This window comes from Gossypium hirsutum, chromosome A05, assembly GCF_007990345.1.
Source record: "Gossypium hirsutum isolate 1008001.06 chromosome A05, Gossypium_hirsutum_v2.1, whole genome shotgun sequence".
Taxonomy (NCBI): Eukaryota; Viridiplantae; Streptophyta; class Magnoliopsida; order Malvales; family Malvaceae; genus Gossypium; species Gossypium hirsutum.
The window spans coordinates 27,429,532-27,564,499 of record NC_053428.1 but is presented as its reverse complement, the minus strand read 5'-3'; the positions used below and the strand labels follow the sequence as shown (position 1 = coordinate 27,564,499).

The 134,968-nt window shown below is 32.3% G+C and overlaps 13 protein-coding genes, 1 non-coding gene and 1 pseudogene across 16 annotated transcripts in view; 3 read left to right on the top strand and 12 right to left on the bottom strand.

The window, feature by feature from the left end:
* The first annotated feature begins 2,159 nt into the window (after positions 1-2,159).
* On the top strand, positions 2,160-8,713 carry LOC107959527 (ran-binding protein M homolog). The gene is made up of 10 exons (XM_016895604.2): positions 2,160-2,711; positions 3,689-3,835; positions 3,964-4,056; positions 4,603-4,648; positions 4,786-4,862; positions 5,378-5,540; positions 5,802-5,870; positions 6,774-6,833; positions 7,677-7,775; positions 8,152-8,713. Exons 1-10 carry the CDS (start codon positions 2,311-2,313, stop codon positions 8,425-8,427), a joined length of 1,431 nt encoding a protein of 476 aa, XP_016751093.1. The 5' UTR covers positions 2,160-2,310; the 3' UTR covers positions 8,428-8,713.
* Positions 8,714-9,104: 391 nt separating this feature from the next.
* Positions 9,105-12,793, bottom strand: LOC107959526 (uncharacterized). Of its 2 annotated transcripts, none has more exons than XM_016895601.2 (5): positions 12,625-12,793; positions 11,967-12,542; positions 10,028-11,302; positions 9,873-9,943; positions 9,105-9,641 (listed from the first exon to the last, which is right to left on the bottom strand). In XM_016895601.2, exons 1-5 carry the CDS (start codon positions 12,718-12,720, stop codon positions 9,302-9,304), a joined length of 2,358 nt encoding a protein of 785 aa, XP_016751090.2. In that variant the 5' UTR covers positions 12,721-12,793; the 3' UTR covers positions 9,105-9,301. The 2 variants fall into 2 exon arrangements, with proteins under 2 accessions (XP_016751090.2, XP_016751091.2); XM_016895602.2 differs by having other exon boundaries at positions 9,105-9,635.
* A 23,995-nt stretch (positions 12,794-36,788) lies between these two features.
* On the top strand, positions 36,789-40,072 carry LOC107959528 (sucrose transport protein SUC8). Its single transcript, XM_016895605.2, has 4 exons — positions 36,789-38,196; positions 39,166-39,229; positions 39,333-39,376; positions 39,557-40,072. Exons 1-4 carry the CDS (start codon positions 36,805-36,807, stop codon positions 39,731-39,733), a joined length of 1,677 nt encoding a protein of 558 aa, XP_016751094.2. The 5' UTR covers positions 36,789-36,804; the 3' UTR covers positions 39,734-40,072.
* Positions 40,073-47,013: 6,941 nt separating this feature from the next.
* On the top strand, positions 47,014-49,290 carry LOC107959529 (serine/threonine protein phosphatase 2A 57 kDa regulatory subunit B' beta isoform). The gene is made up of 2 exons (XM_016895606.2): positions 47,014-48,436; positions 48,839-49,290. The coding sequence occupies exons 1-2, from the start codon at positions 47,393-47,395 to the stop codon at positions 49,181-49,183; spliced, it is 1,389 nt and encodes a 462-aa protein (XP_016751095.1). The 5' UTR covers positions 47,014-47,392; the 3' UTR covers positions 49,184-49,290.
* A 5,371-nt stretch (positions 49,291-54,661) lies between these two features.
* LOC107959530 (dihydrolipoyllysine-residue acetyltransferase component 5 of pyruvate dehydrogenase complex, chloroplastic) lies at positions 54,662-61,143 on the bottom strand. The gene is made up of 6 exons (XM_016895607.2): positions 60,070-61,143; positions 59,438-59,629; positions 59,270-59,357; positions 55,240-55,310; positions 55,046-55,129; positions 54,662-54,947 (listed from the first exon to the last, which is right to left on the bottom strand). Exons 1-6 carry the CDS (start codon positions 60,916-60,918, stop codon positions 54,843-54,845), a joined length of 1,389 nt encoding a protein of 462 aa, XP_016751096.1. The 5' UTR covers positions 60,919-61,143; the 3' UTR covers positions 54,662-54,842.
* Positions 61,144-62,706: 1,563 nt separating this feature from the next.
* Positions 62,707-64,795, bottom strand: LOC107959531 (30S ribosomal protein 2, chloroplastic). The gene is made up of 4 exons (XM_016895608.2): positions 64,329-64,795; positions 64,099-64,200; positions 63,702-64,001; positions 62,707-62,950 (listed from the first exon to the last, which is right to left on the bottom strand). Exons 1-4 carry the CDS (start codon positions 64,623-64,625, stop codon positions 62,912-62,914), a joined length of 738 nt encoding a protein of 245 aa, XP_016751097.1. The 5' UTR covers positions 64,626-64,795; the 3' UTR covers positions 62,707-62,911.
* Positions 64,796-67,293: 2,498 nt separating this feature from the next.
* On the bottom strand, positions 67,294-70,044 carry LOC107959532 (transmembrane protein 18). Its single transcript, XM_016895609.2, has 4 exons — positions 69,691-70,044; positions 68,980-69,085; positions 67,648-67,796; positions 67,294-67,529 (listed from the first exon to the last, which is right to left on the bottom strand). Exons 1-4 carry the CDS (start codon positions 69,829-69,831, stop codon positions 67,434-67,436), a joined length of 492 nt encoding a protein of 163 aa, XP_016751098.1. The 5' UTR covers positions 69,832-70,044; the 3' UTR covers positions 67,294-67,433.
* Positions 70,045-70,442: 398 nt separating this feature from the next.
* Positions 70,443-77,305, bottom strand: LOC107959533 (uncharacterized). Its single transcript, XR_005926424.1, has 9 exons — positions 76,894-77,305; positions 76,687-76,805; positions 75,255-75,462; positions 74,651-75,178; positions 74,319-74,570; positions 74,032-74,223; positions 73,872-73,946; positions 71,257-73,746; positions 70,443-70,992 (listed from the first exon to the last, which is right to left on the bottom strand). It is a non-coding gene; the product is annotated as an uncharacterized protein (transcript).
* Positions 77,306-78,625: 1,320 nt separating this feature from the next.
* Positions 78,626-82,342, bottom strand: LOC107959535 (protein disulfide-isomerase 5-2-like; annotated as a pseudogene).
* Positions 82,343-83,423: 1,081 nt separating this feature from the next.
* LOC107959536 (tRNA nucleotidyltransferase cca2) lies at positions 83,424-90,854 on the bottom strand. The gene is made up of 15 exons (XM_016895611.2): positions 90,421-90,854; positions 89,573-89,703; positions 89,099-89,216; positions 88,906-88,958; positions 88,663-88,712; positions 88,462-88,560; positions 87,882-87,991; positions 87,597-87,724; positions 86,653-86,719; positions 86,415-86,498; positions 86,044-86,106; positions 85,779-85,923; positions 85,098-85,265; positions 83,994-84,091; positions 83,424-83,914 (listed from the first exon to the last, which is right to left on the bottom strand). The coding sequence occupies exons 1-15, from the start codon at positions 90,766-90,768 to the stop codon at positions 83,810-83,812; spliced, it is 1,767 nt and encodes a 588-aa protein (XP_016751100.2). The 5' UTR covers positions 90,769-90,854; the 3' UTR covers positions 83,424-83,809.
* Positions 90,855-91,559: 705 nt separating this feature from the next.
* Positions 91,560-94,529, bottom strand: LOC107959537 (exocyst complex component SEC15A). Its single transcript, XM_016895612.2, has 2 exons — positions 94,317-94,529; positions 91,560-94,123 (listed from the first exon to the last, which is right to left on the bottom strand). The coding sequence occupies exon 2, from the start codon at positions 94,104-94,106 to the stop codon at positions 91,740-91,742; it is 2,367 nt and encodes a 788-aa protein (XP_016751101.1). The 5' UTR covers positions 94,107-94,123; positions 94,317-94,529; the 3' UTR covers positions 91,560-91,739.
* Positions 94,530-96,994: 2,465 nt separating this feature from the next.
* On the bottom strand, positions 96,995-99,687 carry LOC107959538 (uncharacterized). The gene is made up of 2 exons (XM_016895614.2): positions 99,455-99,687; positions 96,995-97,418 (listed from the first exon to the last, which is right to left on the bottom strand). The coding sequence occupies exons 1-2, from the start codon at positions 99,528-99,530 to the stop codon at positions 97,201-97,203; spliced, it is 294 nt and encodes a 97-aa protein (XP_016751103.1). The 5' UTR covers positions 99,531-99,687; the 3' UTR covers positions 96,995-97,200.
* Positions 99,688-103,891: 4,204 nt separating this feature from the next.
* LOC107959539 (uncharacterized) lies at positions 103,892-106,437 on the bottom strand. Its single transcript, XM_016895615.2, has 2 exons — positions 106,129-106,437; positions 103,892-104,328 (listed from the first exon to the last, which is right to left on the bottom strand). The coding sequence occupies exons 1-2, from the start codon at positions 106,202-106,204 to the stop codon at positions 104,111-104,113; spliced, it is 294 nt and encodes a 97-aa protein (XP_016751104.1). The 5' UTR covers positions 106,205-106,437; the 3' UTR covers positions 103,892-104,110.
* Positions 106,438-124,071: 17,634 nt separating this feature from the next.
* LOC107959540 (myb-related protein 330) lies at positions 124,072-125,333 on the bottom strand. Its single transcript, XM_016895616.2, has 2 exons — positions 124,900-125,333; positions 124,072-124,813 (listed from the first exon to the last, which is right to left on the bottom strand). Exons 1-2 carry the CDS (start codon positions 125,160-125,162, stop codon positions 124,294-124,296), a joined length of 783 nt encoding a protein of 260 aa, XP_016751105.1. The 5' UTR covers positions 125,163-125,333; the 3' UTR covers positions 124,072-124,293.
* Positions 125,334-128,389: 3,056 nt separating this feature from the next.
* The window catches only part of LOC107959541 (protein PSK SIMULATOR 1), a 15,937-nt gene continuing 9,358 nt past the window's right edge, over positions 128,390-134,968 (bottom strand). Inside the window, exons 10-13 of one of the 2 annotated variants that reach the window (XM_016895617.2) lie at positions 129,811-129,927; positions 129,574-129,650; positions 129,346-129,390; positions 128,390-129,262 (exon numbers count right to left, since the gene is read on the bottom strand). In XM_016895617.2, the coding sequence (XP_016751106.1) occupies positions 128,755-129,262; positions 129,346-129,390; positions 129,574-129,650; positions 129,811-129,927 (747 nt within the window). In that variant the 3' untranslated portion in view covers positions 128,390-128,754. The remainder of the gene's footprint in view (positions 129,263-129,345; positions 129,391-129,573; positions 129,651-129,810; positions 129,928-134,968) is intronic. The other variant, XM_041112102.1, reaches the window with a different exon arrangement.

Genomic DNA, 134,968 nt, shown 5'->3' with positions numbered 1-134,968 from the left:
TGCATAAAAAGGTCTGATATTCATTATTGTGTGAATAAGCTCTATCAATTTATCCATCTTTCGTTGGACAAGCACTGGAAGACGTTGAAACGAGTACTACGTTACTCAATCATGGGTTGTTGTTCAAGCCATCAAAGGAACTCAGTTTTGTGGGTTACTCCGATCCTGATTGGGGGAGTTGCTTGGATGATCGCTGTTCTACTTCCTATCATGTATACTCCTTGGAGGCAATCTCATTGAATGGAGCTCAACGAAGCAACAAATGGTGGCTCGTTCATTTGCCGAGGTAGAGTATCATAGCTTGGCTAGTGCTGATGTTATTTGGGTTCAGTCCTTACTTTTTGAGCTGGGAGTTTCGTTGCCAAGTGTTCCAGTCTTTGGAGTAACAAGACCAGCACAGTAGCTCAGTCGACTAATCCTGTTCAACATGCCAAGAGGAAGCACGTTGAATTATATCTTTGTTTTATGTATGAGAATGTTACACCAAAGGTACCTTAATCCATTTTATTTACCTTTACCTTATGGCTTTATGAAAACTCACCGGTCTTTGGTCAAAATCGACCGAACGATAAACATGGGCAGCGAAAATTTTCAAGTTCTGTTGAATTTGTGGCTCTCTCTCCCCCAGTAAGGAGTAGAGGCCTTCCTCATTTTGCCCTGGTTTTTGGAATCCATCTTTGTATGGATGATTTAAGCTCTAATATGAATAACTCCCCTTTGGAAAATTCGAAAAAAGCAGTAGTAGGTGCATTTATTCGAGATCACAATAATAATTGGATTGTAAGAGTTTTCATCATATCTCTAGTGCAACTAGTGTAGAAGCGAAATTTTGGGCACTTGAATATACGTTTACTCATGAACTTAACATTTTAAATCTTAAGACTAAAATAATATTACGATCTGTTTTATGAAAAACACTTCTAATTATAATCTCATTTTATCTCCCTTTATTGATGAATGCAAGCTACCCATTCATACCATGCATTTTAGTTCCCTGAAACATGTTTTTCGTGAAAGGAAGAAATATGTCGATGCTTTAGCACGATTGAGGAGCGAATTTCAATCTTTCCCTTTTTTGAATGTAATTAATTTTAATGAATTATTTCGTATTTACTTCATTCCACTTGATTACCTGAATAATTTTTCACTAGATAATGTGGAAGTGAAAGTTATATATCGAATTTTGCTTTAATAGGATAATAAATCTTGTTACCATTTGAAAAAAAAAGTTTATATTGCTACCGTAAATTTCTATTATTGCTAAGTTTATCCATAAAAAAATTTACTTTACTAGAATTTTTTTATTTAATCGATTTATTTAAGAAACATAAAAAGGTAAATTTTAGATTAAATTATTTTATTTTCAAAGTTAGTTTTTATGAATAAAATAAATTTATATGATGAAATAAAATTTTCACAATAATAAACTAAATAAAATTTATATATTTCCAAACTTTATATTTTCAATTTTTTATTTTAATAATTATTTATAAAAATATAAAATTATATATTTTAAAATAAAAAAGTAATTAAACAAATTCAATTAAAACCCAGAACTTATGAACAGCATAAAAGCTCCAACTCAACACCATTATTAGAAAACGAAGACTGCAAAGAAAAACTGTGTTATCAATGTTTGGTTTCAGTCCCAACACAGATCAACTAATGAACAAAATCAAAATCAAACTGAAACCGAACAGATGAAGGGAAAAGAAGAAGCCCATAGCACAAGAAAAACAATCAGAAGCCCATAGAACAAGAGGTAAGTAAACGGTTTTTCTTTATTATGTTCGTTTTTGAATAATGGTGTTGAGTTAGGAGTTTTTATGCTGTTCATAAATTCTTGGTTTTAATTGAATTTGTTTGTCCAGGGTGTAAGAAGAGAAAGGAAAATAAAGAGTGTTTTTGGTTAATTACATAGAGGTGCTTAAGCTTTGGTTAAAAGTAAAAATATACATGTATCTTCTTCCAATTGGCTAATATATCATATTAGTAATTTACTTAAAAGAATTTTAAAAAAATAATTTTAGAGTGATGAAAATAAAATAAAATATAATTTTAATTTTTTAGTTTTTTAAAAATATTTTCTCTATTTTTATTTTTTATTTGATTAAAAATGAAAATAAAAGTCTAAAAGGAAAAATGACAATAAAAGCCCCGTAATTTTCCGTCTGAAAATCTTCTTTCGGAAGCAAGACTGAAACTTGAAAAACTGGAGAACAAGGAGAAACAAGAAAAAACAAAAGAAAACTCAAAAATCAGAAAGAATATTCGAAAGAAAATTTTAGAGCTACGTTATTCTTAGGTAAAATGAACTCCAGCAACAGCAACAATGGCCAAAGCAACAGCGGTAAGAGCAGCAATTTCGATAATTTAAACCAAGATCTCGCTTTACACTTCTTGGAGTTGGCTCGGATCGGCTCGTCTAAGGCTCCGGTCGAGATGGAGGAGGATGATGAGGAGGCACCCAAAGAGCTCAACACAATAAATAGCTCAGGAGGGTTCTTGGTTGTGGCGCCTGATAAGTTGTCGGTGAAGTATACGAGCGTAAGCCTCCATGGCCACGATGTCGGTGTGGTTCAAGCCGATAAGCCGGCTCCGATGAGGCGTCTGCTTTATTACTTCGAGATTTATGTGAAGGACGCTGGGGCAAAGGGACAGATTGCTATTGGGTTCACCAATGAAGGCTTCAAGATGCGAAGGCAACCAGGGTAATCTAGGGCTTTTTTTTCTTAGTTTCTAGATACTGCTGTTAAATACGAGTTTTAATTGGGGTACTTGGTGTTTATTATAGTTCAAAGTTAGAGTTTGGTTTTGTTCATTTGAATTAGTTTGCATTTGGTTGATGAAATGAAAAGTAATTAGTGGATAGAGTGAGAATTAATTTCTTTTGATGATTTCTTGTTTTATTTGTTGAACCCTTTTTTGGCTTCAATAATAATTGAGGGGCAAGAATATTTTTACTACCTTATGTCTAAGTTTATTAGGTGCAACTTAGAAAAACATTAAACTTTTACTGCGTAGTTTTTCTTTTTTTCTTTTCCCTCATTCTTGTTATAGTTTAACAGTATGTATAAGTGTGTATAGCTGCTTGAGAATGGAAAACAATGCGTAAGAAGATTAAATCCAGGGCAGTGTCTTGTCTCAGTCCTTTTGCTTCAAACTGTTTGATTTTTAGTCTGGAAAAAAAGGGAAAAGGAAACATAGTCAGTCTTAGTATGTCCTAGTGGAAGTGAAAGGGTGGTGCCTTGCTGCGTAAAGAAAGAGAACTGATCTTGTGTTTGAGGGATTTTCCATTTTTGTTCATTCAGTTCACTTAGTTTATATCTCTTTTTTTACGAGAGATTATGGATATTGAGAGAAATGAATCTCCTATGTAAAAGAAATGATCTTGTGTTGAGGGTTCCTATTTGTGTTCATTCAGTTCAATTGGGTTTATGTCTCGTTTTGGTGAAGCTTGAGTATTTAGAGAACTGAGAAAGAAAAAACAAGGGAATGGGTTTTCTTTTCTAACATTGCCAGCAACACTAGCTTTTCTAAGCATAAATCAGGATGACAGCTTTTAATTCAGTTTTTCTGGTTGGGATTTGTCAATTTTCGGAGAATCTGTCGTAAAATTAGAAAGATTTTATTTGTCTTAACTTCTTATATGTACATATTAATATTAATGTATCCTTATCTATGGCAGGTGGGAAGTAAACAGTTGCGGGTATCACGGGGATGATGGATTGCTATACCGTGGGCAAGGAAAGGGAGATGCTTTTGGTCCAACATATACAACTGGAGATACGGTTGGTGGTGGCATCAACTATGCTTCACAGGAATTCTTTTTCACGTTAGTACAGTTGTTTATCATGTGCTGTATTAGGAGCACTTGTGGCTCAAATGTCTATGCTGCTTATGTGTGAATTTCTATTCTTCTGAAGATTCTCATGATTTTGTATGCTCATATGTTGATGCCAGTAAAAATGGGGCAATAGTAGGAACTGTTAGCAAGGAAAAGGAAATGAAGGGACGCTTATTTCCCACAATTGCTGTTCACAGCCAAAATGAGGAGTATGTCTACCTTCTTTTTTTGTGTATTTATATGAATTCTCTCATTTTATATGTTGTTACAAGGCACCCATATGCATTTAGTGAAGCATATGAATAATGAATATATCATTTCTTTACATTCCTTACTCTTTAGTTGCATTTAATTGTTACATTGGGGTTTCCCTACAATGAACGTGCAGTGTGTTAGTTATGACACCCTTGTCTGTGGCATTTTCCAACATTTTGTCTGGCCTTGTAAAATTACTTTGAGCAGTAAACTAAGCTAAAAATTGTTTGAGGTTGTTAAAGCTTATTTCATGGTAGTGACGGTTCAAAAGGCAGTTTATACGACTATAAGCTGGTGAAGTAAAATTTTAAGCTGGGTGATTGGTTTCTTGGTTGTTAAACACACCTAAAACGCAATTATGACATATCTTATCTACTTTGATTTTTCGTTACTACTTGCTTTGATATTTATTACACAGTTTCATCACCATGCAAGTTGTTATGGTTAAAGTGGAAATGATTTCAAGTTGTTCTCATGAGTTTTTATTTAAAAATGTGCAGGGTTCATGTCAACTTTGGGCAAAAGAAGTTTGCTTTTGATGTGAAGGCAAGTTATACTTCTTTTTCTGCATATGTATAGGGTATCCTTAGTTTCAGTATATCTTGGTTACCTCAGGCTGTCATATTAAGTGACTTCTTGAATCTTGCTTTGCTGTATATAAAATATTTGATGCCATATATCAGGAATATGAAGCTCAAGAAAGGTTGAAGCAGCAGATGACTATTGAAAAGATATCTCTACCACCTAATATTAGTTATGGGTATTTTTTTCCCTTTTGCCACTGAATTTTCTGTTCTGTTGTTTTGCATGTCTGTCCAATGCGATTACCTATTGGATGATTTTATGTTTGCAGTTAAAGAAGTATCTGAATTACTTGAATCTAGGTAACAATTGCTGTAATATAGAAATTTGTGGTCTAGGCAACGGCGATAATACTAATTGCAATGCCTTATGTAAAAAGGCATTGCTGAACTCTGAAAAGGTTTTGAAGCACCAGAAGCAGTATTAGTAGAAGATAAAAGATTTAACACTTGAAGATTAAGTGTCATACTAAATCTAGAAAATAAAAGCACATTCATGCAAGTTACATGTAGTCCTGAACTCGAAGTTCAAAATATAGAGTCTTCATTGTAGAGCTGTTGATGTTGTCCGCCACTCTTTAGGTGGATGTAAAAGTCAACCTTAGACCTTATTCCCTATCACACTAGACTTAATAAGTAGTGTAATATGATACATTTGTATATTTAACGTATATATTTTTATCATGTTCAACAGACTTGTTCGTTCCTACTTGTTACATTATGGCTATGAAGATACACTCAATTCATTTGATCTGGCTAGTAAAAGTACTATCCCTCCTATCTGTATAGCTCAAGAAAATGGCTTTGATGAGCAGGATGTTCTGTATGCACTAAATCAGAGAAAGACTATACGGCAGGTATAGTTCGACAATTCACATTTTTATGTTACTGTTATTAGTTATGCATTTTTCTTCTGGCAGTTCTGAGCTATTCATGTTATTTTCTCTTTTTTGGCCTAATTCTGTGAGCTATTCATTTTATTTTCTCTTTTTTTGCCTATCTATCTTTTTAGAATATAAGAGTATTCAGTTTTGAATATTTGGAACTTGATATCCATTATTCTTTTCTTTTGGCTGTTCTAGTTAAATTAAAGACTTTTTATTTTCTTTCCAATGAAGCTAATCAGGAATGGCGAGATTGATGCAGCTATGAACAAACTCCGTGATTGGTATCCCCAGATTGTTCAGGTGTGTATACAATTTGTCTACTATTGTTATTTTAAATAGACTGTCATTAGAGGACCAAATTATGTTGTCAATTAGTACACATCAGTAAAGCATGTATGTTTTCCTTTTAACATTATTCTAGAAAAACTTGTTCTGTTATGGCATCTTTCCCTCTCTTAATTATTTCCTTTGGGGTTCTATCAATATTTGGCTTCAGTTTATTCTGATTGTTCTTTATCAAATCTATGCCCATTGGGACCTTAAGGTGACCTGCTTGGAATTTAGAAGTTTGCCAATGAGATAGGCTTCATTTGTTGCTATCAGGTCTGACATGCATTCTAGACCTGGGGGCTAGGGCTTAGAGCTAGATTCCAGCAAGGCTAGCTCGATCCCAGCACTTGCAAATTCCCGTTTCCTAATTCCACCTAGGCATTCCCTCTACTTTTATAATTCTTTTAATTCTCTCTTTCTCTCTCTCTCTGTGGATTATATGCTATTTAAGGATGTATAAACCTGGCATTTTACACCAGGAATTCAGCAGAACATATTAATGTTCATGTCATTATCCCTGGAAGAAAACAGAGAGGGACAAGTTGCTTATTATTCTACTTTCAATGGGATTACATTAAAAACTCCTAATTTCTCTCCTTTGGCCTTTAAGGTTGCCTGGATATTAAGTCACAACATTTATGATTTTCCTTGTCTTGTAGCTTGCTACTAATTGTATGTTACATTAGCTAAAAAATTCTGTGATTGTTTCTTCTTGCACATAAATTTTAAGTGGTCAGAGAACTATTATGGAGCGGATTTAGTTGTGCTGGGGCAAGATTTTATTTCTGCTTGGTCATTATTCCATTAACTTGATATGGTTAGACTGTTCTGGATTGATGCATAATGTTATGTCCACTTACATGCTACATGCAGGACGACAAATCAGCTGCATGCTTTCTGCTGGACTGCCAAAAGTTTATTGAATTGATTCGGGTACGTATTCTTTCCTGTATATCTTTCATTTTAACTTAAAAGTACTGATTACAGAAAAGCACAGATTCCTTAGGTTTTAACATCTGACGGAAAATAGTTTAGTGGTGATACATTGTCTTCTATTTCAAATTTTATTCTAACCTAACTTCTAGTTTTCAATAAGTTAGAGACATTCTGAATAGCTACAAGAAATTCCATAATTAAATAATTTGGTCTAACCTGATTGACTCACTCCTTCTGTGGGCTTAATCCAACATTAAAACAAATGTTCTTAAGCAGTAAGCTCCAGAAGCAAATAACATAACAAGTGCACAAAGAAAAACCATGACAGCTGACATCATATAAAAAATTGTGGTAACCTAACTTGAAAGTTAAAACTAATAGGTAAATGTGAAATAGATAGGTGTATATAAAAATTGAGATTGTATCTCTGGGGGCCTTGCAGTTCTGTTGTTGATCATGTGATAAGGTTCTTATTCTTGTTTGAAGTATATGCTGCATGATAGGCTAATTAAAATTGGTCATAAAAGTTATTCTCCGCACCGACAGCTTATAATAAAAACATTGTGTTGCTTCTTTGATCTAGTTTTCCAAAGAAGCCTGAAGTTTTGGGCATATTGCTAGCATGGGTAATAAACCTTGCATGTCTAGATACCACCAAAACTGAATAGAAGGAAAAAGCAAAAAGAATCTGCGTGTTTATGACCTTTGGATATTGATTCCAGAACTACATAGCTTATCCTTGTGTGTTTTTTATTGTATATTCGTAAACGGTTTATCAGTATTGTTTATCCTTTATTTATTGGTGATATGGATGGAAAAAGATGCCATATTTGTTTGTAGGTTGGATCACTGGAAGAGGCTGTCAAGCATGGAAGGATTGAATTATATAAATTTTTTGGGTTGGCCGAAGCTGATGATCCATTTGACGATTTAGTGCAGGTAGTAAGAGAATTATTTTCTTTAACTTTTCAATGATATTGGGGATGTGCTAGTATTTGCTTTACTTTTAGCGTATGTTAACTCAGCTGATCATGTTTTTAGTTCATCATAACTGCAAACACAAGCTAATATAATTTGTTTTTCCAGTTCAGTGCATAGTTTTAAGAAAATTAAGATTCAAGACTGCCTTTTCCCGTTGCACTCGCTTTTAGGCAAATTTGACAAGCATTTAGTCTGGCGTGCATGTCTAGTTTCTTGAATACACCCATGTTTGACATGTGCCCAAATGCGACACTTACATAGGAAAATTAGAGCCAGATCCTTGTGTACTTTAGCTGCACCCGAAGCTAATATTTTAAGTTGGTTTTCATGTTAGAAATGCGTTGCTCTGCTGGCATATGAACGTCCACAGGAATCCCCTGTTGGATATCTTCTCGAAGAGTCTCATCGAGATGTTGTGGCGGACACAGTTAATGCAATGATATTGTCAACAAATCCCAAAATGAAAGATGTGCACGGCTGCATACAATCTTATCTTGAGAGACTACTCCGGCAGCTAACAGCATGCTGTTTGGAGAGAAGGTCAGCAAATGGCGGTCAGGGTGAAGCTTTCCATTTGCATCGGCTTCTTAATAGCAGTAGAGAGACATAAGTGGTAGCTGACATATGTGTAAATTTGCATCCCTCAGCTTTTCTTTAAATCTCTTTTATGTCCATATCATCAGTAGCTTCATAAGAATATTTCTAAGTGATTTCATTGGTTATAGAGAGTATAGCACCCCCTTCCCCTTAGGGTTCCTAACAAAAAAAAAAGAAAAGATTTATATAATATATTTCTAAAGATGGGGTGTTTCTCCTGATGTTTGTAAGCTTTTCTTCACAAACTTAAAGGCAAAGTTTCAAAATCTTCTGAATCCAGGTGAGGCTCACTTGAATTATATACATTTTTCATTTGCTGTCGTCGGTAGAAGCGATTTTGAATTAGTTTTTTTTATTATTTCATATATATATTACAATTTGAGACGATTATCCAAAATTTGTCCCAGCAGTGATTCTTAAATTTTGTTTTTTCAGATTTAGCTTTTTTTCCCAATAAAAAGACCATTATCCAAATCAAATTTCAAGTTCAATCCGACAAAATCATCTTATTGTATGTAATTAATTTGGTTGCCAACATGTTAAACATGGGTTAACTCGTTTAAAAGCAACTTAGATCATCGATAAATAATTAACTAATTAGTTTACTATCATCTTTAATTTTCATAAAACATTATTAAATAATTATCATATTTCATTACTATTGATATAAGGTAAGCTCTCTTCATAGTCTTTAATGCTTAATCATAGCCAATGTTAGATTCTCTTCATAAGCGTAAATATCTACATTTTACACAAATCCGATAGTCAACTCATCCGCTCTATCCACCCTAAATAGTGAATATAATATTTGCGGATATCTGAAATCATCAACATTTTGCAGCATTTAGCCTTTTAAGCCAAACCCCAACATAAAAAATAGGGATATCTTATGCTTTCTTCTGAAAAGCTCTTCTCCTTTTCTTCCACCTCACGTTTGCCAATTTCTCGGATTTCCATCGTCTATATCTTTCTCGACCCCGCAGCCAATTGGAATAATCTTTTCCTTGCTTGCACTCTATGAAGTCTGCTAAGTCTGCAAAGGCAGATGAGTCCCGGAAGCCTTCTAATACGCATTGGAGAAAAATCTCACCATTACAAGTTTCCCTGGTATTCTCTTCTATGCTGAGAGCTGATTCAACATGATTCAGCATATGGTTTTTTTGGGAACTTCCTGGTTCCTGCTCTTGACCTCTGTTTTTAGAGCTTGTTTGAGATCTAGTTCTGCAACTATAAATAAAAATGAGAATAAGATTTTCTTACTATAGACACTACTGGACTCTAAATCTATGTTACTCGGACTACAATGTGTCTAATATGGACAAATGTTCGGTAAATATTCCCCTATCTATGTTGGAAAAAGTGTCAAAGACGAATATGAAAGCATAAATAGGCTCAGTTAGGTACTTGGCATAATCAGCAAGAACTTTTTACAAGATGAATACAAAAATTGTCACCTACCCCAAGTACAGTGTCTGAATTTTCTGAAATTTTAGTGCAACGGCATGGCTAGATTTCCGATCCGCAAGCAACTGTATCATCATTCACAATTATTTTCATAAGGAAAAGAACTAACGAGCTTCACAAATGACAAACAAGAAAAAGAAAAACCTCACCTCTCTAGCATTATGGGAAGGTTCTGGTTTTCTGACTTCAACATGAGATTCACGTAATGGAGATTTTATCCTTGAATCTAATATGGATCTGAATGCATGTAGACCTCCCGCTTCGTAAACAAATAATTTCAACAGTATTACCAATGTAAATATGCAGTTCTTAACTAGAAAATCAAGTCCACTAGCATAACTCAGTGACAACAAGCCTGACAAATGAAAAAACATCCACTTCGACTTCTTATGCATTGTTGGCTGAATTTCCATCATGTCATGTAAGAACTTTTGAACTGGTAGACGTATACCGAACTGTTCAAAGCAGTTAAAATTAGAGGCCAAAAAATCGTACTCCTTACTTAATGCAACATTTTCCAATGTTTTCAATGACCCTGAATTTCTGCCTTGTGTTAGAATCCTTATAGCTTGTAACATTGCAGAACTCATTAGCTTCAAAATGGATGCAAGAAGACAAATATCTAGAGGGCTAGTATCTTCCTTTTTATGCAGTAGAGTGTCATCAACATCATCAGAAGAACCCCTTAGTGTAATACAGCTTATGATTGATAGAATTTCATCTCTACAGGATTCCTCAACGATATGAAGGCTCTCTTTTGTGTATGCAACAGATGCGGCAACCAGCTCAGACCTTTCTTTTAGTAAAGTACTGCTTAAATATGAATTGCATAAGTTATCAGATTTTGCAATCAAATTATGAATTTTCTCTTTTGTAGCTGGCATAAGACAAGACTCAAAATCCATCTGACTGTAACTTGCACGAAAATGTGATTTCACAAAAGAATAATTGTCAACTATGGGGTAGCCTTTCATTTGCAAATTGGACATGTGTCTGGTGTACAAGGCAACAGACCTTTCAAATGCTGATAGGTATGCTCTCAGTTCACAGCTTGGAATCAAATACTCAGAAGACATGCTAATTCCAATGACCTCGGAAACCAACAAAATCAGGTATGCCTGAAACATTTTGGGCGCAGACAATATGACTGGGTTAAGCAACAATGACAAGACTGTAGTCAATGTCATTTCAGGAACTCTGAAGTTATTGTCAGGAAGCCAAAATAATCTATTAAGGAAATTCTTAAATACTTGGTCATCAGAAATGGAGACTATAAAGTGAGCAGAAAGAACCTCCAGCACACTTCCAATATTACCATGGCCAAAGTGACGTATGAATACAAATTCATTCCCGCACGAGAGAGAGTCAACAAGTAAAAGGTACTGCCTCACTGGTTCATGCATCAGAAGCTCATCTGCAAATGCCTACATATGGTACTTTTAGTATTATGTCTCTCTTTTCCTGCTTAAGTATATCCAGATAGTAAGTTTTTCATGGAAGCAACCTAACTATCGAAAACTATGTATGATGACAATAAAGTCACTTTAAAAGAGCATAAATGAAGCCCAGAAACCTAGAAGACGAGCCTATCATTTAGTTTGAAAAGTTGCCATATTTTCTGAGAACAAAGTGCCACCAATATAGAAGAACACAAAAATTATAGCCATATACATAGCAGAGTAATATCAGCAATCTATGAGGACAAATCAATGCAGAGACTAAGAACAGGATCATGTCCAAAATCATTGATAAAGAATAATGCAAGCCTCATGATATTAAGTAAATATCATGGCTAAACCAAAAGGCAGCTTAATAAAGTAATCCATAGCAAAATCTGAAACTTAAGGACCTATGGATGATTACTTCACACTATCCAAAAACAAAGAAATTTTTCAATGAATCTATCTAGCCAGGCTACTAACTTTTCCCTATGAGTTTTCCTGAATCAAAACTAAAAATTTGTTCATTTAACTCGATGGTTTGTAACATATAAAACCTAGTTGAATGACCTTATATAATTATCAAAAGGCACTAACATTACAAGCAATTGAATAATTGGATTTTGAATCAAAGCATATGCAAAATTACCTCAAGCACAGCACATAAAATGGCCTGAAATGGATTAGAAAGTTCCGTGAAACTTAAGGAAGTTACGGAAGTAACCAAGTGCTCGGTGAGAAGAGTAGCGCCGCCATTCCCGACATACATACATTCACATGAAACCTCGTTCTCGAAACTACTACAAGGTTTCTCATTCTCTCCGTTTAACTCCACAGAAACACATTTCCTTAGTATCCCTAAAAGAATTCGACCTTTTTCGACAAGAAGCCTCTGATCCAACAGAAGCAATTTGAAAACAACAATGCAGCATCTCAAAAGCAAGGTTAGCTCTTTAATGGCAGCTTTAACATTGACATGGAAAATAGAATGCGAGTGCTGAACTTGGTGGGCAGAAACATCATTCAAAGCAGAGAACAATTCATCGAACCTGGCACTGAGTTTACAGAACAAGACATTCGACATTTGATGAACATCTTTGAACTTGAGTTTGAACTCGTTGAAACTGAATTGGGTTTCCGAGAAATTCAAATTGGATTCAGAATCAGAGCAGCATAAAGTAAGCAGAAGCAAATACAAGCCTTCCATTGTTTCTGGTTTTAGAGCCTAAAATCAACCAAATTAAAATCAGTAAAAAGAAAAATTAAAAGGATTAAAGAGAGAAAAAAGTTGGAGAGGGGAAAGGTACCTGAGGAGAAGAAAAGGAGGAGATTAGGGTTTGGAAGTTGAAAGAAGTGGGGTTCTTCACAGGCTTCTTGGTCCTGCTGCTTCTCATCGAAGCCATTTCTTTGACTGTTACTGAACCCAAAATTCAACACAGAGGAAGAAAAAGTTGGCGCTTTCACAGGGGCTGTGACTTAACCAGCAATTAAAATTTGTTATTAAATTTGTGACAATCCTAATTTGACCTTAGTCGAAAAGTAATTTCGGGATAATAAAATTGAGTCATAAAAATAATTAAATATTATATTTTGTGATTATTATGTATGTGTGAAAATTTCATACTTTGATTTTGTTATCTAAATGTGAAATTAATTAAAAAGGACTTATGTGAAAAATATTAAAATTGTGATAGGTTGAAATGTAGTGGTCAAATATTGCATAGCTTAAAATATGGGGATTTGCATGTCAAATTCACCATTTTTAAGTAATTAGCCGGCCATGCATGTGGATTAGCCATATTTGCCAGAAAATGGACCATTCATCCTCCATACATCCTTGCCTATTCTTGCCGAATGTGGGAAAAAGAAAAAAGGAAAGATATTTTGAGGATTTCGGCCAAGATATTTTGAGGATTTCGGCCAAGGAGAAAACTCAGAATCTAAGGTAGAAAAAAAATGGCTCTTTGATATTTGGCTTTGGTGATTCTAATTAGAGGTGTGCATGGGCCGGGCCAGGCCAGGTTTGGGCCAGGCCCACTAAAATTTTTAGGCCCGTTTTCTAAGTCCCGGGCCTGGTCTGGCCCGAAATATGGGCCTAAAAATTTGTCCAAGCCCGGCCCGAAATAAAATTGTTAAGCCCGAGCCCGGCCCGGCCCAACCCATATTAATTTTTTTAATTTATTTCATTAAATAAAAAATTTTAAAATATATTAAATAATCAAATACATTTAAAATAAATATTAAAACAAGAAACAAATAAAATATATTAAAACAATTCTTAAAACAATACACAAATTAAAAAATATAATAAAAATTGATTATATTAAAATTAAAAATAAAATATAAATATGATTAAAAATAAAAAATATATATTTATTATATAATTCGGGCCGGGCCGAGCCGGGCCCGGGCCAAAAAAATTTTACCCGAGCCCGGCCCATTTTCTAAACGGGCCTCGTTTTTTGCCCAAATCCATATTTCGGGCCTATATTTTTACCCGAACCCTCCCATTTTTCGGGCGAGCCTTCAGGCCGGGCGGGATAGCCCGGCCCATGCACACCTCTAATTCTAATTGAAGGTATGTTTAATTTTATTTCTTGATAATTTATGTGAAATTGAGTTAATTGCTAAGCTCTTTTCATAGCCCATGACTCAATTTTGTTATTGGTTTGAAGTGATGCATTCGGCTATGGGTTGTAGAGTGTCTTGGTCGGTTTTTTGATATTTTTGTGATAAGGCATGAAGATGGTTGATTTTGAGTGTTTAATAAAAAGGATTGGATGTCAGTGTGTGTGAAATAGCAAATGATGAGTCTCGGTAACTTCATGAAGTGTTCGGCTATTGTGTTTATGTGAATATATATATGTTGAATGTAGTCCTGGATAAGCAAATTTTGATGTATTAGATTGGTAACACGGTTATGCTGATTGTGAAAATATGATAAAGGTGCCAAGAAATATTTGTAAAGATGTATAGTGCCGAATGTGTTCATGAATGAATAAGTTATGTGAGTTGTTTAAATGAAAGGAATGGATAGTATAATTGAGCATGATGTATTGTATTGAGATTATGGGTAAGTGAAAGTATAGATATGTGATGAAATTGATTGGTGATATACATGTTTAAATAATGTGAATGCAAGGTATGTGTGAAAGAGTGAATTGGTAATAAATCTGCTCGAGACAGCAGCAGTAATGTGACTTTGGAAAATCACCATAAATTGTGGGAGATGATTTAGAAGCTGAATAAATTATGTAATTAAAGCTTAATGAGCCTAGTTTCTTATAAAAGAAACCGTGAAAGCAAATGAATTTCTGATAATGAGATATTTGAAGTGGTGTGGGATAGAGTCAAATGACTTCGGGGTCCCCTATTCCTTTTATTTAGAAATCATTATAATTTGTACAAAAATGGTTATAAGATAAAGTTTATATGCTTAGACTCCTTAATGATTCTATTTTCAAATGAAATCAACGAGAACATATTTTGAATTTTTACAATGAGAAATTTGATTCGTAGTGAAGAGTGGTCAGATTAGTCAAATAGTGAAACAGGGGAAACTTTAAGAAAATCTGGTATTGATTGGCCAAACCAAAAATTCTGAAAATTTTATGCATAGAAGATATATGAGTCTATTTTCAGGGAAAATTAACGGAAATTGATTTGGACTTTCGTAACTCCAGTTATAAATGATTTAGTGACTGTTGCTCAGGAAGACAGCTTGCAGTGAAATTATGATTATGTGGTAAACATTAACAAAAATTTGTTAATGAGTTGCTTATTGATTTCTTATAAGCTTACTATGATCTGTATGTGTGAAAGTCGAATATATATATTATATTTTGAAAGTGATGCTTGAATAGTCGAATAATGACTAAGTTTAAAATTGTTGAATTTAAGCTCAAGAGCATGGAGGGGCAAATTCGGATAAGGGAAAAGAGAAAGTAATCGAATAGCCGTTGTAATCGTTCGGTAACATTCGAGGTAAGTTCTTAAGTGTTTAAGCTTGATTCCTTTTTATATGCCTAAGAGTTAAATTAATATGGCAAAGAGAATGTAAATTTTATTTAGTTAATGTGCCGAATATGTAATGATTTAAGGCTATAAGCCGATTATGGCTATTATGCTTAAGTTGAATTGGACTTGGAAATTTGATGCACTAAATGAGTGTTACAATGAATAAACTATGCCGTATATGTGTTGGTAAAGATATCACGATTTGTGATTATTAAATATCTAAAGGAAACCATGATGTGTATAAAATTATTATTATTAGTCCTTTGTGGTAGCCGAATATGGCTTGGCACTAAAGTGATTGATTGTGAACTTCGATGAGGTGAACTATTAAAAGTGTGGTGTTATAAGACTATGGGCTAATACGATATGTGGATTCGTTCCGTAAAGTAAATTATTTAGGTACGAACAACCTAATTATGTACATGTGAATTAAATGAAAATGATGATTGATGTGAATCGAACCTATAAGAAATGGTTTCATGTTTAGGTTCAACTATGAGACCTTGTGTTAAATCGACAATCGAATTCATTCAATACATTAAGTTGGCCAAGTATGCGATATGTACTTATGCATGTTAAATTGATTCGAATTGAATCATGAATGTGAATTGAGAAGCATAGGTAAAAATGTTGTATATGTGAGTAAGGGTAAAACCATTGTAAATTATCGATAAGGATGGGCTATGTGCGGAACGATCTTATAATTGCTAATTTGAAAGGTTGTATGCGAATCAGTGAGCAATATGTATATATTAGATGTGTATGGCCCAAATTTTGCCCAGGGCCCAATAAAACCAAACCCAAATTAAACCTAGCCCAAAACCCAACAACCTCCAAAGCCCAAACCTAAATGCACCTACCCAAACCTAAGCCCAATACCCAAAATAAAAAAAATAAAAGAAATAAAATCCAAATATCTTTACTCCACTAAACCACTCCAACCACTCCAACTACTCCACTAAACCACTGCAACTACTCCACTAAACCACTACACTAAACCACTCCACTAAACCACCCCAACCACCCTACTAAACCACTCCACTAAACCACCCCAACCACTCCACTTGCCAACAAAAAATTTATTTGTAAAATTTGGCTATAAAAGCCATTCAAGACTATGTTAGAAAAGGGGTTTTTTTTGTTTTTGGAAAGGCTAGTTTTTGGAGATTAATCAAAGATCAAAGCAAAAGAGGTTTCTTTTGTCTATTCTCATCTTAAGTTCTTTGTTTGTTTATTATTTTCCTTTCAATTTTATTTTGTTTTTTTATACGAAAGTAAAAATAAAAGTAAGAAGCCCGTGGGGATCGTGACCAAAGCAAAGCCGGACCAATGGCCGGATTTAGAAAAGAGGGAGAAAGAGAGTTGAGAGCTTTGTTTTATTTTTTTATTTTATTATTTTTACTATTATTTATATTATTATTATATTATATATGCCCTCTCCATATTTATTTATATTATTACTATCATTATTGTTACTTCTATTATTTTTTATTTCTGACTACTATTATTATATATATATTATTGTTTGTATTATTATTATTGTTATTATCACCCTTATTGTTATTACTTTACTTTTGTATTCTAATATATTATTAATATTAATCATATTTTCATTATTTTTGCTATTACTATTATTATTATATATTAGTGTATATTTTTATGTATATATATATTTATATATAGTATTGTTTTTTATTATATTTGCTTTTTGTATTTCTATATTTATTATTATATAGTAGTGTGTATTTCTATTATATACATATATATATTTATATATAGTATTATTATTTACTTTACTTTAATATTATTATTATCATTATATCCAACCCAATAATAATTCTTTCATAAAAGTAATATTCCGTATTTGGTAATTCGAGACAATCGTGCCCTAACTTACTGGGTTTCGATTTTTCTCCTTTAACCTAAATAACGGAATACTCTTTTAAATCGCGACATGAGTTTTGAAAAATGCTTATTCTCGGAGATACGAGGTGTTGTGCCCTAACTTACCGGGTATGGCATTTTGTTACCTCGAAATAAGATTTTTACAAGTAAAGGCAATATTCGGTGTTCGGGAATTCGAGGAAACGTGCCCTAACTTACTGGGTTTCGATTTTCCTCGTTCACCTTAACTAACTGAATAACCTTTTGAAATACACGAATTTTTATATAAAAGGCAAGCTCGCTCTCGAAAATTCAAGATGTCGTGTCCTAACTTACTGGATGTGACATTTTATATTGTGAGACGAGAAGGTCTTTAACATTTGAGCATTTTCTTTACAAAGAGGGATCGTATTTTAAATTCTTTCAAGTTTTCAAATTTTCGACACTAAGACACTAATTAATCAACTAGGTACCAATTTTGGGCGTATCGAGGGTGCTAATCCTTCCTTGTGCGTAACCGACTCCCGAACTCATTTTCTGATTTTCGTAGACCAAAAATTATCATTTTAGTAAATCTTAACTTTTATTAAAATGATTAATTTAAGGTGATCCGATCACACCTCATCAAAAAAGATTGGTGGCGACTCCTCTATTCGTTTTCATTTCCAAAAATCTAAGTCGATTCCCGTTTTTTCAAAAAAAAATGGTTACGACAAGATGAATTGTGACCTTTTGGTTCTACTTGAATTAAGTTGTGTGATAAATAATTTATGTATATGACTTTTAGTCGAATGGTCACTATGGGTTAAGTTTGAATGGTGAAATGGATATGTGATATTTATGTATGACTTTTGAACCGAAATGTAAATGATGGTGTTCATATGAAGCTTATATCCGATTGTAGCAAATGACTACTAATGTGATATGTTGAATGAGATGTGTTAATATATGATTAAATATGCATGATATTTGATGTGTATCCGGGGTAAATCCCGTAGGCTTCGTGCTGGTGTTATGTTCGAGTTTTATACCTCGCAGGCCAAGTGTTAGTGAATTTGATAAAGTATATGACTACGAGATCCTACGCTATGATGATAAATTGAACTCGTATTACACATTAAGTGATTCAGGTATGTGATATATATATTATATGTGAGATTGATCTGACGGGAATTAAGAATGTGTAATGAGTAACATATGAAAAGATGTTGTAAATTCATATGTATATTTGTATATGTGTGTATTCAGTTATTATGGAAAGTTACAAGATAGTTTTCGATATGCCATTTAACTATGAATTTTGAAAGTAAGTGTGGGTAAGAAATGATACACTAGTGAAATTTGAAAGATTTAAAGTTAATTCGGAAGCTTGTAAATACTATGTTTATATGAGTTTGAGTATAAACGGAGTAAAATGATATGTGTTTATGCATAATCAGCCAAATAGTATTGTACTCAGAAAGTTTTATGTGATTTCGAACATTTGGTTTGTTTTTAAGTTCAACTGTTTAAATTGCTTAAGACTTACTAAGCTTATGAAAGCTTACTTTGAATGTTATGTTTCTCTGTTTATTTTTGTAGATCGTTGCTATTAGCTCGGGGATCGTCAGTACTTCGTCACGCTATCTACTATTGTAGTAATCATGTGATTTGGACTTAGCTTATGGCATGTATAAGATAAACTATAAGTAGAATGATATTTTGACTATTGTATATAAGCCATGCGAATATGGCATCTTATGGAAGTCTACTTTTATAAATTTTAAATTCGATATTTGTTTGTGTCTATTAGTTATATAAATAAATGATCTTTTATTTAAGAAAAGGTTCAAAATTTTACTGTTCTGATCCGATTCCTAAATTCTGTTAACGCCTCGTCCTATTCCGGCGACGGTTACGGGATAGGGGTGTTACAAAATTTGTTGGAGGTAATATTTTGAAATAAAAAACTCATTTGGATAATGTACAAAAATAGACACTAAACTATTGACTTCGTTTTATTTTGATCACTTAACTATTTTTTTTACTCAATAAATTTTTCGAAATCAAATATTTTATTTTTTTAGTCTAATAACAATTTGAGTCCTTTAATATTTACATATTCTATCAATTTGATTTTAAATATAAAATAATTATCAAATTTAGTCCTCAATACTTATTAAATTTGTCAATTTAATTCAAATTCTAAAAAATACAATAAATTTAATATTAAAATATTTACAAAATGACAAATTTTGATGTTTAAAATTTAATCCGGCTAAAATAAGAGTACTGTTTCAACATAATTTGCATTCTCTTTTATTCTTAAAATTCAAGCTACTCCTAAAATCATGAAGATTCCTTTGATTATTTGCAAAATTAACTTTAGAAGATAAAAGATGTTCAAACATCACTATTAAAGGAATATATAGAAGTACAGATAGATAGATTGATTAACAAGTAGTGACAAATATATCAGCAAGGACTTGAAAAGGGGCTATATGATTTGAGGTGATTTTGTCACTTTGTTTGCTGGCAGCTTTTATTTCAGTATGTTTGATTCGTTTGCAGTGTGACTTGAATCTTGATTTGCTCTCTTTTAAGCGGTGAAAGCTTGATACAAGTATTGTTTATTTTTATTTTGTATGACTTAATTTTACATAAAGCATACATATCGTGTCTTTTATTATAATTTCTACTGACCTTATTAATGTTTCGTTGAAAAAAAATAGTGACAAATGTGTTGTTGGTCGGGAATGAAATGTTAGCGCTTATATAACCATGGTTCCTAAAGCCATGGTTTATTGGCAAGTGAGAGAGGCCAAGAGGTCACTGTTGAGCCACTTTTACGCCCAAGTAGGGAGGAAAGAGGTAAATTAGATTGTCTATAGTATCACGTTTTACTGTTGCACATCCTTCTCTTACATTAATTAGATCCCTGAAGACTATTGAACAACAACAACAACAAAAATATCCCAAGGATATTATGTAAAAACTAAAAGAGAAAACCACTTACAAGTTTCCAGAAATTTGATTGCAAGTTTAAAAGAAAATGATTATGAGAGCACCAATTCTAGAGGTTATCTATTCAATGTTCTTAATAGTCACTTCACTCACAATCCATGTGTTTATTATAATGTATCACAAAGGAAAGTAACGAACAATATATGGGATAAATTACTCTCAAGATGAATATGTTTATGTTCCATGTATATCCATAATGGAAAGACCAACTATTCACATCGTTTTATAAACATCAATTGTGAACATTTTGATCAATTTAGAATTTATTCGAAAATTTTAGAACGTGGTTTAGTCTAAATCAGGGTTAAATGTATTGAATTTTCTAGAATTTGAATTAAAATAACAAATTTTATAAATATTAGAGGCTAAATTTATTATTAGACCAATAAAAAAAAAGGGGCTCTGTTAGCTTCCAGTCACTTATCTAAGACAACTAATAAGAAGGTGACTAAATTATTTAATTTCAAAAACTTTAATGACTAAATCAAAAAAAATTAATAGTTGACTGACCAAAATATAATGAAGTCAATAATTTAATGACTATTTTTGTACTTTACCCATAGATATTATCCTAAATTTAAAAATACATTGTTCATGAGTCGAATCTACTTTAAACATGTTTCTTTTATATAAATATCTTAACCCTTTTTCAATATTTTTTGTTTCATTTACGAGTGCTTAAATATAAATATAAATTATTATCTTCATACTTTTTGTGTTTATAGGGTTATTAATTAAATGAATCATTTGAAAAAAAAATCATGACTCGCTATTAAAAATAAAAATTCTCACAATCAATTTATAAGTTCCATCTTATCTTAAATTTCATAATGGCTATGTTTATATTGTACTTTACAATGACTAGTTTTGCGTGTACTGATTCAAATTATATAATTATAAGGTTCTAAATAAAAAAAAAGTACGTTTACATTACAGTTAAGGTTCTTAATTTGAGTCTTTTTAAACGACAATGATTATAGCGGTAGTAAGGGTCGGCAACCTTAAAAACGCCATAGGTTTTGTTTGACAAATTTTATTTTTGATGGTTAGCTAAATAAGAAGAAGAGTTCAGTTAACTGATCACATCAGTTGTCTTGTTAAGCTTGTAATGGAAAATGTTTATGGGTGACTGATTTGTCAATTTTCAATAACGTTAATGACTGATTTGTTATTTTAAGAAAGTTGAGTGACTGAACTGAAAGTAAAGTGACCGTTTTGTTAGATACATCAAAGTTAAGTGACTGTTAGTGTAATTTACCCTTATTAAAAATACCTAATTTTTTTAAGAGTTAAAATTTACATTTTACCCCCACCAAATAAGACCAAATCAAGACCCCAAATCAAACAAATTGAATTTCCTATCATCGAATCACTCCCTTTATTTGGATTTCCTGCAAAATAAAAAATCCAATAATAATATTTAAAAATAGAAAGAAAAAAAACACTTGTCCTTAAGAAATTAACAATGATATCAATACTACAGAGGAAAAGGAAATTTCAAAATCTCATTAAATAAATAATTTCATTAAAAAAAGAAAAGAAATAAAATGGGAAGGGCATAAAATTACTTCAGAGCGACCATTAAAAAACCTTGGGCTGAATGACTTAGAGCCCAATAAGTAATTCTGTTCTTTTTTTTTCTTTTTTGGTCAAATAATTAATGGGTTTAAAAAAAAATTGAGATTAAGGTGTTGGTTGAAGTGGGGCAATATAAGGTTTGGTCTTTCTCAATTGACAGTACTTTTTTTATCAATAATTTAATTTAAGCTTTTCTGAGAATAATTTTTTAATTTTGATCTCCCAACAATTTGAAATTTTTATTTTGGCCCATATTTTTAAATTATTGGCTTTGTCTATGAGTCTTATTTTTAACTTGTTTCGTTTTAATGATTTTAAAATTTAAAATTATAATTTTAGTATTTTTTTATTTTAAAGAAAATGCAGAAAATTTAAAATTCTCGTAAAAATATTACATCATAATGAGTTAGTGATTAAAAGAATTTAAAAATAACTTAATTCATATAGGTATTGTTGTCAATGCAAGAGAATATGAGTTTAAGTATAATGAAACGCATTATTTTTTTATCTATGTCAAAAAAATAAATATTTTATTTTTTAATTACAATCGTAAGTTTCATAATTTATGTATTCATTTTGCAATTTACTTCTTATATTTTAACTTTTTTTATTACATTTTATTTGTCCCAAATTGCAGTTAGTTTGTCTGTTTATTTCCAATAGTGAAAATTAGAAGAACCGTGAAAAAAAGGTAGAAGTGGAAGCCACATGTTGAAATGCATGTGAGTGAAACGTGAGCAACCACATGACCATGAGGGTATGAGGTCACCCATCTCCAACCTATCACTTTCCAAATGGATTCACTCTAACTAACTCAACTGTACCCACACATCACATCACATCACTCCTATCTGATATCTTTATACGCCATTCATCTAAAACTAGTTACACACTACGTGTTCTACTCACCTTCCATTGTTCATCTTATAATTACCTATTTCATATTTTCATATAAAAATAATTATCGTTAATTTATATAATAAATAATTAGAGGACCTAAAAATATAAAATAACCCAAAAAGGAAAAATAAAAAGTAATGTGGGAATGGAAAGTCACAATCTAACCGTTGGGACCGTGGCCATTGTCTGAGAAACAAAACGATAATGTTTGGTCAAAGGCAAAGTAAGGAAGGCGTGTACGTGTTCTCCCAAAATTGGAACCACAATTTGAAGAAGCCGTTTCAAAGCCGACCAAACTCCCAACATCTGTTTTCGCCTTGATAAGAATGGAATATTTACTATTTCAGTGACAAAGTCAACATCTCTTGTCTTCTATCCGGTCTAGAAACCCCCCCTTACTTGCTTTTTTCTATGTCGGCAAATTTTGTTGACCCACCGACAATTTTTCTAACATTTTATTAATCACCGTGGTGCATATGTCGCATGTTATATTATCTCTTCACTATTTTATATTTATTGTGATACCTATATATATTTACCTTCTAATCCTTTTAAGTTATAGTATTACATGGCACTACTCTCTATTTCAGGAGAAATTATTTTTTACACTATTCTCGTCACATAATTTATAATCTCTTTTTAATTATTTAATGATATATTAATAAATTTTTTCATATTATTAACATAATTTTTATAATTTTTCACTATAAATTCCGAACCCATAACTCGAATCTCAACCCCAAATATTGAATCTTGAACTTTCAACTCCTAACATCGAATTCAAATCTTGAACCCAAGTTTAGGGTGCAGGGTTTAGAGGTTCAAGTTTAAGGTTCGAGATTTAAAGTTTAAAATTTGAGATTCAGTGTTTAAGGTAAAAGAAAATTACTAAAATTATATATCAATAACATAGAAAAAATTATTAAAGTGTCATTAAATAATTAGAAAGGGACCATGAATAATGTAGCGGGAAGGGTCCATAAAATAATTTCTCTTAATCTAATGATGAGATCTTTGTGTTATATGATATAAGAAATTGTGTTCAATTTTGAATATTTTTCTCTTTCTCACTTTTCAAAAAATATATTACACTTAAATCTATATTAATGTGAGAATTTTAATTAAATTAGTGTTATAAATTAATTAAACATCAAATTAATTAGAAAATTTTTTACAAAATCATTATTTTAAAAAGATAATAAATATTGTTATAAAGGTATTTATCTCTTTTAATAATTTATATATAAAATTTAAATAACTAATTAAAAACTCAATCACATGATATGAACCTAAGACCACAAGGTGTTAATAAAAATAAGCGTTAATATATCCTTTAATAAATGAGTTTAGTTTTTATGTTTAATGGGATACTCAATTTTTTTTTTTTAAATGAGCACCTAAGTTTGACTTTTGTTTCAAAATATTACCTAAGCCAACAACGTTAATTTTTTTTATATTTTTCAATAAAAATTTGACACATGACCAATTTAGTATTTGACACGTGGTGATGACAATGCCACAATAATGTCATCGGTAAAAAATTATATAAAAATAAGCTTGATGACAAATTTGGCCGTTAAGATTTACATGTTTTGTCAAAATGGCCCTAATTGTATTTTTTAATTTTTTTTGGCTATCAACCTTGTTCTTTTTTTCAATATGTTCTTTCTAACAAATTTAATGAAAGTACTATTAAAAAAGTTAACGAGGATAATGTGAAATTTTATATGTGGAATATTTTTAATGAGATGTAATTTATTACTTAGATAACCCAATAAGATAATTACATGTGAAAAATAATAAATTAATAAATAATACACTAAATTAAAAAAATAACTCAGTAAAAAATTTCTCAGTCAACAAATGTATGAAAGATTGAAACCTTTTTAAAGAAAAGAAAGATTAAAACCTTAAATTTATTCATTAAATTTGTTAGAAAAAGTAGATTGAAAAAAAAATATTGATAGCAAAAAAAGGCTTAAAAATACAATAAATGTCATCTTGACAAAACATGCAAATATTAGTGGCTAAATTTATCATTAAGCCAAAAAAATAAACATATATTTATTAAAGATTTAAATTATAAAATCAAAAATATATTTATGATGTTTCATTAAAACTAAAAAAATATAAAAATAAATAATTTTTATTAGTTTTCATAATTTTTTACAAAAAATATACTTTTTCTAAAATAAGAAAAAGATAAAAACCAAATTTTTATAAAAATCGATTTTTAAATATGGTTCTAAAAAAAAATCAAATTCCTTAATCAATGAGTCAGTTAAAATCTTTCATTAAAAACCATATAATTTTTACATAAAAATATTTTTATAATGTATAATTTTTTCATATTTTTAAAAATATTTTTTAAGTTTAAGATGATGGCATCATGTTGATGTCATCAACGTCGCATGTCATCACTAAACCACATTAAAAAATTAATATCAACGTTGCATGTCATCACTAAACTACATTAAAAAATTAATACCATTTATTATTTGATTGATAAAATATAAAAATATTTAAAAATATATTTACTAATCGCCCTCTTAAAATTTAATTTTTTATATATATAATTTTCACTACACAATAAGTAAAGCTTATAATATTTTATTAACCAATAAATAAATTCATAAGAAATTGAGAAACCTACATTATCTTTAAAAAATATGATAAGATGAATTTATAGTAAAAGCAAAGAAAAAAAAAGAACAAGAAGAAGCGATGGAGAGAATTGGGTAAAAGGAAGGGTACGTTTACCGAAGTGGATAAAGGAATTGGCTATAGGCTATTATTGCCTCCTGCCCTCTCTTGCCTTGTGTTTTCAAAAGTCAATCACTCTGTCTCTGTCTCTGTCTCTGTCTCTGACCCTGTTCCTGTTTCTTCCAGTCTTCATCGGTTTTCAGTGCTGCTTAGCATCTCCTCCTAATTTTCTATTTTTTTACGATTTAATTTTTATTATTATTAATATTATATTTTGAAATTAACAAAATAAAATTATTGTATATTTCTAACATCAATAACTAATTACAAATATTTTATATAAGATAAATATAAATACATAATTGTATGATAAAATTAGAGATCAATGCAGGTCTCTTAAAATTTTAAAAGATCCCATTATTCTTACAAAAATTTTAATTAAACTCATTAAACTTAATCATAGAAACCCACAAATTATAATTACATACTCAAAAATAATCTTACATGCACGCAAGAAGGTAAAATGTGGGTCAATTTTACTTTTTTCCCCTTTAATGGCTTGCATTTTTAATGTATTTTCTTAAGTAACGTTCAAACTGTATAATTATTTTAATTTATTTTCTTTAACTTGGGGTGTATCTAGGGGACTTGTAGGAGTTTCGGAATTTTTAAAATGAATTCTTTTTATTTAAGTTCTTTAAAATTTTTAAAATTTTAAATTAGTAAAAGTAAAATTATATTTTGACCACACTAAAAATGATAAAAAAAATATTTAATCTTTTAAAATTATAAAGATATATGTTATTAAAATTATGATATTACATTTTTACTATCGTAAAAATTGAAACTTAATTTCGACCTTTAAAATAAGTTTATGACTTCATCTCTATTTCAGACCATATATATTATCATTAAGATTGATCGACTGATGGATAGATTTTTTTTTTTAATAATTAAGAGTAGAGATAAATTATTTATAATTAAACTCAATAAAATTTAGTGATTTTGTCATTAAATTATGAAATAAAGAGTGAAGAGTAAAGAATTATTAAAAGGAAATCAAATAAGCGATTGTAAAAGGATTAAAATATTGTTATAGTAATGAGTGATGAATAATGAGAGATGAATATAAAGTGAAGTAGATATAATAAAATATAAAATGACGCAATGGGAACACTGAAATCATTTTTGTTTTCATCTCAATCGATATATGGTAGCAACCAGACTGACACCAAAGGGTAGTAAAGAGCCTATAAATCCCAATGTGTGTTTTGTTTTAATACCTGAGAATCGAATTAAAGTTCCAATTTAATAACCAGGTATCTACATTTATTACCTTCAAAGTAAATAAAAAAAAAGTCAACTAGGGATTTTCTTTTTGGTCCTTCAATCTGGTCCTGGTGGATAAGTTCAACAGCATCGAAACAATTCATAGTATGAGTGAATAAAATTATATTCGATTTTTAAAAGAAAAATAAATTGAATTTTGAATGATATGTTTTAAGTTATTTGGATTTTTGAGTTAATTTGAGTAGATAATTCAAAATAAATTATTTTTGCTTGGATTTGAATTGTTCGAGTTACTAGAACAATTTAATAATTCAAGCAATTTACTACATTTCACTCCTTCTTGGACATAGTTTTGATTAAGTTAATGATAGCACAATTATTTGTGATCCAATGAAGTTTTTTTTTCTTTTTTTATAATGGCCAGAGGAAGTGAGTTTTGAATAGTCGAATTAGTCATATATATAAACAATATAGCTTTTTGGAGGGGATGAAAACTCATGACAACACTCTGTTTGGCGAAAAAGTTAACCATCTAGAACGAAACACGAAGAAAATCAGAGCTTCATTGATTGAAGGGATTGGGAGAAGAAGAGTAGAGTCTTAATCGTTCAAAAACTATTTGATGAACTTGAAGGTTTTTCCTAATTTTTGTAGGGGACATTTTTCATGGAGGAAGATGATCTAAATTCGAATGGGGAGAATGACCAAGATCTAGATGAAATTAGAGTACTCCCTAGCGTGGAAATCAATAAAAACTTCAAAAAAGAATTCAAGAAACCATAACGACAAGCATTGATTATCAAATTGCTCATGAAATCCATATATTTAGATTCACTTAAAAACATAGCATCACATTTATGGAAATTAGGCAAAGACATTGATTTCATCAATTTGGGGCATGGATTCTATGCAGTAAAGTTTAAAAAAAATGGAGGATAGTGAAAGTGATGACCAACAGGGAGTGGAAGATTATGGATAATTATCTCATTGTTCAGAAATAAAAGCCTAATTTTCATCCTAAGACAGTGGTGGTGTTGTCGATGACAATTTGGATTCATCTCTTAAGGCTACCACTAGAATATTTTCACAAGTCAATCTTAATGAAAGTTAGTAAATTAGTGGGGGAACCGGTTAAAATGGATTCACATACATCACTAGTTACTAGAGGGAATTTCATTAGAATCTATGTTGAGATTAATTTAACGAAGCCATTGCTTTCTCAAGTTTGTTTTGGGAGATTTATTCAAAATATTAAATATGAGGGGCACCATATGATCTATTTTTCGTGTGGTTAATTCGGTCACTGTATGGAAGCTTGCCCTTATCGCGCTATGCTTAATGATAGTAGCAAACTAATAGGTCAACATACAGGAAACAACAACGATGTTAGAGGAAAAATAAGTCGAGTGAAATGTTGTAAAGACATATGGGCCATGGATGTTGGTCCAATGGAATCCAAGAAAGGCAAGGATCGTGGGAACAAAAGATTCATGGATTCAAAGAAATCTTAGAGATTAAAACAAATTTAAATCCTTAAATGAGGGGGATATCAAGGGCAAAAATATCCTATGAGAAGTCACCAATATGGAATCTACTCTAAAGGGTACAAATGCTTTAATGTCGAAAGATAAATATGGGTATTTAAGGAGAATAAGGCACAATGTGTGAAGACTTTTGAGGGTAATGAGTGTCGACCAAATATGAGCAATGGACCCCAGACTGTGGGTTATTTCAATAAGATTGACTTCAGTTTATATTTTTATCTTAGGCGATGGATCCATAATGTGGATGAGTGCCAAGTAAGGTTATATTGTTGACTCCACTATGAAGGCCGAATATATGACTGCTTCTAAGGCAACAAAATAAGCAGTATGACTTAAAAACTGTCTTACGAGTCTCCAAGTCGTTCCTGGTATGGAAAAAACTATCACATGCATTATGATAACATTGTGACAATAGGTAACACCAAAGAAACCAAAAATCATAAGCGGACAAAACACATTGATAGAAAATATCACATAAAATGGAGGTGGTAGCAGACAAAATAGTGGATGTAGTAAAAGTCACATCGAGGACAATTTTTTAAATCTGTTTACCAAAACTCTTGTGGCTAGGAGTTTTAAAAAACATGTAGAGGCTAGGGGAATAAGAAACATGACTCACCTACTGCACTAGGACAAGTGGGAATTTTTTGGGATCTAGTGTCCTTATTGTAGTGATATTGTCAATGTACTTCATGTACTTGTAATATTTCAAACAAGTAGATTTAATAAAATTTCATCGTTAATATTAATATATATTGCATAATGTCTTTAATAGTTTCTGCACGTAAGACAAAATGAAAATAAATATTAGCTCAGTGATTATCTAACTTTTAACTAAAACTAAGTGTAACACCGAAATTTCTAATAACCCGAAATTAGGAACAAATAATGAACTAAATCGAAAGAAACGGCAAGCTGATGGCCTATATTTAAAGAAAAAGAAAATATAAAAACTAAATTGGACATGGTTGAGATCCAATTCCAGTTCGGTTATAATAGAACCAGCTGGTTCCTTAGTGGGAGACATCATAATTAGCCATGGACGACTCCCACAGGATTGAAATTGGCGCAAGAAGTGCTATAAATAGTTGAAAGATAGCTTCCATGGTTGATTTTCTCTCTCATCTTATAGCTTCCAAGGTTGACTTTCTCTCTCATCTTGTCTCAATTTAACTTGTTCTTCATCTTTTTCGATAGCTCGATGAAGGAGCAACCATAAAAGGTTCTGCTAGAGCAGACTTCATGACGATGAAGCTGGAAAAGTAAGGTAAACATTAAGCAGGTAAGGTTTTGACCTTTCTGTGTACTTAAGAGTTAAGAAATAAAGTTAAAGATTTCCAGAACTGTCTTAAGGGTTTTACATATTTCTGGAAAAATGAGTTTAAGTTGAGATATTGAGTATAACCCATGGTTTTTAGTTGGGATGCTTAGCTACTGCCAGAAGAATGAAAGCTCTGGCGTTTGAGGAAGTTAAACTATGAGAACGATAAGGATTCAGGGGGTTTCCTAACTCCAAACTTGTTGTTATGAGTTATGTTGTCTAAGTATGCCATGATTGCATGAAAATGAGATGTTATGATATATACATGCATTGCATGATTGTGGTGAAAACCTTTATGAGATAGATGAAGATATGAAGGGAAATAGGGAGAGAACCTATTAGTTATCGCCTCAGTCGAAGCTCCAAACCTTGTAAAGGGAACACTACGTTATTCTAGCATCAACTGAGAAATAAAATAATGGAATGGTATTTACTATGATAATGGTATCAATTGGTCCTTTAGGGCAACATTGTGATGATGTTATATGATGTAAGGCCATAGATGAAAGATTCTATTACAATTTGGTATGAGGTACGTAGCATAAGATCATGGATGAAATGTGCTATGGTAGCATGGTACACAGTAAAAGTATATGGTGTAAGACAATTGGTGATAGATGCCATGACAACCCGGTTTAAAGTATGCGACGCAAGACCATAGATGAAAGATACTATTATAGCTAGGTATGATGAGTAAGACCATAGATGAAAGACACCACGGTATCTTAAGATAGTGCGTCAATATGGCAGATAGGTATAAGACTATGTATGGAAGACTCTATGACATCCATAGATATAAGTCTGCCGAAACAGTAAACATAGAACAGAGACAGTCCACCAGAATAGTAAACACGAGGTAAGTTCATTAGGACAAGGGAAATGGGATGAGAAGAACGTAATACCATAGCTCGGCTATTGCAGCTGAAAGAGTCTATAGGGACATTAAGAGCAAAGCATGTTACCAATACACCAAGCATGATAAACAGATCATGAGAAATTCGTCAAAATGGTGATAGATGTGAAAGCCAACAAGGTATGGGTAAAGACCCAACAAGAATTAGAGGAATATAGGTCGTGTGAGAGGTGGCCTAATTATGGATATGTAATAGGGGGAATTATTCGAGGACAATAAGCAAGGATTCGTCATGAAGAGCCACCAATGAGAGCTCAAAGAAGTTGTACTTGAAAAGTAAATTTTGAGAAAGGAATGAGAGTCTCACTCTTAGGATAAATATATTGTCCAAGTGATAGTATGTCTGGTAAAAATGTTCCTCATTGAGAAAAGTCCATTGTAGGCTCATTCCTACAGTGAAAATCATAAGGAGGAAGTGAGCAAAAAAGAGATGGTAGACTCGTATGGCCACAGGATAATAAGTCATTTGTTTATTAAATGGGATAGGTGAGGCCCATGTTAGTCTTGTGCATAAGGCGAATTATTGGAAGTAATCCCACCATTGTTGCCAAAGGGACAGAACAAGAATGGGTTCGCCAGAGTGGCGAGGTTAGTTGTAAATTAGCATAATACGAAAGTGTTAACAAGTCCTTCAAGACTATCGTAAGGAAGAAGAAGTTCGCTAATGACTAGTCCGATCATGAAAGTTTACTAAAAAGGTATGTCTTAAGAACATTTGGGTAGATAGGGGAGAAAGCTAGTATAGAGGTACAAGATGGTAGACAAGCATACAACCAATTAAAATAGTGGTCATTGAACACCCCGTATATGGTAAGTATGAAAGAGGAAAATATAACTTGTAAGGACAGGACTCACAGATGTGGCGAGGTGTTTTCATTTCAACCGAATGGAAAGTTTGACCAAAGAGGGCCTTTAGGAAGTTGATTGGCTAAAAGGGTTGGGTGGAGTCCGCCACCTTAACAAAGTAAACTTACCATGAGCAAGTAAGGAGCATTTTATTTATGTTAGTTTATTTTATACTTTTTTCCTTTATGTGATAAGGTTTAACTATGTTATAATAAGGGAACTCACTAAGTTCATAGGAACTTACAGCAGGATGCTGGTGTTCGTAGGACTTGCAAGGATAATCGAGGACTTGGAGAAGAGACCAAGCCAGATGAAAAGAAATCAATGATCGCAGGAAGTTTAGAGTCATGTACATAGAAAAGGGGTACTATTGGAGGATTCACCTTAGAATCAATGACAACTAAGCCATATTACATGTTTAGGATCTAGATTTTTAGGACAAATAGTCTTTAGCTAAATTTTAAAGAGTCATTTTGTAAATAGACAATCTGAATAACAATAGGAACAATTTGAAGGATTGAACATTCGGTAGCTTACAACCTTAGATGTAAGAATTATTGTTTTATTAGATAGTTTTATTTTTAGACTGTTTTATATCAATTCAGTTAAAAGTTATTAAGTATAGGTTCAATTGTGACACTCCATACCTGGATCCAGTGGCCAAGTCGAGCGTGGGGTGTTACACTAAGTCATGTTATGTGTCGGATTTAATACGAGAAGACAAGTTGTAATAGTAAATAACCTAAAAGGTCCATAGTCTAATCGAAATTGAGCAAGTTAATTAAAATACTATTATGTCGTCTATCAAGTCAAATTAAGGAGATACATTATGCTGAGCATTAAAGTGGATGAATCCCAAAGGATAAAAACATAGATGTAACTAACTGGATTGATAGTACATCAGACAGGACCTAAGTAGAATAAGTCCTAGTCTCGGTTATGGATTTATTCACTTGTGACATTCATAGTGTGTATTACCTAAATTTTGAGTAAGCTATGTGTGCATGACTTGTATACTTTGATGTATTAAAAGCCTAAGTTCAATTGGTAATAGAGTTGAAAGTTGGTACGTTGATTTTTGCATGACATAGTTTCATTTACAATAGAATTGATAGCCTAATAAAGGGTAAATGATATCATCTCTTTAGCATTACATGATAGATGGAAAAGTAACATGGCCAGGGGTTATTTGTCAACTTTTCATGGAGGATGAAACCGTTCCCATGAGATAAAATATGATCATATTGGAAGAACAAATTTTATTCTAAAGTGATTAATGATGTCCTATAAGGGTAACACACATATGAGAAGGTCATTAGACGAGCACTTGACATAGTAGCTTTTGTAATGATATATAATGTGGAGAGCTCAATCATGGTACTTTAGTGGAATGACTCCATGACTAAATAATATTATCATTAATAGGCGAAATGTCAGAACTTGATTATAGAAAACTGATTTCTAATGTGACTTCAGGGTGTTAGTATAAAAAACTACAATAAAATTTGAAATAAAGTAATTCTATATTATATATTTTGCATAAGAATATTTATTTTGTCTACTATGAATAAAAAAATCTTTGCAATTAATGATCAAACTTTAGTTCAGTTGTCATTATTTCTATTAGCCTATTGCAATAATTAAGAAGGCGTGAGTTTGAGTGTGCTTAAATATGTATTTTCCTCCAATTTAAGGGTGAGGGAGTTATAGTTGTACAAAAAAACTTTACAAGCATAATTAAGACCATATAATATACTAAAAATAAAAAATATTACTTATAAAAATAAAAATAAAAATAATTAAAAATACCATAAATTCAATCACGCAGTATGCGTGTAGAACCTATACGTACATAAAATAGAAATGTTAATTTAAAAATAACATATAATAAATAATAAAATGTATGATCTGAAACTAATTAATAATAACATATGAAATATGTATGATAGTAAAATGAAAAAAATTTGACTAAAATACGAATTAAATAAAATTTAAACATGTAAATACATCGTATTAAGAATTCTAAATGCACTACAATTGTTTATCTTGTTGTTGTGTCACCAATCTTGAATTGATGTAAAATTGACTTGTGACACCAACTCAATCAACAACATTATCAATATATATACAATTGATGAATATAATAAAGTATGCATGATAAAATTAAAATGCAAACATTAAATTAAAATGAAGTTTTAGTTTAGGGATAAAATTATTGTTTTATTAATGTAAACAACATGGGTTCAAATCCATCACATGCAATTTTTTTATTGTTTTTAAATAAAAAGAATTTATTACCCTAAAATAATATAACTTATTTTAATTACAAAATGATATTTTCATAATTTACCTAACCGAGTTGGTGCTCGGTTGATTCGTGATGCCAACTCAATTAATGACTTAAATAATAGTAAGTTTAGATACATGGTAATGGCATAAAAAGTTTTGTATTTCACTAGATTTAGACAGCATTAGGATCTTTTTGGAAAATTGTTCTATTCATTGTTAATGAAATAAAAGACTTCATATCATCAGAATATATATATATATATTAAAATGTATTCCTATAACAATTTAAAATAAATAAATAATTATCTACACTATACTTCAAGTGCTTGATTAAGTTAGTGCACGCATCAGCTAAGTCCAATTTAGTTGTGACATCATAAAAAAGCCATTAGTAGTTTTACAAAATAACAAATATTATTTGAGGATGTTTTTGTCTTTATAATTTATTTTATATAAAATGTATAAAAAAAAGAACACATGAAAATGATAGAATTTGAACTTAAAATATCATCATGGTCTTTAATATCTTTATTGATATAGAGAATCAACAAGGAGAAAATAAGGAAGAGAATGTGATGGTTATTTAGGGATCAGTTCACCTATAGCAAGCGAAAAGCTGAAGTACAGAGCTAAGAAGAGAGGGGAGGAGAAAAAGGGTTGGGGTATATATAGGGGAGATCCTTTTGTTTAGTAATGCCGTGTCATTGACAATACGTATAGTAGATTACTCATGTAGTCAACTAAGTGGTAAGTCAATTACATGTCAGTTATCATCAAGTATAATACGATATAATCCTATTCTAATATTTTTTTATTGAAGTAGTATGAAATTATTATGTTTTGGTGATCTTTCGGTGATACCCTTTAAAGAATAAAGACCGGTGACAAACAATGGATGGCTGGAGATGACCAACTAGATGGTAATCATTGTGGGTATCCCTGAGAGCAAGCTGGATAGTTGTTGTTGAAGGGATAAGGTGAAAGACAATCCATACATGCTTGCTAGTCATTTGTGCTACCCATTCTCTAATCAGAAGTAGAGATAAAACAATCTTAATTTTACTTTTACAAAAAAAAATCTCATTTAATTTTTATATTAAATTTTTATTCACATCCTCAATCTACTGTAATATAACATATTATTAAAATGATTAGCTACAAATTTTTTAGATTCTTTATTCAAGTTCAGGTAAATAATGACGCAAACCTGTTCATTTCATGATTCAACACGTAATTCCATCTCATTAAAAAAAAAAAAAACCGCAACGCCATCAAAATTTACCGTTTCTTTTTGAGTAAATAAAAAGATTATATATAAATTTTCATTATTTAATATAAAAGGTGGTTTTTGATGTTTATGAAACTGTATACGTAATTTTTATTTTAATTTATTTTTTACACCTATAAATATTAATTATTGATTATACAGTACTTTAATTTTATTGATCTCAATCTTTGGCAATAATGCTAACATCTTATTGGCTAATTTGTTACAATTTTAAACATTTACAACTAAATAAAAAATAAATTTAGTTGTCTATAAAATAATAAATAAATCAAATAATTAACAATAACATGGAGTCATCTTGATAGAATCTTCTATTAGACGTAAATGAATTTTTCTGTCTCGTATTGCCTTAATTATCTTGTCTGCGAGCTTGTTTTCTTTTCTGGGAATATGTTGTATACTACATTGCTTCAAAAGCTTCAACAAAGAATGTATTCTGCTTACCAAAGCAAAACTGGAATCTCCGCTTACTCCATCTTGAATGGTGCTGACTGCTTCAAGACTGTCTGTCTGAATTAAGACTATCAATTCCCCTATCCAGGATAAGTTTCAACCCATCAAAAATACCCCAAAATTTAGAATCTAAAATTGAATATATCAGAATCAGAATCAAAGTGAATCAAAGTTTTACATGCATAATTACATTAAATAAAAAAAATCATTACATTACGCGTCAAATTAAATTCTTGTGAAATTTTTTGAAGAAACTATGAGTATAATTATGACCACAATCATAATTGTGCATATGTGAATGAATTACAATCAAATATTAAAAGCACAATACTAAATAAAAATATACTTATACAATCACCGTTTCAGGTATAATTTGAGTTTGAGTTGTGCTAATCGCGTTTGTTATTCGAGATTTACCTTGTTATTATATTTCAAAAAAAAGTGATTTAAATAAAATATAAAATGAAGTCAAATTAAATATATATAACTAAAAGTCAAAAACCTCATGAGGAACAATCTTTTATATGATTTTAAAATTCATTATTCTTTTCATTTAGTTGCTACGGAAATTGGGCATTATTATTTTTATATATATAAATTTAATTATCATACATTATTCAGTGCCCATGTATTATGTTTTCGAGAGTGTGTAAATATAAAATATAGTATAGTAAAATTAAAAATTTACGTTCAAAAATTAAAAATTAAAATATAATTAAACAAAAATTTACATATAATAAGATTAAAAATCCACCGATCACAATTAAATATAATAAGATTTAAACTTACAAACAATCATTTGTCAATTAACTCGCACATGATAATATCAAAACATTAATTTATACATTTCTTATCATATTTGCTCTTTTTGTTACAATTTTTAGAACTATCTATAACTCTTTCCTAACATTTAAATAGGAAGATAATGCGTTTTAAGTTTTAACGTACTCGAACTCTCATTCTTCTGCATCAACAATAATAGTAATACCAATCAAGTTAATACAGAATCGGGAATGTTTGAATAATTTTAAAATAATACATATTAAGTTTCGGTTTAGTCATGAGTGCATTATTAAGATAGAAGAGAGATTTGAAGAGGATATTGTTGGATGCAGAAGGAAGAAATGTATATAAGAATGGGTTACGTTATAAGGTATAATAAAAATGGTGAAAAGTAAAAGAATTATAAGTAGAGTAAAATTCACCAACTTTTGAAAGCCATTGCAGTTATATAGTCTCTTTTTACGGTAAAAAATTAAAAATGAAGATTAAGTATAGCTTTCATGTATTACGTGGCTTAATAAATACGGGAGAGTAAAAGACAAAAGGAATTCAATTTCCTGTCCTAAAGATGGAAAACAGAATTTAAGGCAGTTTTACACGTTGACTATCATACTCCAGTTTCATTATTAATGGATTAAGCTTTATGTTTTATCTTCAATTTATTATAAATTCCCCATGCATTTCACTTGTTGTTTCCATCACCCAAACATCCCAGTTTCAGAATCAACTGCTAAAAAACAAGCTATGGAGAGTGGTGAGCCTAGCAAGAAATCTTCTTTTCAGCTTCAGAATCAACCTCCTCCTCCTCCTCCTTCTTCTTCTTCTCCTCCACGTCCTTTCTCTATAAAAAGTATCATCTTTGTGGCTTCCATTGCCGCCGGTATCCAATTCGGGTGGGCCTTGCAGTTATCCCTCCTTACGCCATACGTTCAACTCCTCGGTATCCCTCACAAATGGGCTTCTCTCATTTGGCTCTGTGGACCCATCTCTGGGATGCTAGTTCAACCCATCGTTGGTTACCACAGTGACCGTTGCACCTCCCGTTTCGGCCGTCGCCGCCCTTTTATAGCTGCGGGAGCAGTCCTGGTGGCTACTGCGGTGGTCCTTATAGGCTTCGCGGCTGACTTAGGTTATCTCTTTGGGGACAACCTGGCTACTGAGACGAAGCCGCGGGCCATTGTGGTGTTCGTGATAGGGTTTTGGATCCTAGACGTGGCTAACAACATGTTACAAGGTCCATGCAGAGCGTTACTGGCTGATATCTCCGGGAACAGCCAGAAGAAAACGCGGACGGCGAACGCATTCTTTTCTTTTTTCATGGCGGTGGGGAACGTGCTTGGTTTCGCTGCCGGTTCCTACACCCGCCTCCATAACATCTTCCCTTTCACCACCACGAAAGCTTGTGATGTTTACTGTGCGAATCTCAAAAGCTGTTTCTTTTTCTCAATTCTGCTTTTGCTGACCCTCACAACCATCGCTCTCACATACGTGCATGAAAAGCCCTGGTCGCCGGAACCTGGAAATGCCGGTAACCTAGGTGGCTGTGAGATTGAGGATGAGGAAGCAGCGGCAGCAGAGACGGCCCCGGTTCCCTTCTTTGGGGAAATATTCGGTGCACTGAAAGACTTGAAAAGACCTATGTGGATTCTCCTCGCGGTGACGTGTCTCAATTGGATTGCATGGTTCCCTTTCTTGTTGTTCGACACTGATTGGATGGGCAGAGAGGTGTACGGTGGGGATTCACAGGGAAACATCCTCGTATTGAAGCTGTACAATAATGGGGTACATGCAGGCGCGTTGGGGCTCATGTTGAACTCTGTGGTGTTGGGTTTCACGTCCCTTGGTGTGGAGCTCTTGGCGCGTGGAGTTGGAGGGGTCAATAGGCTTTGGGGGATTGTCAATTTCCTGCTTGCGGTTTGTTTAGCAATGACAGTTTTGGTGACCAAATTGGCTGAGTCAAGCCGACGGTTCATCACCGTGGACGGTGTCACAGTCCCTTTGCCGCCACCAGCAGGTGTCAAGGCCGGTGCATTATCTCTATTCGCAGTACTGGGGGTACCCTTGGCTGTGAGTTCATTCTTCTCTCCACTTACCCCTTGTTTCAGTTACAAATATTAATTAACCCACTTTGAAATTTGAAATCATCGTGGTCCGTGGAAGCATCTCTTAAGTTTTACGGGAGTTTGCGAACCTTCTGTTCGATTAAATGCTCAAGAGAGCTTCTGTTCCTAAACTTCAAATACTTCTTTTGCTGATTATCTCTTGTTCTAAGTCCCCGTCAGAGCGATAAACTTGCTATTAGCAGTTAGAACACGGCATGGTAACACTTGATTTGAATGCGTGATGCTACTGTGCCGTGCTGTCGTTATGTGACTAGATTCTTAGTGATCCAGTCAAAAAATGCAGCTATGGCACAGTAAAGTTGCCCCACGGCCCACCGCCCACGCATCCAGACGAAGAAACCGAAGATGACTTTCCCCCCTAGCATTGCTCATAAAACTTTTGGGCCTTTTTCATTTTATCCATAAAAATACAATATTTCTAGTTCTTTTTTGTTTCTTTATTCCTTTTGAAGGAACTGGAACTAGTTCTTTTTGTTTGTTCTTCCAATTATCGTAAATACCTCTCAATGTGTGATAAATATGTTTGGGAGTATATGGACCAAAAAAACTGTTTGGGAGTATATAGGCATACTATTTTTTTGATACTTTCAATAGCCATTTATTGCATTTTAATATATGGGATTTCATTTTCCTTGTCAATTTCTGTCTTCTTCTGTACATCACTTGTTTTTTCCTCTAGTTGAAAGTAACTGACCAGTGGATACTGTTCTTGTTCACTCAGTTGAACTAGCCAGTTTGATGAATTTTTTAAACATCAATTTAATGTAAAAATAAAGATATTAAAATTAAAACGTTTTCAGTTCATTTGGAATTCATTGTGGAATAATAGGCTTCCATTAGGGAAAGTTTTTTGCTAAATGAATGAATGTTTTGACAAGCTCAAGGGTAATGATTTCCTATTTTACTTTTGCAGATAACTTACAGCATCCCTTTTGCAATGGCATCCATATTCTCCAGCTCCTCTGGTGCAGGCCAAGGTAAATTTTTGCTATAATCCTTTTTCCAGGCAGGCTGAAAATAACATGGTATAGCCCAATCCTCCTTTCAAACTAAAAATGATTCTCATTTACTCTGAAACAGGACTTTCTTTGGGAGTGCTGAATCTTGCTATAGTAATACCACAGGTAATATTTTCCATCACTGTGTACTCTAGCTGTTACTCAATTTGTTTCTATGGTTATACCATATCAAGAATTCTTCAAGTACATGGAAATATTGAAATAAATATGTATAAAACTGGGTACTTGAAGAAATTGAGTAGGACAAGATTCATTGCAACTTTGGGAATGATTTTGACGTTACAGATATTGGTGTCACTGGGGAGTGGACCATTTGATGCAATATTTGGTGGTGGAAACCTTCCAGCATTTGTACTAGGAGCAATTGCAGCAGCTGCAAGTGGAACATTTGCCCTAACCTTGCTCCCATCTCTACCCCCTGATGTCCCTGCTGCCAAGACTGTAACTGCTGGCTTTCACTAACAGTTGTGCATCCTGTAGTTCCATCTTTCCCTTCTTCTTTTGTTATTATATAAAACACCGAACAAAGAATCCTAACCGGCATTTTTTTAATGTAAAAGAAATGCCAAGGCTTAGCTCAAATGGCTTATTTTGGTACTAAAATGTATGAATAGCCAAAATGGCCATTTTAGTTTTAAAACTCAAAAAAAAAAAAAGAGTGTAAGTGTGTATGCTTGCTTAAGTAAGCATTATAGGTATGATGTTTTGGTACATCATGCCAGGTATTGTAAAATGTATCAACAGCCAAAATGGCTGTTTTAGCCCTAAAATCAAAAGAGGCTGGAAAGTGTGTGTGCTTAAGTTGCTCCATAGTTTTTTTTTATATTTAGTTCCATTGCACGCCAGTTTTCCGATACTGAACATGGTCTACGCTAGCAAAGAGAGATCACTTGGAAGAAATCTCATTGAAAGGTCCTCCATAACAATAGTTGCGTACTAAGTTGGGTTGAAGATGAGCTTAGATAAGGAAAGGCTTGATATTAGCATCTAAATATCTCCCACATGTCCAAATTTTATAACATGAATAATCTCAAGTTTATCCCAATTTTCAGTCCAGTCCTTTCAGTTTAGAAACGTCTACTTGATGTTTCATTTCGTCTACTAATGTTACACCACATTATTATGACATGTGTCAAAATTAAAAAAAAATATTTTATTTAAACGAGAAATGTTTGATAAGTGACACCACACAATAATGCAAAAAGAATTTAGGCCTTGACCTGACTCCCCACCTGTACGTAGGTTTATAGACAACATCAAAACCATAGAATCTGTTTCATTTAATCTTAAAATTGTATTTAATTATCACATTCACATTTCTTTTTTTATTCAGTTTGGTCCTAAAGTTGCAAATTATTATACTAGTTAGTCCAACTCTTTCTTTGGTACCACAAAAAGTTAACGTGGCGCATTGTGAAAACGTCACATCACACAAGATTTATTATGTAAAATATATTCAAAAAATAAAATAATAGAAAATTCTCAAAAAATTAAAAATATCGTAAAATTTTTTAAAAATTTAAAGAATATAATAATGTAATTTTGGAAATACGTACAACTAAAAAAAAGAAACACAAATATGTGAATTTTTCAAAAAACAATCCAAGATTCCTTTTTATATATTGCTATTATTATTATTATTATTATTATTATTATTAACTAAAGTTTACTTCTTCTTTTTTTAAATGCATTATTATTATTTTTTACTTTTTAGGTTTTTTATTTTTTTGAGCGCACAAAGTTTTTAGAATACAACCAATGATCAAATTGGTCAAAATTATTAATTTTTTGTTTGTTCGATTTGATCGGTTTGTTCAGTTTGATTAAATAAATTGTTAAAATTTTTTATAAAAATTTAAAAAATAAAAAATTGTTTAAAATAGAGAAAATAAGGTTCAAATTGATTTTTAACCTAATTCAACTAGTTTCGAGTAGTTCAGGAGACAACCAGTTTAACACCTCTCTTTGGATCAGTACTTCGATTGGTTGATCCAATTTAAACAACTTTGTTTTCACATTTTTCCTAGCACGCCATGTCAACAATTCTGTAAATAGAAGAAAGGATTGGACTAAATGTGTGTTTGAGGATCAAATTGATAAAAAATGTTAAAAGGGAAGATTAAATTTATTAAATTTTTAGAATTAAAATTAAATTAATAAAATGTGTAAATATTGAAAAATAAAATGTTATTATACAAATTAAAAGGACATAACGGTTTAATAGAAAATGATCGAAACTGAATTGATGAGACATGTTAGTGATGAAATTAAAAAAAAAATTGTAATTTGATGATGAAAATAGAAACATATTAGTAATGGGATGACATAATAATATGATTTACCCTTAAAAATCTCTAAAAACATACTTAAAAGTTAAATTCTAGTACTTATCACTAACATTGTTATATATGAAGTGATGTGACATACTTCTCTGCTCACAAAGTCTAGATCCAAAATAGAAAATAATTATTTTATTTTTAACAAAAAAGTGTGGCATGTGACACCACACAATGACGCCACGTGTCAAGACGAAATTAAAATTTTAAACTAATTTTTAAAAGATTTTCTTATATATTTAAGATGTTTTCTTATATATTTTTATTTCTTTAAATAATTATTATAAATTTGTAGGGATTTGTTAGGATTAAGAGTATATTAAATTTTTTTTAAAAAAAATTCTATCTAAGTAATATTATGTATTTTTAAATATTATTAATTTTTAACAAATAATTCTTTTTTAGGTTTGCTTGTAAGCTTTGGATTTAAGCATTTAAAAAAAAGTTGTTTGATAAAAAGGATGCATCAATTAATTTTGCTCAAAAAAACAGTTTTTTGGGTGAAAAAATTTTGAAATATTTTATATAAAGTTTAGAACTATCTATAACTATTTACTAACCTTTAAATATGAGAATTTTATCCTGAAAAATCAATACGTTAAATCATTATATCAAACATGGAAAAGTAAAGGACTCATGAAGGCAAATAGGAAAGTACTCGAGCGAATCGAGTCTTAGAGGATTTGAAAAAGTGAGTTCAACTGATTCAAGGGACAAAGGGTAAAAGTGAAAAGAGAGAAAATAAACATGTTGAGTCTAAAAGAAACATGTTGAGTCTAGTGCCTTAAGTATAGTTTATTTCGTCATTTATATTTGTAATTTTTTGAACAAATTGATTTTAAAAAAAAACTTCTATTATTCACATTAATATCTTTTGTATCTATCATTGATGATTTTTGCATGTGAAATAAAATGTAAGCAAATATTGGCTTATCGATTACCTAATGTTTAACTAATAATAAGTTGCATTTATGTGGTCAGATCGTATTGAAAGAAGATAACTTGTATTAGTAGGTAATCTAAACATAGTTTGATGAATTGAAATTGAACAAATTGGTTAAATGACTATTATATTGTCTGTCAAGTTTTAGATCTGGTGCCCTAAGTGTAGTATTTCCGTCTATGTAGACTTCTAGTTTTTCAAACAGATTGATTTAATAAAATTATCCATGAATCACAGCAATACCATTTATATATCGTCCTCCCCTGGTTTTTGCATGTAAAGCAAAATAGAAGTAAATATTAGCTCACTGGTTGTCTAATGTTTAACTAATACTAAGTGGTATTACGTGATCGGATCATAATATGAAATGACAACTTATATTAGTATATGAATCTAAACATGTCCTTAGTCTAATAAAAAATGACCAAACCAATTGAAAGACTAATATTTCGTCTATCAAGTCCAATTAATGAGATGATTTATCTTGAGCATCAAAGCGGATGACTCTTAGAAGATACAGTCATAGATTTGATTGACTGGACTGACGGTACATTGGACTAGACTCAAGTAAAATAGATCTTAAATTTGTTTATAGATTTAATCACTTGTGACGTTCATAGTGTGACATACCTTAATCCTAAGTGGATGATGGACTATGTACTCGTATACTTTAATATAAGTAAAAGCTTGAGTTCGAATAGATAAAGAACCAAAAGTTGATGCGTTGGGTATACGATTTCTGTAGTATGTAGCATCATTCACAATAGTGGAATTCATAGCCCAAGCCATGGGTAAATGATATCCTCTCATCGGCATTACATTATAGATGAAAAGTAAACGTGGTCATGAGTCGTTCGTCTTTATGATGAATGACTTAATTACTATTTGATAGTAATTTACTTTTCATGAATGAAGATGTAATGGTTACCATAAGATAAAATAAGATCATATTGGGAGAACAAATTTATCCCAATGATATTAAGGAAACCCTATGAGGGTAACACACTTATGATAAGGTCATTAGACAAACACTAATCGAGTAGCTTTCATAACGGTATGCCATCAAGGAGAGCTCAGTCATGATACTATAGTGGGATGACTTCATGACTAAATAAGTTTATAATTAATAGGCTAAAAGCTAAAAATTAATCATAAATAATTTTAGCCCTAATTACATATGTCTAATTGGTCCATGTATTAGCTCGTTGAAATCAAAAATGGATTGCATACTGAATCAAATTAACATAATTGAATAGAAATAAAAAGGTTAGAGAAATGTGTTACATTCGGAATTGAATATGATTTCTCACTAAGCATGGATATGATCTGAAAATTAATTGAAGTATTTTGAATTATTATTCAATTAAATAATTGAAAATCGAAAATGGAATTAAATTAATTGATCATGATGAACTCGTTGAATGTAGAAATTAAATATATTTTCTCATAGATTTTTTACGATAAAGTTATCATGATTTTAACAGAATTAGAATTGAGTTAAGAAATTTATTTAATTTAAATTAATTTAATAAATAATGTCTATTTTGAGAAATATAAAAAAAAATATGTACTGGGTTGAATTAAATTATAAAGTGTTGGGTTAAAAATTTAAGAAGTGCATATAATTGCACTTAATACAAAAGAAACATGAATTCTCATCATAATACATAGGGAAGCATACCCTATTAGCCGCCCCTTTCCTAGTTCAATTAAGGGATTGGTTTTTTTCTCTCTTTATTAAATAGACATTAAATGTATTCTACTAATTCAATTAGAGTTTTACTTCCTCTCTCTATAAATAGATGGTACCTGTAGGGCTAAAAATAGAATAAGTTACGCAACTTTTGAGATATTGTTGTTCTGCCTGAAAATAATGAGAATTTATTTCTAAGTATAAATTCTATTTTTTAGGAATAACAATTCTATCGGTTTCTATAAGAGAGAGATTTACTTTCCTACTGAAAGTAAGAAAATTATTTCTGATTTTGTATTTGATTCGGAATTGTTCAAGCTCACACTTAAAGCAGTTCATGGCACAAGAATAGTGGAGAAGGTCGTTTGGTTGAAAGCCAGGAACGATAATGACCCGTCTTGCTCAAAGCACGAGTATATTTCGAGAAAGTTTATTGCTATAAATATCACAAACCAACTCAATTTTCAAAATTTTATTTTTTCATTGTGCAACAAAAACATTTTTGAGCTGTATTTTTTTTCCAACATCAAGTTCAAATGGTGAGATACCTTTTCTTGGGTATCGGAGTGATTTACTCCCAGAAGATAAAGAGATGTGATTGTTTAGATTAGTAACACATCAAATATGACTCAAGTCAAATTAATCTTAGATTTGTTTTTGAATTAATTCACCTGTGATGTTCATGGTGTGACATAACTCAATCTTGAGTAAGTTACTAGCTATGTGTATGTAACTTTTATACTTTGATGGATTAAAAACTAGAGTTCAAATAACTAAAGAGTCGAAAATTGGTACGTTGGGTATACGACTTTTGGATGATGTAACTTTATTCACAATAGTGGAATTAATAGCTCAATAAACGATAAATGATATCCTCTTATTAGCATTATAGGGCATATGGAAAAGTAACGTGGTCACCAGTCATTTATTTAGGTTAAATAATTTAATTACTATTTGTTAGCAATTGTCTCTTTTCATAAAGGAAGATGTAAATATTACCATGAAATAAAATAGGATCATCTTGAGAGAACGAAATTAACCCAAAGAGATAAAGATATCAAATAAGGGTAACACACTTATGGCAATGTCATTTTTTTGGCAAAAAATGACAAGGTCATTGGACAAGTACGTATTAAGTTGTTTTTGAGATGATATATAATAAGGGAGAGTCCAATTATGGTACTTTAGTGGAATGACTTCATGTTATAATTAATAGGCAAAGAGCCAGAATTTAATTACAAATAATTGAACCTTAATTATACATATGTCTAATCAATCCTTTTACTTGATTGATATAACCCAAAATAAATTTGATAAAGAATTGATACTATGGAATAAATGAAAACGACAATTAAGAGAAATAGATCACATGTATCACTATCCATAGTGAATGAGTTTTCTCATTAAGCACAAAAGATGACTTAAAAATTAAATTAATTTATTCAAATTATTATTTGATTGCAATTAAATAATTAAAATTTAAAGTGAGAATTAAATTAATTAGTCATTGTAGTTTTATTGAATGAGACAATTAAATATATTTCCTCATAATTTTTAATATAACAAAGTTGTTATTACTTTAACAAAATTATAATCGGGCTGAGAAAATAATTTAATTGAGAAATTTAGTTAATTAATTAATCAATATTTTTAAAAATAGAAAAATAGTTATTGGGTTGGATAAATTATAAGTGTTAGTTAACATTCCAAATTACATATATATAATTGTACGCAATACACAAGATGGACTTGAGAGCTCATCCATGTGAGAGGGGTGGCAAAGCCTATTATTCCTTAAGGTATGTCGTCGCCTCTTAGTATCCCATATATAAAGGAATAATATATTTTTTATTAAAATATTATTATTTAATTACCCTTTATTTAAATAAAATTATTTTATTTTTTTTACTATAAATAAGAACTATGAGATGATATAAAAACACACAAAAATACAATCAATTAAACATTATTAATCTATAAAAAAAATAGTGTTAATTTATTTGCAAGAATAGTCTCTAATTCGTGTAAAGAGAAATTAACTTTTCTTTTGAAAGGTACTCTCCTCATAAATACAAAATGAGAGAGAATGCGTCAGGGACTAGTAGATAAAAAAGCTATCATTTGTATTTCTTTTCTAAAGACAGAACTTGATATTATTGGTAAAGGCTAAGACTGTGGCGTAAGTTATGAGATTATTTTGATTTTAAATTTATTTTAATAATTTGTATGGAGATGATTCTAAATATAAATGATTAAATATAATATTATTTATATTATACTTGTACTTATAATTATATTAATTACGGCATATTTATGATGCGAGTGTTAAAACAAAATCATGTAGAAAATGTATTTATAAAAAAATATAAAATAACAAATCAAGCTTTATAAAAGAAATATTTTTATTATTACTTAATTAAATCAGTACTGTCGCACCGAACTTAATAAAAGATAAAAGATTTAATATTAGTAAAGATTTATAAAATTTAAAAGAAAAAAAAGAGAGAGAGAGGGAGAAGGTAAATGGTTGAACCCAAGACACGTGAAAACATGAATGGTCATATCTAACATATTTGTGGAGTTGTTAGTGAGAGGAGTTAGGACAAAAACTGCTTTGATCTTGTAAAAGATCCCGTGTGTTTGATGTTTTGTGATGTATGTATATATGGTCCCAAGCTGCAAAAAGAAATGCTTTGGGCAGTGAGTTGGTGAGCCACATGACTTGCATTGCATAGGGATTTAACTTTGGATGTTGTCCTCTTCTTCATCACCCCCCTTACAAGCTGCTAACTGCCTACAAACTCACTATGCACATATTGAATCACATGAAAGATGATTTGATGAACACCATTAAGATTCCTTCCTTCCTACCTTCATTAATATATATTTAAATAATTTATTAATGATGGTATACAAATCCTATTATCCATGCATGTTAATCTCATCTCATAGTGAACTTTTATGCGATTGGGCGACATTTCAATAGTTTTGTTCATCGGATTTTACAACATTCATTTCTTGTCCATAAATCATATCACTGTCCTTTTGCCTTTTGTTGTTGTTGCTTACTATCTAATACCTCTGTCTTTCCTTGGGCCAACAAAGTAACATTAAGAGCAAAAAAGGCCAGCCAAGGAAAGGGAAAAACAATGGGCATTCGGAGGGATTCCCCCAAGAACTCACCCAGTAAGAAAACTACTCTCAAGCATCTCTTTGATCTTGATCCCAAGCCTTATGTCGGAAGTCCCCTTCCCAGTCCCCGCCGTGGTGGTGGTGGTACTGATTGCGAGCACGATGGAATCCTGTCTGCTATCTCTTATTGCAACTCGGTTTTCACTTTCACCGACCCTCAGGAATCGCCTTCTCAGCAAGATCTCAAGCGCCTTAAGCTTATGGATGTTGTCTCTCTGCTCAAATCACCAAAGAAGCCATTGCAAGAACAGCTTTTGTCACCTCTAATGTCCATGGTGTCTGTCAATCTCTTCAGGCCACTTCCTCCACCTTCCAAAACTTCCATCGTCTCTGCCTTGCCTGATGATGAAGAACTCTCCACTTTCACACCTCTATGGCCTCACTTGCAGCTTGTTTACGATATTCTCCTTAGGCTTGTTCTTAACGTGGATTCCAAGAAACTTAAAGATTACATCGCTCACCAATTCATTCGGAATCTTCTTTACTTGTTTCAATCCGAAGACCCCAGAGAAAGAGAGAGCTTGAAGAACGTTTTCCATCGTATATATTCGAGGTTCACTTCATACAGATCGTTTATGAGGAAAGCTATGAACGATGTGTTCTTGCATTACGTTTTCGAGACCGAAAAGCATTGTGGGATCGGCGAGCTGCTAGAGATATGGGGAAGCATCATTAATGGCTTCGGTGTTCCGTTAAAGGAAGAGCACAAGCTTTTCTTGATGAGAGTGCTACTTCCGTTGCATAAGCCTAAGGGTCTGCAGGTTTACCATCGGCAACTGGCCTATTGCGTTTCTCAGTTCGTGCAAAAAGAGCCTGCACTTGGAGGAGTCGTGGTTAGGGGGATTTTAAGGTACTGGCCCATCACTAATTGTCACAAAGAAGTTCTACTTATTGGCGAATTGGAGGAGCTCGTTGAGAATATCGATCCCGATCAGTACCGAACGTTGGCTTTGCCGTTATGCTCTCGAATTACGCGATGTTTCAACAGTTGCAACTCACAGGTAAGCTTCATGATGCTACTTCCTCTGCAACATAACTTGAAATATGATATACAACTAAGGAGAAGTTAAAGAATCAAGTTTGAAAACTGTTTGCCCTTTGTTTCATAGTGGAACCGTTGAGGATCATCATATGAAATCTGTCAAATATTACGGTTAGGCTTATGGCAGGGGTCTACTCTTGTTTAACAATCAATCTATATAACTCCATCATAAATCCTCAAACATTGGTCCCTATTTACTAATCCATACATGCTTCCAAGCAGACGTTTAACATCAAAGATGATGGAATGATTTGATTGGAAGGATACTTTAGTTTAAGGATTCAATTGAATGTGGACCATAATTCGGGTACTTCCAGTGAATTAACCCTTTTTATATACAATTGAAAATCACATGAATCAGGTAGCAGAGCGAGCACTGTATGTGTGGAACAACGAGCAGTTCGTGAAGATGGCATCGGAAGCCATGGAAGAAGTGTTTCCTGTGGTAGTGGAAGGCATGGAGAAGAACCTAAAGCTGCATTGGAGCAAAAGCGTAAAGCAACTAACGGAAAATGTGAAGGCCATGTTGGAAGAAATGGATCCACCCTTATACGATAAGTGCCTCCGAGAAATCCATCACCGGGAATCCGAAGCTCATCGTGAGCAAGTCAAGCGCCAACAGAAATGGGATCAAATAGAAACGGCTGCAGCTAAGCACAGCCACTTCCTTCAACCAACAAAAACCATATGTGTTTCTTCCCACTGAATTACAATTTACAAGCTTTGGTTTCACAGCCAACCAATTAAACATCAAATCTTACTATATATACACATATATATAATAAATATATATGTTTTTGTTATATTTTATTAGATTATGCATGAAGAATTTTGAGTAAATTAAATATATATTGTTATTAATATGATAAAAAACATTGGACCCATACAAATTTCTTTTGTCGAAATTAACTATCTATTATTAATAACTGTGATTAATTTTCTCGCTGTACGTGCTCTTTGAAGAGAAAAACAATTAGTCAAAATCCACAATGGATGAGGATCGAACCCTTGACTTCATAATTAAGGGATGACTTGAGTCTCATAATTATAAAAATATTATTATTATATGTATAAAAAAAAGTTATGTAAGTGAATCTCATTAAGGGTGAGCGTTTGATCGAATAGTAGAATTGAGTATAAAATTTTCGAGTTAACAATTCATATTCTATCATCTAAACTCGATTTGAATTTTTTTTAATCGAGTTGAGTAAAATGTAATTTGAGTCAAGTCGAATCAAGTGAATTTGTTTGAGTTAAATTAAAAAATTAAACATGTAAAATTAAAACCTTGTTGTAGTATAACTAATTCTTGAAAAATTTTTCAAAATAAAAAAAATAATAAATATTTTAGCACTATAAACTTGAATCATTAATTAAATTTTTTGGTTCCCAAAATTGTTATTTTAGAAATTTTTAAAATTTCGAATTTTCTTCATTTAAAATTTATATATATATTTTTTAAAAATATAAATTTTAGAATTTTTATAAATATTTTGAAATTTAAAAATTATTTTAGTTTTTTTAACAATTTATTTAAGAAAGCTCAATTTGTTTATTTTCAAAATTAACAGGAATCAAATTAGTATTTATACCAATTTATTATTCGAATTGTAAAATTCAATTTAACTCGAACTCGAACTTGAATTACTTATTCGAATTGACTCAAACAACTCGATTCAATTAACTAAAAATTAATTTTTTTAATTTTTTCAAATCGAATCAAATTTTGTTAATCCATAAATCTTATAATTATATATATATATAACAACTGTTTTCATTTCACTGCCAACCTGACGAGATTCCGTAAGTATACATATAATTGGACAGCTATAGAGATGAAGTAGAGTTGATTTGGTGGTTGACATGTTTCAATTTCATTACTATTTCACAATATTTATCATTTTTAAATTATTTTATTTGCATTATAGACCTCAATTAATATTATTTCGTCAACTACTGAAACCAATAATCGAAAGCTGGTAAAATTTATGACTATTTACACACTTCCATTGAGTTGTTAACCTACTATCTTATCTAATTTTGTATTAAAATTGTTTTAAATTTAATTATTAATTATTTTTTAAATAGTTAAAATTACATATTTTTATTTAACCAAAATTTTGAAAAGATTAAATTATTTTTTTAATTTTAAACAAAAAAATTATAAAGTAAGTTTTCTATTTAGCAAAAGGGGTGCTAACTGCTAAGCCCTTGCCTGCATTTTTCGCTACGCACATAATATAATTTACTTAAAATACATGAAATTATATACATCCTCTAAACATGCAATAATCCTCTTGGAAAAAAATAATTACTTGACTTCAATGAGTTTAATATATGATATATACAAGAGAGTTATGTTTTCGTAAATGTTTTTGAGTCAAATATGAAATTTTTTTAAAAAAAAAATTAAAGAATCGAAATAATATAAAACAAGGTAACGTAAAACTTAAACTCTAAAATTTTTTTACTGGTTTGCAAAGATGGTCATATAGGTGGTGATGCTAATTAGGCGGGACGGGTGTGGGGCGCTCCTTTCGCGCCCATCCCCGTCAAGAATTTTTATCTCCATCATTTCCATACGACTTGCAAGATTAAAATTATTTCACGTGGGTCCTTAAATCTATCTAATTTCTATTATATTCACTTCGGGACTTATTTCATATAATATATTTATAAGTATTAATTAAATAAATATAAACTAATTTTTTGATGAAAAAAGAACGAAATATCTATCCTTCAGACTCCTATCACATATGTGAAATTAATCTAATTGTCACCATTTAAAAAAAAAGTCGTCGCTACCCTTTAATTAGTAAATAAAATATAACTTCAACATGAGTTTAAAAAATTCAGAAAATAAAGTCCTTACATAATATCTAAATACAAACAAGGTCTCAAATACATCATAAATGACACAAGTGCAAAAATTAAATACTATTGAGATAATTATTAAATTATTTTTTATAAATATTTATTTTTTTAAATATGTTTATTATATTATTCGGGACAAGTGGGGATGAGGTGGGTACAAGGTTATACCTACGGTTGCCCCACCATTCACTGCGAGTCTAATTTTTTTCCTCCATCCTACCCCACCACCAGCGAAACTTGTACCCTTCCCTCCCAATTAAGTGCAAAGTGGGGCTGGATCCCGCAAAACTCACCCCACTGACATCCTTAAAAATTTAAGAAAAGATTCATTTTTAATTTTATTTATAATTTAACCCTCAAATTATATATATTTTTCTATATCGATATTTAAACTTTTTTATTTTTTTGTCCAAATGTGAAAGGGGAAATATAAACATGCGGGGAATATAATCGTATGTCATAATAAATATTATTTCAACTAATGTTAATTATTTTAAAAGAACTAGAAATGCTAATTTGAAATGCCTAAACCAGTTCAAAAGCTGGGGGTCTAAGGAAAGCTTTTTTTTTTTTTGGGTAAAATGAAAATATTGTTGCAGCAATTCGTCTTTCTTCTTCAAAATGGTAAATATTGCCATAATTCAACTTAAATGGTTTCTACCAACACTTGTACATAAAGATTTTCAAATCGAGTGTTTGAATTTACCTGTAATTAAGTGGGTGATGAAGCAATAAATCACTCAAATTTAGGGATTTCAATTCCAATTTGAAATTAAGAGAAGAAAATGAATTCATCAAACCAGATTTTACAGCAACAAAAAAAATAGGGAAATACTAAAATTGATTTGGGAAAAGGAGAAGAAAATAGGTAAAATTAACTTAGAAAAAATTGAAACCTCAAGAAAATGGTCTCTTTTTGTATATGATATCATGAGAATTCAACATTAAATAAATGAGTCAGTATTTTGTACCTTGGTAATATTTTTTTATTTCATAAACATCCTTAAAAAATTGACATATATATATATATTTAATATTTTACTATATTTTTATAGGACATTTATCATGAGAGAAGCAAGGAGGTCAGCCTCTTTCAAATATACAACACCGATTCAGGCAACGCAACAGAGTTTGGCTTTTATGCGGATCCGAATAAATCATCTTTTTCATGAAGGTAAATCATTGCCCGCTAGGCAAGAGGATAGCAAGTTACAAATTCTATTTCGGTAGGACATGTATTTTTATTATTATGAAATTCATAAATGAAGTAATTAATCTTGATGTGTTACCATTATTCTGTTTGTAGTGACGAATCTTGTATGTGTTTCATAAAGGGTTGTGGAAACACATAAAAACTCTTGAATGGAACTGGAAAAAAAAATGTAACTCTAATTTCTTCGAAAATGGTAAGATCTCTGGCACTAGAAAAAGGGGTTGATCTGTATCATCTTGGTTCTACACCGTGTAAATGCTCTTTAATGGAACTTTAGCTTTAGCCGGTCGTCACCAAGAAACCATCAGTTTCGCTTGATGGGCTGGGAATGCCCGGCTTATCAATTTATCCAATAAATTATTGAGGGCTCATTTAGCCCATATGTTGATTAATTTATTCTGAGCTGGAACAATAAACCTATTTGAAGTGGTTTATTTTGTCCCAAAAAAGCCCATGTATGAATAAGGATTAATTTTCATACTTTGCATCTGGAGTACTTCACTTAATTTCTTTTACTGTATTGAGTTTTGACTCTACTTGTGAAATTTAAAAACTCCATTGATAATACTCTAAATATTTTCTCTAAATAATTAAGTAAACAGAAGGAAGCAATTTAAAGAGACTGGCAACAACAAATTGGAGGAGAGATGAGAGAGAGGAGCTAGGGTGGCGGTGATAATAGGGGATGAGAAAAGAAGACATATTGAGAAAAAGAAAATTTTAACAAAAAAAATATAAAAATAACTTACTAGGAATAAGTAATTTATTTTCATTTAATTAAATTATATCTTCTTTAATTTTAATTTTAACTTAAAAAAATTGACCCAGCCCCATTTTAATTGGTTGAACCTGTCATAATTTTTTTTAATGTCTGTTTAAGTTTTGGACCAAAAGTTGTAACGGAGGCAAAGTTTAAATATCAATATGAATAGAAAAAAAGTTAGATACCAATATGAGAAAATATGTATAGTTTGAGGGTTAACTGTCAAAAAAGTTTAAAATTAAAGTAGTTTAATTGTACTTATCATGCAATAAATTTTCGAATTGATCTTATATCTTTACCATATTAATAAAAATATTGTTTATATATTGAATGGTTGAAAGTTTTTTTTTTTACATAAAATAAATAGTTAAAAACTTTAATTGCACCACATTTGATATGTATGGTCTATATGAATGAAAAATATAACGTGACGGTTTAATTATTAAAATATTAATCGTACAAAAAGTTAAAAATTTACACAAAATAAAATAATTTTAGAGCGATGTGGATGTTTTCCGTACTAATTTTGAATTTTGTAATTGATTTTTGAAGGGTAATTAAGGTATTGCCATCATTTTTTTATTTTGGGAAAAATAATTATATTAGGTTGAAAATGATTGATTCTAATTTATATATATATATATATATATTCAAATAAGCTTCAATATAATGGTTGAAATTACTATTGTCTAAGTTATCTTTACTCCTTTTTTTATTATTATGTTAAATTAATTATATTTTATAACAAAATCAATAACATGTCTTCAGGGCAAACATCTATCTAGTTCAGTTAATAGTCAATGGCCAAAAAGTAGTAACTGATCAACATTTGAATTTTTAATTATTAAAAAATTTAATTAAGTTATGACTTTCTGGTTGTGTGTTCATTTTTTTTTAAAAAATAGTGGAGTTTTTGAATTACAATTGTACCAAAAAATTATCAATAATATTTAAGAAAAAAATTTCTCAAAATGTTATATGTTATTCAGAAAAAAATTCAGTAATAGGATTATGGATAAAATTAATAAAAAATAAATATCACATGCAATTTTATCTAGTTGACCTTTGGTCAAATATAAATAATTTATATAATAAATATTATATAATTTAACTAAATATTTAGCGGATCAAAAGCCCCATTTCCTTGATAAAAAAAATTAAATTATTTAAATGAAATTAATAAAATAACATATAATCATTTAAAAATAAATAAAATATTCTAAAATGAAAACACTATTATTATATAAAAATAACTTTTTAAACTTAAATAATTGAATTTGATTGCTTGTGTAAGTAATCATCCAATGAACCAAATAATGATCCAAATACGATCAGAAAACAAACGGAAACTTTATAATTAATAGTAAAAGGGTGAAGTAAAGAAAAAAAATGGAGTGGATAAAGTCAATGTAAGTATAGATATGTGTCTTGTTCTCAACTGGATAACGCCTAAAAATTTTCATCTCAAGTGATTTCAAAAACAGGGAGCATGCTACAAACACAAATTGTCCCACACTAGAAGGTAAGATCTTTAGGATCCTCCACAATCTTAGCCAGTGTTTGCAAGAATGCAGCTAGATCAGCACCGTAGATCACTCGGTGATCTGCCGTCACATTTACCTGAAATGTTCAACAGTATCTCATTTTAATCTATGATGGAACCGGGCAAAGTTTAGTTTTTTTCTCCATTTCTGTTATAAACGCCATATTTTCATTACCTGCATTTGGTTCTTCATGCCAATGCGGCCATCCATGCTAGCCACCACGCTGGGCTGAGAAGCTCCAACCGCCATAATTGCTCCCTGCACACCCACATGATTAGATAAAATATCCACAGGTTCCCAGCAGATCTTACTGTGTTCTAGAGACTCCGGCAAAAGGAGAAATATTAATAATTAAGAAACAAACTTACAGTTCCAGGTGGCAGAATGGCATCAAACCGGTCCACACCAAACATCCCAAGGTTAGACAGGGTGAAAGTACCTGCAAAAGGAGCAAACATCGGCAAAAATGAAATCAGATTAAGTAGAGGCCTCAGCTACGTTGAAAGCATATTAGAGCAAAAACTATAAATTAACCATGACTTTATGAGAAACGAGAATAATAGGGCAAAAACCAGAGGTAAACATACAGGCCAAACTCCTAGATGGTATTTAGTAGCATAGGGCTGGAAGGCTTATGGGTACATTAAAAAGAGGCGGGAAGGGGGGGGGTGTTAATTACAAATTTTTAAGCAACCATAGACCATAAATTCCAGTTATTATATATCAACCACACATACCAACAATTATTGCATTAAATTTATCCACTACAATTCAAGATTGTACAAGATCCACCAAAATACTGTGTAAACCTCAGACTTATAATCAGTCACAACAAGCAGAACTAGAAGGATTTCCAATCATCCTAACATTAACATGCCTAGGATTTGTCCAGCCTTTGTATTTGGTGATGATGGATGATATCAAGCTTATTGTAGGAATAACTTAACTTCAACATATTTTAAAGGATTCAGTAGTAGTTTCTAGAATAAACTAAGCATAAATGGATAAAAGGGCAAAGAAAGTTAACAACACAAGGGTTTCTTCTTTTCTCATTAAGCATAGTCAAAATTGAAACGGTTCTAAGGCAAGTTAACATGTGGCAACTAAGGAGAAGAAAAAGATAACAACAATAGGAGCTCTAGGGAGAGAGATTCTTGGCACACAACAAGCAGTAATTTTGACGTTAACTTTTATTAGTTAGGGGTGAGCAAAACTTGATTCGAGTTGAAAAAATCGAAACAAAATTTGAATTTCAAGTTAATCGATCAAGTCATTTGAGTCAATCGAATAAGTAATTCAAGTCTTGAGTTTGAGTTGAATTTTACAATTCGAATAACTCGAATAATTCAAATAACAAATTGGTGTAAATACCCCTTTGATTCATATCAATTTTGAAAATAAGCAAATTGGTCTCTCTCTCAATAAAAATTACAAAAAATTTCAAATTAATTTTCAAAAATTAAAAATATTTATAAAAATTTCTAAAAAAATTCTAAAGTTTTTTAATTATAAAAATTATAATTATAAGTTAATTATTATCACACTAAAGTTTTTATTTATTTATTTTGTTCTGGAAAAGTAAAAAAATTCAAATCGAGTTAGGATGATAAAATAGGACTCGTCTAACTCGAAATTTTTTCATTCGATTCGATTGAACGCTCACCTCTATTTTCCAGAGTGATCAAGGACTTAATCATAAAGAAATTGTATGCTCAGTATCCTGCTGGTGAAATCTAGATCTATAATTCCTGGAAGTATATTTGATATTGTTCCAATTACTGGGAGTCTCAAGTTTAGGCAAAAACTTAAGCAAGAACATTGTTTCATTTACTTGCTAGTGGATTTGTTGCTAATTTACCTATCGTTTTCCCCCTCTACACTAAAATGTTTTCAATGCAAATTTGGTATTTTTGCTTGGTTCTGTTGCTTAGCTAATTGATTATCTTAACTGCATCCAGTGACTTGGAATTGAATCCGATCAACTGATATTAGAGCTCTTGGATAGGCAAAAGCCAATGGATAGTGCTAGAAGGTCCATAATTGAACTGGCTTTTAATGAATAAATTAATTTGAAAGACAATGACGGGGGATCTCATCTATTTTATAGACTGGTATGATCCAGCACTGTTTTGCTATGTGCAGATAAGAAATGGGAGAAGCTGCTTAGGAAAATTATTGGCACCATTGACAGAAATTAGTCTGGCTATCATTTCCGAACAAGACTAGTGTAACTGAACTTCTCAAAATTTGGAGGCAATTTATGAGAGGAAAAGTGCATAGAACAAAGTCTTCATGTTAAGAAGGCTTGCTAATTTAAGTACAAGGAGTGACAACGTAGTTGAGAACTAGATGTGTTTCAGGATTTTGTGAATAAGCTTTCCATTAGGAATATAGTGTTTGATGATGAGTAGCACACAGTCTCTCTTGAATTCTCAAACAGATAGTTGGGAAACATAACGGCTTTCATAAAAAGTTAACTAGTGGTAAAAATTACTTTGAAATGATCAGGGAAAGTGTCATAGATGTAAAACTAAATAAATAAATAAAAGGCAAGAGAAGGGTGTCGATCATGGACAAGCCCTTGTCACTGAAGATAGGGGTTGAGGGGAGAACAATGGACCTAGAGATTCCAATAAGTCTTGATGAAGGTCTTTGTCCAGGAAAAAGGCCAGTGTTTTTACAACAAGAAACCTCGTTATTTGGAGAGAAATCATAGGATCTTGGAGCAAGAGTAGAGAGGTGAAAAGAGTTGGAAAAAGGTGGATGATGAAAAATATAGGATTGTGAAGCAAGAGGAAAAGGCTAAAAGAATTAGAAACAGGGGGATGCTGAGAGCACTGCTGTGGCTGCTACAATGTTAGGTGATGATTCGGTTACACCAATTTGTGCAAGTGGTAGTAGTGATTGCGAGGATCCGAATGTTGAGTAGATTGCTGCTTTGGCAGCCTTGCATGACTCTTTTGCCAAGAGAGAGCTCTTTGCTTCCTATAAAGAAGTTGACTTATATGAGGGGTCTAAGCTTCCTATAAAGAATACTTATAAGAGAGCTCTTCACTTCTTAGGAGTTGTGAAGATAGGAAATAAAAGAAAACCTTGCACTGCAGCAACTTCCTTCGCCAGTTGGTTGCTGACATGTCAAAATATTAACCAACAACGAGGAATGAAAAAACAGGGTGACATTCACAAGGAGCAAATTCAAGTGGAACTGGACTATATAGCTCATGAAAGAAACCCTAGCGTTGCAGTAACTTCACTGCAAAAACTGAAATTTTTACATGGACTATATATAATATAATGAAAACTAAAATAAAGAATTGAGATTTCCTATGGCTTGTCTCTTTCTACACCAACTTCATATATTTTCCTTCAAATTTTTCCTTCTTCCTCATTTCACTTCTCTATACCTGATTTCCATTTCTTATTATGCATCACTTTAAGATTGTGCAAATGATAAATATAGACCATATAGTTAGTATTTTCAGCCCAAGCAATGAGTAAGAAGGGAAAAATAATAAAAACTAATAAAGAAGAGCCAAGAGAAAAAATGAAACAGAAGAGCCAAACTTATGCTCTACCTTAACTAAATCAAGAAAAGTGAGATCCGACTGCCTATCATAACTAGAGCATTGACCTCATTGGACTATGCATACTCTTTGTTGAGTTGCGTAAGCACTTTTCAAATACGAATTGAATTTAAGTTCCAGATATACTTCAAAATAATTTTGCATGAAAAATTGTCTGCATGAAATTGCATGAGAAATTTCTACTCATTCACTGCTCAAGTCAAAATGTCCAACTGCGTATGACAAATATGCCTTACATTAGACAGTGACAAAAGAAAGAATTACTTTGATAGCTAGAACAGTCAATAATATTGCAACAAATAATCAAACTTGAATGTTTGGATTTGTAAATTAAAGAGCTAGTTGTTCCTAAAGAAGCTAAAAAATGGAAAAGTGACATATTGGTGGCCTATCAGCTAACTCTTTAGTCTGAACATTAACAAACAGTTTCATATTCTTAAGTTTAAACCTGATGTTTAAAGTTCAAAACATTCTCAGTAACATGCGTGGGAAATTGTAAGACCCTAGCAGTACATTAAACTGCCCCGGCATAAAGGTTAAAGAATGCCCATAAGTAGAACAAGTACTTTCTGAAACCTCATGATTTTTACAAGCATAATCATCCAAGTAAGACTTCAAAATTCCACTAACATTTTCCACTTATTCTGCTACTTCTTATCCAATATTTTCAACAACCAAGTACAAAAATATTCATCCCCTTGAAAATTTATAAGCATTTCAAATCAATATGAGAGAGAGGCAAACAGCATGACACCAAAGAAGATTCCAGCATCTATATCATCAAGCTGAACAATGCTAACATGAAATAACATACCTGTATTATATTCATGAGGTTGCAGTTGCTTGGCCCGTGCCTTATCAACCAACTCTTTCCACTTTCTTGACAATGTATAAATGTCAACCTAAAATACAAAGAAATAAAGCCCTTAGAACATAGTTACAATCATATAATGTCAGAATCCAAAAGTAGAATAATGAAAACCTTATCAGCATCTTGTAGAACCGGTGTAATCAACCCTCCATCTATAGCTACAGCAACAGCAATATTGATGCTACTATTGTATGTAAAGCTGTTGCCATCCCTACAGCAGGAGTTCACCACTGGATGTTGAACCAATGCAAGTGCAGTTGCCTTTGCAAGCAATGCTGTCATTGTCACACCCTTGGACTTGATCTGAACAAAAAATTACAACTTATATCAACCAATATTCACAAACAAATGAAAAGAAACTCGATAAGTACAACATAACAGTACTATTCATCTACAATTTACGAAAGAGTTTAGAATATCAACATCTTTTCCAGCAAAATGTCCCAAAAATATTCTAAAGACCCTAAATCAGGAAAAGTTTCTTTTATTCAAGTAAGTTTTCTAGTGTAAGGATTTCTTTTTTTGGAAAGCTTATAATGCCTGAAAATATATTTAATTTAAGCTCTAGAAAAGTCATCTTCTTTCATATGGCATTGTCAAGATTTCACCATTTCGAACTAAATGCACTATCTTAAGTCCTATGCCTACCATCCATGACATCATCAATTTATAAAATGATTCGAAGTGCAAAAACAAAAGATTGTTATCATTTTAAAGCACCTTAACAAAACAACAAGCTTTACCTTTTTGTACAAGGCATCAAGTGCATTCGTGGTGATAGTGTACCCAACTCGGAACGTAGGCACTGACAAGCTCTCGACCATATTCCTACTCACAGCACCCTGCATTGTGGTAAAAGGAACCACTGTTCCCAATTCAATCCCAGGAGCCACAGGATCTGGCTTCGCCGGAGAAGCAGCCACCGGTACTGCTACCGCAGCTGCCTCGACGTCCTTAGCCACAATCCTCCCCAAGGGTCCACTCCCCACAACTGTTCCCAAATCCACCTTCAACTCCTTAGCCAATTTCTTGGCATACGGCGAGGCAACTATCCTCTTCCCTCCTTCCGAAGCCGGATGTACGGCGGACCCCAAAGTTACAGCCTTTGCGACCGGAACTGATGGAGCAGCAGCAGCAGCCGGAACATCCGGAGCCGCCTCTTCAATTTGCTTTGGCTTTTCTTCTACTACCTGAGGAGTGCTATTCGAAGAAGACTGCGATTTAGCTTTGGCTTCAGCGATCTCGTCTTCAGTCTCAGCCAAGAGGGCGATTGCAGAACCGACGGGAGCAACGCCGCCTTCCTCCACCATAATAGCGGCGAGGAATCCCTCGTGGAAACTCTCGACGTCCATATCAGCCTTGTCGGATTCCACAACAACAACGCTCTCCCCTTTAGACAACTTGTCCCCTTCCGACTTCATCCAAGACACGATCTTACCTTCCGTCATTGTAGAGCTGAGTGCGGGCATGAAAATCTCTCGTATCTTGGCCTTCACTTGAAGGGATTGAGACTTCCCTTTGGAACCAGAAATGGAGCGCCGGCGAAGGGAAGAAGTAGAAGGAAGGAAAGAAGTCTGTAGAACGTTAGCCATTTAAGGAAGGAAATGAGAAGAAAGGGGAGGAAAATTGAAAGGAAATATGTTGGCTGTTGATGTTACTATAGCTTAGCTGAAAGTTTAAAGCCTAAAAAGTTCCTCGAAAGCATCGAAACGAAACAACGAAAGAATGGGCGGAGGATTCAACCCAACCAAACTAAACCCAACTCAACGGCTGGATCTCAAACTTCACTCGCCTCGCCTCGCCTCGCGTGTCTTTACCTTTTATTTTTTCTTCCCATTTACATTAATACAGTAATACTAGTTGGAAATTAGTTTGACCTTAAATTCTAATTTCTTTACATCCTTATTTATCATTGTTAATATTTTATCAAAATTATAAATTTTGATCATATCCACACTTAACTTTAATCATCTCAACCCTAATGCTTGAATTAAATCGTATTCATTAAATTGTATTTAACAAATTAAACAAGTTCACATTTAAGTTAATTTTATTCTATTAATAAAATCATACAAAAATCAAACCTAATAATATTATAATTAACTTTCATCAAACCCGAAAAGCTGAATTATATACTAAAAAATGACTTTTGAGTATCAAAATATATAACTTTTATCTAATACAAAACTTTTATCAAATTAACAAAAAAAATAACATAGATACCACATTTAGAAAAAAATGTCAAAATCATATATCAAATGATATATTAAACCAAATAAAAAATATTCAAACTTAGAAATATTACAATTTTATATTTTTAGTATTATAATTAAAAATATAATTATTATATTGAATCCTAATCTAAATTTTTATTAGCATATGTAAATTCTCAAATGCAACCTGTGAATATATATATTTAGGCCCGATTTGATAATTTATTGAGAAACATTAAATTTTTTTTGCAGTTTAATTTTTTAAATGTGTGATAACAAATATGGAAAACCATTTGATGTAATTTTTCAACGTAAAATATAAGTAAATAAGGAGTGATTAATCACTTGATGAATTGAAGATTATCAATTTATACTTTAATTTTTTTCTTTTACATCATATATTATCTCTTAAATTACAAATCAATTCACAAAATATAAATGTGTTTTTTTTATTATTAGTTTGGATATAATTAAAAATATTTTTTTAATTATGATATTTTTATATTTAACACTTTAACTTTTCTTAGTCATTTTTTAAAATTCAAATTTAAATTAATAGAAAAATATAAAATAAAATTTTCAATTTTAACATTTACATTTATCAAACAATAAATTATGTTTACCAAACAATTTTTACAATTCATGCTCAATACTTATTAAATTCAATATTAAAATTTCAACACTTAATTTTTACAATTTGACATATATGCAGGAAAAAAAAGTTAATTGGCAAAATAGGCCGATTTTTTTTTGAAATTTAAATAAATAGACCATTTTTGGAAAGAAAGTGTAAAAACACATCCAGCTAGACGCTTCCAACTAGGTGTGCTTTCCCTGGCATGTCGTAGAAAGCCCGTCCAGTTAGACGCGTTTTTACACACTCTTTTCAAAATTGTCCTATTTCCCTAAATCTTGAAAAAAAAAAACCTATTTGGCCAATTAAAAAACCCCAGCGTATTTAGTTTATTTAGCCTAGTGATAAATTTTTTAGGAAATTACTTGATATTTGACCAATTATTAAATTAAAAAAGAAATAATAATATAATTAAATATGTATAAATAAATATAGTCCTTTTTTCTTCTGAGAAACATTTCAAAATCACTTTGCTAAAGCCTAAAAATGGGAGGAGGCATAGCAGAAGATAACGGATATAGGGAAAAATGAGATGATATAATATGCATCAGATTCAGCTTCCCAAATGAAAAAGTGTTTATCCTCTTTCTCCTTTTCCAGTTCAACAAATTAAGCTTCAGCCTCCTATAATTACAACAACCTCATAAGTTGAGTGATTGTCCATTCAACAGAAACAAAACAACTACCTACTTTGCAATGAATGTGAAATGGATACAAGATGAGAAGGAGCACCCCGTTTTATGCCTTGTTTACACGAATTTCTTGCCCCTCCAACATCTGCAATCACCAACCCTTTTATATCAGTAATACTTACATTGCTCATTTCCCACAAAACCTATATTACTCGAATTCAGGTATGACCCTGTGAGTATCCTTAAAGTTCTGTCATGTATTTGGAGGTCATATCTCTATAACCATTTATGGGACATGAATACTTCAAGAAAAATGAAGAGTATGAGCAAACAGAGCTAGAAACACACAAGTAGAAATAGTGAGAAGTAAAGAGTCCAGAACATACAATGTATAAGTAGAACTAAATGAGCACACATGACTTCCAAGAATGAAACAACGGATGAATATTTTGACAGATTCAGACTATCAAATGAAACCAAAAAGTTTGAGCATTAAAAAGGAAATCACAACCACACGAGTGTTTAAACGGTTTTTCCGGATCATACTCTTAGACACATGTCTGGATGACACGAATACTTTAAAGAAAAACGCAGTGTCAGAGCAACATAGAATTGCAACAACCAAGCTAATTGCAGTCACCAACAAATCAATACTTCCCCTCAACACATATACAGGAAACATGAAAGAATATGCTGCAAAAGCACTTCACAACAGGATCGGATATACAGATGTAAAAGGCCTCTCATTCCAAAGATCTAAACTTACTCGTAATAACAATAAGAAGAAAGAACAGGATTTCATAAACATTAAAAAGAAAAACTGTCACTGAAACCATTGCATACAACAAGGGTGTATATTGCAGAAGCAAAGGCAAAAAAAGTGTTGAACAACTTACAGCATTGTTAAAAGAAGAGATGGCAGCTTCAACTTCCTCATCTGAAGAGAATGATACAAACCCAAATCCCCCTGATTTGGAGGACCCCGGGACCCGTGAAACCTTGGCGCTCATTACCTTCCCTTTCTCAGAAAAAAACTTCTTTAGTGTCTCTGAAGTTACTGTCTTCGCAAGGTTTCCCACATAAACTTTGTGCGGGCTATCAACGAACTGGGAATCCTCCGCCTGAAGGAGAGACAAATCCACTTGTGGCAGAGGCTTTTCGGTGATGTTTACCTTGATTTCCCGCCCTCCAATTTGCTGCAATACATGAGAGAATAAGAAAAAAAACACCATGAAAACCAGATACCTCAACATATGTGCTAAGTTTCCTCGTATATGAGGGGTTTGGGCTTACAGTGCCATTTAGTTTCTCGATTGCCGCATTAGCATCCTCCACGGTTTTCATGGTAACAAAAGCAAATCGGCGGCTCCTTCCAGAGTACTTATCATACATCACCTGCAATTTTACACCCATACGAAAAGCAGCATTTTCAGAAAGGCTTTAAAACCCTTTTTCTCTTAATGTTAAGTGATATTATAAATTATAAAAAAGGAAAAGAAATGAAAAAGGAAGGAAGGAAGCACCTCTGCTTTTTCAACAGCGCCATGTTCCTCGACAATCTTTGTCAGCTCGTCATTTTTCAAATTTCTGGGTATGTTGCCAACGTAAAGCCTCCTGGCGGCCTCGGAAGAAGGGGAGGCCACCGTTGCGGTTTGCTCTTCTGCCGCGACAAACAACCTTAATTTTCTGGGACGTGAACTCAAGGTGAGATTTTTAGGCAAATTGGGTTGGAGGAATTGGAGCAAGTGTTGGTTTGATTGGGGTTTGACGGAGAGTTTAGTGAGGTATGGGGGTAATATTAGAGATGACATTGAAGCCATTTTTCTCTGCTTGGGATAAGAAAATTAGTATTGAGGGAAAGAAAGGAAGAGTAAGAGCAGGGGGTTTTATCGCATTATCCACTTCGGGGCTTTGGCTGTCACTCACCTGCGGGTAGCTATATGCCCCGGCTTCAATTTGGGCTTAAGATCTGCAGTATTTTATTTAGAGTTCTTCGTGGCCGGATCGGGTTGCCCTAATAAAATTTTTGGGGGATTGCTAGGTTTGGGCTTGATTCGGTCTAAAACTTAATTTTTTTTTGTTTAAGTTTGGTTCCAGAAAAAATGCTAAAATTTAAGCTTGAATTGGTTAGTATTAAATTTTTTAAATTTTATTTTTTATACAAAAAAATTTTAAAAATATAATACACTAAAAATATTAAAATAAATATTTTTCAATAAATTAAAACATTAACAATAAAATAATAACAACATAATAATAAAATAATAGCAAAATAGTGACAAAAAGTGAAACAACAATAAAACATGAAAAACAACAGGATTTGTTTTATCGAAAATTCGAGTTAAACCCAGGTTTAAAAAACTTTAACTAAGGTCGGGCCCATTTTTTAAATAGACATTATTTTTTATCTAAGCCTATATTTTAGGCTTATATTTTTCTCAAACTAATAATTTTAATTTTATTTAAACCTTTTATTATTGATGAAGAAACTAATAATAAATTAATTATCATTTTACTTTACTTGTGATTAACAAGGTTTGAATCTCCATCTCTTTTAAGTGTTAATCATTACTTCAAACGAATTTTCGTCTATTATGCAATCATATTATGATTTATTTATATGTTGGATTCACTTATAAATTTAAAAATCATATTTAGAATCAGTAATTAATTATATTTGGAAAACTAAAATAATAGACAGACTGAGAGTTGGAAAAAATCGATATTATTTAAGGCGCTTTTTAATAAACTAAAAGAATTTGTGAATTTTTTCAAAGTATTAAGTGTGGGAAAAATTAAATACGGAAATTAAATATTGAATTTATATTATAAATATATTTATTATGTTACTTATTGAATATCCAATTATTTATTTATTTATTTTTTCATCTTTTTTCTTTGAACAATTTATGAAATTTTAAACAAAGTCGAGTTTCAATTTTTTAATTAAGTCCTTAATCTCAAGATTCCTCATTGTGTTTGCTATGTACTTAATCGCTTGAAATAAATGTTATCACTGACCTATCATACTACTGCAGTGAAAGAAAAATTAAAATTACGAATGAAATGCTTTATGGAAAATTAGTTAGAAGCAAATGACTTTCATTAAGGAACACATAATTCTTAACCATAATTGTTCACCTCTTTCATATTACAATAATTTAAAGGAGTATGAAATAACTATTATATAGAACCAAATTTGAGTCTCTTAGTTCTCACTTTGGTTAGCCCGGCAAACTTAATCAACCTTTTTTTTCCTTTTTAAATTTTGAATTAGTATTGGAAAATCGCAGTTCAAACTTGAAAGTAGTCAGAGTTTAAGATTAAGCATGAGAATCAATCTATCTCTGTTTTTTTTTGTTTTTTTTAATAAGTAAATAAGCTTAATCAAGCCTAGCAGAATGTGTTCAAGTAACTCAAGTTTTATCTCAGATAAAGCTCAAATTTTAAAAGTAAGGCTTGATTGAGCTTGAGCCGTGCTTCATGCTTTGAGTTTCTGAGTTAAAACTCAAGCTTTGGTCAATAACACCCCATTCCAACACCAAATCACACATCTAAGCCTCTATTTCCTCACCAAACCTACTTACCACCATTTCAATACCATAATTAAAACCTTCTTATAGATCCCCAATTTAGTGGAATCGGACACAACAGATAAAATAATATTAAAAGCTTTTTATATATTCCTCCCTAGAGGTGTGCATGGGTCGAGCCGAGCCATGCCCAACTAAAAATTTAAGCCCGTTTGCTAACCCAAGCCCGGCCTAGCCCAAAAAATGGACCTAAAATTTTACCTGAGCCCGACCCGGCTCGCCCATATTAATTTTTATATAATTTTAAAAAATATATATATAAACTATCAAAAATACTAAAAATATCAAAATAAATATTTCTCAACAAATTGAAAATAAATTTTAAAAAATATGTATACTTAAATAACACTAAAATAGATGCAATTTAACAAGCAAATGCCTCTAAAATAATAACAAAATTAGCAAATGTCTTTAAAATAATAATAAAATTAACAATAAAATAAATTTTATATAATATCCAAACAATAACAACAAAATAGTAACAACATAATAGTAAAATAGTAGCATAATAAGGAGAAAATAATAAGAAAATAATATTTAAAAAAACAGATTTTTTTTTCATTTAGGTCAGCTAGGCCGGGCCAAAAATGCCTTACCCAAGACCCTGCCTATTTTTTAAACGGACCTTATTTTTTTGCCCAAGCCCATTTTTTGGGCCTATATTTTTGCTCAAACCCTCCCACATTTTTTACGGACCTTCGAGCCGGGCAGGGTGGCCCAGCCCATGCACACCTCTATTCCGCCCTGAGCAATAGGCATACAAGGATGGTAAACAAAGCTAAAGACCAAATGCCTGGTCATTTAATGATTTATACCACTAAAAGTTAACCAAGGATGAAATAGAAATGAAAAATTTATCTTGAACTAACTTAGACATCCTGAAAGGAGACCTTGATGCAAGTAAACAATTCTATATATGAAAAGAAGTATAGAACACCTTTAAAATAAGAAATAGAAAACAACAAGAAACTTTCTAAATGAGATTGACATGTATTGCATTCGCTATTGTGCTAAAAGAGGTGGAACTTGGCAATTTCAATCCTGCTTGTTACGAGCAAGCCTTGCACGGTGCCTGAGCTCGGCCTTTTTCCATCTAACTATTAGGTAACACATGGAAAAGAGAGTATTTATCTGCAGAAAGTAGCAGATGCTGATGTTTAGAAAAAGAAAAAAAAAAAAAAGAAGAAGAAAGAAATGAAACAAAGAAGTTTCAAGGAAGGGGGCACAGGAGAAGCTCCTGAACACTGACCAAGATGATGATTGCAATAATGAGAAGAGGACCAGACCAGAGTACTGACAAAAAAAGTCCACTTGGATCAAAATAGTTCTGCTTTGCAAATTTCTTCCAGTTGTCACCAAGGAATCCATTCAGTAACTCCGCAAAATAAACACCGAGCACTACAGGACATCATCAAGCAAATAAGATAGAATTGCAAAGAATGCTCAAAATAAAATGAGCTTCAATATTTTCATTGCAGAAATATTTGGTGATGCATGAAACGGTACTGACTAATTTGCCAGAAAGAAAACAAATACTTATGTCTTATTATGCAGATCGGCATTAGGATCCTGCTCAATGTTTCGGAATGCTTGATAACATTGAAAGGCTTCAATATTGAGTTACAGCTATAATGACTTCAACTATTTTCCCTTCTGACCCCTTCAATGGCATGATGATCTTCTTCCCAAAGTTTCAGCTGTGTTTCTACTTCACAGAGTCCAAGCATGGCAGAAGTAAAGGTTTTACACTTATCCATCTATAGTCTTGACGAAGTTCCATTTCAACTTTTACCCCTACTTAACTGACTTACAGATGGCTTCACCACAGAAATTTTAAAATGAATTCTGAAATGGGAAGTCCTATCCTGGATTCCTTGCTTGAAGCAAAGAACCAGACATCCTAGGTAATAATTAAATCATTAATGTCTAGCAAAGATTGCTACTTTATGTTCCACTACATAGATGACTATCGAGGTTACAAGTCTAGGGGGCCAGGAACAAACATGGAAGGATGTATACGCACCCTAACATATGGAAGTGAATAGGGTTCTTTTGCTTGTCAAGTCATCTACTATTTGCTTCTCAGCTTTGGAGTTTAAGATTGCAAGAATCCAAATCAACTTTTGTAGCAAGACAAAAGTGTAAATGTTTTTTAAATAGCCTTGCATTACTTATTCAAGGGCAAGTTGGGCATGAGGAAACATTGTTTATTGATAGAAGCTGGAAAGCTGGTCCTTGTAAATACTGTGAAGCTGCCAAGTCCTATTCAATATCTTGGAATTTGGAAACTCTATCTGATCCAAGGTTAACTACCAAGCTAATGGGCTAACCATAATCACACTGCAAGGTCATTATAATATATATATATATATTTTTTGCTAAGCAAGGTCATTGATATATTAACATGCAATATTACATATGTCCTCAACCATTCAACCACAAGAGAGTTTATTTGAGAAGCTTCACATTAGAATAAATCAAGTAAAAAAGGATCAGTAACAAACTACTATAATCAAAAGGCGAGTTCTAAATACTCATATATTGAAGATGACTGCAGATAACTGAGAAACAACAAACTTACATGCCAGAAGGAACAAACACATCTGGAAGTTAGTGTTCTTCCTCGAGAAGATTGTTACTATCAATAAGAAAACATGGAATGCCAGTAAGCACATTAACCATGGCTCCTGCCAAATAGGGGGGAAAAGGTTAGGGAATTGTTACCAATAGATGGTGGATCAAGAACACAAGTAGAATCAATATAAAGACCACGCCTAAGACCTGACGCTAAACAACAAGTCATCTAAGATTTATGGCTTTAAGCATCCCATTTGAAAAGTTTCAACTTTCCATTACCGACAACCGTGCATAAAATGAAAGCTAAAAGTCTGTTAGAAATAGATCAACTTATACGTTAAAATATTACAAATGCCCAAAGTAACATAAGTTAAACTCATAAGTCAGGCATGGCAAACGATCTAACTCAAGAAACCACCTTTACATCAGGCAGATCAGATAAAGAACTACAGTAAGGCATTATTACGAGTTTAAACCTGGATTTAGCATTGTTCCAATCACCAACTAAAATGATAATTCGTGCATCTCAAATCTGACACGGGCATTCATATTAGAATTCACTTTGGTTACTGAGAAAAAGTTGAAGATAAAACAATCGACCACGCAAAATATCAAACAGTCAAATCCTCTAAATCTCTCTTTCCCCGTCCCCTGGATCTAAACTTTACCCAAAATGCAGGGAAACCAATGAGAAAATAATAGACAGAAAGCGGACCTTCCAGTCGATTGCATGGAAGAAGCCCATAAAGTTATCATAGGCGGGTCGGAGGCCCGAACGAAGCTCCGAGGATAGCTTCTGAACTAGATCCGCCATTAATTCCATGTGCTCCTCCACAGCTGATCTCAGCTCTTCCATTGTTCTTCTGTTATTTTAACCAGATTCAGATCGAGCAAAAGAAAAAGATCAAACAGTCAGGAAATGACGATGAGATTGGCAGAGGGTTCGCGTTTATATCATCGTCATTTGAATTATCTGGACTTTCAGTCGAAGAAGAATAGAAGGGTTGCGGTTGTTCTGGGGTTTAAATGTCGATTGACAAAAATGTCCTTGATAATTTGGTTCAAGTTTACCACAGCTTTGATAAATAGTTGAAAAAAAAATCAATTAAAAAATTAAAGTTTTTAATGATTTAGTCTTTTACGATAATCCAAAAGGATAGAATTTTTATTTTAAAAAAAATGATGAATATTTATCACTTGATGGTGAAATTTTGTGCAACATGATTATCATGAAAAATAGACGAGCTGAAAAAAAATTATTTTTTTATTTTACCTCATATTTAAATTCTATTTTAAATTAATTATATTATTTAGTACTGAGTTTTAACTTCGTTACCTAATTTTTTTTATCCCAATTGCAACGGAAAAAGGTTGCCGGGAGAACAATTGAGCTCAAGCAAAGAACCAGCAAAGGAACAGAAAAATAGTTGAACCAAACCAGTGAATACAGAAAAAAAAAAACAAAAATACACGAGAATATACATATAGAGCAGTCATGAATATGCATCATCATCCTTGTTCACAACCATAACAAAACAGCAAGGTGCAGAAGCAGTAAACCAAGTAGAACATTTTGCATCTCCTCTTCGATTGTAATCCAAGAACACCGATCTTATAAGCCATCTGGCCACAATAACTGTCTGAAACTATAAGATGCAACAAAAATTTAAGATGAAACATCAACAGGGTTCATGTTTTTGTTCTTGATTAGAGATAATGATGACCACACGCTGTACATTGCATGTAATTGGCGAATGTCAGTTGACTTCAAAGACATTTTGTAAAGCTCCCTGAGCTTTCCAGCATCTCCGGACCTGTTAGATGTTGTAGCTGACACGGTATCTGTTGAAGATTTATTTGAATTTACAGAGAGATTCACAGCCAGCATTTTCTTCAAAAGCGTCTGTAACTGACTCCAATACTTCTTGTGCAATTCTGGGTATTCTGTACTAAATATATCCGCGAATGCTTCCGATACATAGCGTGCTTCAAGTAGGCCGGACAATGCATCCAGAATCTGGAGAAAAATGCAATTTATCAGAGCATCTTTAGTGTGGTAAATGGATCACGTAAATATATAGTAAACAGCGCTTTTTCCTGCTTTATTTTAGTGTACAAAATATAATGGACAAATATAAGCTGAGTTAGCACAAGCGTACTAGAAATATTCAACTGACATTCGCCAAAAACATACCATATAAAAGTTACTGAAAACACCTTAAGCAAAACAATACAAATATTCAACTGACAGTATAGTAAATGATAACTGCATATAACATACCACGTTTAGATGCAATGATCTTGAGAGGCTTAATGAAAGAGCTGATCTCTCAATAAGAATAGTCAAGTACATGGTAGGATGTGTCTGAGGACCATAAAAGTCTATTGCCTTTTGCCAGTTCCTCTCAGCCAATGAAGCATATTGCTTCACCCTCTGGTGAATGCCACTCTCACCCTTAAGCAAGCCACTTTTCTTATGATCCGGTGCCAAAAATTTCAAGCAGCAATCTCTTTGGTAACAAGCAAGCTGAAAATAAGCGTAAGCAGCCTCCTGCTTGCGTAATCCACCCAGTAATTCATACATTGACAATGCCTCTCTAATGGCCTCATTGGCAGTTATTTCATACTTTCTGAGATCTTTCCTGGCTCTTCCAAGACGTGGCGTAGATAACTCTTCAAGAGCTCCATTTTCATAAACCTCAGCAGTTATATCTTCTCTCGCTAAAAGCATGCCAAGCCTCAGATATGTATGAGCAAACTGAGTATAAACTTCATTCTTCAAGTTTGACTCAGAGTCAGAGAATGCCTCTTCCGCTATAGCATTCATTTCAGACTTTGCTGCCCCGTAATATCTGAGTGCTTCACTGTACTCCAGTTTTGCAGTTTCCAAAGCCTGTTTGTATGCAATATGGAAAAGCTCATGCATTTTCAGACCTTCCATCTTTGCCACCATCTCTTCAGCTAATGCACGTCTGCCATGACCCAAATTACAGTATATATATACAACATTGGTGTAGTCTGAAGCTTCTTTGAATGCATCTATTGCATCTGCAAATGCAAGTTCAGCTTTGTTTAACTCTTTCAGCGCAAGCCTGTTTCGACCTAGTTCATTACAAACCCATCCTTTCTTTTTAAATAAAGACTGCAGATCTGCTAAACCAGAAGGTAGTTCACCCAAAGCCTTTATTGCTTCTTCATAACAGCTCAAGGCAGAGGAGAGATTGTGTTCTGCATCTACTACTACAGTATTCCTATTCCTAAGGTACTTGAATATGCCACCATCTTTCAATTTGTGAGCTTCCTTTGAAGCAATTTCGTTTTCAATGGTCACTTCAGGCTTTTTGTCATTAATTCCAAACGAAGCCTCCACCTTTTCAGAATTAGTAGTTTCCACTGCATTTACTCCAGGCTCATCTGTACAAGAATTAGAAGCTCTTACTTTGTTGTGCTGGAATAGTCCACTATCAGGAACTTGTCTATTCTTTACTTTTTGACGACCATTATTATCTTCATTGTCCCTTGAGAGTGAGTTAGGAACATTCTTACCACGCGATCTCTTGCCATGTTTTCTGCTGTAACTTACTGCATGTGTATCTCCACCACTGCTGCTTGCACTATTACCACTGCTGGCCCTATCACTTTGGCAGCTACAATTCACCAAGGAACACGAACTACATTTCTGATTATACTGGCCCAGCTTTTTTGTAAGCCTTTGCAGTTCCTTCACAACTTCAGATGACATTTTCAACTCTCTGATAGAAGGTTTATTCTGTGATTGTGCAGAGATCTCTTTACCCTTAATTACATGGAATTCAACATACACATCTCCAACTAGTGTCCATGCATTTGCCCAGAACAGATATGTCGATGAGAAATGCTCAAGAACATAACAGTTATCAGCAGACTTGGATTTAACTTCTTTTATGTCGCTGATAAATGAACTTTTCTTTTCATCTCCGTCACTGAACTTTGTACCGGCTGATGAGCATTTAACTATTGAGGAAATAAATCTAGTATCTTCAAGTTGCCGAGGCATAGATCCATAAACAGAGCAAGCTAATTCCACTATCTTCAGAGCATGATGCAATTGACCATCCTCCTTGTAGGCTTGTCCAAGTGCCAAATATGATTCCCCAAGGAGAAGAACAAGTTTCCACAACTTGTGGTCCAGTTTGGATGTTGGAAGCCATTCTCGAATATCACAAACTTCAATGCAATCAGCATCACCACAAGCACAAACAGAAAAATTCATAGATGAAGGTAGCTGACCGTTAATACCAATATCCCGGTTGTCCAACTCTGGTTGAGAGGTTTGTAGCTGGCGCATCCATCTGAGAGATTTTATAGCTTGAGACACATGATGCACTGCTGCTAGCTTAGAGGAGATTGGATCAGTAATAGGTCGAACAACATCATCAGATGTAGAAGCCATGTCGAGTACCATGTAGTTTTCATCACCATGAACACTTGGCAAGGTAATTTCTTCACTTCCAAATTCTGTATTAGATGCTATCAATTTGTTAGGGGCAGATATACTTGCCTCCAAAGTCATCATGGCAGAAACATCAGATGCTAAATCTTGAAAATCTGTTTCATCCTCTTTTAGTTTGTTATTGGCAATGAGAGAGAAGTCATGGTCCACAGATTCCTCACCAGCATCAGGAGCCGTAACTTCACACTCAATTGGAAGATATTCAGATGTTAGATCTAATTCTTCATCATAATTCAGAAAAAGCCTGGCAAATTGTTCATGGGCAAATGCACGTACAACCTATTTAGGAAAATTTCAATAATAAGTATTAATTGCTGTTTCCAATCATAAATCACAAATAAAATAAAAACAAACTTAATTAACTGCTGCCAGACGAAAATACAAATTTTAGAAAGCAGAGATACCAGATGATCTGGCTCATCCAGGAACTCCAAGCATTTTTTGAAAAAATTTGCACACTTGGCCCTGTTATTAGTTGCCTGCGCCAAAAACATCTATATAGTTAGCAGATCATTACACAAAGTGGAGTAATCAACTGACAAAAGAGTTATATGTTCAACAAACCATTGACAGTGAAAGCCTGTGAGCAATGCGGTACAGGAGCGTTCCGAGTGAAAATAAAGAATCACTTCTCCCTCTATGTACTAGAGAAGGCAGAGAGCTAGAGCTATCATCACAATCACCAGAAGAACGGTTCTTGGAAACGACAGAAAGATCGAAAAGTTGAATTAAATCTTCACCAGCACTTTTATATAGCTGTAAAAAAGAAATGATAAACACCACTCACTCAGAAAATTATTAAACTGACGTGCAAGAAATGTTCTTTTCATAGAATGAAAATATAACAATACCCAATAAGCACCAGGATCTTGCTTGCAGTTCTCTTGAAGAAACCTCAAAACAGAAAGTCCATTTTGCTGAACAACATGGGGATGAAAAGCAGGAGTACCATCTTCAGCAATGCCTTTTAACAAAAATATATCATCTGTCTTTAGAAGCTCGTACCCCCGGACAACACCATTTTGGTGATAACAAATGGCCAACTCAGGGACACTAGCCATGACATTGTCAAGCCAAGCTTCAAGCCAGGTTAATGGTGTGATCTGTCAATGGTTGCCAAAAACAAATTAAAAAGTAGCACCAAAAATACCAATAAAATTAAATTCCCATTACTAGAAACAACCTGTCGTGCAACATCCCACAAGTGCAAGCTCACAGCAGCATACTTTTCATTACTGAACAGAAGCAAGTCACTGCCAAGAAGCATTCGGAAATTGTGAAATTGCCAATATAACACTCTCAAGAACCCATTATTCCCAACTCTTCTATGTTTTTCAGACTCTTGTACAGAGCATCTAGGCTTTTCACCAACATGTGCAGCCTTCTTGATAGGATCACGGCTCTTGTTTCTGTGACCCTTCTTACTTCCCCAAAAGAACCCATCCTGTTTAACCTGTGAGTACTCTGAACGGTGCTTGATTCCATCTTTTCGAGAAATATTATCATTCTCTTCCACAAAGTTTGGCGTCTCCCCCCAGGAAGAGCAGAAGAATCTGATTGCCTCTCCAATGGTGCTTGATGAGATGGTGGACAATCACAGGCTTCCATTCTAACTGAATGCATAGCAAAATTCAGAAACAAAGATTGATCTTGACATTTTGCTTGATTGCCATGTCTTCTAACCAATTTCTCTCCTTCTTCAACATCAGGCCTGCAAAATGCCAAAACATAATTGTATCATACTTATAACAGAACAGAAAATAGAACAACAATAGAACAATACAAACCCTGTATTCAGAATTAGAGTCTGTCCAACACGGTGTACAGCAATCGACAATCGAGCCTTAGAATATGGTATTTTGAATATTTGCTTTAGAATATCAGTTGGAGCGATCACATCAATCTCATCCCCATACTCCACCAAACCAGACACAGCTAGTGCCTCGCATTTCCTACTAAGATTAGATGCAATAGCACCATCCTCCCATATTATATCTGTCCCAGAATAACATAAAACCAGATCAAAAGTTGCAAACATTTCAAACTCAAGAGAAAAGAAATGCAGAAGATGGACCCAAAGAGGATTTGAAATTGTCAAAAGGAATCAGGATATTTCAAGTTCAATAAATAATCAAGGTAGGAAAGAGAGCCACAAGGACATTTCAAATTAGAAAGAAAAAAGCGAAAAAAATTTTAACATGCTCATTATCTCTCTCTCACTGACTCTCATGCACACACATCATTTAAGTATTTATGTGGTCAAGGCTAAGCTGAAATCACAGGATCTATGAAACAGCCAGAAAAGCCAAACAGGGGCTATATACTTAATATAGGTTTCAACCATCAAATAGTCATGACTGATAGCACAGCTGATGTGACTTAAATAATCAGATACCCTATCATTAAACAAGTATATAACGTGCTTGCTCTTTTGGCATCTGATTACGAAAATTGCCACAAAAGGCCCAGCAAATTTTAGAAAAAAAGAAAGTATTAACAAGAATGCTAGAACACAGGACAGATGATTCTTGCTTTCAACAATAGAGATAAATAGGAGAAGACAATAGTGATGAAAATAAAATGTGCACAAAGCCAACATGAGGAAAATAGAAAGACTTCACCTATTAGTCTCCCAAATACAAACTAGCCTTCTCAATAAGTAACTGAAATGATTCAGACAATAACAAAGATTGGATGGAAAGAAAAGAAAATTATAGAGGGTAAGAAACCATGGGCCTTCACTAAATGAAGGATTTAGATTGCCCTTGTTGTTGAAAAGGTCATTCAATCATAAAATAGAGTTTTATATGTATAGATTCATTCTCAATGAAGGAATTTATAGGCCCATAGAAAAACAGACTCTGAACAAACTATCTTTTTTTCGAGTCAAATTTCAAGGAACTATAATAGCACAGAAAGTTAAACAAGAATTCTCAGACATATCCAACAGTAAGCAGCTCCTTCCACTAAAATGTTAACACTCCATTTCAAGCAAACGTCTGCTTGCAACTTTTGCACCTTGCATTCCTGGTGATATAATCTATCCTTCTACCTTGAACAAAGCCTCAGGACTCTGACTACGCTAACTAAACGGTTTTCCTTGCTAAAATCTGCAATGGTTTCCTTTTCTTTTTCCACTTGCAATTATTTACTTCTATAAAACTATAAAATTATAGCTAAAATTTATTTTTTTCTAAAAATAAGAAAAAATAAAGGTACCTCCAGTAGCCTTCTGTACAGCCCCAACGGGAAGCACTTTTTCTGGGAAATTAGTAACGAGCGGCGGCATGTTTAAGTCGGTCTCCATCGGGAGCATCCGATACCTCGGCGCACTTAATCTGAAACAATAAAAGAAACCTCAAACGCAAATTTTTATATAAGAAAAAAGGAAAAACATGAGAGAGAAATTGAAAACAAGTAAATTACGTTGGGCGGGAAGATGGGACGAGAGCGGAGTTGAAAGCATGGAAGGAATTATCGGTGGGAACAGGGATCGAACCACAGAGAAAACCGACGGGCTTCGGTTTTACGATTTCCATTTTGCCTACACATTGTAGCTCTCCAGAACTTTCTATCGACGACGACGGTGCTGCTCCTCCTCCTGATTTTTCCATCGCAACTACACTTTGTTCAATTTTCTCAAGAATTTTCCAATTTCTGGGATTTTTTTCTCTATTTAATCTTCTTGCTTGCTCTGTTTAGTGGCTTTTTCTTTTTTCTTTTTAACCCGGTTCTGCCAGAACTGTCTGGAATGCTGCTTCAATTACACTATCAAATCGTATTCGTCGAGAGAGAAGGTAGTGTTTGGGTACAGGTTTTTCTTTATCTTTGTTAAGAACAAAGAGAATCTAATAGCGGAATAACGAAATATTTATATCTACCAATAATATCATGCGATTTATATCACATTTATCGCTGATGTGTCTCAACGTGTAATTAAACGCAACACCAATAAATTAATATAAAATTTTTTAACACATATTAATATTATTTATTAAATTTGTTTTAATATAAAATAATTTTATTCACTGAATCTAGTATTAATTATTATAAAAATTATCAATAATACTTAAAAAAATTCTAAACAACTAATAAAACTTAAAAGCAAATTATTATATATAATAGGCTAGTCTAAATCATTGTATATATTAGGATAGTTCAAAAATAAAATATTTGACAATACGATTACTAATAAAATTAACAATAAAAATAAATATTTTATCTAATTATTCTATTATTCTATATTTTTTAAGTTATTCTCTAACATGAAACATATACTCATTTCCTTATGGATAACATTTCCAAATTATTTTAATGAAATTAATAAAATAACATATAATTATATTGTAAAAATAATATGTATCCTAAAATAAAATTATTATTCTTATATAAAATATCTTAAATAATGTACTTACATGTTTGAAACGATACAAGATACTTAGATTTAAATGCAATTATTTATAATTGCTTCAATTCCCACCTTTATCAAATAAGATTTGAAGAGTGTATTTGAAATTTTCTAATTAGACACAATTCAGTAGATTCACAAATTATGTGATTACTCAAACATGCCCTAAGTGTGTAATTATAGTCAATTATGCTTGAATCCAATTACCAAGTGATCTTTTAAATGTGTCCTTAATCAAGTTAGGTTGATAAAATTAAATTATTAAAAATTTAAAAGCAATATTAATAGATATAAACTTAAATACTAATTTTATTTTTTATAATTTTAAAACAAAAAAATAATTTACCTTATGAAAGAATCGATTAAGTTTTTACTCAATTAGTATAGATATTCTTTCTAGCAAGGAGAATACAAATTCCAACAGTCTTAAACACATTTTACCTTCTAATAAGAATTGTATTTATAAAAAAACACTAATATAACCCCTAAAAACTACACATTCATAATCTATTAAAAATTAGTGGAGTAAGCCTTTCATGGAAGAAAATATTTTGATCAATACATTCATAATAATATATATATATATTTCAAGTCATTAGTTAATTAGTTGATCCTGGACAATCCTAATCCTATCCCTTAAAAGAGAAAAAAACAACACTCATGAGAACTCTACTAAGTTAAAGCTTTTGTCATTGAGTTAATATATGGATTTATTTGAGAAATGATAAAAAAAATCAAAATAAAAAATAATTTGAAGAATAATTCTGGATTTTAATTTATTGCTTTTAAAAAATAATATATAAATCAACTAAGCTAAGCTCAAAAATAATAAAGGGACTTTTAACCAATACAAGTACAAACTATAGCTACAAAAATAAATTGGTCTCTTCTCTATACATGATACATGCAATAAGCAGATTGAAGTGCATTGAAAAAAAACCTTGGAAACTAATCTGTATTTGAGAGCTTTATCTTTACCACTGGACATGTCTCGCTTTCAATCTTTTTTCTTCCGAACTTCAGAATCAGACTCAGGGCTTTCAGCAGAGCTTTCACCTTCATCGTCGTCGTCATCATCATAGATGTCTTTGCGAGGTTTATTGTCATCATGCGTGCTCAGCCTTCGGATAAGCATCAGAATTGCAACCAAAAACACAATTATAAACACAGCTGCAATGCCGATTACGTTCATATAGTCCATAAACGATGGTCCTTTAATCATCTTCTTTTCCATTCTTCCTTCCCTATATCCTTCCAGGAAGCGTGAGATTTGAGAACTTTGATCTTCTTCTTCATCAAGGCTTTCATAACCAATAACCTTCCGCAAAATGTAGTAGATGAGTTATTGTGTTCTATTCTTCTAATCAAATAAATATATTAGTTGAAACAAAAAAAAAAAGGGAGAAACAAACTAATTAAGAGTCAACCATCATAACTCCCAAGAAATCCCAAAGATATTTAATATCAGGGTAGCGAAAATTGCTTTAGGACGCAAATTTTGGGATTTTAGCAAAGAAATGGTGAAGTCCCATGAATTCAGATAAGTCCAAAAACAACAGCAATTATAGCTGCTGCATAATCCTTGATGAACTTTAGCATATAAAAGACTGTTTCCTAAAAAAAAAGCAGCACAAACATTTATTCAAATGGATTACCAATGATCTATTACCGCATTCAAGAAGATAACCAGTTACTCTCTAGTCTCTACCAATTGCATTGTGAACTAAACAAAACCAGTTTCTGTTCACCCATAGCATTAAGAACTAAACATATTATATGAAGATTTAAAACTTACTGTAAAGTACTGCTCATCACCATTCCAGATTATCAATTTTGGAAAATTTGTATTCTCATTGGCACCAAACGTATTTGCAAACTCATCCCACTGCTTAACTCCGACATAGCCAAATACCAAAGCACGATTTGCAGAGGCAGCAGCCTTCAATAACTTGATCAATTTCTGTGATTTCTCCTCGTTTTCATCCTCCATAATTGTTAAGACAATTTTTCTATCATCATCGCTCAATAGCTTCAGTGTTTCACGGTTCATGGGCACAGCCAGAGGGATCAAATTTTGCTTTATAAAATCACCCAAAAATTCATCTGCATCATTGGAGCAAGATGAGTAAGATAGCTTTTCTTTATGCAGCCAGAAACGTCTAAATAATAATCAGCAAAATTAAAGCACTTGAGAATTTAACCAGAAAAGAAAATGAATGAAGGTTGAGAGTTGACAAGAGTGTAAAACTTAAAAATAGATCAGATCATCATACTTACTGATCATTGGTGAGGCTGGGGCAGCAGTCAGCCTGATAATTTTGAAGTTTAGCATGAACTTGACTAAAATTTTTTGTCATGTATGAGCTAAACCCAGTAAGGTCAAAAAAGAAAATCGGATTGACTGGTTCATGATGTTAACCATTTAATAGAGTAGTTAATGCATATGACAAATTATAGGCAACAAAGATGGAGAAAGAAAATAAATGATTTCTTTGGGTGCATGCGCAAATGATGGACCTGTCAACATATGACCAGTGGCAACATCTTGGACACAATTTAGGAGACATAAAAGTTCGTGCATGACAAATCCAACTTAAGGGTCAGCGCTTAAAATTCATTTGATATAATATGTGATTTGTTTTTCTGATACAACATATGGAATCTATGTTGCTCCAACTCTTCATTTTTCTTAAAGTACATATATCTAATACTAGTATCCGACACATGATTATGAGGATATGAGCTTCAAGGACCCTTCACCCTTCAAATACATGGAAAAACATTATCTAATACTCATACTGAAGTCCAAGTTACATAGTATTGAATAGGGCATGTTATCTTTCATTGTTCCAATTAACAGCCAAATCCAAGGTGTGAACCCTAGATATCTGCTTTTTCTCTTCTTTTGCAGTTTCCTTTTGAGTTTTTACATATAAAACCAACCTTCAATCATAAACATTAGAAATTCTAATTATAGAACCTAGCCCAAGTCAAATCAATCAAATTTATTAGACCATTAATATGCATCACCATAAAGGAACTGACAAAAATAGGCGATAAGGACTTGAGAAGATTTCAGTATCAGAACTAATGTTAATCTCCGATAACCAACTGAACTAACCTTTAAAGGGACCATAAAAAACACTGTTGATTATAACTGGGGTGAAAAACCACCAAAGCAGGAACTTTGTCTAAATCATACAGTACCATGGCATCCCCGGAGAAATCCTTAGCAACGGAAAACCATGCCTTCCTTTTATATTTGATGGCTAAATGAGATATCACCATCTCATCCAAGCCAAAACCTATGTATATTGGAAAGTAAGTACCAGCTGCTTCAACAAAATCACTAATGGCAGAGTCTGAACAAAGAATAGATACATCAGGAGCAACAATTTTCTTGAGATGAGAAACAAGTTTATGTGCTTTCCTTGGGCCGTGATAGTCTACAGGAACACCATGCTTAAAGAGCTTGAGTGTAGGATATCCACTGCAAAATTAGCATTACATTATAACTATAACCCTAGGGCCATGCTTTACTGAAACAAACCAATCACATATAAAAAGTATGAGGTGAAAAGCACACTGAATTATATTAAGCAATTACCAAGGCCTTTCACTTAGGGAATTTGACTTTTTCCTACCTACATAAATTGTACAACAGATTCTAGCTTAGCATTTGGATTTTGGACTAGCTGCATGTTAAGAATACCATTACATCTGTTTCGAATTCCATGCTTCATCTTTATAACAGCCAAGGTATTGAGGCTAACGAATGAATGACAATAAATTTTTAAAGCGAAATATAAACAAAAGGCGTAGATACTTACTCAATTTCATATTTACGAGCAACAGTGGTGAATTTGTCAGCATTTAGTTTAGCTACCGCTATAGGATCCTTTAATCCAGCAAGAATTGGGGCAGCCTCATCTAACTGCAATCCAAGAAACAGAGTAGGATATATACAATCAAGTCCCGTTAAATTCCTAAAAGGAAGAATCGATCCATAAGCCATATATATACGGACATATAAAAGGCTATATAATTTTCAAAAAGGAAAATCCAGAAACAAACCTGGGGGGAAAGGCGTTTGCAGTGGCCGCACCAGGGAGCGTAGAAGTCGACGAGGATGTAATCGAAAGAGGAAATGGCGGAGCCAAAGTTGGAATCGTCCAACTCCAACACCGTCCCATCTAACCTATCTGCCGACGAACGAATTCCGGGTTTCAAGATGCATAAAAGCAACAGCAAGCCGCACAAAATTGATAACCAACTCATATTTGCGCGCAAAGCTAAAATTGGAAGGTATTGTTGATTAATGGGTGATAAAGGAGTGATAAAGGAAGAGGCAACTGCTAAGCATCACCAATCACCGATCACCCTGGCAATGGCATTGGCAGGCTGTGTGTTTCTTGGGTATTTCGTTTCTTTTTCTCTCCGAGGCCTAACAACTAGAGGCTACGACTAGTTAGTTGACCAACGCCATTATATATTACATTATGCCATGACTTCCTTTTTAATCATTTTTCAGATGTATCTAATTAATTCATAATATCAATTTAATTAATAATTTTAAATATAATTAATGGTAAATAATTTTTCTATCCAAGAATGTTTTGTCCTAATAATCTGGTTATTTTTAAAAAAATTATTAATGGTAAATAATTCTTGGCATGATATCGTTATAATAAAATAAATAGAAAGAAATCCAAAGAAAAATGGTGAAGTCACTGAGGGAACAGTTATAATATTTCTACTACACCCAAAACCATGCTACTTTATCCAACTAGCCATACTTAAAACACTATCATTATAGGGGCTTGGGGTACCCCCTAATTTTATCATAAGTCGTTTTAATTTTTTTTAATATTTATTTAAGTCTCACAAAATTTTTAATATTTTTACTAAACTCTACAAATTTTTAAAAAAATTAATAAGATGTTCAAATTTTTTGAAAATTTACATTAAATCCTATAAAAATTCTGAAATTTTTAATTAAACACAAAAATTTTAATTACAACCTCAAGATACACCTTTGCTAACAGCGTAACATACCACATCTCAAGGTGAATATAGGACACCAATATATGTTTTTTCTTCTCCATATATTCGAAAGATAACGGAATAGGTTTGAAGCATCTTATCAATCGCCTATAATATCATAGTTGAGAGGTTAACATTTAATGTGCTAACCCCATGCACTAGGATGCCACATCATTTAAAATAAAAGCAATTGAATTTATTTTTTAAACTTTTTTTTATAATATATCATCATATCATATCCATGCATTAAATATAAATCCATAATTTAATCTCGTGTAAACAAGTAAAATTAATTTTTAAAAAAATCTAAATGCTAACACCAACTTCTAAATCTAACAAAATATACGTCCTTGATAGTGAAAAAAATTTCTTTTGCTACTTTGGTTCCATCTACAATTCCATATTGTAAATTTCAATGTATCTGCATCAACATTTAGACGGTTTTACTTGTTTGCACCAATATTAAGTGCATAAAGATTAAGGTACTTATTTGTATAGCACGGTAGGACTTGAACTGCATTTAGTCATATAACAGAGACTGCCTAGATACTTCAACCTGTCGGAATCTGTGTCCAACGCTAATAATTAAAATGAATAATTCAGGTAACCTAGCTTAAAAATGACAATAAAATGAAGCATAAATAAATTGCTTATGGATCTAATCTTTATGTACAGACTAATAAAGATACAAATATCATCCTAGAATCCATGACAGATGCATCATTTTGGAGCAACATAACTTCAGGTCTAACTATTCTTTTTTCCTTTGTGGAAAATGAGAGTTTGTTGGATGGTAATCGAGGTCCCAAAACATCCAGAACAGTGTATCATCAGAAAAAGTTTACCAGCCATTCTTGTACTGAGGGAAACGGTGAATGATTGGTCAGTTACTTACTCCATCTTTATGCGCTTCGAATGTGTTTCCTTCATCCAATCAAGACATTCCTCCGCAGTCCCAGAAGGGTGTGCCAGCTGCCATGAGAGAGCCTTTTGTTGCTGCCAATGAAAGAACAGATTAGAAATTCATGTTCTAGATATATATACATATATTAGAGGGCAGCTGAATAGGCTCTACCCATTCCCTAACAAGTGGCCCTCCAACTTTAAGCTGCAAAACATTCATGATATCCTTCCCATTAACCAATGGTTTTAAATCCCAAACTTTCTCAAGACCTGCATTCATGCAAAAACTGAGAATCAGATGCTCAAAATCCAGCCTGACCAAATTAATTAACCATTAGACATCAGAAAATATATAGAGGGAGTTCTTGGACTATGGAAATTAATTTATAAATGAAAAAAATTAAACCCTCTCCCGGCTGTTTGGATGACAATGCAAGAATATTTTTGCAGTTTGACATTTGTAAAGAAAATCTTAGAAATTTTCTTTATATTTACCATAAACCTATGAAAATAGCATCTTAGTATTCATTTTTCTTGAGCTTGAACTAATTCTTCATAACATTTGAGAATGTGTTTGTAAATGAGAGGACTGGTGTTTCTGATTAAAAACTCCATCATTTTCTTGGTTTAGCTTCTTTTTTTTTTTCTTTTTTTTGGGGGGGGGGGAGGGGAGTGTTCAGTGCCTCACCGCCTCAGAGAGAAACAACTTCCGATTACTACATCAGAAGTTGATTTTCTAGGCTTTGCCTCAAATCTGATAGATTGATGGTACACTAGAGGTCTGAAGTAGATTTATCAGGTAAGGAAGCACTGAAACAGTTTTAATGTAATAATGCCCAAGGGCTAGGGTAAAGAGCATACAAGTATCTTGTCATACAAAGCTCAATTAGTCAGCAACCAAACATTAGGTCATGTAATCATTACTAAGTCAAAACAAAATCAGGGAAGTAAGAACTACATGAGGAGAAGCAGGGGGAGAAGCGCTGTAAATTAGGTCTTGTAATCATTTCTAAGTCAAAACAAAATCAGGGAAGTAAGAACTACATGAGGAGAAGCAAGGCAAGAAACGCTGTAAATTTGTTCACTAAAAAACACTAAGAACAATATCTATGTCAAAGTTAAGAATTCATATGAACAATTTGAAACTAAGTTAAGAATTCATATGAACAATTTGAAACTAAATTGTTTAACTCCTGTAATTAATGAGACCGGGAATAGGAGATATTGCAACGATTAAACATAAAGCATATAAATAGGAAAAAGAGAATGCTGATACCTAATTTAACAATGGCATTGTCGACTGACACAAAGATGTTTTTTCTCTTGTCCAGTTGAAAGTGTTTGTCTATAATGTCCTGACTGCACTCAGTACCGGTGGGATATAGCAATGTAGAGATCAACAAAGCAACCCGCCAAAAATCTTTAATTTCTCTAAGCAGAAACCCTGCATATATAAGAATAATAAATTACCAAAAAATCCAAGAACACTCTAATTGTTGAACTGTTTTACAGTGAAAAGAAGTCAGGTTGATAGAGTAAAACCTATAAAGCTGAGCAAAAAGTTCAATACAAACAACTAATTATAAGAAAGCATAAATATCCCAATAGCTAGAATCAAAGGAGAATGATTGCGCATTCAAACTGCTCATGATTCCAATTCTAGAATGTATGTCTAGTAGCATCCTTCTCATGGAACACTCCAGCCTCCAATTCCAGAAGTTCTAGTTTCTATACAAGTGAGCCAATGCTTTATCCAGTTTGATGTTTCATATTATACAAACACTGCTATTGCTCACAAATATGATTATAGTGCTAGATATAATACAATATATAAATTCTCACTATATGGTTATATAATGAAAGGTCAGCTTTCTTAAGAAATAACTTAGAATGAATTATTCGGGCAAGTCTATGTTTGGAGACAACAATTATACACGGAAAATCTTAAAACAGAAACCTGTCAATACACGCAGTTTTGAAGTAAAAGGGACATCATCAAATTCTCTTCCCCAGTCAACCTCAGTGAGTTGGATATCCTCATTTGATAAAAGAGAAGTAATCAAGGATAAGAATTTCTCCAGTGACTTGTGGATGTTCATGACCTACAAAGCAAAGAGAATTATAATTAATGATACAAGAAGGCTGCCAATTCAACTTATAATAAGTCAATCCTAACAACAACAAAGAATGTGTCAAGAAATCAGGAGAAAATCTAGACTCACTGTGTCAGCATCACTGGCTTTTCGCTTAAGAGAATCCCGGAAAATGTAATTGACTACAGGAATCTGCAGTCAAGTTATACAGGTTTAGTGCATGACAGTAGCTCTTGGATTTATCATAGACAAAAAAGTTTGAAATAAAACCAAGTGGGATGAAGAATAGGTTGAACCCATCAAAATCCAGATCCAGTTCAACAAAAACTTTTAAGCAAGTGTAAATATTTAATATGTAGGAGAAAAGAACAATTTCTTTATATGTATACACATCAAACCCTATCAGATTACAGCACAATGCTACCTAAATAACAGAAAAAAGGTTAAAAACTTTATGTGCCTTCATACATAGAAGCTTATGAAAAGAATAGAATGGGTACCTTTTTATCTTTACGATCCTTGTATGCGGCACTGCGTAATGGAAGAAATAAAGCAGAGTACAAACAGAGCCTTCTCTGTTCATCCTACAAATTCACATGCCATGATTCAGAAGATAACAAGAGAACACATACATGGAGAAAATAGAGCAAATAAGAACTGAAACTGGTGTCAAATGAGGGTAATAGAAGCCACTTGAGGAGAGAATAAAAAAAATTCTTTTACACTCTCATTACTCACATCAAAGTTGGAGCATCCAATAAGTTGAATAAGTTTCCATGAAGCATCCAAATAAGCAGCAGAAAGCCTGTATAATTGTAAAAGGAACAATACATGAGTACGAAATCAGAAATTTCAAAAAGAATTCTCAGTACACTTAAGCATTCTTCTGGCCCACTGAAAACAATATCCACAAATGCCAGCTTCCACCCCACCCCTAACCAACAACAGATAAAGCAAGCACCAGCCAAAGGCCAAAATCAAGCTATATTGCATGGACAAGGAACAGTCATGAACACGTACTATGTCTGTCACAAGTACTTCAATTACATTTTATGTTTTTCCCCCTAGATTTAGAGAAGCACAACTTAATTATATTTATGTCTGTCATAATTACCTTCAATCATTTAGTCTGTTTTTTCCTAATATTTAGAGAAGTGCAACTTAATATTTTGTCAATTTGAGGTGTTTGACATACATCCACCATAAGTATGTTAAGTGAAGAGTTCTGATAACATAGGAATCATGTAAAACAAGAACTTTGCCATATGGAAACATTAACTACTAACATAATGATGGATGATCTATTGTCATTGTACTTTCCCCCAAATTGCCTTGGCAGCCTCACTTAAAGACTCTTGAAATTCAGTTGTTGAAATTATATAGAATAATCTAAATGTTAAAATTTAGAAAATAAAAGTCAATGTGTATCATGCAAGAAAAGATAGCTATATATATCATGCGGATGCAAAAGAGAAAATTATTCAAAATGGCAAATTGCGACCATTTTGGTGCACTTCTCCAATTGATTCTTAAAAGCTAACTGGTATGATTTTATTTGGCTATTAAGCATGGATTTATGAAGTTAATATAAACTTGTGTTTCATTAAAAGGTAAAGATAATATTAAGAAAACACTAAGCCTAGAATGAATTGCAAATAACATTTATTAAATTACTAACAAACCTATAGCATTCTTCTGACACAGCAGGCTCAACCTTTGGAGGGAAACTGAAGACAACCCAAAATAATGTCAAATCACAAATGTAGTCGATTGCTTTAACAGGTTGGTTTCCAGAGATCATGAGATCAATCTGCATGGAAGACAAGCAACATGCAAAAGGAACAAGTAGTAAGTTCAACAAGGTACATAGAATAGTAGAGAATCACCTACGAACAAATTACCATGAATATCCAAAAAAATATAATTTCATATGGAGAAGCAACAATGCTATGCATGAAATAACATACTTCAGTTCCAATGCGCTCTCTGCTAATTTTAGCTGCAAGAGCTGTTTTGACATCATCGCAAGCAGCAGCTTTCTTTAATTCTTCATCCAGTGTGAAATCAAACCGTGCACCTAATCAATGAAAAAAAATTATATAAGGCATCTAGGTTTGTGTTCGTATATTCAGAGGTCAATCAACAAGAAAATCGGTAACCATGCAGAGTTGATGGCACAAGGAAGTTGCAAGTAGCATTAGAAAGTTAGCCTGCTTTGCAAAAGACTCAGAACCCAAGCATTTCATACATTCTTCTTATTTTTATTTTCTTTATTTTGTTTATAAATGGTACTAAGACAGCCGTTCAAGTATAGTTCAGAAGCCTTCATTCAGCAGCACAACACTTTTTCTATAGTTTCTCTGCTTAAGACTTGGAATTTCCATGTCTCCCACTCCAAATTCTTCCATGCTGCATTCATGGTTATAAATTACAATGCTAATAAACTTCATTTAAGAAGAAAAAGAGCACAAGAATGAAAGATATTATTCCCTCCATGATAAAACTATCAAGAGTGAAGGACACTAAAGGAAATATGGAAGCAAGTACCAAAACGAATAGCTCGAAGAACCCGTAGGGGATCATCCAAAAATGTAGCCTTTGGGGGTAATGGAGTCACTATCCTTCCAAATTTTAGATCCTCAAGCCCTGTAGTTTGTTACATGAAAAGGAACAAAAATGAAACATGACAGCAACCTACAAATATGTGGAATCGTCGAAAAAGTAAAATCAGGAGAAAGAAGGCATTACCTCTTTTAGTGAAGTCTTCAACTAAGTTGGTGTTAATATTGTAGAACAAGCTCAAAAATGAAAAGAAAACTCCATTAATTCCTAGTGCTCAACAAATAATATCAAGGAAGATAAAAGACAAAAAGAGTTCACAGAAATACTATTGTATTACTCATTCTCTGAAAGCTAAACTGCTAAATTATCCATAGAAGTATAATGATCAATTCCTAGCTATAACATGTGATTAAGAGCAAAGAAACTTACCTATTAATGGTCAAATCTCTTCTATATGCATCCTCCTCAGCAGTGCCAAATTTCTAATTCAAGACATGAGTGAAAAATAAAACTTATGAATGCAACAGTTAGGAAACGTAATATTCAATAGAGAGCACATTATGAACTAATTATGAGAGATTATTACTTATCCTGACAATGAACTTGCTAAAATATTTTTTACCATTGTAGGGATGCGGCTGTTCTCACTATAATCTTCACACCTCAAGTTCACAAAATCAATCCATAAATCAAAAAGGCGCATCCTTGCAGTTTCTAAGTGCTTAGATTGCTCAGGATTACTGCAAAATGAAATTAAACTGTATAATGGCCGGAAATAATACAAAAAATTATAAACAAAAAAACAAAAATTAGGATTCAATATATAATTATATCAGGGGAAGCCAACAAAGACAAGAAGTTTATTAGGCAAATAAAAGTTACAAACTACAATGCATATTATACAGGCCATACACTATCCAGATGAAGTTGTACCATTCCAAAAGTTGCAAATTTTGATATAAAAATGCTATCCAAATGAGGTTGGAAAACAAAAGGAAGCAAGTTAAAACTGTATAAAATAACAGTCTCATGTTTATTGCCTCAGCTAGTAAAAGGCATTAAAAAGATGCCATGCATTGTACAATGAATGATGTACCTTGGAATCACAGCAAGGCCCTGTGCAACTTCCCCTGTAGTTGACAAGTATTCCTGAACCTTATCAACAAATTCACTGCCCAACATGTTGTCAAGTGCAATATCAATGTCATAACATTCTTTGCCAAGAAGCTGTAAAGGAAATTAAACCCAACATTAGCTACCTGCCACTAATAAAAATCTATAGAAACATCAGAAGCCATGCATGAAGCAATCATACAGAGGAAGCAACTTATGAGCTATGGTACAATAAGGATACATTGAAACAGAATTCTCGAAAGATTATAATACAGCAAAACAGATAAATTAAAATATACAGTCAAAATCACACTCTTTTTTTTTTTTTTTTTTGCCTTACCACTGGCCTTAATTCCTTCCATCTCAATTCCTTCTGATGCTTATAATAAATGGAAATCCTCAGCATTTATTATGAGTGGCTAATTCATATTGAAAAATAGTAATCAGCTATCCTCCATTTACAATGCTTTACTGACTCACGAATTACAACAGCATCCAATTCTTAACCTATAGGCACATCCTCACTTTCCACCATTCAATTTTACAGCCTAATAATCTTAAATCAAGATTCTAGCAAAGCAGTTATCTAAGTAGCAGTATATTCAACTAGATTTCAAAGAAAAAGAGCAACCCTTAGCTAGAAACTCAAAACTAGATGATATCAAACTGTATTTTACTCCAAAAAATTTATTTCATCTATTGGGATTTCATAATACCATAAAATTCCCATTTATTCTCTTTCATTTGTTAAATTTCCTTTTGAACACTGAATACTACTCACATTAGCCATAAAAAAAAACAGTAAGTAGTTCAAAATATGAGTAAAATCACCTTATCGCGAACCCATCCACCAGCAACTCGAAGCTGAGTTTGGAGATTGAAATGACGAAGGGTGTTCAAAAGCCTATCGAAAATCTTCTTCTCCGTCTCTGTCAACTCAATTTGCTCTTTGACTTGAACGCAGGCCGCGGTCGTCATGGCTGCTCGGCAGCGAAGAAACGGCGAGGGAAGAAAGGGTATGGTATTGGGTGTGGTGGTATTTAGGGATAGGGCAGTTTCATTTAAGGGAGTTGAAACGCTGCGAAACACTAGGGTGATTTTGGTGGTGGGTAGAGTGAAGGAATGCAGCAGAAGAGGCGCCTTGGCCTTGAGCTTTATGGCGTTGTTCAAAGAGAGCATTGCACCGCATGGGATGGCCTCTTTTTTTTTTCACTCATTCATTTTTGCTCTTACCAAAAAGGCCAAAATTAAAATTTCATTAAGGTACTATAAGAATTTATATTTTATATTTTATATACGATGATATGTAATAAATGTGTTTATAAAAATTGAGGTTGAAATAAAAATAATAAAAATTATGATAATTTAATTATGTTTGATATTTTGTTGATTGAGTCTTAACTCGATTGACATTGATATTATATCTTATTCAATAATAAAATTACGATGCTACACTCATATAAAAAACAAAAAAATTTACTATTTTATAAAAAATTATAATAATTTCTCTATTGAGTTAAAATCGTGTCACATCAATTTAGTTAATTACTTAAATAATAGTACAAATATAGATAAAGTGGTCATGTAAAATTTTCAATAATAGTTATTTTGTCTTTATAAATTGTATATAACAATATTGAAGGACAAAAAAAAATAATTATTATTTTCTTAAAAAATGATTTTAATTTTTTTTAACTTAATTGGTATATAATTAACTCGTGATACAAATTTAATTAAATTGAGATATAGTTTTATAATATCCTATAAATGGTAGTGCAATCAAAACGTGATTAATAATCAAACGAATGAATTTGAATATAATGCTTGGCTTTAATAGCACACACTTAATAAATTCTTATATTTTAAATTTGATTATAAATAATAAAAAATAAAGTTAAAAACGATATGAAAGACATTTAAATATTTCATAAGGTCTGATGTTGGATTGAAAAAAAAAAAAACTCTGATGCTGCATAACATAATAATACTTCTTTTGAAGGATGAAATAGAAATAGCAAGAGCTTCTCCGCCTTGTAATGTACGCAAACAACATTTTGAAACCCAATTTTAAAGAAAAAGGTAGAATAGAAATAGGAAGGGCTTCTTACCCTTGTAATGCACGCAAGCATCATTTTAAATCCTAATTTTTGTCAATTGAAGTCTTTCAATCTTTTCTTGAGGACGTCCATGGATTTCTTGCGTGAATTTGTTTTAGTGTTTCTGTTAGAAAGGCTTCCAAAGATGCCATCAGCTGAATCCTTGAATTTATCACAGATGATACCCACTTTCTTGTAATCCAAGGCATTGTAATTTTTCTGCCGTATTACAGGATTCATGAAATTCTCTGGCTGGCTGCTAGACAATAGGTTTATCAACTGTCGAGCTTCAATCAAGCAACCACGGAAACTACCATCCTTGTATACCTCCTTTAGCCCCGTGCTTTCGAACCTCTCATCCGCGAAATTCTCTAGCATCTTGAGATCGTTGTTGATTACAATCACCGCATTGGCGTTGAACCTCTTCACGCTGTCACTGAGAAATGCTGCAACTATGGAATTGGATATATGCTCGAGAGCGCCACTCCCAACCTTATATAAAGCATCCAGCGGTAGGATTTGTTGTGCTTTCGATAACAGTGTCTCAAGGTAAAAAACCACCTCGTTCATATAGTCGTTTTTGTTTTGGGCTAACTCTTCTGATGTCCAGTTTATGTTTTCTGTGAGTGCCATGAACTCTTCCAACTTACTATGTACCAGATTCAGGAGAGCCAGATAAGCTTCATCCCTTGATGTCTTTAAGATTGCCTGGGCTGTCAAACCAGCTCGAGGCCTCTCGACCGCCCGAACTGGAATCCCGCACAGTTGGGCCGCATGTTGTACAAAAAAGTCACAAGCTCCTTCAAGGTACGATATATTTGCAGCAATCTGCATGGCTTGAGACTCACCAAGGCCAGTGCTATGAACTTTATTAATGATAACTTCATTAAGCACATCAATCAAGAGCTTGTCTAAATACTTCCTCACTGTATCATAAAAGTTACAATTCACTCCATGAGACAAGTAATCGACGGAGCCTTTGATAAATGATCGAACGACACGACATGAATCAGGCACCATAGAGGAGAATGGGGCAATGTACGGAAAAGCCGGCATTATATCTGAAGCCTGAAGATGAAATGCCAGAACATTACTTTCATAGTCTGCATCCTTCTTCATTACCATCTGCTCACAGGTATCATCTGAAAAGATGTTAGAAATCTGCTGGCGACACTCTTCGAGAAGAAGGTCATGGTATTTGTCTCGGCTCTTGTCTAATACCTCGAGAATCGAACCCACCTTGTAGCCATACTGTGTAAGAGCTGCCCCAAGAAGAGTGATATAGTCCTTCACCAAGAGAAGGTGTGTTGCAGAACGCATTAGAGAAAACTGTGTTTCCAAAACCGATGTCACTTTAGCCACAGTTGTTTCCCACATTGTCTCGACTTGTTCATCCGACAACAAACCTCCCGAGGTCCTTAACACCCTATCTTCCACAATGAAGTAACCTGCAATTTGAGCGAGATAAACATGATGCGATTCGACAAATGCTTGCGAGGAAGAGATTTGCAAGTCCGAAGTGAGCTGCAACATTCGATTCTTGTAGTAATATTCGCGAAACTGCTCTTGGAGTCCAAGGCAGGCATGGATGTGATACGAGCGATGAAGAGGCGTGAGATCAAACTTCAAAGGAGATTCCTCGGAAACTTCTTCATCTAAAGTATAAACAAACTCCATCCCGTACATGTTCATTTCCTCGGCTTTTCTCTGTCGTTCGAGTGTTTCCTCCTCTCTCTGGCGAGCCGATGCGGCATGGCCTATTGCGGTTTGTCCAATATTCTTAGCAGAACTCCTGATGTGAACCAGCCACTCATTAAAATGTGTAGTCACTTTCTTCTCAACATGTGCTTTGATTATAGGAATGGCTTTTTCTATAACAATCTTGATTTTATTCACAGGGATGTTCTTCAAGTAGTTCTTCTCGATCAAATCCACAGCTTTTAAAGCAAGGTAAAACTGGCCTGCTGAAAGGTGAGTGTTGCATTTAACACAAAGCTGCAACACTTCAATGCAAATCTTGGACATTTTAATCGCCTCGGTGACACTTTTCTTAATGGAATAAGATTCAAGAAGCTCTTCAAGTTTGAGCAGCAAGGCACTCCCTACCTCTTGCAGCCTGAAATTATCGCTGGCGAGGTCGCTTTTGAGCTCTTCAGCATCGACCAAGACGCCCCGGAGCTCATCCACGGCACGAATGAATTCCTCATAGTGAGTCTTGCAGAGCTCCTCGATCTCCACTTCTTTCTTCTTCATGAGATGCTTCAGTTGCTGAACCAGCGGCTCCGGCCGCCCCATTTCAAAGGCATGTCTAACGAGGGGACCTAAATCGTCACCATTTCCAATCAAAGTTGCGAGCACCAAGTCTTCCCCTGTCTCCCCATTCTCTATAGCTGTCCTCCTCTTGGGTGGTTTCGCATCCATTGTTCAATGAACAAACGCTACGAATACAAACATTACAAGAATAAAAAATAAAAAAAAACACGGGAAAGGACTTGATAGAGATCCCAATATGATTCAAAACATATAGAAACAACAGAACTCGAAATTTATCAACATAAGCAAAAACAACATGCAACGCAACACATTTGTAAGGGAAAAATAACACGACCAAAAAAGAATTCTTAATTGTACCTTAAAGCAAGGCAGCTGAATGTCTGATCTCAAATGGTTGCGAAGGAAAGATGTTTTCTTTGGGGTCAGATTAAAATGAAAAAAAAAATTGAAATCAGTTCACGATATCATCATAATCATCGTTCGTGCGTGTGTTTTTCATTGTTTATTTTATTTTTGTTTTTTGGTTTTATCACAATTATTTTCGAATCTCCGTTTGTTTGTCACTGTTTTCGGAGACGACAGAGTCCATGCATCATCAATCACTATATACTTTTAAAGCTGTAATCTGCATTATATTTTAAATTTGTTATTCAATCAAAATTTTATTTTATTACATTTTATATATTTTTATTTTAATATGTACAATTTATCATTTTCGTGCTGTTAATTGATCAAAATAATGACAAAAACATTATCTTATAGGTATGAGAGTCTAGTTCGATCTAAAGTAACTCAATTTCTTACTATCAATTATAAAAAAATAATGTTATTAATTGAGTTAGTGACACAAGTTAATTCGACTCTAATGGCAACATCATGATAAACAAGTGCAATGCATTTAGTATGATTAATATGATGTGTTTATGTGTTTAAATTCGATTGTAACCGTAATTTAATCTATTTTTTTATTTTAATATCGTATATATTTAATGTGTTATTATTAATTAATTTCAAATCATACGTTTCATTAATTATTGTATTTTAATTTTAAACATGCATCTATATTTTAATTCTATGGTTTCCACACACATATGCGTGTTATAGATTTTTTAGTATATTTAGTTTATTCTATTTTTAGGTAAACTACATCGCAAGTCACTATAAAATAGCATCGTTCCTATTTTGGTGACTCTATTTTTTTTTGTTAATTCAGTTACTCTAATTAAAATAACTACTCGAATTGGTCACTGCCATTAAAAATTCGGTTAATTCATTAACAAATTGCTAACGTGACTTTTTTTTTTTTTACTTTTGACTTAAGTTAGGAACCTCTATGTAATTAGTCCAAAACACTTTTTTTGGGGGTTTATTTGCAACATAAAACTAAAGTTTGTAAGTAATCTTTTTCTTTCTTGTTTGTTTCCTAATAAAAATAACAGAGGAAAATGGTGATAGTTTTGACTCTTTTAAAACAACTCAACCCCACTCTCACCCTCAACTTGACATTCTCGTTATCGTTTCTCTTATCGTGGTTTCTAGCATTGCTATTTCTCATGGGGTTAATCAATCTCATATTGTGAATTCAATTTTCCAAGAAATCAAGCAAGCCTTAACCATCCTCATTTTCCTTTTATATTTTTCATAGGAAACAAACAAAAAAAAAAGAGAGAGAGAAAGAGAAAACTTTTGATATGTTGCAAATAACTAAAAAAGAAGAAGAAGTAGTTTTAAATAATTATAAAGAGATCCCTATCTTTATTCAAAAGTAAAAGAAATATCACACCAACAATTCATTAGTAGATTAACGAAAATTTTAACGGCATTAACTAATTCAAGCAATTATCTTAACTAGATTAACTAAATTGACAAAAAAAATTTAAATGTACGATGCTATTTCTATGTCCATTTTATAGAGGTTATATATATTTAGTTTATAATACTTTTTTGGTATCATTTTAGTTTATTAGTGATGATCAAACGAGTTAATTATTTATTTCATTCCATAATTTGTAAACTAAAAACATTTTTAAGGTAATAAAAATATTTTTTAAAATATATAGTTTCAGAAATATTCAAAAAATATATGAAAATAATATTAATTTCTAAGTTTTTGAAATATATATAGAGAAATTCTAGAACTTTGGAAATATTAGACGTTTTAAAATTTTGATTAAAATATCCAAATTTTTGAAAAAAAAAAAAGAAGAAGAAAGTAGCTCTACAAATATAGAATTATGAAAAAATTCAAAAAATTTTAAAATTAACAAAATAGGTCCAATTTTTTCGGAAAAGATTACAAAAAATAAAAAAGGGTTTTTTTGTTTTTTGGATTTTGAAAATATTCAAAACATTTTCTAAACAAAACAAAGAAAAATCATTAAAAAAATCCAAATTTTACAAATAAAAAGACTGATTTGGAATTTCTGAATTCTTTGTTAATTTTTAAAATATATAAATGGATCATTGTTGTGAATTTTAAAATTGAAGTTATCTCCCTACCTAGAATAACTCTGGAATGCACAATTTCACCATTTTATATTAAATTATTATTTTTGAAAATATTAATTTAAAATTTTATAAATGATCAACCTGAGGTGCTGCCCCTAACTGTCGCTCTCTGACCCATATTCCACGTCAGCATCAAGGAATCGAACACACCCCATAGCTCACCAAGCAAAACCTTGCATTTCGTCCTAGCTTAGCGAATCATGCACCATTTCTATCTCTGATCACAGCACCAGCTGCAGACCCTGAAGGGTTATCTTTCAATTCCCCATGAGCTTCATGAAATTGCCATCCACAACCCAATCAATGAGGGGGGTAAGATAACCTCAAATATGACAAGCTGCACCCTTGTAATTCCATGCATGTGCTTAAACATTATTCTTTATTTCAAACATTAGTCGACTTTAATTGAGGACTTGATTAATTTTTCAGCTACAAGAGCTCAGTTGAGTACTAACTTTTCTTGAGAGCTTAACTGAATTTTTTTTTACCATTAAGCCTAAAAGCAATTCCCTTACCTCACCTTCCCATGCAAAATCAAATATATTGTTTATTATTATTATCAAATAATCAATTCCCATAATTACCAACAGTTGATTGCCAACAGAAATACTAAAATCCTGCAAGTATCATCATAATCATTAAACTACATCAGTTCAAAAGCTGAAGATCACAATGGCAGTTGCTTCCATTATTGCAGGCAGCCAAACCATGCCAAGAAGGCAACCATAAAAAATCAACCAGATGCAGTCTTTTTCTGCTGGAAAATGACAGCATAGACGGGAACAAACACGCCAATGCTGAAGGCTGTCAAAACTCCAAGCGACATTGTCAGCTTCTGGTTTTTCATCCTATCCAAGTTGTACATATGCTTAGCATGGAGGTAATATGGTTCATCATGCCCATGCCCTCCTCCCATCCTTTTCACTCCAGTTGAATGAAACCCTCTATTCCCTGCCAGAAGCACAACAGATATAGCTCTTCATTTTTTAGTTTTAGATATATAATTACCCAAAAGCACAAAGGCTAAATCCCTAAAAAAGTTCCTTTCAACATTTGAGGCTTCTGGAATATGCCAACAAGCAAAAATAAACACAACTTATACCCATAACCAATTTGCAATATTATCATCCAAGTATAAAATCTTTTAAAATTCTCATTCAAACCCAAAATATACTCCAGAATCAACGGAATCATGTTCCACTCCTAATCGGAAGACCTTCCACCCACAAGTCATGGCAGTTTGTTCTGCATCACTGTCAAAGCCAGAGCATTTGGGAGAGGTCAACTAAGTTAAGAATTTAAAATGGGAAAAAATTAGTGGACCGTTCAGTTTTGCAGAATACAATGATCAAAGGGAAATACCTTGTTCTCCTTCCAATTAGGAACAAGTAAGCTAAAAGAAAGCCTAAAACAACTAAATAATTAGTGAACATGGCTTATCCGTTCATTTACTCGATCTTTCGTTCACTTCATTGTCATCTTTTTTTTTTTTTGAAAAAAGGCCACTTTAATTGTTGCTCCTATAAACCCTCACCAACATGTTTAACGTGCACATACTACTACAAATGTTTGTAAATTTATAGCACACCTAAATTCCCATCAAGGAAAAAACGAGGATAAAAGAACACGATTATAAATTACAAGACCAATATACTTCAAGACATGTGTGAGTAGATACAAAAAACTATTTCCAAGTTACCCAAAAATGGCATTAGGCCATCCATACACTTCTTCCAATAAGCCTATTGTAAAAGCTATATCAAGCAAAAACAGCCTGAAATTTCTATTTATGAGAATATATGTTATTGAGTCTAAATATGAAACACTTAAAACAAATTGGAAAAGGGTAAAGCAAGTAAATATCATAGAGTCCAAACAAATATCATGTACAAGTATGTTCTACATTTCTATTGCTGAGGAAGAAACACAAAGTATCAATTCAACCAGAGTGCTGAAAATAGCCTGTGGTCACCATAATTAGATCAATGAGTTTGCCGAAAAATGGAGGAAGTTAACTTTCATAGGTAGAGCACATAAAAACACAAGAGACAAAGGTCAAACAAATGCAAAATAAGAAAGCATCTCATATACTCGAAAACATAGAAAGAACTTTTCTATCATTTAAACAAAATCTCAGCATGTAAAAATAATAGAAACTTCCTCGTAGCCATCTAATTGCAAAATCAGCCAATTTCAAATGTAAACATAGGCTAGGGCACAACGGTAGTGGCAGGAGTTTATATAGTAACATCGAATGGAGGACTCCTCTCTAACCCACACAATCCATTAGGATTACAAACCAAAAACAAAAGCATAAAAAATTTAATTCAAATTCAGTTTACTAGAGATGTAACCATGAAAACGTCAAGTCTACAACGTTATTCACATGGGAATTGCGTTCCACATAAAATAAGTCATTGCAATTAATACAAAAATCATATAGCAGTCGTTGAAGTTCTTGAAACAAAATGCATACGCAAATGCTGATTAAAGACCGGTAGAAATCAGCATACTATGACCACAAAGCAATTCATAATCGATGTCAACCTATTCAAGAACTCCCTTAGGTTTTACTTTTCAGAAAGAGTGCTTATATACAATTATAGAACTTTCACCCTCGTAACATAAAAATTCATTTATTCGTTAAATGTTATTCAAAAGTTAATCAAACTACCCAATCCTTAATCCCTGAAAAGCATAAGGGCGAATCTATATATAGTGAGATTTGTCAGGTCAAAATCATATGATATTGTAATCCAATCAAGAACCCACAAACATAAATCAGCAACGGACGAAAAAAAAAAGGAAAAACAATTACAAATACCAATTACGCAGATCTACATAAACAGTTATGAAAACTCGATTTCAGCTAATAAAAAAAACGAAATCCAAGCACCCAGATGCTCATCTTCCATTCCTTTCCGCATTTCCTCGGCTACCAAACAAAAGGTAAATACAAGAAAAAAAATGGCTAATGGGTCACTGACCTGACTTGTAGAGAAGTGATTGAGAGGACGAAGTCAGAAACTTCGAAGCCAATCTAAGACCACCGTTCAACGCCATGGCTTTTCTTTTTCCACCCAAAAAAAAAAATACTCAATCGACGGCTGCCGTTTCCACAAAGCGGTGGCTTCTTTTTCTTTCAATTCTACTACCCGGCCGACTGTCTATAAAGAATCTAATTTAACGAATGTTACTGTTTATACTTAAAGTTAGCTTTGCATAGATTTATTATTTAATTAGTGGGCGAAATATAATATTATTTAATTAGTAAATAATAAAATAATAAAATAATTTTTCTTTTAACTTAATAAATAAATATTTATTAAAACGACGTTGTTTTATTTTTTAATTTAAAAGTTTTTAACTTTTAATTTTTTTTTCTTATTCAGATTTTCAGATAATTCGAATTTTGTAATTTATATTCGAGTTAAATTAAAAATTTTAATTTTTTATTCAAGTTAATCTGAGTAAATCGAATAACTCAAACAATTTAATTAAAATTTTAAATTTTTATCGAATTTTTCAAATCGAATCGGATTTTGCCAAAAAAATTTAGAGAGGGTTGGAATTAAATTGTATATTTGTTATGATAGTAAAAATGTAATTTCACTATTTTTAATAGTTTATATATTTATAATTTTTAAAGAATTAAATCAATTGTTTATTAATTTTAAGGGGTCAAAGTATAATTTTATCATTATTAATTTAAATTTTATCGATTATAAAAAGCACAAAAAAATTTATATTTTAAGGAGAATCGGAGCTCGTGCTAACTCCTAACTTTGCCTCTCTATATAATATATGCATATCAATTGGCGAGTTTGGATCATATTATTGATTACCCTTATATAACCCTATAAATTATAGTTGATAGTTTTTTTCTCAATGTCTCATCTTCATATCAAACTATATGCTTTGGTTTGAATTAATCTCTATTTTTAAGAGTAATTTCTAATTGAGAATGAAAATGTGAATGGGAAGACAAAGGATTTTAACTATAGCTCACAGAAGAGTTGCATAATCTAGTTTCACTTAGTTTATCAAGGAGAAGAAAATTATGAATAATTCAATTGGGTTTGAATATTGTTGATACGTGTTATCAACAGAAATGGAGAAAAAAAAAAGAAAGTATTTTGATGAAAAGGCAGATTAAAGATACCGTGTCTAAAAAATACTCCTTTAAAGAGAGTTTTTAGAAATGTATATAAAAGAAGTTTTTCTAAGTTAAATTTCAGTCGTATTAATATATATTTTACTATAACTTAATAATAAATCTAAAGTTTCTTTGCTCTTGTTTTGCCAGTGAATTGTTGCAACACTTATCAAAGGTAAATTGTGCTCTTTTTTTATGTTCAATATTTAAAAAAAAAATTATCTTTGCTTTGATGGAAATGTAGGTTGTTTTGTGGAATGGATGAGTTATATTGTATTATCTTGGGGGAGTGTGAATAATTTGCGTGGAGTATGGGTTGTGCAGCTTTCATAGTTTTGTCATCAATGGTGAAATCAGAAAAAATAATATTTAAAGATCAAAATAAAAATATAAATTATCGAGACCCAAAACTAAAAATATTATACTAAAAAATCTAAAATCTAAATTGATTTTTTTAATTTCCTAAGAGAACGAAAAATGAATTGCACCATTATAACTTATGTAGTTGAAGGGCCCTTGCCTCCTTTGAATTCACCAATATTTGTCATACTAATCTAGTTTAGAGAAATTTTGTATCTTCTTATTGTATTGTGCCTCAACTCCTCTTATATTTGTGTAATTCATCATAATAATTCAGTTTTAAAAAATATATATGTTATAATTAGTATTTTTTTTTATTTCAATAATGCTTTAAAATTACTAACATATGTTTACGAAGAAGTTAATTCCCGTAATAATTTTTTTTTTTTACAAGTACCTTTATACTTATGAGCACCAAATTTCGTTATATGTCTTGCACTACCGTGTTTTCCTAGCTTAATTGGAATCAGGGTAATGGTTAGCAGGACTTCAACATCCATAGGTGTAAATGTCCTTGTCAAAATTTTAAAACTATAAATTGTAACTATTCATATATTTTGTAACGACTGCGGGTATTATTTAAACAAACATTGATATTTATAGGTGTCGAGATTATAATAAAATATTTAAAAATATAAATCTTAATTTGTAAATGACTTTTTTACAAGTGATAAAATATTGAAAATTTAAAAATTAACCTTACCACTTATGAGCGTCAAAGTCTTATCAGAATTCTTTAACCTGAAAACCTATAAAAACATCCAACTTATTTATTTTATCACCAAAAAATAAAAACCCAAACTTTCATCATTTGCATTGTATACTATCCTACATACTCAATTTTTTCTATATTTGGATTTTGAAACATATCATAGTGACTACCTTCTTATTGAGATTAGAAAAATCTTTAGTGGACGGGTTTCACAATAATGCAAAAATATAATGGCCTAACAATTAAAACAATTCCTCACTTAAAAGATATTGGTTTCTATCACGTTAGTCAAAGTGAGAAATTTATTTTTATACTAACATTCGTTTATGCTTTGTTTGAATAATGGAGACCCAAAACCCAAAACTTATAAGTGTCATTTCCTATGTGATGAAGCTACAATAACACCAGAAGATGTAGCAGTATTGACAGACCTTTCAATGGAATGGTGTTTAGTAATGAGAATTCCTAAGTACACTCTAGCAACCAAACTTGTTGCAATATGCAGAATTATAACAATTGAGTCAAATTCACCTCTAACCTCAAGCAATGTTGGAGCAGTTGGCACTAGTCCTGTCACTGCTTGCTTCCATCTCAAATCATGTAACATCTTAAAAGTATATTGGCCTAATGTGCTCGGGCATCCACAATAATGACGAATAATGATGTGCTTGGAATTCACCTTATTTTTAACATGTATTAAAACAGACCTATTTGAACATTCACCACAACTAGTGTTGATTGTGGCTTTGACAAAGATTGTTGGACTCCAATCCTTAGCCTTTCCCTTCTTCTTAATATATCCTAGACCTCTTTTCCCAAGGCTTCTTCTTTCGGCTACAAGGATTTCATCCAATTTCTCACTACCTGTATTGAACTTTTCAAGCATCAATTGAGTTGATGTAAGACCCTTTTGAATGCCTCAAGGCTAGCATTTTTATCATCTAGAAGAGAGCTTTTTACCTCCATTTGCTTGATCAGCTATTGGTTTCCTTCCTTTAGACAAGAGTTCTCCTCCTCCAACTTGGCATTGACATCGCACATTTGTTCTTATTTCTCCAACATTATCTTGTAGGTTTACAGAAACTTAACACTAGATTCTCAAATCGAATCATCATCTGTATTAGAGTCAGTTGAGACAACGGTATTGTCTTTTGTAGTGAAGGCTACATAATTCCTCTCATGAGTATTATCTAAATACTAGCCACTTGAAGAATCCTCATTTCTCTAGGTAACACATAGGGATTTCTTCTTCTTTACACTGTTAGTACACAGCCTATATATGGCTAGAATCATCACATTGAATGCCCTTCTTCTACTCCTTGGTAGATTCTTTACCACATCTTTGTTTTTGTTTTTGGGAAAGTTCCTGATAGCCTCAAACTTCTTGTTCTTACTGGATTGCTTTTTAAAAGCCCTGTAAAAATTTTGAGTCAGCAATGCTATCTACTCTTACAATTCTTTGATAATAGTGATACCTTCAGTTGGAACTGCTCTTGTCACTTGTAAGGCAATGCTCTTATCGCCTTTAGATCTACTCCTCCTTTACTTATCCAATTTGACCTTGAAAGCCTATAGAGATCCAATAAGCTTATCTATTCTCATATTATCAATAACAGTGACTTTTATCGCGAATCTCTCAGGCAAAGATCTAGGCACCTTCCTCACTAGCTTGTGGTTTGAGTACTCATTTTCAAGGGCAAATGCTTGACTGGACAGGTCACACAACTTACTTGGAATTCACCAATAGTTTCATTTTCTTGCATATTGAAGGCCTTAAACTTGGTTGCCAACATTTGCATCTTGGATTACTTTACAATATTTGTACCACCATAGGCAGTCTCGAGAATATCCTAAGTCCACTTACTAGTAGTAGACTTGCATATCCTTTGGAATTCTTGTCCATCCACTGCAAAGAATATTGCATTCAATGCTTGTGAATTAACATTAGCTAGCTTCTCCTCCACCGTCCAAGTAAGTTCAGACTTTGGTGTTTTCACCTTGGTAGTTGGCATCGTTTCGGTACCACCCGAACTGGCCAGAACACACCATTTCATTTCATTTTGCAGACGATGGAATTACCCTCCACAACACCAAACATTACTTATTTCTCCTTTTAAAAAATGAGTAGAAATGTCGCTTGGGATAACTTCAATATTGTGGTATAGACAAAAGAAATTACATTACCTTACCTTCCCATGCAAATCCAAATATAATGTTTTTATTATTATCAAATAATCAATTCCCGTAATTACCAACAGGTGTTTGTCAAAAGAAATCCTAAAATCCTGCAAGTATCATCATAATCATCAAACTGCATCAGTTCAAAAAGCCGAAGATAACAATTCACAAAGGCAGTTGCTTCCATTATTGCAGGCAGCCAAACCATGCCATGAAGGCAAGCATAAAAAATAAAAATCAACCAGATGCAGTCTTTTTCTGCTGGAAAATGACAGCATAGATAGGAACAAACACACCAATGCTGAAGGCTGTCAAAACTCCAAGAGACATTGTCAGCTTCTGATTTTTCATCCTATCCAAGTTGTACATATGTTTAGCATGGAGGTAATACGGTTCATCATGCCCATGCCCTCCCCCCATTCTCTTCACTCCAGTTGAATGAAACCCTCTATTGCCTGCCACAACCACAACGTATTTAGCTCTTCATTTTTTGAGTTTTACACATATAATTACCACAAAGGACAAAGGCTAAATTCCTAAAAAGTTTATTTCGACATTTGAGGCTTCTGGAATAAGACAAGAAGCAAAAACAAACACAACCATTTTGCAATATTAACATCCATGTATAGGATCTTTTAAAATTCTCATTCGAACCCGAATTATACTCCAGAATCAATGGAATCGTGTTCCACTCCTAATCGGAAGACCTTCCAACCACAAGTCATGGCAGTTTATTCTGAATCACTGTCAAAGCCAGAGCATTTGGGAGAGATCAACTAAGTTAACAATTTAAACTGGGAAAAATTGGTGGATCGTTCAGTTTTGCAGAATACAATGCTCAAGGGGAAATTCCTTGTTCTTCTTCCAGTTAGGAACAAGTAAGCTAAAAGAAAGCCTAAAACCCCTAAATGATTAGTGAACATGGGTTATCTGGTCATCTACTCTATCTTTTGTTCACTCCATTTTTCATCTTTTTGAAACAAATTCCACTTTTATTGTTGCTCCTATAAATCCTCAACAGCATATTTAACATGCACATACTACTACAAATGTTTGTAAATGAATAGCACACCTAAATCCCATTCAAGGGAACAAACAGGATAAAAGAACACAATTATAAATTACAAGACCAATAAACTTCAAGACATGTGAGAGTAGATACAGAACACTATTTCCAAGTTACCCAAAAATGGTGTAAGGACATCTGTACAATTCTTCCTATAAGCCTATAGTAAAAAGCTATATCAAACAAAAACAGCCTTGAAATTATATATTATTGAGTCTAAATATGAAACACTTAAAACAAATTGGAAAAGGGTAATGCATCTAAATATCAGAGTCAAAACAAATATCATGTACGAGTATGTTCTACATTTCTTTTGCTGTGCTGAAAACAGCCAGTGGTCACTGAAATCAGATCAAGGAGTTAGCCAAAAAAAGAAGAAGTTAACTTTCAAAGGTTTAGGGTACTATGGTAACATCAATAGCCCACACAAATTGAGGACTCCTCAATAACCAACACAATCCATTAGGATATCAAACCAAAAACAAAAGCATAAAAAAATTAATTCAAGTGCAGTATCCTAGTAATATCACCATGAAAACGTCAAGTCAACAACCTTATTCACCTCGGAATTGCATTCCATATAAAATAAGATAACAAGGTCATTGCAATTGATACAAAAATCATATAGCAGTCATTGAGGTTCTAGAAACAAAATGTATAAGCAAATGCTGCTTAAGGACCCCTAGAAATCGACATACTATAACCATAAAGCAATTCACGATCCATGTCTAAATCTATTCAATAACTCCCATAGGTTTTCCTTTTCAGAAAGAGTACCTATAAAAAATTATAGAACTTTGACCCTCGTAACATAAATTTCATTTATTCGCTACGTAAAACATGGGTATTCAAAAGTTAATCAATCTACCCAATACTCAATCCCTGAAAATCATATATACAGAGAAGGGCAAATCTATACGTAGAGAGATTAGTCATGTCAGAATTATATGATATTTTAATGCAATCAAGAACCTCCACAAACATAAATCAGCAACAAACGAATAAAAAGAGAAAAAATCACAAGTACCAATTAAGCAGATCTACATAAACAGTTATGAACCCTCGATTTCAGCTAATAAAAAAAAGAATTCCTAGCACCCAGATGCTCATCTTCCATTCTTTTCCGTATTTTCTCAGCTACCAAACAAAAGTTAAATACAAGAGAAAAAATAGCTAATGGGTCACTGACCAGACTTGTGGAGAAGTGATTGAGAGGACGAAGTCAGAAACTTCGAAGCCGATCTAAGACCACCGTTCATCGCCATGGCTTTGCTTTTTCCACCAAAGAAAACCCTCAATCGACAGCTGCTGTTTCCACAAGGTGGCTTCTTTTTCTTCCAATTCTACTACCGAAGGCTTCCGACGGACAGTCTAAATAATCTATAATTCACACGTGTGATTGCGTTAAGTGGACTGGGCTTTAAACTCTTAAGACTAATTAACTTGTGTGGGGGGTGGGGGGAGGAAACGGTTCTTGAAACTCTTAAACCATTCTTTTGTTATTCGGTTAAGTCCGTGTTATTTATAGCCGAAGATTTGGGCTTTTTGTCAAGCATGTAGCGAATTGCATGTGTCCAATGGCATACCATGAACTCTTTTTTAGATATGTACGTGTTTAATTGTAACCTTTTGTTTTGTTTAAGGTGGACACCACGGGGAAGTTAGAAATATTTTTATTAGGTTAAAATTAAATTATATATTTTTATGATAGTAAAAATATAATTCTATTATTTTAATAGTCTATATCTTTATAATTTTTAAAATATTAAATTAATTTTTTTATCATTTTAGGGTTAAAAGTGTAATTTTATTATTATGAATTTATATTTTATAAATTATAAAGAGGCATAAATGAAAAGTTTTTCATTTTAAGGAAGACTGAAGCCCCTACCAGTCCCCCCGAATCTTGCCCCTAGTGGACATTGATCCTACGTGTAAGCTCGGGAGACAAGAAGTTTGGAAAAGGAAACGATAAGGGAGGAGGAAAGAAAAAAATGGAGAGATGAATAAAGAGAAAGTGAAACATGATTTTCATTAGACTTGTCCATATGTTAGGTCGCGAAGGCCTGCTGGGAGGGTTTGGTCAAAAATATAGGCCTCCAAAATAGGTTTTGGCAAAAAAAAAAAGGCTTGTTAAGAAGACGAGTCGAGCCTTGGGTAAGGTCTTTTGGGCCCCATCCCAACCCGACTCGACTTTGCAAAAAAAATCTATTTTTTGCTGTTGCTTTCCTTTATTTTGCTGTTATTATTTGGATATTGTATAACTATTGTTTTATTATTAATTTTGCTACTATTTTAGAGGCATTTGCTTATTAAGTTACACCTATCTTAGTGTTATTTAAGTATGAAAAAAAATTAATTTATTTTTAATGTTTTTAGTATTTTTGATGTATTATATTTTTTTAATTTTTTATATAAAAATAAAATCAAATATTTTAATACCGGTGGGTCGAGGCAAAAATTAAAGCCTATTTTTCGAGTCAGGTCTGAGCCTATAGACTGGACCTAGGATTTTATTAGGGCCCGACCCGAACCCAACCATGGACAACTCTAGTTCTCATATAAATGACACCTACATTGGACATGGAATAATGCACGTCGAGTTTGGAGCATGTTGCTTATCACTTTTCAATTATATATAACCCTAAAAATTATATATTGCAGTTTTTTCTTTAATGTCTCATTTTCATTTCAAACTACCTGCTTTTAGCTTTGGTTTGAATTAATCAACCCTAGAAGAGAAGGTTGATTGAAAGAGAGGGTTTTAACCATAGCTCACAATAGAGCTGCACGTTCTAGCTTTACTTAGTTCATCGAGGAAGCCTAAGCTTCCAAAGGAAGTTATGAAAGATTTACTTTCTTCAAATCCCTTAAATGCTTTCTCAATTGGGTTTCTAGTTATAGCTTCCTTTGCTTATGTTTTGCCAAAGATTTGTTGCAGCACATATCATCCTTTAATGTTTCTTATCAAAGTTTAGGGTTTTGAGGGAAATGTACGTTGTTTTGTGCAATAGGTGTGTTATACTATATTATCTCGGGGAGTTTGAATAATCAGTGCAGCCTTCTTTGGTAATATTGTTTGTACAAGTTTCATAGTTTATCATCGGTGGTGAAGTCAAATTTTTTTTATTAGGATCCAGATAAAAATATAAATTATCAGAGCCAAAGCTAAAATTTTTTATAATAAGAGCTTAAAATGATTTATTAATTTCCTAAAGGAACAACAAAATGAACTGCACCATTTTAGCCAAGGGAGTTTATGACCCTGCCTCTTTTGGATTAGTTCATATTTATCATATAAATAAATTTTGTGTCTTCATATTGTATTGTGTTCATATTTATCATATAAATAAATTTTGTGTCTTCATATTGTATTGTGTCTCGATCCCTCTTATATTGGTATAATTCATCATAATAATTCAAATTAAAGAGAAAATATAAGTTATAACTAGATTTTTTTTAATTTCAATAATGCAAAAAAATTAACTGAAATATGCTTACGAAAAAGTTAATTCCCACAATAGTTATTTTTTACGGGTACCTTGACCCTCATGGATATCTAATTCCATAGTATGTCTTGTGCCACCAAGTTTTCCTAGCCCAATTGGAACTAGGGTAATGATTAGTAGGACTTTGATACCATTAAACGTTAAGGTCCTTGTAATTTTTTTAAAATTTTAAACGGTAACCATTCATATATTTTGTAACGACTATGGATATTATTTAAATAGACCTCAATGTCCTTAGGTGTTGAGGTTATAGTAAAATATTTAACATCATAAAACTAATATTTAAATAACTTTTTGCAAATGATAAAATCTCAAAGTTTAAATTGGCCCTGTTAGAGTAGTTATCAAAGTAGTTAAGACTGTTAGTATGGTTATCAGTTGCAGTTAGTCTGTTCTAGCAGTTTCTTTATTGTACGTGTGCCTATAAATGCATGAGACTTCTACATGCATTAAACAAGAAATAATAAAAAGTAAGAAAGTCTTCTTTTCTGAATATTTTTGTATAAGTCTAACATGGTATCAGAGGTAAGTTGTTTCTTGGTGTTTTTTGCTTGATTTTCCGCTGTGTATGTTCAGTATGGCTTGCAATTCTGTTGATGCAGTTGTCGATAGTAGGATTTTTTCATCAAAGAAGATCAGTATTCTTCTTGATGATAGCAACTATTTGTTGTGGCGACAACAAGTTCTTTTGACAGTCAAAGCACACAAGCTTCAGCGTTTCTTGGATGAGAATCAAGATCCTCCTACTCAGCTTATTTCCGATGACAGTGGGGGTTGTTGTGAAAATCCAGAGTTTGCACATTTTGAGCAACAAGATAGTGCACTTGCTTCATGGCTATTATCTTCTATCAGTCCGTCCGTCCTCCCTCACCTTATTGGCATGGATACAAGTGCAAAGATCTGGAAAGCGGTTGTCGCCTTGTATGGGAGTAAAACCACTTCCAAGTTGATGTTTTATCGGCGGACTTTGCACTCTCAGCGCAAGGGTGAAATGAGCATGAAAGATTTTTAGTCAAGATTAAAGGCTGCTGTGATCATCTTGCCAGTTGTGGTGAAATCATTAGTGAGCATGAGCACATCACTGCAATTCTCAATGGACTTCCTCCAGACTATGAATCTATTATTACCATTGTTACTTCCAGCCAAGTTCCCTACACGGTTCAAGGAGTAGTGTCTATGCTTCTTGATGCTGAAGCACGACAACAGCTTGTGAGTACTGAAATTTCTAGTTCAGCTAATGTGGTGTCGCATCAAACGTCTGACTCCACAGTTTCTAATGATTCCATTCCTTCTTATCAACCATCGTCTATGAGTCGGGGGCGTGGGCGAGGTCGTTCTTTTCACTCGAAAATTCAATGTCAGTTGTGTGGGAAGGCTGGTCATCTTGTTGATCGCTGTTATCATCAGTTTGACTCTTCTTACAAGAATACCAACTACAGGCCTCCTCCACAAGCAAACATCAGCATGGCTGGTTCTGGTCATTTTACTGCGCCTTGGTTCACTTCTTCTCAACCTCAATGGAATTCATCAGGTTGGTGTTTTTCCACTTCTCAATCTTCTACTTGGACTAATCCGTTTGTTGGTAGTCCTCCACAACAGGTTCCCATGCCGTCCTCTGGCACAGCTCCAACACCACCTCAGGCGTATGTAGCAACCCTTGAAACTGTAGCTGATAATTCTTGGTATCCGGATTCAGGGGCCACGCATCATTTAACAAATTCAGCCAGCTCCATTGGTGATGCTGGATCTTTCAAAGGCCCAGGTAAGGTATTTGTTGGCAATGGTTCGGCTTTGCCTGTTATGTCTGCTGGACAGTCGTCCTTGCTTACTCACTCTCGACCTCTGTACATGCGATCTTTGTTACTGGTTCCTGGAATTACTAAAAATCTATTATCTGTCTCCAAGTTTGCCAAAGACAATAAGGTCATGTTTGAATTTTTCCCTGATCAGTGCCAGGTGCGTGATTTGAAGACAAGGGAGATTTTACTTCGTGGTTCCGTTCATCATGGGTTATACAGGCTTCATATTAATCAGTCTACAGGAGCTCATGTGCCTTCTAAGTCTGCTCATTGTTTTTCGACTAGTGTCAAACTTCCTCTTAGTGTTTGGCACTATCGACTAGGACACCCCTGTCGTGCTAATCTTACAAAAGCACTTATACGATGTAAGATACCGTTTACTGATAGTAATAAATTTGTTGATTGTGTTGCATGTCATCTTGGTAAGGAATGTAAGCTTCCTTTTACAAAATCAGCAACTGTGTATACGTCACCTCTACAACTGGTTGTGGCTGATGTTTGGGGACCAGCTCCGATTGCTTCCAATGGTTTTCGATATTACGTTGCCTTCACCGATGCTTATTCTAGGTATACATGGCTTTATTTTCTGAAGAACAAGACTGAAATTCAAACTGTGTTTCCACAATTTCATCGCCAAGCTGAAAGAATACTTGGAACAAAGCTCAAGTCTCTGCAGACAGATGGGGGAGGAGAGTTTCAGGCATTGAAAACTTATCTTAATCAACAAGGTATTGTGCACCGACTCACTTGTCCCTACACATCTGCTCAGAATGGCCTTGTTGAACGCAAACACAGGCAGATTGTTGAAGCAGGTCTTTCTATGTTAGCTCATGCATCAATGCCTCTGATGTTTTGGAATGAAGCCTTCTGCAGTGCCGTATTCTTGATTAACAGGTTACCCTCTCATCCCTTGGGTGATGTCTCACCATATGAAAAACTATTCCAAACAAAACCCGATTACTCTTACCTTAGAACTTTTGGTTGTTTATGCTTTCCCAACATTCGGCCATTTACCAAAACAAAGTTACAATTTCATTCAATACCCTGTGTTTTTCTAGGTTACTCCTCAGTACATAAAGGTTATAAATGTAAAGACCCCAATGGCAAAGTCTATGTCACCCGTCATGTCACCTTTAATGAAACTACTTTTCCATACAAAAGTTATTGTTCACCAGTCACATCACCTATTTCTAGTCCACAAGTTAGTGCTAAACTTGTAGTTGTTCCTTCACCTCATGTGTCGTGTTCTAGCACTTTGCCTACACCTCCACCAAATACGCCACCTACCTCCACTACACCTATCCCATCACATTCAACACCTACCTCCACTACACCTTTTCCATCACATTCAATGTCTCACTCACAATCTGCTTCCCATAATATAATGCATAATACACCTACTTTATCACATTTACCACCTTTTTCTCAACAAACAGTACCATCCCCACAATCTGCACCTGTGTCGACTTCTCTTCAACAACAGGAGCAAACCCTCCAACCCTTGACACTCAACAATCATCACATGATTACCAGAAGCAAGGCTGGAGTTTTTAAGCCAAAGGTGTATCTTAGTACAGCAGCTTCTTCCCCAAAAGATGATCCTTCCAATATTCATGAGGCAATGATGTTTGAGTGTTGGCAGGAAGCAGTTTATAGTGAGCTCCAAGCCTTGGCACGAAATAATACCTGGACTTTGTGCTCCCTTCCAGAGAATCGGAGGGCAGTAGGGTGCAAATGGTTGTTTAAGGTAAAAAGAAAGTCTGATGGCTCCATTGACAGATACAAGGCTCGGTTAGTTGCAAAAGGTTTTTCTCAACATGCTGGGTTTGATTTTCATAATACGTATAGTCCAGTGGTTCGAGCTTCCACCATCCGCACTGTTCTTTCACTTGCAATTATGCAGGGGTGGTCTCTTCGCCAAGTCGACATCAACAATGCTTTCCTCAATGGTAAGCTTACTGAAGAAATATACATGGACCAACATCCTGGCTTTGAAGTCCCAAGTGCCTCTGGTCAGAAACTGGTGTGCAAACTAAATAAAACACTGTATGGTTTGAGACAAGCTCCTCGTGCCTGGTTTCAGACTCTTAAGGAGTATCTCGTGACTCAACTCGATTTTCAAGCATCTAAAGCTGATTCCTCCTTGTTCATTCGTGTGTTTGATGGGAAGTGTCTTCTACTCATGGTATATGTTGATGATATTGTTCTTACTGGAAGTCATGATCAAGACATTGAAGATATTGTGCAGCGTCTTCACAGCAAATTTGCTCTCAAGGACATGGGAGCACTCAGTTTTTTTTGGGCATTGATGTTCGACGCACTTCACAGGGGCTGATGCTCAGTCAAAAGAAATATGTTACTGAACTACTTGAGAAGACTGGAATGCTTGGAGCAGCATCCACACCAACTCCGATGGTAAGCACGCCTAAGCTAGTAGCTTCTGATGGCAGTCCTCCATTTGCTGATGTGCACTTATATAGAAGTGTTGTGGGCATGCTTCAATATGTCTGTATTACACGGCCTGACTTGTCGTTCTGCACCAATAAACTTTGCCAATACATGAGTGCACCAAGTGACACTCACTGGAGAGCAGTCAAACGGGTATTAAGATATTTAGCTGGCACCATGGACCATGGTTTGTGTCTTACAGCAGGACAACTAGAACTGGTAGGATATTCGGATGCTGACTGGGCTTCTTCCATTGAAGATCGGCGTTCCACTTCTGGATATGTGGTATATCTTGGATCAAATCCGGTGGCTTGGTGTTCAAAGAAACAGTCTATAGTCTCTCGATCCTCTGCTGAAGCAGAATATCGCAGCTTGGCTAACTGCGTGTCTGAACTCCTATCTATTCAACAGTTGCTAAATGAAGTTGGAATGTCAATGTCTAAGATACCAACCATCTGGTACGACAACTCTTCTACAGTATCTGTTGCTGAAAATCCTACTCATCATACTAAAATGAAACACGTTGAAATAGACCATCATTTTGTTCGTGAAAAAATACTTGCTGGTTGTTTACAAGTCAATTTTGTTCCCTCTGCTCAACAAATTGCAGATGTCCTTACAAAACCAATCACGCCTAAGCAATTTTCTTCCTTCAGACGTGCTCTTCGAGTGCTGCCATCGAAAGATCTTTGTACTACAAAAACAAATAAGCAAGGGGAATGTTAGAGTAGTTATCAAAGTAGTTAAGACTGTTAGTATGGTTATCAGTTGCAGTTAGTCTGTTCTAGCAGTTTCTTTATTGTACGTGTGCCTATAAATGCATGAGACTTCTACATGCATTAAACAAGAAATAATAAAAAGTAAGAAAGTCTTCTTTTCTGAATATTTTTGTATAAGTCTAACAGGCCCTGTTGTCCATGGGTGTCAAAGTCCTATAAAAAAAACCTAATGAAATCTTAAAACATATGAAGCTCATCCCATTTATTTATCTTTTTCACGAAAAGCACCCTTAAACTATAACCCTCTGCATTCTATACTATCCTATATACTTAAGATTTTCTAAATTCAAATTTTAAAACATACCATAATTCAAATTTTAGTAGATCAATCTCATAATAATTCGAAAATAAAACGACTTGATAGCAAAATCATTCCTCACTTAATAGATATTGGTTTCTATTTTGTTACTCAAATTGAGAATTTTACTTTTGTGTTGGCATTTGTTTCCGCTTTGTTTGAACGATGGAGGCCCTAGCATCATAGCTTTCATCTCCTATGTTGCGAAACTACAATAAAATTAGAAGTAGCGTTATTGATGGAACTTCCAGTGGAATGGCGTCTAATAGTTAGAATTTCTAAGTACAATTTAGCAACAGAACTTGTAGCAATAGAACTTGTTGCAACATTTGGAACGCTAACGACTAACACAAATTTTTACCTCTAACCTTGAGTAGTGCCTGGAGCAGTTGGCATTGGTCCTACCACTGCTTGTATCCATCTTAAATTATGTAACATCTTAAAGTATCTTAGCCTAATGTGCTCGAGTACTCCACGATCAATGCGGTTTATGGTTTTGACAAATATTGTTAGACTCTCAACCATAACCTTTTCCTTCTTTTTAACGTATTTCTAGACCACCTTTCTTAAGGCTTCTTATTCCTATTGTAAGGGTTTCACCCATTTTCCCACTACTTGTATTGAACTTTTAAGTATCGATTGAGTTGCTATAAGCTCCTTTTGAATAGCCTCAAGACTAGTAGGTTTATCATTTAGATCAGAGTCTTTTACCTCCATCTGGTTGATCAACTTTTGCCTTTTGGTTCTCTTCCTTCAGACAAGAGTTCTTCTCTACCAGCTTAATTCTAACATGACACACTTACTCCCATTTCTCCAACATTATCTTGCAAGTACGCAGAAACTCGACACTAGACTCTCCTTATGAACCATAATCTGCACCAAAGTTAGTTGTGGCAAGGGTACTACTTTTTGTAGTAAAGGCCACGTAATTAATGTAACACCCAAAAATCTCAATATGTAGTATTTCAAAAGATAAATAACAAAATTTCTTAAAAATTAAGAGTTTATTAATTGAATAATGATAGTAAAGTCAAAATTTAAAGAATAATTTATTTGTTTATCTGTCCTAATTCATAACATATTTTTCATAATTCGACATAATATTCAATTTAAAGAAAATTAGATATTTATATCACGTTCTCATTTTTTATAAAGTATTATAAATTTACATAATTTTATATAAAAAATTGTCATGCTATTATATTTTTTATGCTTTTTTTTTCTCGTGGCATGATCTTTTTAATTAATTGAATTGCCATATTTCAATTTTCATAGTTTACATAATTTTATCTAATGATTCAATATTTTAATTTTATAATTAATTATTTCATATATAGTTGCCTCATTATAGATATATACATACACATCATACATATTGTATTTAAATTTTTAATCCAAATTTCCAAAGCAGCGGTCAAATTCTAGTACTATTTAATTAGGCGAGAAAACTATTTTTTTAAATATTTTATGCTGATATTATTATTTTTAAAAATATTTACCAATTCAAAATTTATTTTTAATTAATAAACATCTTAATAAATGGTAAAAATTTTACTCATAAAACTAAAGGAAAAAAAAAGCCTAGTATAAACTAAAAAATATGTATGCATATCTTAATTAATTATTGAATAATGATACATAAAAATTAATAATAAAAATATATAGTCAAAAATATTAATATAATTTTGCGCATTTTTCTAGATTCGTCACTCTCTCTACCTATATTTCAATCCAATTATTATTATTATTATTGTTGTAGCAGTAATAGTAGTAAAAAGGCTGATTTGACCCAACCCTACCTACCAACCTTACCTACCTTCCAAACATACCACATATCACATGTTACTTTTAGTTGGTGATTTTTATTTTTATTTTTTCTCTTTCTGCAGTCAAACAAACAAAAATCCCTTCTTTTAGATTTTATATTTATATTTTCAGTTATAGTTAAAAATATAAAATTAAAATTAAAACATATACTTATCGTGTTTGCGGAGTCATTCACTTTTTTTTTTATAAATACAATATTTTAATCATACTCTTAAATCTTAAATTATCTCATTTTATTTCATTAATTTAGTTCATATTGTACTAAAATTTTCTCTTAAAACATTGTATTATGATATATTAGCATGTTAATTTTTAATATGTTTAAGAATTAAATTAAAATTAATTTATGTAATTAAATAATACTTGATTTAAAAAATTTATTCATTCTTATTGATATTATTAGTAACAATTATATATTGAATAATAGTCTTTTATAAGTATAACTTATCCACTCTTTATTTATGAAACGTTAATAAATTAAATTCTGACATATTTTAAGAAAATAAAATAAAATTACAAATTCCTTAACGAAAATTACTACTAAAAATTTAAATACAGTTTACACAAGAGTTTCCAACAAGTATCCAAACATTGTTGTTTGTTCATCTTCAACACCTCGAAGTCTTGAAAATTTCTTATTAAAACTGGTTGATGCAGTTTATTTGAACTATTTAATAAAAAAAGTTTATCCAGAATCTGAGTTGAGCTCAGCTTACGTCATCCACTGACGATCGAACTCTTTCTTTGATTGTAGACTAATATATAATTTAAAATAATTTCTAACCATAATTTTCTTTTGATGCTGCCTACATTTTCTTATAATATATTTTTTGAAGTTATATTTAATTTATTGGTTTTACATAAATTTATATACTGTCAATTTATTAATATAATAATTATATATTTTTTTAATATTTTTAAAAATCATTCATTAATTTATTAATATTTTTATATAGTTTAAAGCTACATATAAAAATATATCCGTATAACTCAAATATAAATATCAAATTCACACCCAATAAAATTTTGATCTCCTTTACAAATAAATTAAAACCTCATCAACCACCACCATATCATGAGTTAGGGCAGATTAAAAATGTACTTAAAATTTTGTTCAAACTCAACTTAAATTAAAAATGTTAAATTCAAACTCGACCTGGCTCACCAGTTTAGATTATTTTTATATAAAATAAAATTAAAAATATAATGCATCAATATCAATATAAATATTTTTTAATAATTTGAAAATACATTAAAAATTATACTTAAATAATATCAATATAATTACAACTTAGCAAATAAATGTCTCTAAAATAGTAGCAAAAATAACAATAAAATAAGAGTTATACAATATCTAAACAATAATAATAAAATAACAACAATATAATAACGAAATGGTAGCGAAACAGTAACGAAACAACAGAAAAGCAGCTGATTCGGGTCAGGCTAAGCCTGAGCTAAAAAAATCCTATCCGAGGCTCGACCTATTTAAAAAGCAAATTTTATTTTTTTATCCAAACCTATTTTTCAAACTTATATTTTTACCAAAATTCTCTCGTTTTTCAAATAAATTTTTAAACCTGAACGAATAACTCAACCTATATACTAGATCTACCTATAAACTACAAAAATTAATTAGATCGAAAAAAATTTATTATTAATTGGGAACTGTCCTTATAATATTTTTAAAATAAATATTAAATACATAAATTTTAAATGAAAAAGTAGATTTAAAAAGAATGAATCAAACAAAATCTAAAACCACATATAGAATGTGTATAATGTTTACTACGAGGTTTCTAGAAAGAAGCAGTATCTTGTATAACTAAACAAGGATCTCCACTCTCCAACGAACCCTGATTTTTTGTAATGCAAGTATAAGATTGTGGGCGTTGAACATTCTCTATTAATTGAATTGACCGCTTTTATTTCTCAACTTTTTCCCTTTTTTAAATTTTATTGAGTTCATAAAAGCTCACATTATAATCAAATGGGATATAATTCAAAATTATATATAAATTATAATTTAATGGACAATTATATACATAAATTTTTTTTGATTAAATTCTTGCAATTTATTGATAAAATTATTGATATAACGTCATTTTATATTTATATATTGCATACATGAATAATTATATTTATATAATATAAAAACAAATTAATGCATTTATTTTTTGGAATGTGCATAATTAAATCAAAATTAATGTTTCAAGTATATATTGAAACCACAATTAGAGTTTCAAGTGTATAATTACACTAAATTAAAGTTCATGTATACAACTACACATTAAATCAAAGTTGATGTATAATTTTAAGATTTATTACTAATCAATTATTCAATTCATGCAATTGATAAGGATGAGATTGGAAAATCATTGAAATTCACATTATAATGTTTTGTTCATTTTCAAAGAAATTTTTAATCATGGAATTGGTAATTAATGTTTCATATTACTCAAGTTACTAAAAAAGGGTAATTGAGTTGAATACGTTAATTGATATAAATTGAACAACATGTACCAAAAAATAAATTTCAAAAAAATTCAAGTGAACAACTTCGCTATTAGATTAAAGTAGAGAAGACAATGACAAGATGCATGGTGACGGAGGATGCCTTGCGTTGCCTACCTTTTTAGTAATGGTGATTGAATGAATGTGCATATTAATTTGGTTTTTAGAACAAATTGAGCTCATTTTTATAATCCTATCTACGTGTAAACCCACCCAATATTTGGTTGCGTTAGGTGAGCAACCTAAGTAATCGTTTAGTTGAATTATAGATTTAGTTATTGTTATTTTAAGTTTTGGTATTTTTCAAATTTTAAAGTTCAATTATTATTAAAAAGATAACTGTTGAATTCATTAAGTTAGGTTCTGTTGTTTTTAAAATTTAATGCACCAAACATATTATCATATGTGTCGTGTCATGTCATGCCAGTCTGTTATTTTCACATATTACTCATTAGAAGTTTATTTAATGGGTTAGTGATGGTAATTTACATCAAGACTGAAAATTTAAAATTTGAAAAGTGTAAACATTTAAAATGATTCAATTAAAGAATATACTAAATTTACAATTATACACATAATATATAATTTGTAATTGAATTTAAACAGATATTACAATTTGGGTCAAGACTAAAATTTTAAATTTAAAAAAATAAAAATAATAAAATTGACCAATTCGAAAAATACGAAGACTAAAATTGATCGAATTAAAGCATATAGACTAAATTAACTCTATTTTTTTTACAAAATATAGAGGAAAATAATATTAAACATGGGATAATTATCGATATATAAAATAATTATTCTTTAAATAATATTTTATATAAAAAATTAAAAGTTTGTGTTAGAAAAAAAATAGTATAATTCTTTCTTCTTTTAAATTGGACAGTGTAACTGTTATACAAATGTAAAATACATTAAAAGGCTGACACCTGAAAGAGTGACTTATTTTTAAAGAAACGGGTGTTCCCTTGAATGCACATTTTGCAGAAATAAAAACAAAGAACTTCAGCCAGTCCCTAATCGTATTTGTTACTAGTATTACGCCATTGCCATCAAAACCAAAGTCAGCCTTGGCGGCGGCTTAAATAAGTCAATTACTCCATTATCATATTTTAAGGAAGGAAAAATTATTTTATTCACCATTCCAACAAGATGATTTATGGTTCATTTTTAATCATTTAATAATTTTTTTACTTTAAATTCTGAACATCAAACTATACATTTAAAATTATAAATTTTAAACTCTAAAATTTAAACTCAAATTCTAAATTCAGAACTCAAAATTACAAACTCGAACATCATATAATTGGGAGTTTAGAATTCAAGATTTGAGTTTGAGCTTAAGGTAGATTTAATGTTCAAAGTTCAAGATTTGGTGTTCAAGATTCGAGGTTTAAAATAAAAAGATTATCAAAATTATATATGAATGACATGAAAAAATTTACTAAAATATTATTGAATAATTAAAAATAGACCATAAATAATATGGTGAGAAAGATACATAAAATAATTTCTCATATATCGATATTACGAAACTTAAACCTAGACTGACACGTGTAAGCTCCCAAAATTTATAAAAGAATTTGTCATAATTTTTGCAGAAGTCAAATTAAAATTGACGAGTGGTGATTAAAATTTCGCATGGTTGATTGCCGCATGATTTGCAAAGAAGAATTTGGTGCTCAAATATTCAATATTATAATTGGTTTTTGACAGATTTTATGGCGTAATCTTTGGAAAGTAAATGTTGATTTTTTTTATTTTTTATTTTTGCAGATGAGCAAATACAGATAAGGAAAAATTATAGTAAATTATTTTCTAATTTTACATTGATCATATTAAATTATATAATTCAGCATTTACCAATTACCATTCACGATGATACAATTCCCTTCTAGCTATATCTTCTTCATCTTTAAGAAATTACACAAACAAATCCTGCATCACAGAACAGTAAAAAAAATCAGAAATACACTTATCTTTACTGCTTTTTTATTTTCAATTTTTTATGTTTTCAACCTGTTAAAATATTTTAATTCTTCATCAACCTTGTTTTCAAAGACTCAATAGAATATATATTATTGCCATTGATTTAAAGCATTTTTTTAAAAATTTCTTAGTCAAAATTTAAACATAATTCTCAATTAAGTTTTAAATAGAATTCATATTTTTTAAAAATAAATTATAGAATAAACTAATTTAATGTTTAAAAAATCTTGATGGGAAAAATATATTCAAAGATTTATCAATTTGTGCTTATTTTTTGTTTTGTTCAGTGGCAATGCCAGCCTCCGGGCTGGTTATCACCCATCTTTTTCCTCTCCCATCAACTATTTATTTATTTCTTTTTCTCATTCACTACACATGTCTTCTTTCTTTTCAGTTTGCAAATCTATTTTGTAGATATCTTTGTTGTCTTTACAAGTTATGATGGACAAATGACTGTGTCTGTCATTCGCTAAAACTCCAACGGCCACTAATAGTTTTTCTTGGAAAGTGAGTGACTCTTCATCAACTTCTTAATTTATTTATGTTTTGAGAGTATTTTATAATAATAAATGATTTTACGTGTCAATTTGGACCCATATTGTCTTAAGTTTTATATATTTTTTTATTTGTTTTTTCATTGATTAATAAGTTCTTAGTTTTAGAAGGTTTTGCCTGCTCTTATAGCACGTTTTTTAATCTTGCTTGTGCATGTAATTTTAGTTTTACAAGTGGCTTTAGGGATGATTTGGTTGTCATCCTCTCTAGTTTGGTGAATACTTAATTCTTTTGTCTTTTTGCTCACCACTTTGAACCATCTGGGACTAATTTCCTTATCATATTAAGTGTTTGCAATCACGTACTTGAGTTGTGACAAAACCAATTATCAACGTGTCATAATGTTCCATTGATATTAAGGCTAAAGCCTTTATTGTGTTGATGGAACTTGTCATTCGCTATCTAAGACGAGTATTTACTATTTTTTTCTCTGAATTGTATGGTTTCATCCATTGAATTAATTAATGAATTTACCTTTAAAAAAAATTTATTGATTTGTTCTCCAACATGTAGATTTGTCATTTTTCTTTTAAATGGAAAAACTTCAAAAGAGCCATAATGATCTACATACCGAAACAAAATGCTTATTTTCGATTAATGGGCAATTCAAGGCTTCTAAGACTTCATCCAATGAAATGGGATGTTAGAAAGCAAGCAACAATCTCGAAGAGGTTATAATTTTGGCTTCAAGATGGTCGGACTGTGGGTTTGACTGGATCAAAAGTTCTTCATTTTAAACTTGATCTTTAGATTTTGAATTTTTGATTCAATTTTGGGTGGGATCATCATGAAATCAAAAGAGAAAATAGAATCAGGTGTTGATCGAGGTGAATTGAAGCTGAAAATGACTTTGAGGGGCAACGTTTTACAATAATAATTTGTTTTTGTGGAGAGAAATGGCTTGAGAAAAAAAAAAGAAAAAAGAGGAGGATTTTTTTTTAAAAAAGAAAAATTTGGAAACGGAAGCAAAGATTTTGGGTTTGAAATAAATACATAAGAGAAGGAGGTGAAAGGGAAAAGGAAAAGGAAAAGGAAAATAGAGGAAAAATAAAGGTTTGGAAAAGTTGAGTTTATCATAATTTGTTTCATTGAAAATGATTTACGAAAATATTTTTTCCATTTTTTTTTTGTGTTTGTTTCATAAAAAACAGCTTAGTTAAGGAAAATAATTTACAAGTCAATGAAAAATGACTTACTCTTTTGAAAAGTGTAAATTATTTTTTGAAAAAGAGCTCATTTATAATTAATTTTATTTTTATATAAAAATTAACTCAAATCAAGCTTCATATTATTACGTTGATAATAAATTTTATTTTTATTTTTAAAAATATTTAAAAAATAATATAAAATATTATAATTTTCAATATTATTAAAAATACATATTTAATTATATAATAATTTATTATTTTAATATATTATTTAATATTTCAATTTTAGTTTAATAATATTTTTTTTAAAAAAATTAAATACTATTTTTCACATATTATTAAAAATATTCAATATTAATATTTTAATAATAAATATTTTATATTGTAAAGGATAAAAAATACCATAAGCTCATGTACTCTTCACAAATTTAGAATTTAGTCCTTGTATTTTTATTTTCAAGAATTTAGTTCTTGTACTTTTATTTTCAAGAATTTAATCCTTCTACTTTTCAGATTTGAAAATTAAGTCCAATTGTTAACATTTTTAATTTTTTTTGTCAATTTTATTGATGTCACATTTTTAAATAAAAAATACTCCCTTGATAGTCATGTATCTAAAAAATGACATTGTAATGAACCTGAATTTAATATAATATTTTTAATATATGCAAAAAAATATATAAAATATAAAATATAAAATTATAGGTATAAAATAAACTCAATTAAATAATGAAAAGATAACAAAATCTGAAATGTACCTTTGTTTAATTGAAAACAGCTTTTATGAAATATTTTTAAGAAATCTGTTAAACAATTGAAAATATTTTATACCGATTCATTCAAACACTAGAAATTATTTTTTTTTCAAAAAAATAATTTATTTTCTAGTAAAACAAACGGAGTTTTAATTTAGGGTAAAAAAAATTAATTAGTAAGTTTAATAATATCTAAATTCCAAAAGTTGTAAATGGGGAAAGTTTGCCGCCCATCCCTAACCCATCACATGTAGGTAGGTAGATAAGATAGTTTAGGGTCTTGGGTTAATTTGTATTAAGTCCCTCATCGTTCATATTTTTTCAATAGAGTTCCTCTTTTTTTTTTTTCAATTTAGGCCATGCGCATGTTATTCTAATTCTAATTCAATTTGAACCTTATGATTATTTAATTTTGTAATTATTCTATTTATATTTGTTTGTGTAAGTGTTCCTAAATAAATATTGTTACCAGTGTTAAAAATATATATTGGTATCAGATAACTTTGCAAATTGATGAGTTTACTTTTTTTTTTAAAATAAAATAATTTTTATGTTTTGAAACCATTTATTGTTGACTATTTTTTAAATTGGATTTCTTTATCACATTATATATATACTTTATCAAAACAAATAAACTTTATTATATTTTTATTAATAAATACAATCAATCGTATATAATGTTTAAATATTAATATTTAATGATTTAATACATTATGTATTAAATCAAACATATTATATGACCTCTTTAAAGTCAATTGAAACCAATTATAAAACCAATTACACTAAAGTATAATTTCTTTGTATCAATTTCTAAGTCGCATAATTTTCACACAATTAATTAAAAAAAAATCCACAATTATAATAATTTCAAACTAATTCAATAATGAAAATTTTAAATTAAGGGTACTATTTAATATTAGCAACTTTTATCATTTCTATATAATTAAAAATTTGGATGATGGTGGTGCATATGGATATGGCTTGCCAAAGGTGTTTTATTACCTTGCTCTCCAAGCTTTATCAACTTTGAATAAAATTATTGATAGTTTCGAACTCTTAAAGTTGAAATTGAAATTATATAATTACTTTCCACCTAGTATTATAATTGTATAATACATAGATTTAATTACGATTTAAAAAAAATTAGCTATATTTTATATTATTAAATAATTAAACCATTGTTTTCATTAAAATATTTGAACCGTCACATGGATATCTCTTAAACCTCACATTTCATACCGAAAGTTGTTTAGAATCATTAATATGAACCATCGTCATCGTGACAATATTGCCTAGCTATGCTGTTGGGACACTTCTTATTCTTAACCTCAGCTGCTTCATTTCTTTTAACTTGTTTGGATTATTAGGTTTAGACCTTATTGAATTTAATAGAAAAAATTTTAATTATGTTAATAATTAGACTTAACTTTTTTTTAATATGAAAAATAGAGGGACTAAATTATTTGAAATAAAAGTAAATGGACTAAATTCTAAATATGGAAAAAGTAAGCAAAATTTAACCTAAAACTTAATAAATAATTAGGACTATTATTTAACACAAATATGATGGTAAAGTGTTAGTTGAATTTTGAGGGTACAAGGGATAAAACTTCAATAATTTGATACAAATAGAATTATGAACAAGGCTGTTTTATGATAAATCAAAAGAATAGAAAACATACTGTTTTGTAATTAGCTTTCAACAACGGAGAAAGGAAAAATATGAGATACTATCAACCCAAAGTCGTACAATATCTAAACAACCCATTTGTATTTTCACAGTTGCTACAAATTTCACTTCTTTGAAAACCCAATTGCCAACACAAACATACTGCCTTACGCTTAGCCACCTTTGGTTTGGACTCAGCCGAGTTGGCTGAGTTGGTACTAAACCCAATCGAAAGCTCCAAATTTAACTCGTTCGGCCTGCTACTCGGTTGTTCTTCATCCGTAGTCATGCCACTGCTGGTACAGTTTCCTCCTTCAAGGGAATCTGACTTGGCCTTCACTTGAGACTCATCGTATTTGAAACTCAAAGATGGGGTTGCAGTTGTAATGGGTTTTATTTTAGGAACGGTGGGTGCGTTTCTAAGATCCAACTCGGTGGGTGTGGCTTTAGCTGTTCCATTTAGAGGACGATGAGATTGCGGATCGATCCCTCTGCTAACAAGCTTTCTCTTGATGTGGGTGTTCCAGTAGTTCTTGATCTCGTTATCTGTTCTTCCCGGTAACCTTCCTGCTATCAAAGACCATCTGCCATATATATATATATATATGTTCATTCAGTAACAAGTAAATCTAAAAAGCTGCAAATATATTAAAAGAGGAAGAAAACTGACTTGTTCCCAAGTAAACCGTGAAGTTTAATGATAAGTTCGTCCTCATCTTCAGTAAAATTGCCTCTTTTAAGATCAGGCCTTAAGTAGTTCATCCATCTTAACCTGCAACTCTTACCACATCTAAGTAGGCCGGCAGCTTTGGGAAGGGAACGCCAAGAACCTTCACCATGGACACGGATGTAATGAATGAGGCGTTGGTCTTCCTCTTTGGTCCAAGCACCTTTGTTGGTATGTGCTTTTTCACAACAGGGTGACCGTCCCATGAAATCTCTTGAATCAAAATATCTCAACTTGGGAATGGGATAAGTTCATAAGTCTGTGTTTCAAACGGAATGTAAATATTTAAATGGGGTTGGGCAAGATGGCGATGGGATTTGACCAAAGTTGGTAAGAAAAGAAAACCCCCCAAAGTGGTTAGTTAAAGATAGGGTTGGGATTTGGTAGGTAGGAGCTACTTTTTACGTCACAATTCATATTACTTTGTGCTTTTCTTTATTCAAAATCCAAAGGCTTCTTGGAATTCCAGGGTGATTTTAGGTCATGAACAGCATAGTGGTAAACTAATACTTGGTCAATCTTCTACACGCCACCTTATGTTTTCTCGTTAGGCTGATTTTTACCTGCAATCTTCGGTACTTGGTTAAAATCTACCATCAGTCCCTGTACTCTTTATATTTTTTAAATTTAGTCCCTCTACTTTTTAGATTTTAAAATTCAAGTTTAATTGTTGACATAGTTAAATTTTTTTGGCTAATTATAACGTTATTTTTTTAATTACATTACTATTAAGTGAATATTTTTTATTATTTTAAAATTTCACACTAATAATTTTAACAATGTTAAAATAGTAGACCTAAATTTTAAATTTTAAAAAATAGAGCAACTAAATTTTTAATTTTCAGCTGAATTTTATGATTAAAAAAGGAAAATAAACGGGTTTCACAATGAGATCACTTTTTTCATTGAATTTTTTTGGACCTGAGATTGGATTTAGGTATAATCCATCCTCCTATACGTTTATAAAAGAAAAATCTATCAATTTTATAATTATTTTTATATTTTTAAAATATATATATATTGTTTTTAGATGATGATTTTGTGTGGGCAAAAATAAAATTTAAAGTTGATGAGTTTTAGGTTGTCTAAATAGAAAAAAAAAACATTTTCAAAGTTGATTGAGTGTAATAGTTAGGTACATTGTAATTAAAAAAAAATGTATGTTTAAACTTTGGAAATAATATTATTAGGAGAGATAATCACGATTCTTAAACATGGACAATAAAACAAATATATTAGGTGCCTTTGAATTAATCCCAAGGCCTTTTAAAGTGTTCAAAAATGTTTTTGAAGAACTTTTAAGGCTAGGTATTGATACTCCTACCAAAAAAAAAAGGCTAAATATTGATACCAAATCATTAGGAATCGAACGAAAAGTTGGATATCTTTGAGTTAATCCCAAGAACTTTTAAAGTGTTAATATCTACTGGGATTGAAATGGATTTGGGCCGGTAATGGGATCATGATCTAGGGGGTCAAAGTAGGCACTAGGATCACTCTCTAATATTTAAGTTAATAAAGGGTTCAAGGTTATGGAGAGAGTAACAAAATTGAATATGATAAGTATTGAACATGACCTAGAGAAATCCCGAAAGACCTTTTTATGCTCACCTCTGAGGCTTTGCATTATCTCTCACATGACAATTTTTTTAGCCTTGTGGCCAAAGGTGTCTCAAGATTGGTTTATCCTCCTATTTCGTTCATTTGTTCTTTTTGTCTCATTCTGACTATGAAATTATCTTACCCTGATTCTTTGTGATGTTAAAAGTCTTTTTGCTCCCTTATTCTTAATATTTAATAGCTCCCTTTTGTTTTCTTCATATTTACTATGCATTAGATGTTTTATAATATATTTTGTAAACAATTTTACTTTTGGGCTTTATGATATAACATAACATATTATATATTGAAAATCTACGATTGAGTTAGTATCACAAGTTAATTGGATATCAATTCAATTGAAAAATAATTAAAAAGTCATTTTTTTATAAAATAAATTATATTATTATAAAAGTATTTTTATATTTTTATATAAAATTGATAAAAAAAAAGAAAAGAAAAAGAAAAACTCACCTTATCCTAATATACTATGATTTATAAACATTCAGAATTAGTATTACTACTGATGCTTCATTTTATTCTTATATAAATTATTAATAAAATTTTTATATAATTTTTTCACTCCCATGTATCATAATTTAATATATATATTTCTTCTATAAGCCTAATTGCCCTATGAATGTTGCATTTATTTCTCTTCTAGTTTATATATATATATACACACATTATTTCTATTCTAGTTGATAGTGAATAGTGATAGACAAATAGTTGACAATCCTTTTTTTTTTTTTGAATTTTTTATTAAAAGACTTCAAATAAAATAGATGTTAAAAAAATTTTCATGATAACAGAATAAGTCTCACCACTCAAATGCTATCGAATCAAAACTCGAAACTTTGAAAACAAAAAAAGCTATCAAATCAAAACTAGAATCCTTGAAAACAAAATCGAAGCTAGTAACACCATCCGTAAAGTAAAAGCAAGATCACATGAAGGGGCGCCCGAGGAGCAACACAAACATAATAATCATAAAAATTAGATCAACCTCAACGAAACAGAATAAGATGTGATTAGAATTGAAGGCACGTATCGTATTGTAAAAAAAAACAAGTGAGGGTGGAATAGCCCAATGGTCGAGGCAACAACTGCATGAGTTAAAAGGCTTGTATCGATCAAGCGACATTGCATCCTTTCTCTCCTTGGTGGCTAGTCTTAGAAAGAGATGAGAAAATAAGGTCTCACTTTTCGGCTTTGAAATCAAAGGCTTGATGTTGTTAAATTGGCTCATAACGCTTTTCCTTCAAACATGAGCATATTGTATTTTGTCTTTTAACCTTACCACATACAACCACATCATCACATCTAACGAATGGCTGGTTCATATCAATCAAAGATAGCACTTACAAGGGATAGCATACCATTATATAGCAAAAACATACCCTGATATTTAGTTCAACTCTCTCAAACAAATAATTAATAACCAACATTAACCGAGTCTGTAATTAAACCGATCAAACCACCAACCTCTTATTTAGTTTCAATTAAATAAATTATTAAAAATTTATAAATATTATAATATTAAAATAATAATAATATAATTAACTTTTTTTCTTATTTTGATTCAACTGATTCGTGGGCTAACTAATTCTTTCCCTTACCCTAAACTGGTACACCCGAACGGCTTCATAGCTCTATATCATTCTGTAACAACCAATACCGGATCCAACCTAGTCCAGTTTTAACAACCTTGCAAATAAGTACCTAGTTTGGACGTGCATGCTCAGCTTGAGTTCGAGAAGGCTTAAACATGTAATGTGTTGTTCATCAGGTAAACTAATCAGATAACCATTAAGAAGGAAATTACTACCATCTATAAAAGGAAAGACAAAAGAGCAGAAATTGTTACTTATTGTGATAAAATATTCTGTACACATAGAACTAAAGAGAAAACTAACTACAGCCTTGAATTCAGTTTAATTCTGAAACAGTTTAATTTCACTTGATTTCGAGGCTTGAACAATTCATTTAATCACCCCCTTAACTTTTCAAATGCAAAAAGAAAAAATAGTTAACAGCTTGTGCCACACAGCACCCACTGCTGGTAACTCACCAAAAATATAGCCAACCGCAAACCACTTAGCGTTTAGGACGCCAAATGGGAAAATGGAGCAGCAGATGGACTCTTTACACAAGCAAAAGTCCTCTTCTTTTGCCAAGGAATCTCAATTCAACATGTAATTACGAACTCCGGAGTGTGTCAACTCGATCAATGACATCCAATGCCTTGATCCGGTCAATATCAAAGTCGATGAAAGGAGCTGAAGACAGCCTCCGAATAGGGAAGGGATCTTTCTTAGTTTCACTTGTAGGAGAGTGATTACTGCTTTTACTTAACCTATGGTGCTTGCTTAACCTAGTTTTTGCTGTGTCAAATTCCTGGCTCTTACTTATTCCAGGTGTGTTTTTCCTCTTACTAACATCTCGAAGCATCTCCTGATCTTCGACTGTCAACATTGGTGATGTAGGTTTCTGAGTTAGTTGAACCATCTTCTGATTAGGGGACCTAATTGGAGACTTAACAGGAGACCTGATTCCACCATTGCAAGTCCTCACTTGGGTAACAAGTTGGTGAAGCCACACTACCAAATCGAGAATATAAACTTCAGTTTTCTCCTTGTCCGCATGGTGTAGCGTTTCAATCCTGAGCAAGTCAGTTTGGCCAGCAGGTTTACGATTCACCTCAGACCTGAAAATTTTGTTCATAAAAGCTGAGCAACAAAAAGCATTAACTTCAAGTAAAGAAAAAATATACATAAATACAGATCTTACCCAGTATTTGCCCATTCTCCAACCCAGCCAAACCCATGATGAGCTCTAGTCGGAACAAATTGGTACAATAGAAACAAGGATCAGTAATTGGAAAATACACTTAGAAGAATAGAAACTAGTGGGCAACAGCTTCATTCTAAAAACTGCAGAGAAGGTATCCCAACCATGCCTTATGAACAGAAACAACAAAAAGTCTATCACAAAAATAGGGTACTGTAAGATGCTTACTTGGTTGTGTTAGTGGCAATAGGAACTAGCCACTGCAATGTTTTCTCCATTTCAGCTTTGATTTGTGGGACAGTTAGCTGAAAAGAAATTGGAGAATTTGTCAGTCGCATATTAGGAGTAAATATTCCCAACAATAAGCAACAGGGTAACGGAATCTTCGAACCAATGTTAGTGTGAACAATAGATGAACAAGTAGGTAAGTAATATATCATGCATCAAGATTATCCAAATTAGCACCTCTTCTTTTATCTGAAATGACTGCAGTCTGGACCGCAAAGCAGACTTTACTGTAGGCGGTAGACCTTGATATAATGAATCCCTAGTATTAGGGGGCACAGAACTTGACCGAGACACCTGAGTACATTGAAAAATTAACTTATCAAAATCCCCCTCTTATTATTGAATATAAGAATAAATGTACCTCAAAATTTTTCCTATGATTTGAGAGGAAGGAACAGAAAAGGGGTTGCCTAAAACTCCAGTATCTCCCTATTTGACAACATTATGAGGTTCTTTGTAAAGTTCCACAAGAAAATCCCACAAAACTGGTTTAGAAGAAACAAAGAACATAGGGACTCTGACCAAGCTTACACATCATCCCCTCCATCATTGTTTTTCCAAGCCATGCTAAAAAAGGAAATTAATAATTCCCTAGCCACATTCCTCACCAATATTGAAAATTTCTTATTAATTAGCCAGTTTCAAAAGAAATATAGAGAAAACAGCTTCAAAAGAAAAAAGAAGTTGAATTGCTGAGCTTTCATTGTATAATCTATAGCATGTTAAACATTGTTCTGCGCATGGATTGAACTAAACAATATATTAGTTGGTGCCTATTCTGTTGAAATATGTATATATTTTAAATTTATTTAGGTAGATAAATCTTATTTGGATAGATAAGTTTTATTCATATTCTAGAAATATTTTTATTTTATCTTTTAGTAGTTTACTAGAATAAGGGAACTATTTTCTTTTTATGTTTTAGTAGTTTATTAGAATAAGGGAACTATTTTCCCAATTAGGATTAGGACTTTTTTTTCCTCTATTTAAGTTCAATTCTTTAGTTAATAAGAGAAGTACAATTTTATTCAAAGCTCTCTTGAAATCTTTCATGGCATCTGAGCTAGGTTAAAATCTCTAGTAACATCATGGTTAAAACAGCCTTCACTGGAGATAAGAGATCCAGCAATCAAACAGAGGAAAAAAGTTCTATAGTTGAAACAACTACCGAAAGTACAATGACTCAAGGGACAGAGACGTCTCACCTTTCTTTTCAACTGACATCTCACAAGTTGAATGGCAAGAATTATCTGGAATGGTCGCAATCCGTAAAATTAGCAATTGATGGGCGCGGCAAGCTAGGTCATTTAAATGGAGAAGTTGAGCAACCACAGGTGGGTGATCCAAAGATGAGCAAGTGGAGGTCAGAAAATTCTATGGTAATTGCGTGGCTTATTAATTCCATGGAAGCTTCCATAGGTAAACCTTTTCTTTCTCCCAACTGCTAAAGATGTTTGGGACGCTGTGAAAGACACCTATTCAGATTTAGAAAACGCTTCACAGATTTTTGAGTTAAAAATAAAACTGTGGAAAGCTAGGCAAGGGGAAAAAGAAGTTACATTTATTATAATGAGATGATGTCTCTTTGGCAAGAACTGGATCAGTGTTATAATGATGAATGGGAGTGTCCCGGAGATGGTGTAAAAGCTATGAAAAAAGAAGAGAATGAAAAAGCTTATTTGTTTCTGGCTAGTTTAAATAAAGAATTTGATGAAGTGAGATCTCGGATCCTAGGGAAAAAACCGCTTCCAAAACTTCGTGAGATTTTTTTTGAGGTTAGAAGAAAGGAGACAAGGAGAAAAGTAATGTTAAAGCCAGGGTTTGAAGCTAATGATGATAATTCTGCTCTTGTAACTATTAAAAATAATGATGATAGTGAAAAAAAGAAAAAACCTTGGTGCGATCACTGCAAAAAATATTGGCACACTCGTGAAACGTGTTGGAAGCTCCATGGGAAACCGACAAATGGAAGGAAAAAGAATGGCAATGGTCGTAGTTCACAATCAGGGGTAGCAGAGCTTTCCAAACAACTAATGGAAATTATGAGGGCCAAAGTTCTCTGAAAAGGTCTACATTCACTAAGGAACAATTAGAGCATCTACACAAGTTTTTTCAATCACCACAATTTTGGATGAATTCTTCTATTCCTAACTCATCCAATAATCCTTCTTCCTCTTTTGCCCAATCAGGTACTGATTTTTCTGTTTTTTTCAGTGTCAAGCCTTGTAAAACAAACACATGGATCGTTGATTCTGGAGCTAGTGATCACATGACTAGCAGTCATTTTCTTTTTTCAACTTACACACCTTGCGCAGGAAACAAAAAGATCAAAGTAGCATATGGGTCCTTCTCGACAATAGCCGGGAAAGGCACTGTTAAAATTTCATCTTTCTTGGTTTTACATGATGTTTTACATGTGCCAAATCTAGCTTGTAATCTCATATCGGTCAGTAAATTATCCCAGTCCTCAAATTGTCATGTTATATTTGACTCCTCTATGTGTAAGTTTCAGGACATGGTCTCGAGGAGGATGATTGGCAACGCTAAAGAATTTGGTGGAATTTACTTTCTTGAAGACGACCATCTAAGTCAACCAACAACTACTTTATGTTTAAATTCTATTTCTGATTTTGATAAGGTTATGATTTGGCATTATAAGCTTGGACATTCTAATTTTTATTATTTAAGATATTTGTTACCTAATCTATTTAAAAATAAAAGTCCTTCTTCATATCATTGTGAATTTTGTGAATTGGCTAAACATCATCGGTCATTATTTCCACCTCAAAGATATAAAGCCTCCAAACCTTTTTCGTTAATTCAAGTGATGTTTGGGGACCTTCAAGAGTCTCGACTTTTTCAGGAAAACGTTGGTTTGTCACATTTATTGATGATCATACTCGACTTTGTTGGGTGTTTTTATTAAAAGATAAGTCTGAAGTTAAAAATGTGTTTCAGTCTTTTTATGCTATGGTGAAAACACAATTTGGTGTGAAAATAGAAGTATTTCAAACTAACAATGGTGGGGAATTTTTTAGCAACCAATTAGGCATTTTCTTAACCAAACATGGAATAGTCCACCAAAGTTCTTGTACAAATACACCACAACAAAATGGGATTGCAGAAAGAAAAAATCGACATCTTTTGGAAGTAACTAGAGCCTTGATGTTCACTAGTCAAGTACCACGTTATCTTTGGGGCGAAGCCTTGTTAACAGCTACATATCTTATTAATAGAATGCCCAATAAAATTCTAAATTATAGAACTCCTTTTAGTCTCTTTAAAGATAACTTTCCTAACTCTAAATTGATTACAGATTTACCCCTCCGAGTTTTTGGGTGTAGTGTTTTTGTTCATATTCACAACCAAGGTAAACTAGATCCTAGAGCAAAAAAATGTGTCTTTGTTGGTTATGCTTCTAATAAAAAGGGTTACAAATGTTATGATCCAATTGATAGGAAGATTATAGTTACCATGGATGTCAAATTTGTTGAAACACAATCTTATTTTCATTCTAATCTTCAGGGAGGGAATTATACTAAAGAAGATTCTATAATTGATCAAGAAGAGACTAGGAATATACAACATAGGGATTCTAATAATGGGGAAGGCGAATTTATAATTAACACAAAAATTAATGATGTTAATGTTAATGAAAAGGAGAATGAAGGTGTAGAGTCTGATCATGAAAATAAAGAACAAACAAAGGAGTTAATTGTTTACTCAAGAAGAAATCGAAATCAAGAAAGTAGAATCCACCAGATTCATCACCAAGAATACGACCCGCAAGATCCTGTCAAAAGCCCAAGTAAAGCTCATAATCCAGCCAATGAATTTTCTGATTTAGATATTCCAATTGCCAAAAGAAAAGGTGCTAGAAATATTGTCAAATATCCCATGTCTAACTTTGTATCCTATAAAGCCTTATCTTTGACATTCTCAACCTTTGTTTCGTGTCTCGATATTGTCCAAATACAAAAAAATGTGAAAGCAGGTTCCTGAGTGGAAGGAGGCTATTTTAGAGGAGATGCGTGCTCTTGAAAAAACAGGTGCATGGGAAACAATGGAATTACCTGTAGGGAAAAAAACAGTGGGCTGTAAATGGGTGTTCACAACCAAATTCAAACCAGATGGATCTTTAGATAGATACAAAGCCCGGTTGGTAGCAAAAGGGTACACTCAAACATACGGGATAGATTATCTTGAAACATTTGCTCCAGTGGCCAAATTAAATTCCGTCAGAGTTTTTTTATCAATTGCTGTTAATCTTGATTGGTCTTTACAGCAGCTAGATGTGAAGAATGCTTTCCTAAATGGAAAACTTGAAGAAGAAGTTTACATGGATCCTCCTCCAGGTTTTGAAGAAAAATTTGGAACTCGAGTATGTAAACTCAAGAAATCTTTATACGGTCTGAAGCAGTCTCCTCGAGCTTGGTTTGAACGATTCACTCAAGTTGTTAAAAAACAAGGTTACTCACAAGGGCAATCTGATCACACAATGTTCTATCGACATTCACAAAAAGGTAGAATAGCTGTTATTATAGTTTATGTCGATGATATCATTCTTACAGGAGATGATGTGGATGAAATAAGACTTCTCAAGGAGCATCTAGCATTGGAGTTTGAGATCAAAGACTTGGGTCCTTTGAAATACTTTCTTGGAATGGAAGTTGCTCGATCAAAGAAGGGTCTTGTGGTCTCTCAGAAAAAATATGTGATTGATCTTTTAAAAGAGGCTGGGATGAGTGGTTGCCGCCCAGCTGACACACCAATTGATCCAAATGTAAAATTTGAAAATAAAGAAGGTCGATTAGTTGATAAAGGGCAGTATCAAAGATTAGTTGGTAAGTTAATTTACTTATCACATACAAGGCCAGACATAGCTTTTGCAGTAAGCTTAGTGAGTCAATTTATGCACTCCCCAATGGAGGAACATGAAGAAGCAGTGTTTCGAATTCTAAGATACTTGAAGAGTTCACCGGGAAAGGGCTTATTCTTCAAGAAATCCGAACAAAGAGGAATTGAAGCTTATACAGATGCAGATTGGGCAGGCTCAATAACAGACAGAAGATCTACATCAGGATAATGTACATTTGTTTGGGGAAACCTTGTGACTTGGCGAAGCAAAAAAACAAACTGTTGTAGCAAGAAGTAGTGCAGAGGCTGAGTTTAGATCAATGGCTCAAGGAATTTGTGAAATGGTGTGGTTAAAAAGAATTATGGAAGAGCTGAGGAAACCAATAACTTCACCAATGAAGTTGTACTGTGATAGCAAAGCTGCCATTAGCATTGCTCACAACCCAGTCCAACATGACAGAACTAAACATGTTGAGAT

Excerpts from the sequence above, each read along its gene's own strand:
- LOC107959531 (XM_016895608.2), bottom strand. The coding sequence starts at position 64,625 with ATGGCTTCAATGTCATCTCTAATATTACCCCCATACCTCACTAAACTC. Across the intron at positions 64,201-64,328 it reads GCGCTGTTGAAAAAGCAGAG|GTGATGTATGATAAGTACTC; the intron begins GTGCTTCCTTCC and ends GTAAAATTGCAG. Across the intron at positions 62,951-63,701 it reads TCTCTTCTTTTAACAATGCT|ATGTTGGAGGGGCAAGAAAT; the intron begins GTAAGTTGTTCA and ends TGGTGATTGCAG.
- LOC107959539 (XM_016895615.2), bottom strand. The coding sequence starts at position 106,204 with ATGGCGATGAACGGTGGTCTTAGATCGGCTTCGAAGTTTCTGACTTCG. Across the intron at positions 104,329-106,128 it reads ATCACTTCTCCACAAGTCTG|GCAATAGAGGGTTTCATTCA; the intron begins GTCAGTGACCCA and ends TGGTTGTGGCAG.
- LOC107959538 (XM_016895614.2), bottom strand. The coding sequence starts at position 99,530 with ATGGCGTTGAACGGTGGTCTTAGATTGGCTTCGAAGTTTCTGACTTCG. Across the intron at positions 97,419-99,454 it reads ATCACTTCTCTACAAGTCAG|GGAATAGAGGGTTTCATTCA; the intron begins GTCAGTGACCCA and ends TGCTTCTGGCAG.
- LOC107959532 (XM_016895609.2), bottom strand. The coding sequence starts at position 69,831 with ATGGAAGAGCTGAGATCAGCTGTGGAGGAGCACATGGAATTAATGGCG. Across the intron at positions 69,086-69,690 it reads TCCATGCAATCGACTGGAAG|GAGCCATGGTTAATGTGCTT; the intron begins GTCCGCTTTCTG and ends CCTATTTGGCAG. Across the intron at positions 67,530-67,647 it reads TTATTGCAATCATCATCTTG|ATAAATACTCTCTTTTCCAT; the intron begins GTCAGTGTTCAG and ends TACTTTCTGCAG.
- LOC107959528 (XM_016895605.2), top strand. The coding sequence starts at position 36,805 with ATGCATTTCACTTGTTGTTTCCATCACCCAAACATCCCAGTTTCAGAA. Across the intron at positions 38,197-39,165 it reads TACTGGGGGTACCCTTGGCT|ATAACTTACAGCATCCCTTT; the intron begins GTGAGTTCATTC and ends TTACTTTTGCAG. Across the intron at positions 39,230-39,332 it reads CTCCTCTGGTGCAGGCCAAG|GACTTTCTTTGGGAGTGCTG; the intron begins GTAAATTTTTGC and ends ACTCTGAAACAG.
- LOC107959527 (XM_016895604.2), top strand. The coding sequence starts at position 2,311 with ATGAACTCCAGCAACAGCAACAATGGCCAAAGCAACAGCGGTAAGAGC. Across the intron at positions 2,712-3,688 it reads AAGATGCGAAGGCAACCAGG|GTGGGAAGTAAACAGTTGCG; the intron begins GTAATCTAGGGC and ends TATCTATGGCAG. Across the intron at positions 7,776-8,151 it reads CATTTGACGATTTAGTGCAG|AAATGCGTTGCTCTGCTGGC; the intron begins GTAGTAAGAGAA and ends TTTTCATGTTAG.
- LOC107959537 (XM_016895612.2), bottom strand. The coding sequence starts at position 94,106 with ATGGATGCGAAACCACCCAAGAGGAGGACAGCTATAGAGAATGGGGAG.
- LOC107959536 (XM_016895611.2), bottom strand. The coding sequence starts at position 90,768 with ATGCTCTCTTTGAACAACGCCATAAAGCTCAAGGCCAAGGCGCCTCTT. Across the intron at positions 85,924-86,043 it reads AAGCCAGTGATGCTGACACA|GTCATGAACATCCACAAGTC; the intron begins GTGAGTCTAGAT and ends TTTGCTTTGTAG. Across the intron at positions 83,915-83,993 it reads GGCCACTTGTTAGGGAATGG|CAACAAAAGGCTCTCTCATG; the intron begins GTAGAGCCTATT and ends TTTCATTGGCAG.
- LOC107959526 (XM_016895601.2), bottom strand. The coding sequence starts at position 12,720 with ATGGCTTCGATGAGAAGCAGCAGGACCAAGAAGCCTGTGAAGAACCCC. Across the intron at positions 11,303-11,966 it reads TTTTATGTGCTGTGCTTGAG|GCATTTGCAGATGAGCTTCT; the intron begins GTAATTTTGCAT and ends TACCATATGTAG. Across the intron at positions 9,642-9,872 it reads ATTCAGACACTGTACTTGGG|TTGCAGAACTAGATCTCAAA; the intron begins GTAGGTGACAAT and ends TTTTATTTATAG.
- LOC107959529 (XM_016895606.2), top strand. The coding sequence starts at position 47,393 with ATGGGCATTCGGAGGGATTCCCCCAAGAACTCACCCAGTAAGAAAACT. Across the intron at positions 48,437-48,838 it reads TCAACAGTTGCAACTCACAG|GTAGCAGAGCGAGCACTGTA; the intron begins GTAAGCTTCATG and ends CACATGAATCAG.
- LOC107959540 (XM_016895616.2), bottom strand. The coding sequence starts at position 125,162 with ATGGGACGGTCACCCTGTTGTGAAAAAGCACATACCAACAAAGGTGCT. Across the intron at positions 124,814-124,899 it reads CACGGTTTACTTGGGAACAA|ATGGTCTTTGATAGCAGGAA; the intron begins GTCAGTTTTCTT and ends TATATATGGCAG.
- LOC107959530 (XM_016895607.2), bottom strand. The coding sequence starts at position 60,918 with ATGGCTAACGTTCTACAGACTTCTTTCCTTCCTTCTACTTCTTCCCTT. Across the intron at positions 59,630-60,069 it reads TTGATGCCTTGTACAAAAAG|ATCAAGTCCAAGGGTGTGAC; the intron begins GTAAAGCTTGTT and ends TTTTTTGTTCAG. Across the intron at positions 59,358-59,437 it reads TTCTACAAGATGCTGATAAG|GTTGACATTTATACATTGTC; the intron begins GTTTTCATTATT and ends TTTGTATTTTAG.